The sequence below is a fragment of the Quercus robur genome, chromosome 12 (assembly GCF_932294415.1).
Source record: "Quercus robur chromosome 12, dhQueRobu3.1, whole genome shotgun sequence".
Taxonomy (NCBI): domain Eukaryota; kingdom Viridiplantae; phylum Streptophyta; class Magnoliopsida; order Fagales; family Fagaceae; genus Quercus; species Quercus robur.
In genome coordinates, this window is record NC_065545.1 from 28922672 (window position 1) to 29066850 (window position 144179).

General features: G+C 34.5%; 8 protein-coding genes across 9 annotated transcripts; 2 read left to right on the forward strand and 6 right to left on the reverse strand.

The window, feature by feature from the left end:
* Positions 1-8305: 8305 nt before the first annotated feature.
* Positions 8306-17098, reverse strand: LOC126710499 (homeobox protein HD1). The gene is made up of 5 exons (XM_050410976.1): positions 16193-17098; positions 15907-16027; positions 10372-10562; positions 9984-10115; positions 8306-8838 (listed from the first exon to the last, which is right to left on the reverse strand). Exons 1-5 carry the CDS (start codon positions 16487-16489, stop codon positions 8698-8700), a joined length of 882 nt encoding a protein of 293 aa, XP_050266933.1. The 5' UTR covers positions 16490-17098; the 3' UTR covers positions 8306-8697.
* Positions 17099-35839: 18741 nt separating this feature from the next.
* Positions 35840-48963, reverse strand: LOC126707901 (uncharacterized). 2 transcript variants are annotated; one of them, XM_050407634.1, is made up of 12 exons: positions 48571-48963; positions 46043-46161; positions 45853-45959; positions 45683-45770; positions 41781-42858; positions 41603-41657; positions 41411-41492; positions 41146-41226; positions 38908-39012; positions 38775-38824; positions 38053-38173; positions 35840-36079 (listed from the first exon to the last, which is right to left on the reverse strand). In XM_050407634.1, exons 1-12 carry the CDS (start codon positions 48731-48733, stop codon positions 35987-35989), a joined length of 2142 nt encoding a protein of 713 aa, XP_050263591.1. In that variant the 5' UTR covers positions 48734-48963; the 3' UTR covers positions 35840-35986. The 2 variants fall into 2 exon arrangements, with proteins under 2 accessions (XP_050263591.1, XP_050263592.1); XM_050407635.1 differs by lacking the exon at positions 46043-46161.
* A 12677-nt stretch (positions 48964-61640) lies between these two features.
* LOC126710542 (agamous-like MADS-box protein AGL19) lies at positions 61641-79203 on the forward strand. The gene is made up of 7 exons (XM_050411056.1): positions 61641-62371; positions 77093-77171; positions 77879-77940; positions 78043-78142; positions 78403-78444; positions 78531-78572; positions 78807-79203. Exons 1-7 carry the CDS (start codon positions 62190-62192, stop codon positions 78906-78908), a joined length of 609 nt encoding a protein of 202 aa, XP_050267013.1. The 5' UTR covers positions 61641-62189; the 3' UTR covers positions 78909-79203.
* Positions 79204-84935: 5732 nt separating this feature from the next.
* LOC126708957 (protein STAY-GREEN homolog, chloroplastic-like) lies at positions 84936-87130 on the forward strand. The gene is made up of 4 exons (XM_050408989.1): positions 84936-85351; positions 85492-85665; positions 86157-86324; positions 86420-87130. The coding sequence occupies exons 1-4, from the start codon at positions 85223-85225 to the stop codon at positions 86771-86773; spliced, it is 825 nt and encodes a 274-aa protein (XP_050264946.1). The 5' UTR covers positions 84936-85222; the 3' UTR covers positions 86774-87130.
* A 13594-nt stretch (positions 87131-100724) lies between these two features.
* Positions 100725-106127, reverse strand: LOC126708996 (protein FIZZY-RELATED 2-like). The gene is made up of 10 exons (XM_050409058.1): positions 105291-106127; positions 105067-105189; positions 104755-104859; positions 103911-104090; positions 103574-103636; positions 103274-103468; positions 101988-102089; positions 101825-101887; positions 101630-101698; positions 100725-101218 (listed from the first exon to the last, which is right to left on the reverse strand). Exons 1-10 carry the CDS (start codon positions 105798-105800, stop codon positions 101165-101167), a joined length of 1464 nt encoding a protein of 487 aa, XP_050265015.1. The 5' UTR covers positions 105801-106127; the 3' UTR covers positions 100725-101164.
* A 3258-nt stretch (positions 106128-109385) lies between these two features.
* LOC126709990 (uncharacterized) lies at positions 109386-110970 on the reverse strand. Its single transcript, XM_050410373.1, has one exon. It carries the CDS (start codon positions 110447-110449, stop codon positions 109529-109531), a length of 921 nt encoding a protein of 306 aa, XP_050266330.1. The 5' UTR covers positions 110450-110970; the 3' UTR covers positions 109386-109528.
* Positions 110971-111509: 539 nt separating this feature from the next.
* Positions 111510-113423, reverse strand: LOC126710082 (expansin-A7-like). The gene is made up of 3 exons (XM_050410462.1): positions 113186-113423; positions 112299-112614; positions 111510-112128 (listed from the first exon to the last, which is right to left on the reverse strand). Exons 1-3 carry the CDS (start codon positions 113343-113345, stop codon positions 111816-111818), a joined length of 789 nt encoding a protein of 262 aa, XP_050266419.1. The 5' UTR covers positions 113346-113423; the 3' UTR covers positions 111510-111815.
* Positions 113424-141352: 27929 nt separating this feature from the next.
* On the reverse strand, positions 141353-143489 carry LOC126710061 (expansin-A7-like). The gene is made up of 3 exons (XM_050410444.1): positions 143290-143489; positions 142554-142869; positions 141353-141921 (listed from the first exon to the last, which is right to left on the reverse strand). Exons 1-3 carry the CDS (start codon positions 143441-143443, stop codon positions 141609-141611), a joined length of 783 nt encoding a protein of 260 aa, XP_050266401.1. The 5' UTR covers positions 143444-143489; the 3' UTR covers positions 141353-141608.
* Between the last annotated feature and the right edge of the window lie 690 nt (positions 143490-144179).

The window sequence follows — 144179 nt, forward strand, 5'->3', positions numbered from 1 at the left end:
AAGACTTTAGATTGAAGGCTGGATTCTATACTGAGTTTTACCTTCTTCCTCAACTTACAAGCCTTTTATAAGCTACGGACCTCAAACGATATTACAATCTATCTTACAAATAGTAGACTCAATTATTCTGCCTATACTCATATCGTTGGACGTGAATTAAGGATCAAGATCATATTTTAGCAAAATCTTGTGAGACACCTTTGCAGATTTTAAGCATAGAACTCTAGGGTGCTGGGTTTGTATTCAAAGATATTTTTAGTTCTTAGTGCCTTCTAGGCTAGCAGCATATCCAAAAATCATGGTCATCTCTTCTTGATGAGTGTGCAAGGATCTAGTCATCCATTGGATAGACAGGATGAAAAATTCCCTCTGCGGATATTATTTTTTGATTCAAAAGCAGAGCATATCTTTTGCCGGAATACTAGATGAACTTGGAAGTGATACTATTTCCAATCACCGTTATAAACATCATTATACAAAAGATTGTACCAAAATCTTTCAAAGTAGGTGTTATTATTGCCACAGAGATTGGCATAAACACTATATATATATATATATATATATATATATAAGATTTATTAACGTGTGCCCTTAGAGTATATATTAGTAAACTATATTAGGAAATGTTTTTATGAAAAAACAAAAAAGTAATTAATTGTTTTAACAATTTTTTCAATTCCCCGTATAAACTTTCTCAAAATAGATGGTTAATGTGCCCCATATACACACACTCTAATACCAATACCATTTACTAGTACTACTAGTATCTCTGCAAGCTACCATGTGAATGTCTTGCCAAACTTTAATTCTAGTATTGAATCTAGTTTGGACAAGTTTGTGTTTTTTAGATATCTTGACTCTTGAGTTATAATTAATCCTATATCTTTTCATTGCCTTATTTGTCTTCAGCAACGAAGTTGTGTACAGCAAAAGCCTAAGAAATTGAATTGCAAATTCTCTAATTTTGAAAAAGATTTAAAAGAATTTTATTGTAAACTGTTTTTTTTCTACACATACAGCAAGATTTGAAATTTATGATGTTCAACTCATAAAAAATTATCTTTATCATCAAAGTAAAGCATCAGTGGATCTCTTTTTGATATAGACAAATTCAAATTCAAATATTTTATTCAATTAAAAAATAAAATAAAATAAACAACTAAGTTGATGCACTGGGCTGAAATTAGAGTGCGCATAACAAATTGAGGGTACATGATAAAATGGACTATATAATAAGTTATCACCACTAGTGTTCCCAAGCATATTATTTTTAAATTTTTATAATTTTTCTATGTAAGAATATCAATGCAATAAAACCAGGGTCTATTTCTGTTTGTTAAGTCCTCAGTTATAGTGGACCGTCCAATTAGCAAGGCGGCCCAAAATATGAAAATACTACTGGTTTAGAAAAATATAAAATAAAATAAATTGTTTCTGTAAATGGGTATCGCGGTGTCTCCAATATTATAGTGCTTCCCCAAATTGGGCCTGGCAAGTGGCAACTTTACAAAATCTTTGGTAAAATGGCTAAAAAAAAGTGCATCTACAAAAGGTTTCTGATTAGACAAAAGAGAGTTAATGGCATCTGGTCCTACAGCCCGTACATGGATTAATTAAATCTCAATAAATACACAAACACGAACTTAATTTTTTTTTTTTGGAAGCCGAACCAAATAACTTTTATTAATTCAGAAGGCTAAAATCTAAATACAAAGCATCTACTGTTAGTGGAGGATTCTTCTCCATCCATACAATTTCATTATCAAATTATCTAGCAACATTATTGGCACTACACCTAATACAGTTAACCGAAATGGATCTAACCTACATCCAAGCACCAAATATCTTCATAAATTAACCCAAACCGAGAAAAGTTTGGTTGAGCCTATGATACTGTCTTCATCACCATTGCATTGTCACCTTCTAAAATCACATCCATAAAACCACGTCTATAGCAAATTCAAGAGCTTTGCGGCAAACCATCACCTCCACCTCTTCACTATCCTTCACAGCACCACCCTTGGCAGAAATAGCAGCCATCACTTCGTCATTCCCATTACGAACAACAACACCATAACCCGAAGCAACTCCATTATCAAAGCAGGCTCCGTCAAAATTCAGCTTAAAGAAATTTCCTTGCAGTGGCTACCAAGCCTGACTTGCTGGGGCTTAAACTAAAACTGGCACACTCAGATGGTCCTGCACTTCAACAATCTCTTTCAAATAATCTGAAGCACGTTGGTAAGACCGTGATGGATGTTGGAATGCACCCCCATGTAAGACTGTGTTCCACTAAAGCCAAATTTGCCAACAGATAACCTAAAATAAATTCAATTCCTCTAATGACAGCTTCAGCATGAGACCAGCTACCAGCTACCTAAAATCCTCTAGTTCGGTACCGAATTTTTGAAATCTGATTGCACTACCAACCCATACATCCTGTGTAGCCCCACACTCCCAAAGCACATGCAATACCGTTTTAGTAGCTCTATGACAGAAGCAGCAACATGCATCCTCCATCACCCTCCTACGAACCAAGTTATCCTGTGTAGGCAAAATGTTTTGGCATGCTCTCCAGGAAAATATTTTAACCTTATTTGGAACCTTTGCCTTCCAAATCCGTGACCATAATGAATTGTTTGCTCTTTGCACCAAGGCCTCCCCACTATTACTCTCTGCCATCCTCAATTGCTTAGCCACATGGTACCCGGACTTTACATTATATCTACCATTCTTCGTAAATGACCAAACCAAGGCATCTTGCACAACCCACTTGCTCAAGGGAACTTGAAGAATAGCTTCAGCATCAAACTGATGGAACAAGGCATTAATTCGTTCTCTATCCCACTAGTGGTTCTACCAATCAATCAAATCCGAAACCATCCATTCCCAAATTTCCTCCTCAAGTTGGAAAAGAATTCTTTTTGTTGGCTGAGTAGGTAACCAACAATCCTTCAGAACATGGATGGAAGCACCATTACCCACTCTCCAATAGCACCCTTTCCTCAAGATCGATTGAGCAGCTAACAAACTCTTCCAAACTATTTTGACAATCCTTCGCCTCAAGGAACTCACACCGCGGAAAATATTTTGCCTTAAAGCAGCTATACAAAAGAGAGTTTTTGTCCTGCAACAATCACCATCCTTGTTTTGCTAGCATAGCTAGATTAAAAGATCTTATGTCTCTGAAACCCATCCCACCCTTTTTCTTTGACTACGTCAAAAAACCCCACCTTTTCCAGTGTATTATCCTCTCCTCACCAATTTGGCCCCACCAAAATCTGGCACACATAGCATCTAAATCATCACATAATTTTCTTGGCAACTGAAACACCCCCATCATATAGGTGGGAATAGATTGAAACACTGCTTTAATCAACACCTCTTTTCCCGCCCTAGAAAGAAACTTCTCCTTCCAACCTTGCATCTTTTTTCCAAACCTGTTCCTTAATGAAAGCAAAAGTATTATATTTCCTTCTTGCAATCAAAGTAGGCAGCCCCAAATAAAAATCAAACTTTTCCACTTCCTTCACCTTCAGTTTGTCAACAATCCATGCTTTCTGCTCCACAGACACATTGCTACTAAAATAGGCAGAAGACTTCTCATGATTGATGCATTGTTCTGAAGCTTTAGCATATAGCTGTAGAGTATCTGAGACAACCTGCACTTCATTTTTAATAGCCTGACAAAAAATCAAAGAGTCATCAGTAAAAAGCAAATTAGTTATAGAGGAGCATTCCTACAAATTGCTACTCCATGCAACCTCCCATCTAATTCTGCTTTAGCAAGGAGCGAGGTAAAACCTTCTGCACAGATCAAAAACAAATAAGGGGACAACGGATTTCCTTGGCGAAGACCTCTAGAAGGAATGACATTCCCATATGCTTTTCCATCGATCCCAACTGAAAAGGAAGGTGTAGAAACACACTACATAACCCTATCCACCCAAACCTCTGGAAAACCTAATTTGATCATCATACCCTTAAGAAAGCACCATTCCACCCTGTCATAAGCCTTACTCATATCCAACTTAAGAGCTAATGCCCCCTTTTTACCCTTTCTTCTAATATGCATGGCATGTAAAGTCTCATAGGCTACAAGCACATTATCAGTAATAAGACGGCCTGGTACAAATGCATTTTGAGTAGGGGAAATAATCTGTGGCAAGATCAGCTTTAACCTGTTCGCCAAAACTTTTGAGATAATTTTATATATCACATTACAAAGGCTAATTGGTCTGAAATCTGCCATTTTTTTTTTCTGGTTTCTTTACTTTAGGAATCAAAACTATATGAGTATAATTAATATCAAGCTATATTACTAGAATGTAAAAAATCTAACATAGCATCAGTCACCTCATTACCCACAATATGCCAAATTTTTTTATTAAAAATTGCATTCATACCATCAGGTCCAGGAGTCTTTGTTGATCATATTTGGAACAATGTTGCTTTAACTTCTTCACTGCTATACGGCCTGGATAGCACTTCTAGCATATCATCTATGATTTTATGATTAATTGTATTGAGACATTCCTCCATTCTGTCACAAGTGCCTACTGTAAAAATATTCATGAAATAATCAGACGCCACCTCTACCACTTCCTCAACTTCCTCCACCCAAATCCCATTAGCATTCTTGATTCCGTCAATATAATTTCTTCACCTTCTTTGGGAGGCTTTGGAATGAAAAATTTTAGTATTCCTATCTCCATGCTTTAACCATGACATTCGGGACCTCTGACGCCAAAATATCTCTTGCTTCAACAATAGATCATCAAGCTGCTTGCTCACATGTAGGAACTCACTTCTGCTGTCTTCAGTCAACTCACTTTCATTCATCATTTCCATTTTTTTTTTTTTTTTTTTGTAGCCTCTTAATCTCCTCTATTTCGGGTTTGGTCTTTGAAGAATCCCATGCATGCAATTCAGCCCCACAAGCTTGGATTTGGTCTCTTACACCACTCAAACCCGGACTACCACAGCCACCTTGTGTCCATGCCTCAGTCACAGCTTCCTCACAGTCTGCCCACAGCAACCAATTCTCTTCAAACTTGAAGCCACTAGCCCCCCTTCCTTTAACCCGCCTATCATTCATGGTTTTCAAAAGGAAAGGAAGATGATCAGAAGCATGGCTGAATAGATAGGAGACCGAACTTGCAGGAAATTTTTCAATCCACACCCTATTAGTCGTATCTCTATCCAACTGTTGTTTTGTATGAGCTAAACCTAGCTGCCTATTTGTCCATGTAAATTTATGCCCAATGAACCCCAAATCAGCCAGCTCGCATTCCTCCAAGGCAACCCAAAAATCCTCCATCTAGTTATAATAAGGTGCATGGACACTTTGCTTCCTAGATGCATGTAGTATGGCATTGAAATCACCTATGCAACACCAAGGACCCTCAATGAAAGACTGTAAATGAGATAAAAGAGCCCATGACTTCCGCTTTTCATTTGCCTCTGGCCATCCATAGAACCCTGTAAGGTGCCACACAAAACTATCATCTTCCACTACCTTTGCTAAAATATGGTTATCAGTAAAGTTAATAACATCCAAAGTCATCTCCTCCTTCCAAAGTAAAGCCAACCCACCACCAAATTTATTTATAAACGATAAATCACCACAATGCTTCTCGAAACCACTTCTATCCAACCTTGCATCCATTAAGAAGCATACATCGGGAGCTTGTTCCCTCACTAGTTTGTGAATTCTTTGAACTGTCTAAAGATTCCCAAGCCCTTGGCAGTTCCAACTTAAAACCCTCATTGCTCTCGACAAGGGTAATTCAACACCCCTGCCGCTTCATTCATGTTTGAGTCCTCACATACCTTCTCCCTTTTTCCCTTACTATTTTTATCCTCTTCCTCCCCACCAGCAAACATAGCCAACATATTTCTTTTACCCAAGATGGACTTAGCTCCTTCTTTTATTATTATCACAGGCCTAACATCCATATAGACAAGCCTAGTCCATGTAGGTTGCTTTTTAATATTGCTCAGCCCAACCCCTTCTTCATTGTTGTGCATGTGCTCTTGTTGTATAGCTGGTGCCAAATCAGTACCCCTCCCCCCCCCCCCCCCACCCCTTTAGACTTGAATTCTAAACACCTAAAACTAAGGAGCATGATTCTCTGCTTTCCTTATCCACTCCCCCAAACCCATGATTCTCGGCCCTATCTCCATGACCTACCAAATCAACTCCAACCAATCCGGTTGCACCTTCCACAACTTCCATAACCGTTTTGTTAGGGTTACTCTCCTAGCCACCGCCACTTTCATCCACCTTCGCCGTACTTTGTGAGCCACTTGGTCCCTTCATTACTCCTTTGTCTCCATCAATGCTATCTTCCTTCACAATACCTTGTTTCTGAGGTGACCATGCCCTTCCACCCGTTGCCTTCAGCCAGTCCCCATAGCCACATTCCACATCAATCCCAGTTTTTGTTTTACTAAAATACTTAGCACAGTATCATAGATCGTGCCCTAGAAGTCCACAATAATGGCAAAAGACAAGCAATCGTTCATACTTAAAATTCACCTAGTGTTTCTTCCTATCCAACCCTGCCAGAAAAGCCCCTCGACGTATTTCTTTTTCTAACGAAATAGCTACCTTGACCCTCGTAAAGAAGTTTTGGCTATCATTGTTGCGCTGCTTCTCCACTTCCAAAACCCTACCCAATCGGTTTCCCACCTCCTCTGCTACCCGAGAAGATCTCATATCAAAAGGAGCCCCCAGATTTGTATCCACAGAGATACTGAGTCAAACTTGACATTTGTCGTTGTCATCCATGATTTCCATCTGGTTAGCAACAATGCTTGATTATCAAAACACCAAAGGCCTCTTGTATATACTCTATCCAACTCAAACTCGGATCTAAACTTGAACTAAAATAAGTTTGACCCCACTTCAACAACTTGCACTCCATCTTCCAGTCCCCACGCTTTTTTGAATGTAACCAAAGCTGCTCTTTTATTAAAAAGTTTGCAGGTTAAGAATTTGCCAATAAGACTCAAAGCACAACTCTCTAATTCTTCTTTTCGACCATCATCAGATATAGTAATAGTCTCTTCTTCCTCCAAAGTTAATTTCATATTCTCTAAATTTGTGAGACATCGTCTGTCATGATTGTGGAATCTGCAAAAGAAAAGGTAAAAAAGAAGCAGCCCCGTAGGAAACCCTAAGGGAGAGAAGTCTCGTAGTATATGAGAGAGAGAACTCCTACAAACGAGGAGAATAATTTTCTCACAGTGTTCAAACACAAACTAAATTTCTATTAGTTCAATTGGTAAAAAAATTTGTAGCCAAATAAGAGATTTAAAACTCGAACTTATACCAAAAATCAATTGATATGTTGACCCGATATGCCATGGGTTAAAATTTTATCCCATCTAAAAAAGGCATTTGATGAAGACCTACTTTTATAGGTAAAGTTTTAAGAAGACTAATTAAAATAATCCACTTCAGCTAACGAGAAAGAAAGAATCTATATTGTTTTTTAGTTGTGATTTGTGAACTCTGTGTCTATCCGGCGGGCGTAGGAAAAAAGAATAAGAGTTTTGTTTCTTTGACCGAGCGACCAAAATGGGAGGGACTTTTTGAAGAATGAATGGGATTTGTTTAGTAGGTGATTGTAGGTCTTATTCTTATCATGGGTTGTGATGTTCAGAGAAGTGATTTTTTTGCATTATTTTATTTTTGTTAGATATGTACTCCTTTTACTGTCCAGATTGTATCTTTTCTTTTAAAGATTGATATCCTTTTTTAATTTGTCAGCATCACAAGATGTCTTTGAACCTAGGAATAATATCACTAATTTTTTTAATTTTTTTTTTCCAGTCTAGTAAAATAATATCACTAATTTTAATTAGTTTGAAACTCCACTCATCAATATATAGAACCTTTCTACTTCTAAACAAACTAATTGTACCACTGAAAGATTGTCTTTTATAAAATCAACAGCCTCTTTTGCTTGAACTTAAATTGATTGATTATGCATATAATTGGTTAATCATTTGCAACTAGGGTCTAACTTTCCCAGCAAAATTGCTTGTAGCTATCTGCTTAATATTAATAATGCAATGTACTTATTTCATATTGCTACACTCATTAGTCACTACATGATATAATTTACCATTATAGTTCTGTTGTTTCCGTCCACCTTTTCTCATGACAAGGAGATCCATAATCCAAGTCAAGGTTTCCAGTGGGTAATAAGCACTAAAGTGTGTGTTTTTATTGAATCGCAAAAAGCAGATCTCAATGTTGCTTATAGAGTTATAGGCTTTTTTCTGCGCTAGTATCAGTATGTAATACTTTTTCAATAGATCATCAAAAGTTTGCAGCAACTTTTTTACAGAAAGATCAGCCTCTTAGCTCACTTAAGCGTATGGAAATAGAGGCAACACAAATGTAAAAGACAATTAGAAAAAAAAAAAGTACATTTGTCTGTTAAAACCATGAAGTTACAACCTCATATGTAAGTTATTTAAAACTCCATCTATTACATTCCTGTTCCTTCTTTTTTGGTGCTGATTTTGAATTTAACTAACTTTCAAGGTTCCTTCATAGCTTCCACGTACAAAAGTCAGCCAGACTATTTACCTCCCAAGGTCAATAACAGCTACATATTGACATAAAGTAAGTTGGTCTTTTTTTCTTGGTTCCTGGTTTGGAGAGTATTTATAAGCTTTTTTCTACCTTTTGCGCTTGGACTTTAAAGAGGTAACAGACTGAGAGTTGCTGTGCCAATTGCGCTTCCTTTGGTTGATGAACCAATTGTTAATTTGCTTCAGCTGCAACCCTGTCTCTTCTACCAGTTTTGCCTTGTCATCTTCCTGTATGTATCATATACTACATGCTTATTCACAGAAATTAATTATAACATTAATGTCAAGGTTGTACAATTAATCCAGATTCAGACGTTATGATTTGTTATAGCATTATATATGGCAGCAATAGTATTGTGTCAGAGACAAACTTGCTAAAGTAGCATTCTCTTGTAATTATTGTTCAAAGTCTTTTCACTGTACTTCCAGGTACTTCAATAGAATGTTAATGTGGTTGGTATGTTAGATATTTGGCACTTTGTGTCGACCATGGCAATGAGCTTAGAACCAAAAGCAATAATTGATATTTGTTTATAGAAACCATAGGATTTGAAACCAATGGAGTCCACTCTAAGATTATTGTGATTTATCATCATGTCAAAATATTAATTGATTTATTGTGTAAGTGGGATTTGAACCTAGATCTCTCATTTATGATACGAAACTTTGCAAATTGAGTTAACTGAAAATTCTCACAAACTAATAATTAATACTTAAATTCTTTGTGTCCGCCTAGTGACAAGAGCCAAATATATTTTTACTAAGAAATGTTTGTAAGACCTTGATATAATCTATTCTATGCCATTTAACCAAACACCTAAGTTAAGGGGTTTGAACGAATTAATGTTTAATATATATATATGATAGTATATGGTATATTTGGAATTTGATCTATAATGATTATTTTTTACCACCGAGGCAAGATACCAATTAGTTTCTTTTGGGTCTACTCAATCACATTATTATACACACCATAAGAGATAATGTAATATTAATCACTCATTTTTTGTTACTAACTGATAGGGGATCTACTCAACCCCATAACCAGTCGCAAGTGAATTTTCCCATGAGATTATCTCCCATGTGTTATAGTGATCAGGTAGCAATGCTGTTAACATTGTTTGTTCATCTATTGTGTTAAGATATGGCAGTGTCATGTAAATTATGTAGAATGTAGACACATGTATAAAGTCCTTCTACTTTGTCTTTGAAATAACCACCCGTTTTAAATATTTATGGTCATTGAACAAATCCAAGACATCTTTGTATTTACATAACAAAAGTAATAAAACAGTTTACTAGAAACCAAACAAGCATAAATCTGAACATCATGATTGTCCAAAAATTGAAAAGAAGAGAGATTGCTTGCTTACAGTTGGGTAAGGCCACTTTGAGTGTTGCTGCCACCAATTTTTCAACACTGTAGTTGTGTCACCTGGTAATTTCCCTGCCCTTCTTTTTCTTAATATTTCCTCCCTAACATCTTCAATTTTTGACTTAAAACCCTGAAAAACAGTATAGATGTATCATAGTCTACCCTCACACGTTCATTAAGTCCAAAGGTGAATTTTAAGACATCATTAGTTGGCTTCTCTATAATTAATTCCTCAATTTCAGAAAGCAAAAGTGCTCTCAAATTGTTACCCTTCATGGCAAGAACAGACTTATAAGTAATAATGGCTATCCAAATGCTGCATGTTTTATTTGCTTTAAGTGCCCACTTATCCTTAGACCTTTGCAACAAGGTTTTTAGAATATCACCTGTTTCAGTTCAATCTTCAATTCCTGCCGAACTCTCTCCATAAGTGACCTTTCAGATTCTGTTGGAAGCAGTGGACCAAATCCCATCATGTCATGCCCGTCACCACCAGATTGATCCAGAGAGAAATCCATCTGCAGTTCATCCTCATCATCTGACATTGTTGCACCAGTGCCTTCACCAAGGCTTACTCCTGGAAAATATTTTACACACTGTTAAGCCATCATCCAATATCTTTTTATCCCAAATTCTATTTTGTTTATGTATCTCTCTTTTTTAAACAAGGCATGAAACAACAGCATGCAATACATGAGTAAATTACTAAAAATAAAAAATCTAGGATTATGTATGCAAACATATTATAATACCCTCTAGATTTATCATCCTTTAAGTTTTTTGCTAGTTCAAATGCCAATTGATGGAAAAAAGATTATTCCCGTTTAGACACATTTTGTATCTAACCTCATTCAAAGTAAAAGAATAAAAATGAAGGTAGAATTTTGTCTCAAAATCGATGAGAGTAATGAGTTCCTTTATAATCTAGGTTCATGATGGTCAACAACCTTATTTTTCCACCTTCAACCAAATACGGAATAATTACTAATTTTTTAAATTAGATATATACATAAATTTAAGAGTAAATGGTTCATTTAAAACATTATTCAACCAAATATGGAATAATTACTAATTTAATTTTAAATGACATAACATCATGTTCACCTCTGTATTAGTAATATTAAATTTTTACCTTGAAATAAATTGGTTAACTGGCTCTCCCCATTCTACAAGGAAATGGAGGGAATTCCATTCCAAATTTCATAAACACAAGGAAGAGAAACAATTCAATCCCTACTGAGATGAGATGAGTATCTCATACAAAGTAACTTCCTGAAATAACTTTACGTAAACTAAAATTAAGCTCTAGTCTTTAGAAAAGCGGGAAAACAATTGTGCAAGAGAAAAAAAAAAAAAAAAAAAAAAAAAAAAAAAAAAAAAAAAAAAAAAAAAGAAACTGTAAAACCTCGACCTTGTAAGAAGCAAGATTATTAAATAATTTCAATCACCTTATCTTCTTGAAATATTTAATGTGATGGATCATATTTTCCAAAATTTTGTCTAGTATCTCTTAAAAATTACTTTTATTGGAGTCTGGCCTACCTTCAACCAGTAGATGCATGTATCTTGACGCAGACCTTTCCTTGTCAATTCAACAAAACTGTTATAGTGATCCATGATAATGTTAAAGATCATATATATGTCGGTTGTTGGGTGTGGACTTGGTTATAGACTTATGGCTATATATGTACTTGTTAGGTTTCCCCACCAACTAGTTTAAACTTTTAGGTTGGATGCTTTAACATGAATTTAAAGTCTGATTTTTCTGGTTCTTCCCATTTGTCCTTGTTTTGGTTTCGGTTGATTCATTTGTCTTGATTAAAAATTCACACATCGGTTGGATGTGTTATTGATAATGGATATATGTATACTTGCTAAGCCTCTTCACTTATTAGGTTAATTTTATTTTTAGGTTGAATGTTTTAACATATAGATCATATGTCCTTTAAATGGCTCTTTTCTTTTTCTTTTCTTTTCTTTTTTTGCATATTTTCTAGTTTTTTGCTTATTATATTTAGTTCCATGTTTTTTTTAAAGCCTCAATTTAATAGATATAACTATATTTTTTTATACAGCTTATTTTTTAAAACAAAATGAAGCACCAAAAATAATTTAAACCAAACATATACATGTGGGACCATTTTATTTTAGGATCGATACATGTGGGCACCTAATATGCAGAAACATAACACTAGGAGGCCCCTCTTGAAATAATAAATTCACTGACATTTTTTTTTCTTGTCATTCAAATCCTGTTATCTGGTAAATTGTATTTTTTGCACATAGTAGGGTTTGAATGTCAAAATCAGGATGAGCAGAGTTCCTCTAAAATGGGGATCCCTTTGTAGAGCCTACAAGTCATCATGATTTGCTTAACATGGACGAACATCAAGCCATTAGAAGTTTATGAACTTTTCACTCATCTGGCAATTTAATGTGCTGGTAGCTGGGTCATTTTATCTTTACTCTCTAAGGGTCTCAAGATGAATAGTAAATTAGTAATTCTCCTTCTCACTTAAATATATCATTTTATGTTCCACGAATTATACTATGCCATGTGTTTGAACTTTAATTCCCCCCCCCCCCCCCCACCCCCAGGTCAAAGAAAAAAAAAATTCATATGTGATAAGTTATGATTAGTGAAACATAACATGAAACACCCAAAGTGAGATAGAAGATTTTTGTTCATCTCAAGATTATTTAAATATTTATTATTTGAACAATGCAAACATCATTGGGTGAAAATACAAAACTAGGTTGGTCCATGACACTACCTTACGATTAGGACAATATATTACAATGTTTGAGAAAGATAGATATAGGTTACACACCAAAAAAAAATGTTACACACCAACACCTTGCTAATCTACCAACTTATGATGAGAGTAACATCATTTTCACATAACTTTGACACTAACACGATTTTTATTATGCATTAATCACAACTTAACACATTCATTAGATGGGTCCTTAGAGTTATTGATATGAATAACTATTTTATGCAAAATATAGAATTGACTTGGTAAGCCACTAAAAATAGAGGTCCAAACCAATCAAATAGTTAATAATGAACCAAAACTTTGATAAAAAAAAAAAATATAAATAACTCCTATTAGAAATTGTTTTCATGAATGGTTAGGACTACCAATCTTCGGTGGCCCCAGAATCAGTAAGGTTTTTTTTACCAATAAAATGCTCAAGTTTTTAGCTTTCTCAATAAAATAGATAACTATTTCACATTAGAAAGAATAAAATTGAGGTGATCTAATAATTACCAAAGCTTCAAACCCCCCACTCCTCACTTAAAATGGATATATACACGTTACTTTAAACAATCAACTAACACTTCCTAATGTTTTAACAACGACATCTAGTGTTCAATTGTCCCATCCCCAACTATAGATGTATCAAAAAAAAAAAAAATCATTAGAACACCAATCTAGGTGGGGTTATTGCCAGGTTTTTATGAATTTTTTTTCATTAATTTGTAATTTAATTTTGTCTATACATTTCAAATTAATGCTTCCCTAAGACATATATACAGCTGGTCAAAGCAAACCATGTGTTCAGTTGAAAATGTTGCTAGCCAAAGAGAAAAAAAGGAATTGAAAAAGAGAAGAGTTCATGTTGAATTTAATTTTTAGGCATAATTGCTAAAGAAATTGACCATGAAGATATTGGCCTGGCCTCAGTCAATTGAATATAGCAAGTGGAGGTCCTATCAAAAGAAAAAAGAAAAGTAAGTGGAGACCAATTGAGGATGATTTTGAGTACCTGAGGTATAGTCGCATATAGAAGAGACCAAAATTAACTCCTTGATAACAGGTTAAAGTTGAACTAAACAGTAAAATTTTCTTACAGTCAACGTTCTAAATGCAAACTCCCATATCATATCACCTATATATCCCAACATATGTTTTCTAAATCCAGAAGCATTTTGGACTCAAAATAGTTTCCTTTTTATAAAAAATTCCCTAGTCTCGTATGTTTCCCAACCTGAGAGCAGTAGGTGGTAGAATCATTCAGAAAACATTGTATCAAAAGAAAGAACCGTAGGGTAATTTTTCTCCCCCAAAAAAATAAAAAGTATAAATGAGGTAAAAATAAATTGGACTCTCGTCATCCCTTAAGGCACTTGTTAATGATATGTTAATAAATATTAAATGATTAGTTATAAACCACAAAACACAATTATCAATGATTCTTTGGTTTTTACACAATTATGTATACTTTTCTTGATATGTGTATACATTTTAACTTCATTTTTTTGAAAAAAAAAATTATAAAAACATGATTAGTAGAGTACCAAATGCTCTTTAACCTACACACTTAGGACTTAAAAAAAAAAAAAAAAAAAAAAAAAAAAAAAAAAAAAAAAAAAAAAAAAACTTGTTTTATATTCAAAAGTTCACTTACAATTACATTAAGTAGTTATAATTTGGTTGTACTTATACTTTGTGAATTTACTATAGTTATTAATCAATATTTTCAGTCATAAATCAAAACTAAATGTTACAACAAACATGAAGATGAATTTCTAATGAACTCTTTGATTCTGTATATTAATTAAAAAATTGTACAAAGTTTGTTACTGAATCAAATCATAGATGATTCGTGAGTTTTAAAGAGCATCAACTTTCATTTTAATAGAGATTAATATATTAATTGATTTTTAGTATAGGCAGAAATTAAGTCTCATATTTTTTATTTGAAAATAAAAAAATTTATTACTTAAGCTAATTAGAACTCACTAAATTCTTAAATTGTAAACGTTTACATTTGAAATACTATGAGATATGCAAAATTGGGAGGGATGCAAAATTAATCGTGCCCACTATTCTAGTTAGCCATGCAATTGTCAACAACCATTCCTTTAAAGTTTGTTTAGTGATCAGATCCGAGCTAAAATACACCACCCTGACTTCCTTTATGATCAAGATCAATGATTTTCAAGACCAGTTGTTGAATAGTAATTACTACTATTCAAGTAAGAGATCTGCCGTTCTGCGAGGCAGTAATAACCTCCTTTTTTTTCTCTTTTTAAAAAAACAAAACATCTTTATGATAATGAAAACCCAGGCAAACTTTAATCAATGTTCAAATATCGATGCATGGAAATCATGCAGGCATGGCATTAATTTCCATTGTACTTTTTTATCAGAGACCATATTACCCAACTAGCCAAAGATTGATATATCATTCCATGCCCTACAAGGCTTACAACTTCCATTTTGTACATTCAATGTCGTTATTGTCCTATTTTCTCCTTTGAATATAGTGCCTAAAAACATGTCATCTTAATTACTCGCCTGGTAACCCATGACACATTCTCTGTGATCGTGGATGTCTAATCTTTGATATATAAATAGTGACAAAAACATATAAGCAAAATGATGACTACCGCTACACTAATAGCCTCTCTAAATCTCAAACACACATACGCACGCAAAAAAGTCTAACAAATGAAAATAGGAAAAACAACAAAACTTCATGCATTAAAAGCTATAATAGTAAGTAATCTTTCTAGAAACCTAAATTAATAGATTCTCCAATCAACCTTATCGGTTGTTGCCTTGTTGTTAGTGGGAGCTAGTGCCTTCACCGAACTATAACTAACCCTTTTCCAACAACATGTTTTAGATAATTTTCAGTGTAGGTCCTACTGCACCTACCTCTTTGCTTAGACACCCAAACTTACAAGAACCTAAAAATACTTTTCTCTTATCTCTCTCTACCTACCGATTTCATCAAACAGAAAAACCAAAATATTTTCTTCCCAACCAAACGACATAAAATTAAACAAATTGAAGTGATTCTCTTTGGCAGTATATTGTATCAAAAACAAGCTAAACATGATTATTTGATAACAAATTGAGAGAAACCATAATAATAGTAATTACTGTATAAAAAAGGGTACGGACCTGTAAGGGCCTGTAAGGTATTTTCTATTTCACGGCAAGCCACGACAGCCTCTACGGCATGGACTCTGACATGTTGCTGAAGCTGTTCTTTGAAACTGCACAAAACTAACAAATACTGTGCCTGTAGCAAAACCCACCAAAATAAAAACACAAAAACAAAAACAAAAAAACAAAAGGAAAAAGAACCCTGAAGTTAAACTCAAATAAACCTTAAAACAATCAAATAGTGAATAACATGAAAATTACAGAAAAGGGTTAGTGTGAATTAAAGTGAAAAACATGGTACCAAGAAGTTGTCAAGCTCTTGACGCTCATGTGGAGGAAGAGAATGGCTATGCTGAGAGGCATAAGAGCGCAGCAGATGATGAGACTGAGCGAGCTGCGCGTCGATCAAAGGCAACTGATCAATCGGGGTCGCGACACGGAGACACGACACGTGTGCGTTGAGAAGCTGCTCGTAGAGTGGGTGGGTAGCTATCTCCGTCTTGAGTTGGCGGAAGTGGTCACCGGAAATTGCTACTTCACCACTTAACCCGCCGCTACTACCACCACCACCCATCATTCCCAAGTTTGGTTCTTGCATTTGTATAGGTATAGCTATAGCTATAGCTAGGGGACCAATAAAAGAGCTGGTTGTGTTGGTAATTATATAAGAATCAAAGTGAAAGAAGAAGAAGAAAAAAAAGATGGGGTTTTGAAAGAAAGAGGTGAGGACCACACAGAAGAGACCCTTGTGTTTTGAAAGTGGACTATCGGAGTGGACTATTGTCTGTACTGTTTGAGAGAGAGAGAGAGGGGCAAGGGGACAGTTTTATCGTTAATGGTGTAAAAGAGAGAGAGAGAGAGAGAGGGTCTTTATTTATATCGGGATCTGAGAGACTGAGACACAAAACTTTCTGCACCACGTCTGTGAGAGAAACAAAGATTTTTACCTTCACACAGAGAAAGAGAGAGAAGCAAATACATGAAACTGATAAGAGAGAGAGAGAGAGATGGGTTTTCGAGTTTATTGCATCTTGAGAAAAGAGTAGAGAGAGGGAGAGAGAGATGGCAATAGAATCATTACTATGAAAGGGGTTGGAAGCGAGGTCAGAAAAAGAAACAAGATAAAGCTGCTTCTGTAGTCTTACAATTTTATTTATTTATTTTTAAAAATCTTCCTGGCCTCTCTCAAATTCTTGAACTTTTTTTTTTTTTTTTGGGCTTTAATTTTTTGGTATAAAAGCTATGGCAATTGGCAAGTGCCAAGTGGTGCTGAATTCTGATTTAAATGGATGTTAGTTTTGGATTATCAGAAAAGAACAGGATTGGGTATACAGAGAAGCCAATTATATATCAGAAATAATTAATAATTAAACCAACTTTTTTAGGCTTTGATGTGGGCACTCCACGATACCATAGGTTGGAGCACCCCTTTGTAAGATCAGTGAGTAAATATAAACATAGCTTTCCTTTGCAGTCACTGTTTTAAAGTTTGCTGACTTTTTAGCTAATGGTCCATGTTCATCCCCATTGCCAATTAAATTGCTGTACTATCAAATCCATTTTCCAAAATCCAAAGTAATTAAAGGCCACAAATATTTAGACGGATCAGCATCTTTTTTGTGCCAAAAAAAAAATTAAAAAAATAGAAGAAATTTTTTTTTTCCTGAATAATTTTAGACTTGTTTGGTAAGTCAACTTAAATTCATATTTTCACATTTTAAAAAACTTTACATACATTTCACTCACATATAAATCAAAAACATTCGAACAACATTGTTCAAAGCCCAAATTTTTTTTTGTAAGTACTGTTATGATTCACCCCATTCATCATCATTTTTCATATATATGGCATATTAGAGAGTGTAGTACTGTACTTAAATGATTCACCCATATCAAAAAAAATAAATAAATAAAATTTTGATTCACTTAAAAGTTAAAACTGAAATTCTGGCATGGATATTTACTGACTCCAAGCCCAAATTTTGGTAGGGCAACCACGAAGTTAATGCATTATGCACCAACTAGGAACAACACCAAATAGAATAATAGTGGAAGGTTTATGTGGGTCTCTAAATATATTTTCTTAAAGATACAACAAATTTAATTACCAAAAAAAACTCATAAATTAATGTGATATAAGAATATGATTGGTATTAGTGATATATTAATTTGCAAGATTTATGTAATAAAATTTGTAGTATCTCTAATATCATTTAAAAGTATAATCATAACTTAAAAAAATTATCATAAATTTCAACATATGACGTCTGCTCTTGATAATAGCTTTTTATCATCAGACTAAAATACCAATCAGTTTTTGGTATAAACGATGATTGAACGTCAAATCTCTTATTAAACTATTAGAGACTTTGAAAGAAAAAAAAAAGGTCCATAAATAAATAGACTAATAAATTAACAGAGAAAAATAACCAAAGCATGGATCCAAGTCCAAGAACAAACAATTTAAATAATTCCAACCAAAAATGCAACTTGGCACGAAAAGGAATTTAGCTCGACGCATTTTATTTTATATATACAATGCTCTATATAAAACTCTCCTTGTAGACGAATAGTCACAATTTTTTTTTTTTTTATAAGGACAAAATAGTTTTCCAGAAAAATCAAATGGGGTGCTCAACTAACAAAGAAAAATAAATAAATAAACCAATAAATTTATTTAGTTTTGTTGTTAATTGAGAAAGTTGGCTGAGGTTGAGCTGTCACTGTTCCACCTTCTTGGTCGGTGTATTATGCTTTTCAGATTTCAGCCTCTTTAGGGTTAAGTGAAAACAAGGAAATTAATATAAATAAATATATATATATATATATATATATATATATATATAAAGTATAGATTAAGCACTGGTTTGTTAAGACACAAATGACACCCCACCAACTATATATATCATACAGGCTTTACGTGGCATGCAAACATATAGCTGGTGGCTTAACCCAGGTTGTTTAAGTTTAACAACAAGAATTGAACATGACTCTCTGTCTGAAGGGATACTCCTAGCCATTAATTAATTTTATCATGTATTTGAAGGGAATTGATTCTATTTCCCAGAATCTGGGGAATTTAAATAGAAAATAACACGCAAAGAATAATCACACGACAATAAAAATTTACACGATTTATTACTAGGATTATGTTCATGATTGAGTTGCAACGATTTTTACTAGGTCAGAGAAACGACTAACAATACATCAAATTCTAATTTTGAAGTGACAATATATATATATATATATATATATATATATATATATATATATATATATATATATATAACACCAAAATAGAGGTAAAAAATTATCGAACACAAAACCAAGCTCCACATGAGATAACAGTATTTTCCTATGATGTTTCTCAAGTAACGTGTTCTACCTCTGCTAGTATATATATTGCAGATAATAATATATGAGAGAGAGCATTACGAGGGAATATTTGAAGGGATATGTTAGATACATAGATGTGCCCTAGCGATTGATGGTGGGCCAATTTCAAGGACTATTTAGAATGTTGGTTGCAAGTTGCAATAGAGAAATAAATTTGATGGGAATTTGAACTAGATCGAGTCGACCCAAAGCAAAACCATGAAATGGAAATATTTGTTCTTACTTAAGGAAGCATTATACATTGTTTAGTGCCCTTATACCTTAAGCAATGTCCCCCTTTTCCAATATATTTGTGCAATTATATTTTATTGAAGTGATTTATTTTGCAGTGTAAACTCAACCACCACTCTTTTATATATAAATCTTCTGTCCCATTTTTTGTGTTCTATGTTATACTCTACAAATTATGTATTTCTTTTACTTTCTTTAAAAAATAATCAAAATTTAAAATGAAGAAAAAAAATCAGTCACATGGCATAACACAAAAAGTAAGATAAAAGATTTCAATCCCTATATATACTATCATTCTATTTTTCTTTATTAATGTTAGATCTTTAGATTGTTGGCTAATTCCATGACAATTTTCCATTTATTTTTTGATGAATTGATTTGTATTTCAATACTTGAAATGAGGTGTATTTCAATTGAGTTCAAGTGGGTACAAGCTTAATATGAAAGTGCATGCTAGAGATTTTAGGTGGACCGAAAATTGGAGTGTTTGGCAAAAAAATTTGAAAAGCAATTGGATAGAAATTTTTGAGAAGTAACAAGTGAAAATGCCATAACTTGAGAGAAATTTGTTACATTTTTCTTTGCTGTGCCAGCCATTTACCCATCTATTTTATTCTTATTTTTAGACTAATTTTGAGACCAATAAATTCCCAATTGGAGCGTTAGAGAGCTAAGATAAACCCGAGATAAAAAATCCTATTTTCTCTCTACCTTCTCCCCCTCTACACAGTAAATATCTTAGGGAGGAGATTAATAACACAAATTCGTTCACTAAACATTCAGAGTTTTGAGAGTTATTTGGTGTTTGGGAAGTCATTGGAGCACCCTACAATCAGCCATGGTGGCCTGAAGTTGCAATTGATGATTGACTGCGGTAGCTAGATTGAAAAAATTGACTCAGCGAAGTTAGTCGCTAGCAAAAGCTTGGATGCTTGAGTAAATAGATAGCACTAGGCTTGAAGAGTTCTGTGTGCATCTTGAACTTGAACTTGAACTACTCATTCTAGTGGATCATTTCGGTGGTGGTGCCACAAAGGGGTTTTTTCGCCCAATTCTCAGGTTTCCTCTTTCATAACACATTCAGTGTTATCCTTGTGGGATTTTGCTTTTAATTTTACTAGTGTAGTCCCGTACATATGTGCAGATACAATTAAAATAATCATAATTATACGGTTCAAATTATGTTTTTTTTTAGAAGAAGTTTAAATTATATATGGTATTAGCTTACACTTTTTTTTAAACTATACATTTCTAAAATATGTAATGGTTTCTCATTATATATATATATATATATATATGATTTAGAATTTAATTGGTTTTAGACTATTTGGTTTTTGCACTCAATAATTCGCTTGCCACAAAAATTAAAATCTTAAACGGACACGTGGAGGAAAATTGAACTTCAATTGAAATCCAATTTAGAATCTAGTTAGATTTGGACTCTTCGATTTTTACACTTAATAATTTACTTGGTACAAAATTGAAAATTAAATGGAACACGTGACACAAAATTGAGAATCCAATTAAAATCTAATTGAATTTTCTCTAAACTTTGGCTACTAATATATATATATATATATATATATATATATATGTGGGTGTGGTTATTTACATGCTTTAAATATTTGTCTCCATGTCATCCATGCTTAATTGAACCAATTAATCATCTAAATTCAGAGTTAGTTGTTAGATTAACTTAAAAGTGATCAAGTTGTAATTTAAAATTTTGGGTCTAAATTTATAATATCAATTAATATATTGTATTTCCAACAGAGACATCCACTGTTCAAATGTTACCTTTCCGTTGTAAGTACAGAATTTTCAAAAAATAAAATGCTATAAAGTCACCATTTTATATCCCAATTCATAATATTAACTTTTACTTAAAGTGCGTACTTATTGTGAAAATGATTTTGTTGAAGTCTCTTGGCATTTCATTTTGAAGTTACTTCTAGACATGCAATTGAAAATCTTCTCATTTTAACTCAACTATTTGAACCAAAAGAGTGTTTACTTAGGGGGCGGCTCTACATAGAGTTCACGGTGGTCATGGGACCACCCTAACTTAAAAAAAAAATTACAATTATTATTTATAAATTTAAAAATTTTATGATTTTTTTATCTTTAAAAAACTTTGTGACCACCCTAAATTTTTTTTTTTTAGGCCCAATATAATTAAATTCTGAATAAAATTTGGCAACAAGCATGGTTGTAGATTAAGGCTACAACTCTATTCAATATTTTTTTTATTGAATGTGAATTTTAACAAATCCACCATTTAATTACATTTTCTTCTTAAATCCTTTATACTTGCAACATTTTAAGAAGATAAAAAATCAATAGCTATGTGGTCAATCAAATATTTAAATTTCAAGTTTTTGTAATCTAAAATTATACATAAAAAATAATTTTATGGATTGAGTGGCAAATAACATCCAATTAGCATAAAATTTTTAACATGTATTAAGAATATAGAGAATATGCAATTCATCGTTTAGATTTTCAAAATATATAACAATGTTAATTCATTTAGTGAGAGTGACTACAACAAAGTTTGTAACCAAATTTTATTCTTAAACTTTGGTCTCCTTAACAATATATTAGGTCCTTACAAATAAAAATAAAAGTCTAAGAAAATTTTTATTTAACTAAATTTTTGAAAAGATGTAACTTGCAACATTGATAATAAGATTATCATGTAACGATTTCAAAATAAAAAGATTTGTAAAAGGAAATTGTAAGATTTTATGTATTTGCATGTGTGTGTGTGTGTGTGTGTGTGTGTGTGTGTGTTTTCTTTTTTTTTTTCAATATATAAAGTTCTCTTTTTATTAAATTTTGTATAATTTAAATTTCTTAAGGACCACTCTCAAAAAAATTCCTAGAACCGCTACTGTTTACTTTACTTATCTTCTTACAAATAAAGAATGACCAATAAAATGTAGTATTGTATTCCTATCTAAGACCATTATAAAAGGGAATTAACCAAATGTTGTTCCTATTCATAAAAATAATAATAATAATAATAATAAATTTTTTTTGTTTTTCTTAGAAAAAATTATAAATCAACACATGTGAGACATGCTATTACATACGGCACTCTCCCACTTTCAGCTTTTATGATGAGTCTTATATCTATATTCTCTGTCGTGAGATTGCTTGTCACGCATGGACCAATTAAAAAGGGGGAAAAATTCTTACTTGTCACGCATGGACCAAAAATTGGAAAAGAACAAAAAGGCACTGCTTCACTAAGATGTGAGGGTATTGAAGCCAGAAATATATATAGGAGGAGTGATGACATATTGACATCCAATGTGACCTTATAATAGAAACTAGAATTTGAGCTTTTCTAGAGAATCACGCTGAGTTTCTCATGGTACAATAAGCATATTAAAGATTGTTTGGATGCCACTTATGATTGAAAACTGAAAACACTGTAACGAAATAATTTTAAAATGTGTGAATAATGCCACGGGACTCAATTTTTAAGTTAGATTTGCATTTTTCTGTACTTGTAGGTCTCGTAAATAGTGCATAAGACCCAACCAAAAAAATGCAGACGCGCAAAATAATTCACTCTACTGCTCTCCAAACTCACACTAAAGTTCCTCTTTTTTCCGGAGAAGTGATTTTTTTTTTTTTTTTTTAAGGGAATTAGGACATGGTAGGTTTTCTTTACCTAAGAATGCACTGAAGTCAAAAGGTAATAGTATAGAGTTGGGACCTCCAAAAATAGCATAATTTTGTGCCACAACTCGTCACGTGGCGAGTTATGATGGGTGAAAAAGTATTTGTGGGTCATGTAGGGATACACCTTCACTAATCACAACTCACCACGTGACGAGTTGTGGCACAAAATTGTGCCATTTTCAATAATCTCAACATTTTCCAATAGTACAAGGTCAAAAATTTTCTTCTACCCTTACAAGAACGTAGATTGGCTTTAGAGACCATCTTGAAGTTTGAACCTTTTGCTAAGCTATAAGGTCATTTTGGCTCAGCTAGAGCTCGTCAGGCCAAGCAGAATATATAGATTATAGAGTCATGTGAGGGTTTACTTTACATTATTAAACATAGGCTTCATATTACTTCATTTTTATTAAGGGATTTGGCTGGTGTTTCAACTTTCAAATTTGGAAATCCGTGTGGACTATGGAGAGATATTTAAGGGTGCTAGCTAGAGAGATATTTCTATTTAAAGGGACAGTTTCACTTCGACTTACAACATCTACTTATGATTATTTTTTATCATCAAATTAAAACATGAATTAGATTTTGGTATAAACAGAGATAAAATTCTAAATCTCAATTTTATTCAACGACTAAATACTTTACAAATATTGATCAAACTAAAACCCACTGGTTAGAAAGATATTTAATCATTCAATATAACACATGCCCTAGTATGAAAAAGAATAGTTCTTAGCATTTTTATTTTTTATTTTTTAAAGTCATTTAAGTGAAAAGGCAAAAGAAGGTAACTTCGCATGGATTTCCCCTCGAAACTTCCTAGGAGCCAAATTACTTTTCTTTACGTGTACGTTTTAGGATTAACGTCAGTACAAAATTTGGCAATTTCAAAACTTGTCATACTTGTACTATTCCTTCCTTAAAAAAAAAAAAAATAAATAAATAAAATAAAATAAAAAACCTGTACTATTCCGTGACATAATCAGTTGCAATGACAAACGCATCAACATTTTTACTTCCATAGCTTGATGGTACTTCTTTTTTTTAGCGAGAATAAATGTCGACTCCTTTAAAATGTGTTATTATGCACTTTTAGTACGGTGGTCACTCTATAAGTATAAGTGTTTGTGGGGTGTAGGGAATAAGGGTCGGAGTTCAAGTCTCTAAAAGGGAACATCACACATATATACACTTAAATTAAGTTAAAAAAAATTTTATCTTGTATAAAAAAAAAAATATAATAAAACTCCTTTAAAATGCATAAACCTAATTATAATTGAAAATGTTTGGAGTTAGAAAAAGGTTATAGCAATGAAGCTTATTTTTCTATTCAAAAAAAAAAAAAAAGATGCTTATTTTTCAACGCTAGTGGTATCGCACCAACTAATTATTTGACTTTTTACAGATTTGGTTAATGAAAATTTATTAAAATATATATGATTATACCAATAAAAGGTCAAGTTTAAAAAATTATACATTAGTAAAGAAGCTAATAAATTGAACGAAATTTTTTTTAACAAAAAGACTTAAGTTACAAAACCCAAAAGTATACTGAAATTGAAAATGGTTGGAAACGTTCAATCTTTGTACCAATCCAAAAGCCATGTGATGTTGTTTCCTTAAGTGTTCCTTCAATTTGAGTTCATGGGCAGCTCAATGGTATAGGCGAGTAAAGGAATTGCCTAAGGCCTCCAAGTGAAATAAGGCCTCCAAATTTTAATCAATAGAACCTCAAAAATTAGCCAATCACTAAAAAGTACCCCAAAAAAATGTTATTTTCACAACATCTTTACAACAAATACTATATTAAATTATTTTTCAATTAATATTTAAATATAAAAAATACCCACCTGAAATTGTGGCCTGGCCCCACATTGCATTAAGCCGCCCCTAATTGAGTTGATTGTGAGCACTCATGATGATTATAAGAATTTCATATACATATTAAGTTCTATTATAAACTTCAAAATAAGGTTTTTTCTTTTGCACAATTACAAATTATTACCTTCTAAAACTCTGCACATTTTCATTACTATCCCCATAACAACATTTTTTTTTTTTTTTTTAATTTTAGCCCCTCAACTTCCCTTCCATTTTTAATTTTTCCTTTTGTTCACTTTCATCTAGACCTTGTGGTTAAGTCCCATAAAATGGCATAGAGTTTTTTACCATTTTACCCATACCTTTTTCTTTCTTCTTTTCTTTTCCTTTCTTTATTCCCTTCACTCTCCCTCTCCTCTACCGTTTTCTGTCGCCCACTGCCATCTCACAGCCACCAAGCTCCTTATATCACAAATCTATCTCTCAAACATGAATCCTTATGATGACAATTCAACAGTTCAATATAGCCAAAACCATCAATTCATCTTTGGTTGATAAAGTATGAACAAAAAATTTTCACCATTTTAAAATGAAAAATTATAAAAAGATTCAATACTAAACTTGTGAGGATAAATAGGCCGAGTAAGTGCGTTTGGCCGTGGGCCATGCCCGAAGATATATATAAGCCCGAGGATGGTCAAAAGGTTTTTTAAGATTTGGGGACGATGGGCCGAGGACAGGAGAAGATGATAACAAATTGGTGATAGTTCCCGAGGAGCCAAGCCTCCTCAGGAAAGTATTGTGGAAAGTTGGAACCTAGCCATTTAGGTAATGCTATACGATGGGCAATCATTCTTTGGAGGATAAGCATCAAGGAAAGTAACAAAGCTAAGCCTACAATAAAGGAAGAAATATTTGGGGAGAAGATTGTCACCACCACATTAAATGCTGTGCACCAAACCAACCGACCATATTTATGAGGAAATGACATCTGAACAGTGTTATCTTAGCTTACAACTATTCACAAAACTTCCAGGAAGTTTTGATGGGACAAGCATCCAGGAGATTACTTATAAGATCAACAAGTGGAAGGCTGGGATGAAAGTTTGAAAGACTATATAAGACAGTGGTCACCGGAAAAAATGAGCAAAAAATGGAAGAAGAAAAAAAGGAAAGAAGAAAGACATTGTATTAATATAAGCTAGAGTTAATATAAGAACACCACATCCTCGGACTTGGCCGAGGAGCGGTATTTCTCTCAATTTGTGTTTTCAATCTTATTGGCATGAATCCTAATATATGTGGTCCATATTTAGTGTGCTGAGACGTTTTCCTGTAACACCCATTATCTAACAAATATCTTGTTTCGAGCTTGTTGGACTAACGTCCATTGTTCTTGGTGGGCTGTGGTGGTTCAAATTCTAGTCCTTACAAAACTAATACATAAAAAAAAGAAGATAAAACTAGCATCTATGCAAAATTATTTCTTAATATATTTTAACTCAATTATTTATTAAAACGTAATTCGTGATTTTTTAAATCCTAAAAATCATCTAATTGGTTTTATATTAAATTTCACAATAACTTACCTTGACTTAAAGTTAGATGCTATCCTAAATTCTCTTATACAAAAAAATAAATAAATAAATTATGTTGCCACATCCTATTTAGCGAAGCGAAAAAATCTTTGAGTACAAAAGAAAAAAATAGAGGATGAATTGATAACTATAACTAAAAACTCACTTAGTGTATAAAACACTTGGGAATGTTTAGACTTCCAAAAACAAATTTTCCAATACGAGCTTATATTCAAACGATATATGTACAGAATATGAAATATAAGCAATACCCAAATTAGCAAACTACTCTAAGCCATTAATTAATCACAACCAGCAGAAATTAAAAGCCAAGAGTAAGGGAAAGAGAGAGATCCAAACGCAAGATAACATTGGCACGTGTTATTGAAGAGGAAACCAAAGAACTCGGCGAAAAACCTCTCCGCCGCCCTCCAAGCGGTAAATGATCCACTAAAAAATCAATTGGGATACATGAATAGCAATAGATCCTCCATGCCTAATCTACCCAATGCACCTAAGCCTTCCAAGCTTCTTACTCCAACAAGGTTACACCAAACCGTGTCTTCTCTAGCTTTCCGGATCCCGCAATTAGCCCATTGCATCAACCAATATGAATTGGTTCTCTCTTGAACTGCTTCCCAAACACCAAGAACCTTCTTGCTACTTTGAATTTGGTGAGGAAAGGATTTGTTTTATGATCCTCTCATGGGTATGACAATGGAGAGAGTGGGAGTAGAGGAATTTGGAGAATCAAGTGTATAAGATTGTGGATAAATCAATCTTGTTTTTTCTCTAGGATTTTTCTCTCAAAATTCTCTCTGGAAACTCTCTACATTTCGTGGGTATAAGGGTATTTATAGTAGGGTACGAGATGGAATGTGGAAAGTCACTTTTCAGTAAAACAAGTTGCACTAGCAAGTCACTTGCGACTGGGATGAGTCACGAGTTCCAGTTGCTAGTTACGGAGTTACTAGACTAGACCAAACTGTACTTTTTGTCCTATAGTGATCCAGCTGGCCTGACTCTTCATCTTCCTACATGCTTCACATGTGTACTTCATTTTGGCGAGTCACCACTCACGAGTCCAGTCGTGAGTTACCTTCTTGTTGCACACTTTTGATCAAATCTTCACACTCTCTCACATACAACCTTTACAATATTCCCACCTAAATACAGGGTTTCTAAATGCTGAATTACAAGAAAATTTGGCACGGAATAAAGTCAACACATAATTGAATAAATTCAACTTTACAATAACAATATTGGAAAAATATAACTCTAAAAAAATGTGAAAACCAAACAATTTGACATGAATAACACTTTGAATTCAAATTTATTGAAATTACTAGACATTATGTTTTATTCAATATATATATAGAGAGAGGGGGGGGGGGCATTGAGGACCTCAAGTTACTGGTGGTTTGTGCACGAGTTAGCAGTAGTTCTAGAGGTGTTTAGAGAGAGACTTTCTCCCTTATGATATCATGGGTAGTATTGAGGATCTTAAGGTAGTAGTGATTTGTGCATGAGTTGGCAGTAGTTCTTGAGGTATTTAAATACGATAGTATCACTTGAGTTCAAGTATTTATTAACTAAAAAAAAAAACCCTGGTTTAGAAAGGAAAATTATTTTATACTCCCGGAGTACCATAAATGCATATTTCCTCCTCTCACATGAATGGTGGGTCCCACTAATTAAATTCATGGTGGGACTCACTATTCATGTGAGAGAAGGGAGTACACATTTATGGTACTCCGGAAGTACCTAATAATTTTCCGTTTAGAAGGGGCTAAAGCCTAAAGGTGTGCCCTAGTTGGATATTTCCATTTCTTGAATCTCTTTTGACCAACTTAATTTGGAGAGTGAATTAGGTATAAATTTGGAAAATTTAACTTCAAATTTTAAGTATATATATATATATATATACACACTAATAAAAAATTTACTCTATACATTAATGAGTTTGTCCATGACTGCCGCCCGCTTGGCCGCTGATCAATTTGATATCGTTCAACATGACCACTACAAACACAAGCCCATGCCCTTGCTCAGCACCCATCCAGATCCAGCCTCTTCACCCAAAAAAAAAAAAAAAAAACCAATACTAAGGAGGTCATTGCCCACATTCTTGGCTCTATGACTCATCTTGGACACGATTGAAGTGGATAATTCCTTGGTCAGAGCTTTGTTTTGAGGGGTTCTAGATTTGAGAACATCGTTGAGGGGCAAGTTGCAGTTTGGTCATGAACACACCTGGTGGTCACCATGAAGTGGTAGAGAGATAGAAGGAAAGAGAAGAGAATGCGAAATAACAATGAAACTATATAATTTTAGGGATTTTAATGATGAAACTTTCTTTTTTCTTTTTTCTTTTTTAATAGAATTATAATTGGTACATTTGATCCAAAGTTTAGGGACCTAAATGTATAATTGACAACTTATAGACTAAATTATGACATAATCAAAACGGAAATTCTAACTTACCCTAAATTAGATATAATAAGAAGAATAATGACGTGTCAGCTCAACTCGACCAAGCACATTAGGTATAAGGTGCCCGCAACCCATTGAAAATAGTGTAGTAATAAAATAGATTGCATGGTATAATATCATTGATATGAAAACACATTTATGTCTATCTATCAATGTCAAATTGGACGATATCATTCCCAAATCCCATTAATTAGGGAATAATTTTGATGCTAAAGGAAATAGATTACACGATATAATATCTTTGATATTTATAAAGTAACCAATCCCAAAATGCAACAGGAGAAATTCGTTAGAACATGACCAACAGTCCTAATCTTACAATTTACCAATTTTATCCTTAATAATTGATTTACTAACTTAAGCATCTTTCGTGGACACATCCTAACAAATCTCTATTGCTAAAGCCACATTGTTGCGAGCGTTTATAGAGTCGAATCAGACAGTTAATCAAATTGCATAACCAATCTATAACCTAATGTCTAACCTATGCCATGAAGTGTTTGTGGTATCAAGAAAAAGGTAAAAGCACATGCAGAACATGCACAAAATATAGGGCTGGCGATCTTTATTGCTGTTCCATGAATGATCAAACATTTTAGAAATAGTAGTATCTTGGGAGAGCCGACTGCCGAGCCGGATCGCATGCTAAAAAAGCCGAGGAGGAGGGATGGCGTGATTTCCAAGATAACCTTATTAGGTCGTGGATGGTGGAAGTAGCAGTGGGGTCAACTTCATAGCTGTCGCTTTGTCCTCTTCTTCGCCCCTATTAACATTGTGACCTTCCTACCTAGCTAGTGTGGTCCCTCCCTCAATTTAAAGTTTTTTTTTTTTTTTTTAATAATAATAATAATAATAAAAACACTCCGAGACAGAGAGAGAGAGAATGTGGTCCCCACTATGAAAAACTTGGAGATGATCCGGTGTTGTCGCTTTCAAGTGGCCCCATGATTGATTCCGACCTTTCTTTTTTTCTCTTTTTCTTTTTCCTGATCATCTTTTTTCATTGTCTTTGAAGTACACCAAAGTCAATCCATTTGCTAATCACGAGTAAATAGAAAAAAAAGAAGTAGAAGAAGGTTTTATTGTCTAAATTAATGAATGGAAGTTGTCATGGACCATATTTTATATGGGTTAGATTCTAGTGTCATTCTAAGTTACGTTTACATTATTCAATTAATTTTTATTATAATAATATTTCAAAAATTCAACCATTTAGACATATTACCTTGTTTTTAATATGCATATTAAGTTTTATACTATTTATTATTCAATATAAAAACCAATTTCTTATACACAATTTGAATATAAAAATTTGACCTTTAAACATTTGACAAATGATATAGTTATTGATTTCAAATCATCTTGAAATTTTACATGTATGTAGAGTATATGAAAAAATATATATAATCCAACAATAGATTAAAAAGATATTGAGTAATATAATAATGTTTTTTTTTTTTTTTTTGGGTAGAAAGGAACTTGCCTTAAAAACTAAGGAACAAAAATACAAAGAGGAAGAAAATGATCATAAGACACCCCAACAGAGTCTAAACTAAGTAACAAGGACACATCCACCAAGGGGTCTAATAAAACAATCTTGGGAGAGCAAAGCTCCCTTTCTAGTAAGGACATCAGCACACTTATTTGCTTTACGGTAACAATGTTTTGATAAATCCAATAATATTGCATCTTCCGCTTATATTCCCTCAATAGTTGAAAATATTTCAAAAAAATTAAAAGTAAGTTAAATAGGGTAAATTACAGTCTACACTCCTGAGGTTTTCGCCAATACCAAGCAGGTGTCATCACCCTTTTCCTTCCTTCCATTTTTGTTATTGGCTAAACACTTAACAAAAATAATCAATTTAGTCCCTAAATCATATGCTCTTAGAAATGAAATTGTTGTATTTAGCATATGGTTCAAAGACCAAATTGGTTAGTTTTGAAATGTTTTGGACCTATTTAGCTTTATCCCAAATCTCAGGACTGCTGACTGTAATTTACCCTATCATATATAATTTTTTTAACTAACCTATATAAAATGTTTAAATTTAAGTATTTTTTATTTTTTAAAATTATACCTAAAAGAAAGGTTTGTGAATTAAATAATAAAATCATCCTATTAATATGAAATTTGCTTAGATGTTATAATGTAACATTAAAAAAATTCAACAATTACAATTTAATCCTAATCAATATCTACAATATTGGAGGTGCATTATATTAAGTTCAAACATATAATTAGAAGTTAATTATTCTTGAAAAAAATAATATAATTTATGTTTTTATTGATCAAATATAATCACACATTTAAATTTAATAATATATAGAATCTAATGTAGTCGTGGAAGGAATTGTAGGAAAGAGTTTTGTGGTATAATAAAATAATACTAATATAATCAGAGAGTGGAAGAAGAAGAACAATAATGCAATGCTGTCGGTGGTGATTAGATGTGAGGTGTAAGGATCTTCTTCACCCTTGGGTTTGGTGGGTCCTACAAAGGAACAAAGGTTAGGTTGATTCTTATTCAGGCCTGGCTCAACTTTATTTAGTTTTAGGGCCACAACAATAACAACAAACAACATAATAGAATTTTCAGAGCAGGCCCTTTGCAGAATTGGCCTAGTGGATAAAGAAGGCCTTCTTTTTTTCTATGTGACAGTTTTTGTTGCCACGAGGTTTTACCACGGACCAACTAGATCCCAACACGTTGCATTCCAGCTGACTTTACTTACTGCGACGGTTATAACGTGCCGGATAAAGTGAGAATGCAAACTTCACTTAAATAGTACTAGACGGTGAGCGGCGAAAGAATTGTTTTTTTTTTCGATAATCCGCGAAAGGATAGTTTTATACTTCATAATTGTGCGATTTGGGTTGAGCTTAACATTTGAGTTTAAATCCTTATTAGAAACCTTTTTTTTTTTTTTTTTTTTTAATAATTCGATAGTTACAATTGGAGAGAAGGAAAATTAATCCTGAAAAACAAAATTTCTTTTCAAACTAGTTTTTTTTTTTTTAATTTCAAACTTCTTATATATCTATTTTTTGGATATGAATTTTAAAAATCTAACCGTTAAATTTCATATTACTTATGTTCTTAACACATATATCAAATATCGTTCAGATAAAATGTTATTTACTATTGTATCAATAAACACTTATTTTTTTATATACAATTTTAAATCACAAAAACTTGAAATTTTAACATTTGTTTGATGACATAGCAATTGATATTTGATTTTCTTCAAATTTTGCAAAAATGAATGATATAATAAGAATATGCAATTCATCGGTTAGATTTTCAAAATTCACACTCAATATATATATATATATGGAGTTTAAAGAGTTTTTCTCCAAACTAGTTTAAAGAGAAACTTTATTCAATCTTGAATGTCTTATAAACACTAAAAAATGCAAACTAATTAAGTTACAAAACTCTTGATTTTAAAAATAATGCTATGAGGATCATTCTCCGTTTTCCTAATGGTGCTACTAGGATCCACTTAAGTTGTGATCCATACAAGGAGTTGTGATCCATACAAGGGGTTGTTTACTAATATTTTGAATTTCGTTTTATACAATGTATATTTAAGTATACAAAATATTCTATGATGTGCCCGTACTGGCTCAAATATTAGATCATATCAAGTGTTCTTTAAATTTCAATTTTCAAGGGAAAAAAAATAACCTTGTTTTAGTCTTAATAAAACTTGGGTTGAGTAGTAATTTTATTTAATTTTAGCCATTTTAGTAATCTTCCCTCTTAAAATTGGACCTAATTAGGTACATTTCAATATTCAACTAGTAATTTCTAATAATCTGACTCTTTCATTTTCTTTTTCTTTTGAGAATACTTCTAAGATGGTCTTTTTTTTTTTTTTTTGAGATACTTCTAAGATGGTTTTATGAAATGATTTGGTTGTTGTAGGGGCAATATTTGGAGTCCAAGCCCAAATATATGGAATCCTGATCTAATAAGCCCAATACAATGAATTTGTAGAGTATGGGTCAAAAAACTAGATTTTAATGAGTTGGGCAACGGTTAATGTTGAGTTAAGAGACGATCAAGCACAAATAAAAGACATCGGTGTTAATGGATTTTTAGTCCAAGGAGGCCAAAGTTTAACATATACTGATCACAATTGAATATTAAGATTGTTTAGTATGCTACAGTGTTCTCTCTCCCTCTTCTCTACCCCCTACTCATGGGGGTTCTTCCACATTATATTGCTCCTTTCTGATCATCTAGACCTTACACTTGTTGATCATCTGGATCCCCACTTGAGTACCCATCCCATCAGACACCCCCTTCAGCCTTTTGTGAGTTGTGGCAGCGCGCCAAAGTAGCACTATTCAGGGGTCCTCTCCACATTAATGCAGCCAAAAAAGTAACTGCAGTGCATTTAATGTGGTAGTAGCAACTTTTCCTTAGATATTTTGAACTTCCTTCCCTCTCACATGTTCATGGGGCGCATTTCAATTGTTAGAGTACACACTTGGTCTGCATTTGTCATGTCGGAGGAGGAGTTCCTTCTCGGACCTCCTTCCCTTCATCCCCCACTGATGAGACTTTTAATGGGGATCATTTAATAGTTATCTTCTCCTCCTCGGACTTGTTAATGTCTTCGGATAAGGCCCAAGGCCCAATACATTATTTTGAGCCCTAGTCCTTACAATTGTGATTCATGATTTCTGTCATTTTACAAACCTTTTATAATGAGCAATGAGATGACATGAATTATAAAGTTCTTATATTGATGACCTCAATTTATCTCGCTCACACCCAACGCAGGTTTTCCATTCCCCAAAAAAAGGGACAGGCATCCCTAATTCAATGCCACCTTGTCCTTAATTTAACAAGTAAAACCCTAAAAACAATTAAAAATAAGGAAATAAAACATAAATATGGAAATTCCTCAAAATAAAAATAAACCCTATGATGTCCTACATTCCTGTCATGATCATTATAATTCATAAGTAATAAGTAAAAACTTATAAAATTGATATAAATTCAAAGAAATTTTGTTCTTAACAAAATGTCCAGAATTATTTCAAAAAAAAAAAAAAAAAAAAAAAAAAAAAAAACAAACAAAACAAAAACAAAAACAAAATTTCCAGAATCTTCTAGTTCCTTCGGTCTCCAACATGTGTATCATGACTAAACAAAAACAATTATTAAAATAAATCTCTAACAGTGATAATAAAAAGGTAAGCAGATTTTTTCTCCCAAAAAAAAAAAAAAAAAATAGCAGACAGATCTAAATCCTAGATAACACTCCCTTATTAAGGTTAAAAACCAAATAACGAATGGTAGGCACACAACCCAGGTGGGTTGGCCAAGTGGTTAGGCACTTGGTCTCAAAATGTTTGTCCCAAGTTCGACTGGATGTGTCCCTCAATTCAAGTTCGGGTACTTGCACTTTGAAAAAACCTACTGAGCCAACAATTTATCCCACTAAGGTCTATCCGTCGCGAACAGTGATTAATCTATAATTAAAATTTTTAAGAATAGGAAACCAAAAAAAAAAAACTATTGCAACTTTGTACGGGAATAGAAACTTCGGCCCTTGATGAGTTGATGTTGAAGTTGCAAGACATGATTGATTTCGAAATTACAAGGCATCTATGGAATAACTACTCCAATCCTGTTTCCCTCCATAAATCCTTTTGTCACTGTCTACAGGTTATTGATGAGCCTGTTTTGCCATTGCAAGGTTTAATGACACTGACAGACCTGACTACAGGTTTCTATTGGGGCCGTTTTGACATTGCGAACTGCGAAATTTTCTACCATGAAGCCTATCAATTTCTGGAATAAATTAAATGGACTGTAATCATTTGGAAACTTTAGTTAGTCATGATGAACCGTGGGACCAGTTGGTCCCCTCCCTTTTCTTTTGTTTTAATCAGAGCGTTGTGTTAGTCGTATTTTCTTCTAATTTTTAATGAATTCCCTCGTTACCAAAAAAATTTGTGGAGGGGGCGAGAAATCAATCAAACTCTGTTCATAGCCTCTGAAGTCTCAACAATTAATACCCAATTGTTTTTTTTTTTTTTTTTTTTTTTAGAAAAAAATAAAGGTTAATTAAGTTACACCAGTCTCTGTACAGAACGTTAAGATTAAAGTTTATGGGTCAACCCGTGTAAATGTCTACCAACAGACTCCTATTGGCAACGGAATTCAAACATAAATGAGTTAAACGAAGTATCCAAGCCCTCCCAGCTGAGCCAAGCCCCATTGGTATACCCAACTGCTTTGTGTGACACGCATTTGATACCAAGCATAACCTTTTCCACGTACCGCAGCACAGATATTGTCAGCAAATATCACGAGGATGATAATAGAGTTTGCAAAGACAAGCCTGTGGAGGAAGGACACGCGGACTTAAAGTAGTCCTGCATAGCATAGTGGCGTACCAATGAGATTCCCCGTAACAAAAGTTGTTTTGGGACTGACAAATTGCCGCAACATTTTCACAATACTTTCACAGATTAAAATGAAATATTAAACCAAGACTCATTACAAACTAAAAACAAATGTATTGCGAAAATGTTGTAACATTTTGTTGTCCCTAGACTTTCTCAAAATGAATCTCGGACAACCAAGGCTATCACAACATTATCTTGAGTCTTTTCTAGATACTCGAGCAAACCTGTCTTGACTCTTGATCAGACTATTATTTCAAAAAAAAAAAAATTTAAAATTAAAACTGCGTGAACTGGGGAAAAAAAATTAGCGGAGATTGGAGGGCCTAGCCATGTGGTACTATATACTTCCATTATTCACATATACGGAAAATACAGTTTGATTAATATCCTGGAATACAAAGGAGCCAACACACCATTTACAACAAACTTCCAAACTGCCTGCATGAACAATTCACATCACAGTACACTTTTCTTTTTCTTTTGCTTTTGCTTCAGGTCTGGAGGAAGAGGACGAGGATGGGTTTCTGCCATTGTTTCTTGGCCCCTGCAAAAGAGCATTTGGTTGAAGAAATCTATATATTTTGCTTACAGTCATGACAGGAAATCAATAGCTCGAGGAAGATGCATAGATTTTTATATTATTAATCAAATAGAACATGATTTTATATTCACAATGTGCTTCTTTGAACTTCTTCAAAAATTTATTTCCCACTGCATTTATGCAAGAGATCAGTGCGAGAATCTAGTGTACATAAATATAAGAAAATTACAACATTTTACATCCTGAAGGTTACAACTGCCAGAATATATGATTTTTGTCACATTTCTACCCTCAAAATAACGAGTGCTTGTGGTGCACATTATTTGGTTACCCAACTTTCAATCAACAATAGATTGTCCAAATAACTTAAACCAAAATGCTTACTGCAGTTTACAGATATGCTTGTGTTTATCCTTAAGGAACCCCACAGGTTCCCTGACCCACAAAGAAAAGGAAAACATACCTATTTGGGTAAAACATAGGTGCAGTACATTAAGTTCCCCAATAAGATTCAAACACCTGGGTGGATTGAATTTAATTATCCTTGGAAACTAGTTGTGTTATATTGGCCAATGCAATCAAGTGTTTGAATTTACTAGGGAACATAATGTATTGCACCTAAGGTATTGTATCTAAGTTTTACCCTATTTAGCAATGAACATTCATTAAAGATAATTTGATTAGTTTCCTATATCACAACAACAATCTCACTTTCACAATGTAAATCAAACTCCAAACAACAGCTTTTCTCTTGCCCTATAAAACTTGGAAGTAATGAGAAATGAACTCAAAACTCCTACTATTATCAGAACCCACCAGCACGATGAGTCCCTGAATCCAACAAGAAATTTGGTATTTGCTACTACACAGTGATGATACTAGAGCTACAGACCTAGCCAGTTATTTCCAATCCTCGATATAAAGAAGACTAAACACATAATCAACTAACAACATATGCAATATGTATTGTTAATTACATAATCTATTTGTCAATATAGAGATGTAAAACCTATAGCTTGCTTATGCTGATGAAATATTAACATATCAAATGCAAAGGAAATGATGTGTATCCATCTCCAATACTCGTTTGGACACCTAAAGAACAATTGGCCTTAACTTATCCTGAAGTGCATATGATGCAGAAAATACTTAGCATTTTTTGTCAAAAAGCAACAAATAGTTCACATAGTAATTACTCTTATGGTCTTTTACAATGTACAAATCTTCTGCATGCAACACACAATCAAATGTTATCATGTTCCCATGTCTAGATCTTTGGGTTAGCCATGTCCAACACCCCATGTCCGTTACACAACATGCTGCTTGTATTTGTGTCCTCAAATAGTAGGGGGGGAAAAACATATTAACCTACGAACAATGCAGTCCTTAGGTTTGGGCTCCACTAAAACGAAGCCCAAACTCTATTTCAGACAGTATGACATGCCCTAAGCTAAGCTAACAAAATCGTTCAACTGAGCAGGTCAAATCAATACAAGGCACTCTAAATTGCTCCAGCAGCAATTCCAACAAAATGGCATAGGAAAAGAACCATACAACAATGAGTCAATGAGAACCAAGATCTATGTGTGGTTGATAGAGAATGAAACTTTGCAACCATACCTTGTATAGCCCTTGTATTCATTCTTAACAAGACACTCACCACTCAAACCCTAGACCACAACTAAACACCAGTCCCAGTCTGGAAAATACTAATACATGTTTAACAGAGGCAAAACTAGCCTGATTGAATCACCTAGGATTCAGATAAAAAATAATACCAAGCAATTCTATTTCCAAGGGAAAGTACTGTAAACACGAGGTTAACACAACAATAAATCTTTCTTGGTATCAGAATACAAGAAATTTCAAATAGAAAAATCATACTTATAGAAGTCATCACAGAATCAGGTGTAATGTTTGGATGAAAAGCAGGCATTAAACTGATAAGAACAGATGTTCAAAACAAGAAATTTTACCTGGGGACCTACAACCAGCTTTGAATTGCCACTAACGGGTGATGGTTGCTGCACATTCTGACGTTGCGGTTGTTGCTCAAACTCCTGTTGTTGCAGAGCAATTGCCAATTGCAGATCAGAACTGCAACAACAAAATATTACATTTTGGACAAGATTCACTCTAAAGTAATAAAATATTTTAGAAAATTACACGAAATCTTTCAAAAATGGAAAAACTATATATTCAAGATGATCTTTTCATTAAACTTTGCCTTCCCATTTTGTTAATTTTATTTGACATTCTCCTAAAATGATAAAAATGAAGTAAAAATACAAGACTAAAAACATTAGTGCCCCTTTTAGAGGGCAGTTTAAAACTAAACCTTTTCAAAGTACAGCTCTTTAAAACCCCACTTTTTTTCAATATTTTCAGCTCATTTTCAAAAAGTTGAAAAAATAAAGGCGAAAATACCATTTTGGTCCCTAAATTTTGGGGTTACTATCAATTTGGTCCCTACATTTTGATAGCAGTCAATTTGATTCCTATTATTATCAACTTGCAATCAATTTGGTCCCTACTGTCAAGTCATTAACAAAAGTTGACTGCAAGTAGAAAATAACAAGGATCAAATTGATTGCTACCAAAATGTAGGGAACTCAAATGGTATTTTCACCAAAAATAAATTAATGGCAAAACGGGTAAGAAATCAATGTATGCACAGTAACAAAGATGAAATAATTACTTTAGATCAAAACCCGCTTGTGATGCACTGTCGATGCTGGCAAGATAATCCTGAAGCAGAAAATTCAATTTAGTATCATGGAAGCAACTATTGACAGCCTCGCATATACTATAGGTATAAAAGAAATACGTACAGCTGTGCTGGCCATAACATTATGTTCATCCCAGTTGTCATTTGCACGACTTTCAATCTTAAATTCCTTGAAGTTACCTGTCATGAACAATGTATCCCCATTGACCTGAAGTGACAAGCATGGGAGGAATTATAATTAGGGCACCAAACTTCAAAATCCTATATAACAACATAACAATAATTTTTTGGACAGAGAGATGACAACATAGCAATAATATTATAACTATTATAATTTTCAATGTTAAAAGGCACTATTTCCTTATCATTTCATAAATATCTTCTAAATGAAACAGTAGGAGAAATTTTTTTAAAAATAATTAAATTTGGAATGAACTTTCAAAAGTTCACTTTTGAGAAGCCATTCTATTACAGCCACTACAGGCACAACCTCCATGGCAATGGCAGAACCACATATACTTTTTTTTCTTTTTTGGATAAATAAGTAATGTAGCAGAACCACAAATACTTGCTATCTAAATGTTTTGAACACCCTTCATCCATCCATGTATATACATTGACATTATGTGTGTGTGGTCTATCAAGAAGTAATATCCAAGTATTTTTTATAAGTAAAATAATATCCAAGTATTAAACCCATTTCAAAAACAAACTGTAGCTCACGCATTTTATAACCATAAATGACCTATACAACTTTTGATTCTACAAAAAATGTAATATTGAAGAACCAGCATCTTGATCAGGTTTCAGCAAGAAGATCAAGATACCTCAGTTGGTTCCTTGTTGGGGGAGAAAATATGTGACGGGGAAACAGAGTTGGGATGTAAGCTCTGTGAGAAACTTCAATGATTGGGACATAGAGGTGCTAACCTCTTTCTTCGATCTTGTTCATACTCTTATCCCTCATCAGGAGAGTAGAGATTGATTGAGATGCAGTTTTGAAAGGGAATGGGGATTTTGATGTACACTCATTTTCTGATGCCTTAAGGTACCCTTGCAATATGCTTTTCCCTTAGAATAGTATTTAATGTGTCAAGGCCCCAAGGAGGATTTCTTTCATTGTATGGACAGCAGCTTGGGGGAAGATCTTCACTTGTGATAATCTCATTAAGAGACGATACATACTAGTAGGGTGTTGTATTTGTCGTTGATGTAGGACATATTAGGGAATTTGTCTACATATAGTTGTGGTGGGTTTAGGGTTAGGAAAGAAGAAGAATTAGAGAGAGATAGAGCTGTTCAGGGGCTTTGTGAACAGAAACTTTAGAAAAAGAAGGTGAAAAGAAAGAGAAGAGAGAAGGAGGAAGATCCAACAAAGGTCAAAGTGCCTATAGCTCAAAACACTCAATTTTATTAATCAACTCTTTTTCTTTTAATACATTGAGCACAATATATATATGGACTCTTACTTGTACTAGTATACTAGTAGTAATAGGATTCCCACTAGTATTAGGACTATTAGTTTGACTAGTAAAGCAAACTGTTATGATCTTAGTGTCCCATATGGATTAAATATAAGCTTAACCATGTGTTTATATAAGTTCTTGGTCACCCTCCCCTTGCAAGCTGGATTTCAAGGGTGAGTTTTACCCATGGATTTGTAACATTTGGTATCAGAACCAACCATCACCCCGAGTAATTAATCAGGTGTAGCTCATTGAGTATGGGATCAAATGAGTTGCGGCTTTGTGGTTGGATCTCGGAGGGGGCAACCTAGAGGCTAGATTAAAATAACTGATAGGGCTACCATCAGGTCAATGTCACTAGAATGAGCCGCTGTTTACCAAAATACCCTTTCCTTTGGGTTTCATTGGGTACTATTGATAACAATCACTGACCTTTAGATTGGTTGGTGGAATTGGGTAGGCAACCAGTCATTGAACATTTTGAACTTGGTCCCATTATGTTTGATGTGGACTTTGTCAAGGGAACCTAATCATCGTACACTTGAGGATGTGGAAATTTAAAGTATACAATTGATAGAGCTATTTGCTAGATCGTTCTTTGATTGGTCTCAGGTGTGTGGTTACTAATATTAACTCCATTACTAAGTTTTTAGAATCCTTATCATACATTTGTAATTCTTTTAAACTTTTTGTATTCACTTTCGTGCACGCAAAGTAGAGCATTGTTCAAAAAAATATTTATTTGCTTATTTATTAAAAAAAAAAAAGGTTTCAGCCACAATTAGAAACAGTGACCAAACCTTAAACAAACAGGACAATAATTAATAATGTGACCTAGTACACTGAGAAATAAGATCAGAGTGTAAGCGGATTACCTCATTTAGTTTTTCCCATACCAAATCAGACTGATTTATGTAACCTTGGTCTGTAGCTAGAAGATAAAGTTCACCATCAAACTGCAATAAGAGGAGATTCAGGAAACTATTTAAGAATTGATGTTCAGGGACTATGGAACCTAAAGGTTACAAAACTATATATGTATTCTTCAAATTTTCACCATTAATAATTACAGTTAGCATTTAATCAGCAGCAACATCAATGATTATATCATGAGAAAGAACATTTTTAGCTCTTACGAACCTTGAACATGGTGCTGAAATGATTGTTACGGAAGAAAACACAAAGTTCTCTTTCTTTAAGGCCATCTTGTAAGCAGAAAAGGCTGCAAAAGCATTGACAAAAATATAAAGAACTTCCCAGTATCCAATGTAGCAAAACATATGAATTAATAATAAAATTAGGCGTTTATAATGAAACCGTGAATCAACATACCCATAAATGGTCAACTGACTAGCATTGTTCTTCAAAAAGCTCCTGATCAGCTCACCTAAAGCAATCAAAAAGAAAGGAAGAATTTCTTTTAACTAAATTCAAGATCATATTAGTTGAAAACTTAATACAGATAAACAATCTTCTGAAAGCACATCAACTTCTTTGATATACCACTAACCTTGTTGTGGGGTGATTTCATCCTTGGACTTCACATTAAAGGCATTTATGGTGCTTTTGTCTGCTTGTTCTGCAAGAACCACCTCACCTTCATACACAGGTTCTCGGTCCTCAAAAACTGCAGTTCTTGAATCCAATATACATTCCTCTCCTTCATACATGGGCTCACTGCCATCAACACTTGAAGTCAAAGCTTCGGCACCATCTATGTGCTGAATTCTCCCACTAGATGAATCTGAATCAGCATATGGTGAAGATAAGCTTGATAATTCTGTTGTACTACACCCATCTTGCTTATCTGCAGATTCATGAACATCAGTTGTAAAAGTGGATTCCTTCTGAAGTTCTTCACTCCCTCTAGTAATATCCACATGACTCTCATGGACAGATTCAGTGTCTTTTCCAGGAGAAATGGAAGGGGCACTTCCACTTTGGAGCAAGGTATCAACACTGCTTTTTTCAACAATATCATTATGAAGGATACTTTCTGCAGATTCTGCATAAATTGATTGATGAAGGAGATCTCCCACATCAGTCTTCAAATATGAACTAGATGCTTGCCCAGGGGTATTTTTTAAAGATATTGGATTGTGATTGTTTGCAGCATTGCAGTCACCTACTACAGATGGTTCCGACTTATGAATATTGTTATATTCAACACCATGACACTTCTCTAACCCATTTACAAAATCTACAGGCATAACCTCCTTAAGGCACACCCCTTCATTTGAATTGACAGACTGAGTCCCTCCACTGATATGAGGATCACCCACTGCAGTTGAATTGTCAGCGACAGACAACTCTATAGCTCTCAAAAGCTCTGCTTCTTCTTCAAGGTCCCCCTTTCTTCCTTTCTGATTATCAGAGACTGAACGTGGAGAATCATCGAAAGAGGTAGCCTTTGAAAGACATGGAGAAGGGACTCCTAGAGCTGCAGTTGTTGCAGCAGCAAAATCAATACAATCTTCTTCAGGATTATTCTTATGTATACCTTCCATATTCTGTGTTTCCAGGGCTACAAGCTCCCCCGTGAGAGTATTATAGGACTTTAAACCAATTGCATTAGCAGTTTCATGATCCTGGCAAACAAACAGGAAAAAAATTATTATTAAATCAAATGGTCAAAAAGTACACAATAATTAATCTGTGTTTCAAAAAACTCTGGACATCCAGCAGTGTCAGACCATTAAACACCATTGCCTATTATAGCCTACTAGTAGCATAGAAGCAAATTCCCATCATATAATAAGCTAGCTTCAAAATATACAGATTCTAACTTTCCAGATCAGTAAAATAAATCTACTAATTGCAAGGTGACCACCAACTTTTTTTTTTTTTGTTAGGTAACTAGAAATCAAGACACCCAGCACTGCTTGACCCTCCATCCTTGTTTAGGTGGGGGAAGAAATCATTTGGTCCAAAGAACATTGGCCCAACACCAGTAGTTAATAGGACAGTCACAAAAAGATGAAGCAGCCCCCTGCCAGAGAAATGGTGGGAGAGAGGAAGCAACAGAGCATGACCATATGCGAGGCTATCAAAGTTCCTAACAGAACAAGTGTTGAGAAAGCTTACAAGTCCTTCAAGTCCTACCCAAACCACACTTTTTTTGATAAGTAATAAACTTTATTGATATTAAAAAAAGGACACCCTAGTACACAGGGGGTGTACAGGGGTCAACAATCAAGAATAAAAATTACAAGAATCAAGAAAAATGAAAAGAGAAGAGAATGATTGGTTTTGCAAAACAGACAGCCAATCCAATAAAGTTCTAAAGAAAAAAAGCTTAAGGTCGGGTATGGATCTCTCAATATCTTCAAAACATCTGCTATTTCTCTCCTTCCAAAGACACCACATTAAGCAATGGGGAATGATTCTCCATATTTTCCCATTTCGATGACAACCAAACTGGCCTAACCAGCAAGCTAGAAGCCCGACAACTGATTGTGACATGACCCAACTTACACCAAATAGACCAAAAACCATAGACCACAAATCCCTAGCAACCAGACAATGAAGAAAAAGATGGTCAACCGATTCACCATTACACTTACACATATAACACCAATCCAATATCCAAATCTTCCTTTTTCTCAAATTATCAACTGTCAACCATTTTCCCAAAGCAGCAATCTAGACAAAGAAAGCTACACGAGCAGGGATCTTCTACGCTGCCAAATGCTTTTCCATGGCCAACAACAATCAATAGAACCCACTAGAAGACTATAATAATCTTTAACCATAAATCCCTTACTTCTATTTGTTTTCCAACACATTTTGTTCTCCCCAAACCCCCTTACTGATGAGCCATATATAGAAGTAAATCCCGAACATGACAATCCCTAAAGAAGCTTACATCCCAAAAAAGGACCCCATTAGTGAACTTCATAAGCTCAGCCACACTTGCCTCATTATTTCTGCAAAATCGAAACAAATCTGGATAACTGACAGCTAGTGGTGACTCCCCACACCAATGGTCATGCCAAAATTTTACCCTTGACCCATCACCAATATCATACAGAATGTAACAAGAAAAGGTAGGCCATCCCCAACTAATATTTTTCCATACACCAACACCATAAGGACTAGAAACAGAACTGGAACACCAACCACCCCATCTACAACCATATTTCACCTCTATCACTTGCCTCCACAAGGCATCCTTTTCTATTTACCCTCCAGATTCTCTCCAATGGTTATCACTTGTTGCTGACCTAGGATATCGTGGTTCACTGTATTGGACTCACCCTTTAAAGGATTCATAATTGGAAACACACAGTGTGGTCTGCACAGCACCAACACCACCCAAGCTTTGCCATGTACACAAACATCAAGGCCTCATAAAAATATAAAACCATACAGGAAGTTTTCTATCCCAACTTTCTACAACTACACCAAAAATGTATTTCCTCATTTCCGCTGACTACCAGGCCAAAATAGTTCAAGGCAAGTCCAAGCTTACAACTTGAACAACACTGCCAATAAATTGTTGAAGGAAAAAGCCTTGGGCTACATAATCGAAAGGCACCCATGAAGTACATGCTTACATGTCTAAAAATCAACGTACAAACTAACAGTCACAAAATACAATTTAATTATTATAACAATATAATTAAAGCTTTTGCTTATTAAATACTTGAAACGTTTAATTTAAACCAATAAGTTCCGTACAAATATTTAAACGAAAATGACAACACAGCACCGCTGCAGGTTTTCTTAAGTTATTTGCAATTCTGATGAGCTATTATATTATTTTAGGACTTCCACACTGAACACAATGTTGCATCACCACCGACCACCAAAATACATGCAAAAGTTATTACAGAATCGAAGAGGCATTCATTCTGTTTCAATAACTCTACAAAAGATTAAATAGTTTTCTTGTCTCTTATGAATAAAGAGAGGAATATGATTAATGGAATTCTACCTGATACAATTTAGAGAATGAATATTCAACACCCAAAAGTTCCCTGCTAAATTTTAAGAGCTTCAGATGAAGTTTATTCAAGAAGATGAGCCATAGAAAGGTCACTGGACACACAGATTTCAAAAGAACTAGCCTCAGTCTGCAGATAAAAAACATAAATCCTATACAGGGGGACCAAAAAGGTTTGATGAAATAAGAACCAGTATAAATATGAGAAGGAAAACATGAGGGTAAATCACCACCATCAAAATTCTTGACAGTAGCAGCACACAATGACTCATGAGAGGCTCATAAGTTGAACAAATTGGGTAAGGCCAGAATGCAAATGTATGATAAGGACCAAAAAGTAGAAATCCAATTTGTTCAGACACATGGAGTACATGAAACAAACAGTACTACGATACTAAAAGGGCAACTTGAACCAGTCACTAGGTATCTCACATATATAGTAAGTCTGAGGCCAGAAAAGAGAGAACCTGTGGATCAACTATCCAGCCATGATAGAGTGGAATGTCCAGCAGGTCAAATATGGCACACTCTGGAGTAAACTCAAAATCGTTTATTCTGAAAGTATCATTAAACTTTTAGTCAGAAATACAAAAAGAAACTGACAATAATAACTGGTATTAGAATAAATAAGTCGAACCTCCTGAATTGTATATTTACATCAATGCCAGTTGCAAGTCGAGGAAGCAGATCAATGGCATCAGAAATGTTCTGTTGTTGATTTTCAATATAACCTTCATCCTTATTCTGCAACACAATAACAAAATGGTTAATTCCAGTTACACCAGCAAATAGAAACTTCATAACTGACCATTTAATAAATAAATTACATTGGCATTACTGTTGGAATCAATTAATCTTTCAGCAACTAGTGAAAGCAATTTCTCCTGCGAGACTTCTGTTGTATCTGGACTCAAATTCAAGTTATTCCTCAGTAGAAGAACATTACCTGTAGCAACCCATGAGTAAATGATCTATTTCCCAGAAAATACGAACAAGAAAAGGAATATCAAACCTTTACTGCATAAAGACAAGCAAACCCCCAAACACCAACCCACACCCCCCCCCCCCCCCCCCCCCAACTTCCCCCACCCCAAATGTAAAAAACAAAGAAGGCAAGATAAAACTGAAACAAGAATGCCCACAATCAACTTCAAACTATACCGAAACAGTTAATTCACATATTCCATCATTACAGCATATTCATACACTTAAAATTAAAAATTAAACAGTATTAGCTGATGTTGGAGGAAATCAATTCTTGATTTCCAGAATATTATTTTGATGGAATTTGTAGAATTTACATATTTTAGTTGAACCTTGTTTGGTTTCCAAGAAACCAAAAGAGAAAGGACCTGGGGGGGTGGGGGAGGAAATTCAACTCTTAAAGTCCCCTGAAAATTTAGATTTCCCACCAAAAAAAATTAGGTCAATTAGACTAGCTAAAATAATTGATTAGGGCTAACTGAATCAAGGATATTGTTATCTACATTGCCAGATAAAGAAAGACCTAATTTCAAATCCATGTTTCTCCCCATACTTTAACAACAAATAAACAAAGAATTTGGGAAAAGGGATGTGAGTAAGAATGGTGAAAAACGCAAAGAAGATGCTAGAATTCAAGTTGTTCTAAAGAATTTTTTTTTTATAAGTCTTTGGAAGTTGTTCTAAAAAATAATTTTTATTTATACAAAAAGAAAAATTTCTACTGCAAACCCAAACACCAATCATCAAAACATAACACAATTCTGAATAAAACAACATGGATGATCTTTTATTAACAAAATATTATGGGGTGATAAGATTGCAAAGTAATCATAGTGATTTACACTTTTATGTCAAAAAAACCTTATCAAGAAAGAGCTGTAGTCAATAAAATAATTATCCAAACAACTAAACAGATGAGTATTATGATGGACAACATCACATGTGAATGATTCTTGGATTTTAGCACAATATTTACAGGGGGAAAAAAACCCAAGATATACAAGGATGAAGAAAACTACTAATACTTTTGGAAGAAGGCAGAAGTAGGAAATCAATAAAAAGTAAAATGCTTATTTTATTTTGATAGGTAAAAGTAAAATGCTTATATGTAACTCTATAATTTTCATAATCTGCATTCCAGAAGTAAAAGATGCTAAAACCTAAGCTCTAGCATAATAAAACTACATTGGCTACCTAATTTAAATTGTTCACTTCCTTGGAAATCAAAAGCCAAGAATATCATTCTGCAAAAAATTCAGTTCCTCGGCTAGAAAAATGAACAATCAAGAAACAATGAGGAGTAACATGAGCAAAGGAGAGGCAAAGACAGGTTCCCTAAAAGCACAATTTAACCTAATAACATTTTTTTCACTCTGAAAATCATATCAACTGCAAAATTAGAGGGCCTTGATGTTACCTTTTCTCAATCGTCAGGCTCCCAAACAAAATTATAATGAAAGAATTGATCAAGTTATTTCCACCATTTGGTTGTCAACACACTAAAATAGCAAATATATTTTAACATTGGTGAGATGGTAAGTGACCTCTGCCTGAGCAATATGCTGCAAGTTCGAGTCTAGGAATTAGTCTCTCCAAAAATTGGGGGTAAGGCTGCCTACCAACCATCTCTTCCAGTAAAAGGTCGTACCAAGTTCAAGCCTTATGAACTTGGTACGAGCTTTTACTCATATTTCACTAACAAGAAATCCACTCAACAATGCCCAGCAAAATACAGCAATTTCTCGATTTCTAAAAAAAGAATAAAATAACATCAATAAGACCTAATTTCCTCTATTTTTCTAAATTTATCTTGTCACACGTACAGATTACAATAGTTTCATCTCTAACTATGCCTAATACAGAAATTTATCAAATCTCTGGTAAATTCACACTTCCTGGAAAAGCAACATAAAACACAAAATTGCACTCTCTTTCCTTTGCTTAATTTTCTCAGCGACAAAATGGAAGAACAAGAAAATCAAGAATCAATAAACAAGAAGCAATAAAGTGCGTATGTGAGAATCAGAAACCATTAATTAAAACAAACAAAACAAAACAAACAAACAAACAAAAACCTAATAGCACAAAATTATAATCGAAATGATCAAATTCCACTAAATTATCGGATTAAGCATCGAATTAATGATTGCCTTACACCGTTTGGTTGCTCAGAAAATCAACAAGAAAATCCTCCATTTCGAACACCGCCTAACTATCCCTAACACAACCATTTCCCTAAATTATACAAGTAACCAAAGAAATAATAATTCTACAGTAATCAAACCCAACATTCTTTACATTCTTTAAAACTGAGAAAGACAGAAACGAAACCCTAGCAAGAGAGAGAGAGAGAGAGAGAAAAAAAATTTACAGATAGCGAGGAGAGGGCAGGGGCCATTGTCGTTTTGGAGAACGATAGGAGTTGTACGACCTAAGAATTGAATAAGCTTGGTTTTGTGAGCGCACTCCTTCACTTGCTGCTGTGGTTGAGGTTGTGGTTGTGGCTGTGGTTCTTCAGTAGAAGACGACGCCATTTTTACTGTAGCTAGAGAGAGAGAGAGAGAGAGATTGATCACGACGAAGACTCACACACACAATTTCTTTTTTCTTTTTTTCGATTTGGGATTCACACACACAATTTCGTCTCTGGGAAGTAGCAGTTTACGCACTCGGTTTTCGGGTCGCGGACAGATAATTTGAGAGAATTGGTCTTTATATAAGAAAAAGTGTGTTAGAGAGAGAGGCCAAGAAGATTTATATATACATATATATCTTTCTTTATATAAGCTGGCGCAGTGAGAGGAAGAGAGAAGGAAGTGACTTTTGTTTGTTAAAAACTTAAAAAGGGTTGTGACGGAAACGCCTATGTCCTTGTGTTTAATTTTTTCTCCTCCAGATCTCTCTTTTCTTTTCTTTTTTTTCTTTTAATCTTCTTTGATTTTTTATTTAATGCCATATTACCAAACAATTAATAACATGATGATTCTTTATATTTTTACCTAATATAAAAATATATATATTAGGTAAATACATAAAGAATCATGATATTAATTATAACTCATACCACTGTGTATCTTTGATGCGGTAATTACACACATGTACAATTAGATTAAGTTAAAATAGAATATCTATCTTGTATAAAAAAAAAAAAAAAAAAAAAAAATTATAACTCACAAAATGACCTCCTATAACGGCATTAAATAAAAATCTTAAAATTCAATGTTGTTAATTCCATTCCGTTCTATTGAAATAATGGAAAAATTACAATTTAGTTACTGAACCGGTTTGAATCACTCTTTTACTCCATCTACTCCTCTGTTCAAGTCTATTTTGCCAATTTCAATCCATTCCACTAAATTCCGGCCTATTTGGTTTTCGACTTATACGTAAGACAAATTATTGTTTTGTTTTGTAAATAATTTTTTTTTTTTTACATTATTTTACTCCCATATCAAATTTTATTAATATTTTTCATTGAGAAAGCATTTTATTTTTTCACTTTACTTATATATATATATATATATATATGATATTTTGTTTAATTTTTTTTTAGAGAGTTTCATCCTATGATGTCCGCTCTCGATGATACTCTTTAATTATTAAAAATATGTTTTTCATTTTCATTCATACATAATCAAATTTATGACATGTTATGTAATGATGATATTAAGAATATTTATTTATTAATTTTGTTTGATATGGTATAATATCATGTGATGAAGATTTAGGTATATTTATTTTGGAGAAAATTACATTTTACCACCCTAAACTATGTATAAAACAAGCACGTACATTTTGTTTAGGTGAAACAAACTAAAAAGACTGAAGGTGAAATTCAGCCAAAAGGAAATCCCAGAAGTTGAACAAGTACAACGACCTGGTTACCATATATCTTTATCTCAACAAATAAACTATTGTTTCTTACTAAAAAAATCTCTAATTCCTGATAATCGTTTCCCAAGAAAAACCCACATGTAAAAGCCCACCAGGAAAAAGACTGACTTTTCAACAATTTAGAAAGAACCTAGATGTTCATTTGAGCAATTAAGCCAAAAGAAGACCGATTTTAGAACATGTAAGGAAAGGAAAGGTGGGTATTTTTTGTTAGATGATCATGAGCTAGTGTTTGTCTTGGTAGGTATATATAGTTAGATTTGTGCATTTGAAGTTTGAACTTTGTTTCAAATATGTGATAAGTGTGAGAGACTATGTGAGGTTCTGATTTGGGATGGTGGAGGGGTGGTGTCGCGTTGGTGGAGGGACGACAGAGAGATGGTGGAGCGGTGGTGGAGCAAAAGCAATTTCCAAATTAAGGATTTAGGGTTTACAAGAATTTGAATTTGGGAAAGGCTAGCATGCACATGAGACAGGGAGAGAGATGTAGAAAAAAAAAAGGGCTTTTGTTTTAATTGATTTTGAATAAAGGTGTTTCAGTCTTTTTAGTTTGTTCTACCTAAGCAAAATTCATGTGATTGTCAGGTGTAGTAGGATTTCGTTAAATATAATAACAAAAGTAACATTGGGCTACAAAGTATGATAAGTGTGATAATTTAGGGTGCAAAGTGAGCGTTTGGATAGTTTATAGTACAAAGTATAATTTGATGCATAGTTTAGGGTGGTCAAGTGTAATTTACGTTTTATTTTGTAATATATACCAAAATAGTAGTGTAAGCAAAGTTTGAAACTCAAATCTATTGATGACAAGACACTTTACTGGTTAAGCTAACTAGAACCCACATATAATATTTATTTTTTGTTTTGCAGATACAATAAACCTATATAATATTCCCCCTATGATTATTGTTTTTACCATCATGCTTATACATTAATATTTTTAGTGTAAGCAGGATTTAAATCTAAGTTACTTATTGAATGCAAAAGATTTTAATATTTGAGTTAACGAACCCACTAATGGTATTTTTCTTATATATAAGTATTGCTAATGTGTGATAAATTTTTGCAAGGTCTTGTTTTAATTGGATTTTTTGTAGTTCTTGTAGGACAAAGTTTAGCTACAAAATTGGTTGTAGCTTAAGGCTACAAAATTGGTATTGTTTTTGAGAATCAATTGGAAGTTAGATATGTGTATTACACTTGCTTTTTATTTTTTAAATGTGTATTTACAACTTTTAATATTACCTAACTAATTCATGTATGTAAAGTTGTGGTAAAAGTCTTATAACTTAATTGACAACATATGTTGTTTTTTTATTAACATGTCTATAATTTAAATCACCCTGCTTAATGAATTATCAAAAAAAAAAATGAAAATTTCCTGAACCAAGAAACTCTGGGCATTCATTATATTTCACTTGTTCATGCATTTACGATTTAGCCTTACTTCCCCGTATAGATTTAGAAACTCAAGATTAAGGGTAAAGCATGGACAACAATAATAATGAAAAATAACCAAATTCAACACTTAGTTTGTTTACGAGGAAAAAAGTATTATGGAAAACTTTTTTTTTTCTTTTTTGCATTTTATAGTGCTTGGCATGGCGAAAAAGGCAAGTCAACCTGAAACTTTTTTTTTATATGAAACATAAAACTTTTTTTATGTCAACGAAACATGTTTTTAGGATTGGTCTAAAAAGGATTGTTACACACACAATGAAACTACCATAAATAAAGGTAACACCACCAATATTAATAATAATAATAATACTAAAAAAAAAAAAAAAAAAAACACTCCCTAGTGATAATCTCTCTCTCTCTCTCTTCAGCACTTTTTTGTATGACATATTTTCCTCTAACAATACTACTGCATATATAAAAAATTGACAATATTTTTTACAATAATTGAGTTGACAAACTTATATAGGTTCTAATTTAGGCATACCACCAACATTACTTTTTTACCTATTATTTACAATCTACTATATTAGTAAGTGTCAATTTTTTTTGTATATATAGACTATTTTTTTTTTCAAAGCAACCACTTTTCCACTTACGCTCTGTTTGTTTCAACAATGATGTTTTCTAGAAAATGAGTCATTTTCCAAGAATTATTTTCAATAAAACTATTTCATTTTTCAATATTTGGTAGTAATTTTAAATGAGTTGAAACACAACCTCCTAACTTTCCTTATTTAGTTTGCTGTGAGATAGAGTTGTTTTCCAAAAAAAAATAGTGGAAAAAAATCTCTAAAAATAAGTCATACTTTTTATGTTGACCAAAAATAGTTTTCCTTTGACTTATATTTTTTTATGCTACAAAACACTGAAAAACACGGAAAACTATCTTTACACAAAATTTTTCATCGAAACAAACGGAGCGTAGTCTTTTTGTGTAGGTTCCAAATCTGGAGCATATTTTCCTATTCAGGGCTCCCAAATGGCCGAAAGAACATAAAATATTTCTCTTATTTGGGATATATTTTCGTGAATGAAATTTTTTTTCATATTACTCTAAAATAAAAAAGGAAAAAAATTTGTTCATATAATTATTTAGAATTACAAAAAAAAAATATTAATAATTTTTCATGTGAATTAAATAAGAGTAGTGTTAAAGACACAAATTTTTTACAAAAAAATTTACAAATTACCCCACTATAACAGTTTATAAAAATATTATTAAATAGTTTGTGGCTGTACTATTACTTATTAAATAATAGAAAAATGTCTTTGAACTCATTTCCAAGTTTGAAACCAAAAGAAAATTCTTTTTTCTTCCCTATTTTTGTCTCTAAACAATTGGAAAAAAAAAAAAAACTATTTTCAAAGTTTAGGGATGAAAAAATAATTTTTTTAAAAATTTAGGGAAAAAAGCAAATTTTTAGTAAAATTTAGGAATTAAAATAATATTTTATCCAAAAAATTAGTTTCCCATAAATGTTTTCTTAAAAAGGGAATCATTTTCCATATACATTTTCAGTCGAAACAAATTGAGCATTAGATAGCTCTACAAACAATGAATGAATATTTGCACACCTATATATTCAATGCAAAATTAAATTAAAATCTAAAGGTAAAATATGAATTTTAGAAAGCTTAGGGACCCTAAACATGCATACTATAGTATCATGTAATACTTTTTTTATGAGACATTTTTTAATAGTTTAATTACATTTTAAACCCAATAATTTAGGGTTTCAAATTAAACCTCACACTCTCATAAGCTTCAAATTAAAATACATACTTTAAAAAGCATTTCAATTCAAACCAAAACTCAATATGCATGATGTCATTAATAGAAAATCTAGAAGAAGCGATCCCATTCTTTTTTCATTGGGTCTTGGTAAGGACCAAAGGTCTTAAATGACACCGATCTGACAAAATTAACAAAATGACACTATATGGCTTGGAGTGATTTTTTTTTTTTTTTTTAGAATGTTCAAATATGATAAACACAGTGTTGAAATAATTATGCGTTATCATTTTCCTTTTTTCTTTTTTATCATTTTTTAGTTAATAGTGTCATTATAGATGGGTATATATATAAATTAAAATGTTTTTAAAAGCGCGTAATTTATAGTTTGAAACTTTTAATAATGAGAAGTTCAATTTAAAACTACCCATAAACTATGGAATTTAAGATGACTTATTTTTAGAGATTGTTTTCTACTAAATATTTTTGGAAAACAACTCTATTTCACAACAAGATAAATAAAGGAAATTATAAAATTGTTTTTTAACTCATTTAAAGTTGCTACCATTAGAAAATGAGATAATTTTATAAAAAATACCTTTTGAAAAATGACTCATTTTCTAGAAAACTCTGTCGCCAAAACAATCAAAGGCATAAGTACATTTTCCATTGAGCACTTATATAATAGTAGATATGAGCTTGTTAATACTTTTTTGACTCGCAAATACGATTGCCACTTTGGGCTACATATATTTCTATTTGTTGATAGTGTACTGGCTACATATTTCGTGAATAAAATTTGAATCGTAAGTAGTGCCCCACTTAGTGAATGTAGAGATATTCGTTTTAATAAAGAAAGTACTTTTTGTGAAACACCCAAAACTGAATATATTTTAAAAATAAATGACACAACTAAAATCCAACGACAAAGTTCGATCACACTTTGCAAAACTGATATAATAGTTCTGTAATTTCTGCTTCTGTTCTGTCTTCTTAGTTTTGAATGAAAAGCCTCTTTTACCCCAAAAGAAAGAAAAGGCATTAGGCCGATTGGCTCTCTAACTTGCTAGGAATCAAATAGCACTACAAACCAGGTTAGAAAGGAGTTTCTCAAAAAAAAAAAAAAAAAAACCAGGTTAGAAAGGAAAAGGGAAAAGTGAGAGCTTCATATATATAATTCTGCTGTTTATGAAACACAAGACTTGTAAGAGAGCTCCTGTACATTGTGGCCCATTCCCTTGCATTGTATAGTATAGGTGTGTGGAAAAGCAAAACTACTTTGGGTAAAGTAAGAAAATGGGCAACGGCAGAAGGTTTAGCCAGACAAATGGTTGCCAAATCCACACACTTAAAATGTTGCTTCCCTTAAAAGATTGGTGCATGTGCTGAGGCCACCTCATTTTGCAATTAGGTATTGATTCATATTTTTTAAAGGTAAAATAGTAATTTTGACAAGATCATGTAAAATTAACTTCATCATTTGAACTGTTAGATGAGCAAAAACTTAATTTCAAACATTTTCAACACCCCTAACAATCAAAATGACACTTTTAGTACAAATACCGAATTACTAGATTAAAAAATCAAACCACATCAAGTTTTCATAGACCAGAGACATTCTTGGAATTATGGTTAAATACATGTGATTGAGAATGATTAATTATAATCAATTCTAAAAAATAGTTAATTTTAATCAACTTTGTGTCAATATCCCATTGGTTTAAGTTTAAACTTTAAAGACAAGAGTGTATAGGATTGTATGAGATAATTCTAAACGATAATGGTTGTTTTTGAATATTTAATTAATTATTCTAAAAATAGATAGTTAATTGAAATCTAATGATTTTTCATGCAAGTTAATATAACCTAAAAATGTCTTAGAACTCATTTTCAAGGTTGTAAATGAGAATCCACTAATAATATTGGTATTACAAGTATAAAGAATCATACCAAATCTCTCATTTTCAATGGCTCATAGTATGTGACTAACCAATAGATGCACGAATCTCATACGCAACTTGATCACCAACTTGAGAAGGATGTTGTCTGCAAAATTCTTTAGTTCATCACATGATGAAGATCACAAATCTCCTTGGTCACAAAACTCTATGGTGTACAAACACAGCAGCTTCTTCAAGAAAAAGATGAACTAGGGCAAATTCTGTCTTCTGTCATAATTTGCATGAACACGACTTTGCCTCACACTTGTGCAACTTGTGTAACCTTTTACGGCCCTCAAAATAATCCTTATATATGTTTAGGGTTGTGAGAAAAGAAAGCATAAACACATACTCATGGATTGGATGAAAAACAGCTCTAAAAAACTAAGTTTCATAAACCTCGATAGATAGCCATCTATCGAGCTAGCTGTCGAGCCATGGGCTGAAACAGCTCTTAAACCTCGATAGATGCTAGCTGTCAAGTTTTAAAATCTAGCACTTTCTTACTTGTTTCTTGAACAGACTTGCATGATTTTAACACTTGAACTTGAAACTTGTTCCTTAAAATATTAAACACATCCTAAATCTACCAAATTACAAGTAAAGTGTGTTTTGTCAAAGGGTTAGCTAATTACATAAAATAGTAACGTATGTTCCTAACATTAAATCATATATGTCCTAACAATCCTAAAAGAAGCCCAACAACAAACTTATTCAACACCAACTTTTATCTCAACATTTTTAAGTAAAAGGAAAAAACCCAACAACAAAAATTCTTAATTGAGTAATACTATGAACCAAAAAAAAAAAAACTTCTTAATATATTACAAAATTCAATAAGAGAGTTGTAAAGACTAAAAATGAAAACTAATTAATAATAAATTAGAGCATTCTTATCGCGACTACTATAGTTGAATGGTTAAATAAAAGAATTATAAAGAGTAAAGACTAAAACTATTTAATAATAAATTAAAGTATTCCTATCGTGACTGCTATACTGGAAATAAGTTTTTTGGCAATGAAATATATAAAGAATGAATTGCAAAATGAATGGAAGATAAGTAGATGAATGATTGTTTGGTTGTGCACATTAAAAATGATGTAGTTGGTAGTATTGATAATGAAACTATCATGCAACAATTTTAAAATATGAATCATCAGAAAAAGTAATTGTAAAACTTCATTTAATTGCATTTTTTTTTTTTTGCAATGTTGATATATTCAAGATCTCTTTTATTATATTTTGTATAATTCAAACTTTTTGATTATTCCCTAAAAAATTTCCTTGAGCCACCATTAGTGGTAAACAGTTTTGGGCACTCAAAAATTCCAGAAATAGTGAGGTGCAATGAGGAACAAACTTGTTCCATGGGCCGGGTTTAAAGGTAACTTTTGTAACAAAAGCAAACAATCTTCAGGTGCTTTGGGATTGTTCAACTCTTTTTTGCATAGAAGTGGACATTTGGTAATTTGGGCCATATACATTTAAGCTGAAAGGCCCTAATCAGGGCTCAAATTTCACATCATCTGGTCCTATACACTCTCTTGGGTAGAACTAGAACCAATCTATTGGATTTGCCAAAGTAAAGACTGGTCGATTTTGATTGCAGAAAAAAGTAAAACTAATCATAATGCAACTTTTTTTCTCGACTTTACTATTAGGAACACTGTTACTTTATACCTTTTGCCTTTAGCTTAGTCTGTAGAGCCCAGATAGCTCGAATCAGATCACAGGATCTGAGGGGTGCATTGAGCCCATGGGGTCCCATGGTAAAGTAGCATTTTGGGCTAAGTAGGTGTGAGAAAAAAAGTATGAGGGACCACTGTCTGGTCTCTGAAATTGGGTCACAACTCACAACTCACGAGCCAGTGTACTCTCGGCCCTACTGTGCATGTCGGGCAGCTGGTGGTGCTTCTCCATCAATTGAAATCAAATCTTTATAAATCTTTTTTTTTCTTTTTTTCATTTTTGGTTGTTTTTCCCAATAAAGAAACTTTAACAAAGACAAAAATTAACCACCCTTGTTTAATGACACTGCACCTCTCTTACATTTGGTTAGGTGGGCAATTGTCAATGATGTTCAAACCCAAATGATGAAGATGGTTTTAACTTTTGATGCTGGTTATCCGTATCCATTGTGAGAACTGGACCTTTCATAATAAGTGTTTTAAGATCATAATAAATATTTCATAATAAGTGTTTGAATATATAATACTAACTAGTTGCTACCCTTTGCATTGCATAGGAAATTTAACAAGAGATATTTACATGTCATATATATATAATTATTAATTATTAAAAAAATAAAAATTCAAATTAGAGATTAAAAAAATAACTTACCCAATTTAATTAGAATTTGTTTATAAAATATCAACCATAATTTAATCACAATTTGTTTAGCTTTCTATTTGAGTTCTAAAAACCAAATATGAGTTGCTAACCCATGCACTGCATGGAAAAGTTCAACATATAATGTTTATATATGTAAATATTCATGAGTATTAATAAATAAAAAATCATTTGGTTATACAAAAGAACTTACTTAATTTAATTATAATTTGTTTAAAGAAGATCAAACATAATTAATCAAAATTCGTTTGGTGTTGGATTGTTTGATCCAAAAAGACAATGAGTTCCAATTATAGTTTAAACTATATATTTTAGCACTTTTATAACTCTAAAAATAAAATTAAGAAATATATTATATTAATGATAATGTGATAAAACATGAACTTTCAAAAGTTGATGTGGTAATATTTTTCTTTTTTTAAGGAAAAAAGGTAGTTATACGGAAACATTAGAATAATTCGACAAAAAGTCAAAAGATTGTTATTATATATATTATAGATGTAAATTTATTATTTTCTAAGTGTCTTTAAGGTAACAGAGATCCTTGATTTTGAAAAAAAAATACAAATGTATAATTATTGTGTAGTTGAACTGACATGGATAGTAAATTTTAGTTAGTTCAATTAATAAAATCTCTTGTTGATAACTAATAGATGCATGATTATCCATAAAAAAAAAATAAAAATAAAAATAGATGCATGATTAAATATTTAATCATGCATCTAATTATGTGTACAAAGAAGAAAAAAAACCATTGACTTGATGTATTCAAAGGAACATAAATTTTAATAGACCTTCATTTATCCTTCCTTTTCAAGATTTTTTTTCTCTTGAATTCATTGAAACGATAAAATAACCTAAATTCTATAATAAAGTAGAGTAAATTATCACTAAACTACAATATCATTGATCATTTCAAAGTATTTAATAAAAAAGGAATAAAAGAAAGAATTAAATAAGACAAAATCCTTGACATGTTTTCTCACAGATGTATCACCAAATAAAGATTAACTATAAATTATTTGAAAAAAAATTAGAGTTTCATACATGCATTCCAATAAATTGAACATAAACGTCATTTCCAATAACCCCATAAAAGCAACTGGTTGATTTAGGCTATGTTTGGTTTGACTGAAAATATTTTACAGCCTTATGAGTCTTTTGATGGACTGAAAAACCCAATCAACCTGAAATCATTTTCCCTTTGATTGTAAAATATAATAAGTTTTGGTGTAAAATGAAATACACTTCAAGTGCGTTTGTTTTGGCTGAAAAGGGTTTCAGGAAATCATTTTACACCCCTCTATGTGTTTGGTAAGCACAGAAAATTGGGTCAAATGGAAATTGAATTTCCCATTGACTGTAAAATAAGCCTCATTAGGTGTAAAACCATTTCAACTTTTATTTTACTTTCAAATTATTTCCAGACTTGGAAAATAGAAGAGAGAGAGAAAGAGAAAGAAGAGATCACACTACCACCCAACCCCAGATCGCACCACCGCCCCTAACCCCAGGTCGCACCGGTCTCGTCGCACCCCAACACCGGCGAGATCGCGCCTCCTGAAAATACACACTTGAAGAGAGAGAGCTCAAGCACACTCCACTTGAAGAACCCAAGCACATCCTCCCCGATCAGATCGCCGTCCTTGTTTAAACCCATCCTTGTCGGTGATGCCCAGAACCACCCTTCGACACACGGCCCTACCATCGCATGTAAGCCACTCCGTCGACCCATCCCTTGTCCTCGTCCTCCGCCGACCCATCCCTTATCCTCACCGACCCATCCCTCATCCTCGTCCTCACCGACCCACCTCCATCGACCCATCCCTCATTTGAACCAACCCATACCTTCAAATCAAGTTTTACTGATTGAAAAGTCACCGCCAAACATAGATCAGAGCCTTGTCATCTCGTTCTCGCCGCCGCTGAAGCTCGTCATCAACGCCAAACACAGATCGGAGCCTTGATCCAATTTCAACCTCTCTCGATCTACCACTCTCTTTCCCTCAATCTCTCACTCTTTCTTCCTCCCCCTCTCTGTTTGACCGAGTTTGAAAGTTTAATGGTTTTATTTTGATTTTTGTTTCTTTAAAAAGTTTATATCTTGCAATTTTCTATTATAAATTTGTTTGGAAGCTGAGAAAATGGCTAAAAAATGTGAAAAATTTGTAGGAAAATAGCATTTTCAGAATATTACAAAACATTAGAAATCGTTTTCCAGACTATTTTCCATTGCACACCCAAATGCCCGGATTTTAATTTCCTTACGGGAATTTATTTTCCCTTGCATTCATTTTACACTCGGAATTCGATTTACATTGAACCAAATGCAGCCTTCTATTTTCCTACATTTCATTTCCAGCCTCAGAACCAAAGAGAGAGAAAGAGAAGAGAGGAGAGCTTGAACACAAACGAAGGAGCACCGAGGAGCCACCCATGAATCGATCGAACCACCGTGACCCAATTGAGCAATCTAGCAATGAACCGATTGGATTATCATGATGGGGTCCACTAATGTCAACCACCCACCCCTAGATCTCTTTATCTTGTCGTCATTGCCTCTAGATTGAACCAAAGTGTCTATGTTGTTTTCCCTATTCATTTACTATGTACTGCCAAAAAACTAAAGTGATCCGCAATTTTTGACTTCATCATAGCAGTGTCTTCATTCTTCAATCAACATTGCAGGGCAAAGTGATTTTCATATATATATATATATATATATATATATATATATATTTGGGGATAAAAGAATAGGCAATTCATCATACGAGATCTTGTCCATCTAGCTTTTCTTGACCTTTCCTTATGTGGTTCTCTCTATGATAGTATTATTTCGTCTCCAATCACAATAAGCCTTCTGGCTCAAGGTAAGAAGAAACTCGATTGTTATGATACAATGCTAGGATATGAAACCCATCATTTGCCAATAAGGTTCATAGATTCATCAAGCAAAGTCCAACAATCAACTCTAAAATTGTTATTAAATCTTAACCAATCCGTCCAGTTAGATCCGATGAACAGATAAGCAAAATTTAAATTAAACCATTTAAGCATATAATCCGGTCAAACCAAATTAAATTAGGCGGGTAGTTTGTACTTTGTATAGACCTAAGCTTAGAATTTGCTTAAAAACATTTTATAGTGAATAGACCACTATTTTTTGGCACAACAGTTGAATACTCCCCCAGTTATATATAAACAGTACAGTTAATAATAGACATATTATAATTAATTATTATGTTCTCTTAAAAGAAAACTAGAAATTATGATTAATAAACTTCATTCTTTTTTGTTTTTTTCAAATTTATTAAAAGAAGGGTGGGTATGTTTTGTTTCACAATTATTTATGAGAGCAACCCTACTGTCTGTGGTCCTAACGAGAGCTTCAAACTCAAGCTTCGCACCCCGAAAACCAGTACTACTGTAAAAAACATAAACCTAATCTACTATGATATTATATATAGTGTATATATATACATGCTCGTGTGCCTCTCTATCTGACACGACTAGCAATAATAACCATAGAAAAAGGAAAAAAAGAAGAAAAAAGAAAAAAGAAAAAGTCCTGAGCTGAAGAACCACATAAGGACTAGCCACGTGACAGTGTCTAAATAATATCACCCACAGGAGCAGAGGTGGCAAGTCATGATTGGTACACTTCTTATTTTCATAGTACGGACGACCTCGACTTCCTCTAAAATTAATCTCTCTCTCTCGTACGGACAAACCATTGTAAATAGTTTACAGTGTGCACTTTGCACTCCGAAGAGGAAGGTTTTGATGGAGTGCCGAAGCAGTGCTCCAAATTTCCCTGCAACTTTGGGGGTTCCAGCCTGTCCGGGTATTAATGGCAACCGACAAGAATGTTTGTTGTCTTCCACATCACACACCTATTAGCCCTCTTTTAATGTCACCGGATTGAGTGGTTGTCAGTCTCTCTTTATCCACGTTGCGTCAAAATACGCAATAGGCACCGAATTTCCATGCCTCTAAAAAAGCAAATCCTTAGTTGGATTGAGGAATAGTGTCATTGGGTTCACACATGTATTTGGCACTTATTCCTGTTTTTCTTCTTTTGGGAGGTGTCTGTTTTTTCCATTATGTTTACCCAAAAAAGAAAGAGATTAGGTTCTAAGACCTACTATATATTCTTTCTTTATTCATTGTCTTAGGGTTGTGGTCTTCTTTTTCTACTTCTAGCTAGCTCCTAAAAATGCCAATAACAAAGTAGATAAGCTGATCAAATCAAATCAATCAATCAATCTTATGGTTTCTTTTTTTTCCTGGGCATTTTTTTAGGGTTTCTCAGAATTCCTCAATCTCTCTTTCTTGGTTTTCTAAGATCTCTCCCATCTTTGCTTCACTAATTTTAGTTTTCTTTTTTGTGTGGTCGTTGTTTTTTTCCTCTCTTTTTCTAGATTTCGTTAACAGGGTTTCTATTTTGGGAAACCGTATCTGGGTCTTGCATAGTAGTTTACAAGCTTTGATTTTAGATCCACTGTCTATTCTGCTTCGGTTCAGATTTCCATAAAGTTCATCATTTTATTTTCTGGGTTTTTTTTCCTGGAAATTCGCTCTTCTTGTTTGGAGAGTTTAGAGTACTGCAAGAAATGGTGAGGGGAAAAACTCAGATGAAGCGCATAGAAAATGCAGCAAGCAGGCAAGTAACCTTTTCAAAGCGAAGAAATGGGCTGCTAAAGAAGGCCTTTGAGCTCTCAGTTCTATGTGATGCTGAAGTTGCACTGATCATATTCTCTCCTAGAGGAAAGCTCTACGAGTTCTCAAGCTCTTGGTACGTTTTAGATTCTTAATTTTACTCATATTAAGAACCATAATTTCTTGTTGTTTTCATCTTCATCATTTGGTTGATAAATTCATGGATCTAGAAATTCATCTCCGACAATTGAACCTTCTTAAACTGTCTCTTCTAGAAAACTAAAAAGATTTGTGCTAAAATATTAGTAGGCAAGGCAAGAATAATTGGTGATTTGCTAAAAAAGTTGTTTTTTTTTTTGGGTTGAATTTTAATTATGTACGGAAATAAATAGAAGCATAATAGTAATATATAGCAGTAATTATAGTACTAAAATTTACTGAGGCTAGTACGACACCTATACCATGTAGATAAGTATCATGATTATTAACGAGCTTAATTTAATTATATGTCAAAGGTGTCTGATCTCTCTCGTCTTCATTCAATATTAATTGCCTACTGATTTTGTTCATTGTGTTTCCAGTTTTCCTGTCTTGATCTTCCAAACAGTATTGGAGATTTTCCATGACTGTTGTTATTTTTCTCCTATATTTTCATCTACTTTTTTTTTTCTTTCTCTTGTTGCTTACAATGTTCATCTCCTTATTTTATGGTCCATAGGTGCGATCTTCCAAATAGTCTTGGAGATTTTTGATCTACTATGGTCATTACTGTCCAATATTTCTAAATAGTTATTTCATGGTCATAGGTAGTGTTAGTTTGTTGCTTTTGTGCAAGGAGAGGGGGAGAGAAAGAGAGATTTCATCTTTAAATCAACAGAAGAAACTAATCTTTCAGATATCTCCATCTATTGCCTGCCTAAAAAACAGCGTTTTTACTATTGCTTTTCTGAGAGAGCATGAACCAATTTACCCTATCACTAAAACGGCTTCGAATTCAGTGATACTAAAAGCATGGAACAGTATAATATTTGTTGTTCTGTCGATTTTGTAGCTACTCTAAAAATTGTTCTATCAAAAAAACAAAAAAATTTGTTTATAGAAATGACCCCTTGATTACATCTAAGGCATTGGTGAATGACAAGAAACTTGGAATCTTGTGACTGTTTGAGTGTCTTCGTATCTCAAAAAAAAGGAAAATAAAAAGAGTGGCTTCTGACTTCTGAGAAAGACATTGTACTCAATATTCTTACTGGTACTATTTATTATGTTTTTGAAAAGTACTGGACCTCTGATCACCAACATCTCCATTTACCTATTGGTTTAACTTATCCTTGATATTGGTGTTAAAATGTACTTGTTTTTTTATTACCACTTGCTTTAAGCAATATTGGTAAATAAATAATTTTTTTGGTGGAAATATTGGTAAATAAATATATTAATTATATAAGTATTGAGTTCATATTATTTTGCTTGAAAAAAGAATATATAAGTATTGAGTTCATATTATTTTGCTTGAAAAAAGAATATATATATATATATACATACACATATGGGATCAACTGTAGAAATCCTGTTTAAAATCTAACTCAATCAAGAGTCATATTTTTGTTTAAGGGCATGGGGGTAATTAAACACTTAGCTTATTAATACAACAAAAAAATCCAGTTTAATTACTAAATGTTTGCACTATGAAAAAGCAATATCTTCATAAAATAAGTATAAGTAAAATGAGAATGTTAAGATAGATGCATAAAAATACAAAGATATGATATGAATTGTAAAAAATTAGTTTAAAAGATATAGGTGGTTCCTATTAGTGAACAGACATGGGAGAGCTGTTGCTTGAGATATTTTGATAATGTGCAAAGAAGAGAGATTAATACATCAATAAAGAATAAGATGATAGGCCAAAAACGAATTAATCCCTTGTGATGAATTAATTGATTAATTAGCCAAATTTATTAATTAATCAAATTAACATGCAAACGCGTGATAGCACAAACAAATTACCAATGAACTAAAGTATGCAGCGAAAAACAAATTGACACGGTGATTTGTTTACGAATGGGGAAAACTTACATAGCAAAAACTCCATCGAGTAATTTTAAGGTCACCACTCTCGAGAATCCACTATTATCAAAACAAGTGGTTACAAGTAAAGGAATCTCAGTACCTTATACCAACCTACAGTTAAACCCTTACCCCAATACCCAATTGGACTTGTTCTGTAGTGACAATCTCTCCTTGTAATGCACGGCTCTTAGTACGCGACTTCAATCACCAACTAGAGAAGGTTGTTGGCTGCAAAGTTCTTCAGTTCATCTAGACGATGATGATCAAGAAGATGCTTGGTTACAAAATCCTACGGTGCACAAACAGAACAACTTCTACACAAGAACGATGAACTAGGGCAAATTCTGTCTCTGGTCACAATTTGCTTGAACAAACTTTGCTCAACACTTGTGCAACTTGTTCCACTTTTAACGACCCTTAAAATAATCCTTTTATATGTCTAGGGTTGTGAGAAAAGAAAACTCAAACACATAATCACGGATTAGAGTCAAAACAGAACTGAAAATCTGTTTTACTGAAAATCTGTTTTTCTTAAACCTCGACAGATACCCTATCTGTCAAGCTGTTGTCGAGTCACGAGGCTAGAACAGCTCTTCAAGCTCGATAGATGGCTAACTGTTGAGCTAGCTGTCGAACTTTAATGAACTTGCACTTTTTAACTTGAATCTTAGACAGACTTGCATGGTTTTAACACTTGATCTTGAAACAAAGTTTCTTGAAGTATTAAACACATTCTAGATCTACCCAAATACAAGTAAAGTGTGTTTTGTCAAAGGATTAGTCAATTACATAAAATAGTGACATATGTTCTTAATAAGTGAATCACATATGTCCTAACATAAGACATAGGTGGTTCCTGTATATGATTTTAGTTAGGATAGAGCAATGATGAAGAATACATGTGGTTGCCTCTATCTCAAAGTTTTTGAGACTAAAACTATATTGTTGTAGTTTAGTAAAATGAAACTTTTTTGTCATGTGTAATTATAATGATTCTTCTACTTCTTTCAAGCCTTAAATAAGACAGGATATTTAAATTTATTTGAATTTGTGAATGAACCATAAACTTATGATTCAAACCTCAACCTACTAATTTTTTTGCTTCATCTTTTATCAAGTTACATGCATTATTTGAGAGAGAAAAGGTGTTTGATTGTCATTTGATGGGAAATAGATAATAATTAGATTTGCTCCTTGACTAGGAATCTTTACCAGCAAATAAGCAAGCTAATACACCTCATTATTACTCGTATTGTCCTATCTAAGGATTGGTTTATTAGCTAATTGAATAAAAATTATTCTGTTGTATTTGTTATTTAAGTGGTTTTGAGTTTTAACTGCTTCATGCATGGTAATTGGGAAAGTTAAAACTCTCAAAAGCTAAAAATGCTATTTTTTAGCATCTCATTCCCAAAAAGCACATTACAACAAAGGTGCTAGTGTTAAAATTTTTAGCATCTGAGTTATAGTGGACTGCTATCTATGACAGTTCACTATAACTCAAATCTTATAAATATAATAATATTTTAATACTATTTTAATTAAAATATTTTTTCTCTCTCTCCCTATTCTTTTTTTCTTCTCATCGGACTCTCTCTCACTTTTGAGATGCTAAATGCTAAATTTTTTGAAATGTTTGATGAAAATGCTCTTATATGCCCCGTTCATGATTGAGACAGTGACTAAAGTGCTGAAAATTAGAGATGTCACTTCTTAAAGTTAATATGATTTATTGGTTCCATTTTTTCTTATTTTCTTCCCTTCTCTTTTATGATGTCGTTGGAGTCACTCACAGAAAAAGAGTTAAACCGGCTGGAGTTTCAGGATGTCACAGTACTGCATCCTAGTTTTTGCTTAGCTGGATTTTAGAAGGTTGGAGCATATATGTGAAGTATGATCTAGCATATTGCACCTCCCTAATCTACATTAAACTTAAGATTTGCATATAGTAAAAATGCATTTGGACCGAGCAAATTGCAAGTCCAGTCCTTCTAATTGAGCATTAAATTAAGCATTATTAAGTTTGAGAAAAAAGAAAAAAAGAAGAAGAAGATATCAGCAACATAAGCCCTCTTTCGCAAGAAATCTCCTTATAAATATACAATTTGTACTACCAACATACAAATGACTGAAACTAGGGCACAACTAAAAGCTAATTAGATTATTGAAGTTGAAAAAATGCATTTAGATCCCTAACCGGCTTATCTATCACTTATAGTTATTTATTCAATTATTCATCGGTAGTTTACACATGTTCAAGTGCAACAGGAAAAACGTAATCACAACAGAGAACAAATATTCGCGCACATAGAGAAAAGGGTTTGTTTACGGAGTAATAATCCAAAACGGTAAAAACACTATACAAAGCTCAACTTAACAAATCCATTTTAGAGATTGTTGCAATACATACTAACTTACTAGACATCCAACACATGTAATAGACACTGTATTCGAGCTCTTTGCTTCTGTTGTAATAGCTGAACCAACCTTTAGTCTTCATAGTGATTTAGTACTGCAAGTCTATCACTGATCCCCAAACCAATCTTTTGGTTACTACGGCCACTTGAAGATTTTGCAACATCTTCGTGGTTTAAATATTTCATAACAGCACCCTAACAAAATAGATGGTGATCATGTGTTTGGTAGTGAAATTTCCTCTCAAGTGTATATTGATAGTTTTTAGACCCCTTAAAATGCAATTGGATTAACCTAGGTAATTAGCCAAGTTGTTACTTAGTCCAATTTAACAAATCTAGGTTATCACAATAACAAAGATCATCATGCAAAACAGCAGAAAGATAAATAACACAAGATATGATCACCCAGGAAACCAAACCGGTAAAAACCTGAGGAGGATTTGACCTAGCTATCCTCAAGGTAAACTTGAATCCACTATCTTGAAAGAATCGAAGTTCATACAATAAGACTTACAAGCCCCCACACTCGACTTCTTATTGCTACCAACCAGTAGAACTGACTGACACGACCACGTGCAAGCTCCGAATCCACGGACTCTTTCTTTCTTGGATTCACCACCAGATACAAGTACACCCGCTTGTGTTTTCTTTAAGCTTCAATGGCAGCAACCGAGTTGATCATCAAGGTGTAGATAAATCTTCTCCTTGAAAACCCTAAGTTTGTGTAAAGGAAAGCTCCTCTAGATCTCACAAGAGATTTACACAAACCGCAATATGAGCAACACTAAAACGTGGATAGGGTTTGCCTTTTATACCTAGAACAAATTAGAAAACCCTAAAACGTTTTAAAACAACTAGGGCTGAGTTGGAAAATCTGCAGAAAAAAACATTCTGCTCGAGTTTCGATTGATCGAGTCTAAACTTTGATCGATCGAGCCAAGCCGAAATGCATAAAACTTTTCTGCATTAGCTCGATTCCAACTTTACATAAATGCACAACTTTGAGCAAGACTAAAACACTTCTAAACACATTGTTTTGATCATGGTTTGACAACAATACATATTAGAGTTCTAAATACATAAATACCTAAGTCTTTAGAACCTAACATATATCAATTTGAGAGCGTGAAAGATTTGAACACTTGGACAGGGGTTTTCTCTTGAATACTTGTTCTATCTTTCTTTATGGAATATATATTAGGGTTATTTTTTGGTTCTTATAAGGTGTACAAATCAAGGGTTGATCGGCTACAAATGAACTGAGAAGGCAAAGTCGGTTGCTTTCCATAAGAAGTTTCACTTGATCAAAATCAGGCGAAACTTCTGTCCGATATTTTTAAAAAATTGCTTAATTTTGTTTGATCAAAATTCTCTAGACTTGCACAGTGACAAGTTTCATTTGACTTCAACATTAACTACACCAAATGATTACATATGACATTGAAAATTGTTGGGTTAAAATGAATTGACCCCTTGCAAATTAATTAATTAACTAAGTTAATTAATTAGTCAAATTACATGCAATAGCGGGATAGCACAAACAAATCACCAAATAACTAAATGCAATGAAAAATAAGTTTGACACAAGTGATTTGTTTACGAATAGGGAAAACCACTGAGACAAAACTTCATCGAGTGAATTTAAGGTCACCACTCCCGAGAATCCACTATTATTAATTACAAGTGGTTACAAGTATAGGGAACCTTACCAAACCCTTTGGCCTATCCTAAAATACCAACCTACAATTGAACCCTTATCCCAATACCCAATTAGACTTGTATTGTAGTGGCAATCTCTCATTTCAATGCACGAATCCTAGTACATGACTAACCAATGATGCACGGATCCCAGTGCATGAATAACTCATCAACTTGAAGAAGATGTTGGCTGCAAAGTTCTTTAGTTCACCAACAATGAAGATCAGGAAGCTCATTGGTCACAAAACCCTTGGCATAAAGACGCAGTAGCTTCCACAGAGAGAATGATAAACTAGAGTAATTTCTGCCTCCGGTCACTATATGCATGTATATTTCTTGCAACCACTTGTGATGGCTCTTAAAATAATCCTTATATATGTCTAGGGTTGTGAGAAAAGAAACCCTACATAAATACATAAGAATATGCGTGTAATCAGATTTGAAAAGTCTGATTTTGTAATTCTCGACAGATACAGTTTGTGTCAAGCTTCAACATTAAATCTCGATAGAAGTCTTTCTGTCGAGATTACCGTCGAGCTTTAATGAACAACACTTCCTTCACTTGTTTCTTGGTCAGACTTGCATGGCTTCAATATTTAACTTGAACACTTGTTTCTTGAAATACTAAACTCACCATAGATTTACCCAATTACAAGTAAAGTGCATTTTATCAAAAGATTAGCCAATTACATAAAAATGTCCCTAACAATCTCCCCCTTTGGCAATCTGTGACAAAACCACAACAAATAAATGAATCATGAGAGATGTCTTAAATTACTAAACTCACAACCACTTGTTGGATTACAAAAAAATCTAACCCCAATATAAACTCTTGAAAAACTTTGCAAGAAGAGAGTTCATGGCATGGTAGACTTTCACAACCTGTTTTTTTGAAACACTTAAACAAAACTCATCAAGGCATCATGTGTGAAACAGAAATAAAGATTGCATACATAAAGAAACATGTGTATAAAGATAGAAAAGAAACAACACATGTAGAGATAGGTGAAGAAAAAGCACACATCATCATATATATGAAAATAAGGTACAATGTATTTCAAAAAAAAGGTCCCTATAAAAAAAAGTCTTATACTAACTCTCCCCCTAAGTACAAGACTACTCTCAAACCCAAAATTACTCACTTTTTTGTCACGAATGACAAAGAGCAAGTCACTGAGAGGTCGTCATCTCATCATCACTAGAAGAGTTAGCATTATCCTCATCAGCACTAGCATTATCATCCTCATCAGCTGAGGCCTCTGGAGAAGGAGAGGGAGAGGGTGCAAAGCCAGCAATGCGAGCCTGTCGGTGTGCAATGTGTCCTACTCAAGTGTTTATCTGACACATCTCATTAGTGAGATAGTCAAGATGAGCATCCATCCTCTAAAGCTGCACCATAATGGCCTCAAGAGTCACACCAGCTGCCGAGGAAGAAGAAGCAGAGGTGGAAGGAGCCGAAGAAGAAGGTGGAACAGTAGAAGCTGTAGGATCATCTGTCTCCACTCTTGGCCGCTTCGATCGAAGTTGGGCCTCGCTCCGCCAAACAAAACCGTCGTTGATGGCACCCATCATGGTGAAAAGAGGAGAGAGAGGAATAGGAATGGAGAAGTGCTAAAGGATTTGCGTGATAACCAAAGGAAAGATGAGCTTATCAAGGGTAGCGGTATCTTGATACACATCTATGATAGATGTGATAAGGTGAGAGGGAAAGTCAATGGAAAGATCCTCCATCAAAGAAAGAAGAAAACAAGCACGAGGCTTAGTGATGGAGTTATAGTGAGACAAAGTTGTAAGAGCGAATGTCATCACCATGTTAAGGAACCTTAGGCCTTTAGCAAAGTCGAGCATGGGGTGTTTAGCTTACCACCCCATATAGAAGGAGTCTCACAAAAGTGAGAGATAAGCTTGTCTCTGGACATAGTCTGAAGACGCTCACAGCCAGGGTAGTCAGGATGCACTACCCTAGGAAAATGTAGTACCTTGGATATAAGATTCGGAGTAACTACGATACGTGTACCTCGGAATGTGATAACAAAACGAGGTACAAAGGTATCAAAACCGTGCATGTTAGAGTAAAACTCCTAAATGAACATGACCAGACACCTCTTGGGTTTCCCACAGAGGGATTTCCATCCCCGAGTCCAAATAACATCGGGTAGAGTAGTGTCGGAGAAGTCCGACATAATAACCTAGCATTCTGAATGAACGCCACGGTTTTGGAAGTTCTCAAAGAAGTTCGTCTTGGCCTTCTCATCACGGAACCGAATGTGAGAGGGAATAGGAGGATCAGAAGAGGATGACTCAGAACCATGAAGAGGGTTCTAAGTCGGAGTGGATTTGTGTGCTTTGGGTGTTATGGCATGGTCTATGAGAGAGAGAGAGAGAGAGAGAGAGAGAACAGAACACATCACAAACTAGAAAAGGAATGAAAAGATATAACGTATGCATGAAAAATGCATGAATATGTGACGTGCAAAATTTAAAAGCATCATGGGTAAAAACCCAATCCAAACTTACCAACACTCAAACAATCAATCACACATCTCAAAATGCATGAAACATTGTTATAATACAATGAGAATGCAATGCATGAGCATACATTACCAAAACAACCCAACCCAACCCAAAAAATTTCACAAAAATCTCAAAAACCCTAAAAATTTTCAAAAACCCAAAACCTAGGTTTAAAATGCATGAATGCATGTAAATGAAGGGATTTAGAACACTTACCAAGAGATTGAAGCTTGATCTAGGCTGAAAAAGAAGTGGGAGAGGAGATTTCAGTGAAAGGAAAGTGTATGGGGGTGAGAGAGAAGTGTTTTCTGTTGAGAGAGAAATGAAAAAGTGAAGTTTGAATTGTGCCTCAACTATATATAGAAAACACAGCTCGATGGATCAAAGTATTTTGTCGAGATCTGTCGAGCACTAAATCTTGACAAAAATGAAACTGTTGAGGTGCAGTCGAGATTTGTCAACAGCAAAACTCACCTCAATGGATCGAGAATTAGTCTCAAAGCTATCGAGCAGACAGAAAGATCAGAAATATGGCTTGATGGATCGAAGAAGCTATCGAGAATCTATTGAGGAGAAACCCAGAAATTTCGATGGATCAAGAATTTGTTGAGATCTATTGAGAAAAGAGAAAGAAGACTGAATAGAAATGAATCTGTTGAGATTTATCAAGAAAAGAGAAAGAAGGCTCGATAGAAATGAATTTGTTGAGAAGCTGTCGAGCTTGAAAAAAATGAGTTTTTCAAGGAGGAAAAACATAAAAAGATGAAAGCAACAAGCAAGCTACTCATACAAAGATCTAAACAACATGTTAAGCTCTCAACATATATGCAAAGCATAGATCCAAAAACACACACACAAAAAAAAAAAAAAAAAAAAATTATAACAAATTTTATATTTCAGAAATAAGTTAAGACATTTTAGTGAACATATATTAACACATGTATTTCTTGTGATGACCAAATCAACATTGCATCTGCATATGTATCAAAAGTAGCAAAGAATTTTACGTGTTGTGTGTGAAACATAGCAAGAGTGCATAAGTTTCTTATATTATGATGATTTGAGATATGAGAAAATTTAAGACACTCACACATAATCATAACTGTTTGATGTGGATTATCACCTTTGAGGTACATCATATAACTCCCACATCTCTTATAAACACTCTTACAACCATTTTTAAAAGCATTTTGATTTTTTTTGCTTTTATATTCTTTGAATATTTTCTTTTTGAACATATCATGCATGGGACATATAAGAGAAAAAACAAACACTTGGGTAAGCTAAAACATTACAATTTTGTTATGCCGAAGTACACAGATGTCATACGTGATTGGTGGGCTTTAGTAGTGAGATGGTTATTTATGCATTTCTCTTAGGATTTTCCCGTCAAAAAGAGTGATATGAGTATTAAGTATAAAAGATTACTTAATTGTACTCATCACCAACATGAGCCACTAAGCACACTTACTTAGTTATGCATTAAAATGCTCATTTAAGTTACAACTTACAAGAGATATAAAGTTTAGAAATTTTGTTTCAATTGCCATCCAAGGTACACAAGTACCAATATACACATATAACACTGTTTTTTGTATTTTTTCTGATTTTTCAAATTTTTTTATGAAAAAAAAAAAAAACAAAATAAAGCAAAAACTGAAAAAACCACCAAACAAAAACATAAAGAAACACACAAAACATAAAACTAGACTAACTCAAAATTTAGAAAGCAAAACAAACAAGTAATGCAAAACATAAAAGGGAGAGAGAAAAAGTGACTGAATCACTTTGAGTTTTTTTCATTCCATATCTTGGAAGAACCTTTTCTTTTCTTCTTTTTTTTTTTTTTTTTGGTTGTGCAAAACTTTGATCTGAAGGTGAGGGGAAAGAATTGAAACCGTACAAATTCGAAAAGGACATGAAGGCCTTAAGAAGATCTCCCAAAGGAGTAAGAGAGGATGGAAACTGACTCTGATTTCCAAATGAGACCATACTATTGGTTTGTTGTTTGGCTAACCACTTATAACAATTAGGACAAGTATGCCCTGAAGTTCCACATTGATGACAGAAATGCAGCTTCTTTTGTTGAGACTTTTTGTTGTTTGCCTTCTTAGTCCTAGGGTTTCTAGTCTCTTTCTTTTCAACATTAGGGAGTGCTCCTAGAATAGATTTTCCATTTTCTAAGTTCTCAATAGCTATTTTAGTTTTAGATTCATTGTTTTCAAAATTAACATTATCAATAGGTGAGACAAACATAGTTGTAGTAGAGGAGGCAATATTAGAAGAAGATAAATTATATCCTAAACCGGTTTTGTTAGAAGTAGTTTTCTAAAAACTTAGCATCTCATCGAGTTTTGCATTGGAAGTCCTCTCCAATTGAGCTCTGACTTGAAATAGCTTTGCTTCAAGCTTTTTGGTCCTTTCGGCCAAGAAATTGTTCTTAAATCGTAGTGCTCCAATGACTTGATTGGCTTCATCAACCTTGGTAGAGAGCTCCTCTCGATCTAGTTCCACATCACTCAGCTTCTTGGTGGCTAACTTGTATAGTTTCTCATGCTTCTCAGAAACCTCGTACAATTTAGCATAGTATGAATGTCATCTTGATCATCCATTTTCTCACAAATACATAGGAATATGTGTGTAATTAGATTTGAAAAGTTTGATTTCGTAATTCTCGACAGATACAGCTTATGTCGAGTTTCAACATTAAATCTCGATAGAATCCTTTCTGTCGAGTTTACTGTCAAGCTTTAATGAATAACTGTATTTGTGTGAAAATAACCAACACCTAAAATACCTAATAGAAGTCATTTGGCTTTAAAATTGAGAAAGGCAAATGATGGCCGTGCATGTATGTTTGAAGAAGTTTTTTGCTTGGGGTGTTCATTTGTCTAGCATTCCTAAAATTTGTTTTACTTTCTTCTTCTTAATATTTATCTTCTTTTTTCTTTAAGTTAGGCATTGCAAACACCATGGGAAGAAGAATCACATTAAAGTGAAAATGAGAGGGTGTTCATGGGTCAGGTTAAGGGGTTTTTTTCAATCCAACCCACTATGATTAGGTTAAAAAAACCTCAACCTAACCCAACCCATCACACAGGGGTCTAACCCAACCCATGTGGGTTTGGTTGGACATTTTTTTATTAAAAAAAAAAAACATGAGTATTAGAATAACATCAACTAGCAGTATTACAAGTGGCCCTACCATCTTCCAAAAATTTCAAGCATAGCACCATACACAAATTATCTAACCAACACAAATAACCAAACCAAATGACATTTAGATAGTAAGATATCAAATAGAATTTTATGTCAACTTAGTTTAGAAATAAAATAGAATAGTTGCAGTATTACAATTGTTTGTTGCCTCCTGCCATCTTCAGAAGATTCTAAATAGTAGCATCATTGTACTCAAATTCTAAGTAGGGAGAGATGAAAGTGAAAGACTAAGAGTTAAAATGAGAAAATAAGTTAGGATTTTTGTTTTATATTAAGGAGGGTGGTAAGAGAGTAATATAATATATATTTTAAATATAGGTGGATTAGGCGGATTTGTGAATCTCTTGATCCGAATCTAACCCAACCTATAACAAAAAATATTTTGGTAACCCATCAACCCCAAAAAACTAACCTAACAAGTAGGCCAGTTTTGGCGGATGGGCAAGTGGGCTACACATCCCTAAATGAGATATATTTTATCAAGTATTGCCTCATTAAAGTGAACCAAGTTTAAACCTTTTATACTAATTACCATGTAGGTTTTATTTAGTTATAAAAAAGTACTTAATCTTCAACATCACATGAACTTGCATAATCTTCATATTTAAATTTCATTTAACTTTGAAACTTGATTAACTCTAGAATTGAAGTTGTAAATCTTCAATACCTGATTAAAGTGGCCAGCCAGCATCAGTTCTTAAATCTTAAATCTCCATAACATTTTTGATAATGGTTGCATTATATTTCATCTACGGACGTCATACGTGTAGCCAGTCAATCATGTATTAAAGCCCTCAAGTCACAAACATTGCATGGTTTCACAGTTGTATTATTGTTGAATTCACTGGGTTGTCATAATTTTGTTGTCACCACTGAACCATTGATTGCCTTGTTGCATCCAACAGTCACAGATTTCCGTCATTCTGCAGGTTGTCTTGTCAGTTGTCATTCATGCTACCGTTATATTATTGTTCTTCTTGATTGATAATTCCATGTCACTATTGGCTCATAAGCTTCAGGTACTGTCATACCTATTTGATGTTTGCACTGAAGAAGATGAAATTTTCAATCATGTGAAATATTAAAAGTAAAAAAAGTTCGTTCTCAGTGAAAAAACAAGGTTGCTTTTGGCTGTTAGTTGCTTTTGACTAATGCATTAAGAAATATTTGGAGCAGGAACTCATTGGGCGTGTTTATTCCTTAGAACTAGGTTGATCTTATTTAAATGTGAATAAGCAAGCACCCTAACTTAGGAGGAAATTGGCTGCATATTTCAAGTATTAGAGCATGAAGGCATATTGGTTGATCAAGCAAACTACAATTATTAAAAGGTGTCAATTAGAGTCCAAATATTGAAAGGTGTCAATTAGAATTTCTTTTAGAGTGTTTTTATTATTATTATTATTATTACCTAGTAATCAAGTTTTATGGTGCCTCTATATAGGCCTAGAACCTCTAAAACGAAAATCAATTTTTTGGTTGAATTTTATAAAATATTTAAGGGGATAAGAAATGAGTCATGCTAAATAGGTTATCTTATAGTCCTAACCTAGTCTTTTAAGGGTTGAGTTGATTCGGTATGACCTGTATTTTTTTAAATAAAAAACATAAAAAAAAAATTAAACTTATCATATTTTTTTGTCTTTCTTTTAATATAAAGAAGAGAAAAAATAAATAAAAGCACTCAAAAATAAAAACTTAATAATACATAAAATCTTTAAATTTACAATTTTTAAAGCTTAATACTCTGGTGGTAGGTCTTTTGTCAATTCTTGACTTTATTGTCAGATTGTCAATACTCTACAAAATCTGACCCTTATAAAGCTTAATATTGCATTTGTTGTGATCAAATTCTGTCAATTTATGCATTATCTATCTGTTAATCATTGGAGTATTGTCAAGCATATTTAATGCAATCTCATGCACATTGTTCACTATGGCCTTCCTATCTTCAAGCATTTTCAAATGTATATTGAGCTCTAGTGCTTTTACTTTTTTCCTTGTCCATAAGCTTATCTCTTGGTCCTCTTGAGTATAAAGCAGCTGCTGAACTTGTTGCCCAACTATCTTGGATTCAATCACAATTATGTGAACTTGGTATCTCACTATCCCCTATGCCTACACTAGATGTGACAATATTGATACTACTTATCCCATTGTCAATCCGGTTTTCGATGTATACACTAGACATGTGAAGTGAGATTTTCATTTTTTTCGTAACAAGCTTTCCTCTAGCGAACCTTCACCTTGAGGGGCGTATTAGATAATATGTAAATAATATCTATTTGAAATTTGTATTTCAAGTTTGTATGTTTGAATTTTTGATTCATTTTATATCTTATCATGTTTCTATAACTATGAATACAATATCTCTTTCATTCTCATATGCAATGAGAGATTACATTAAAATCATTTCTCTGTTATAATTTGGAGAACCAATTTATCCAAAATTAATTAATGGAAGGTTTCACATAGAAATAGAAACAAACAGTAATATTTAGGGTTAAAATTAAAAGGGTCAGACTTAGCTCTAGTGTCTAGTAGTACTGGACTCGTTAAAATGATAATATATGTCTACTTTTGAATACATATTATTATTTGATCGGATCTAGTACACTGGATGCACTGAACCTAAACCAAGTCCAAATTAAAACAAAAGTTTATAAACAAAATAGAAACACATTCCATAATTCGTGGTATAGAAATGTGGTTCAGAATCTCTCAACTAGTATAATGAAATAAAACAAAAGTGATGATTAACATGAGAAAGATTACAAACTTGTTAAACATTTGTGATCTTGATACCATTATATACCGGCAAGTCAAGCCGCATATATTAATTTAAAGTTGTAAATATGAGAAGTGAATGCTAATGAAAGATGTTAAAATGTTGTTTCCATGTATTCTCTTCTTGTTGTGAACTGGAGATGCTTCAGTATGAGCAAGACGATAGAACGTTATCAGAAGAGATCCAAGGACCAAGGACTCAACGGAAAATCTGAAGGAACTAATCAGGTTTGCCCTCCATTTGCTTTTAGTATAGGAGATGACAATGAGCTAGCAACATAAGATACAAATCCTTTGCTAATAATATTCTTGATTTCTTCATAATGATGAAAATTTATCTTTTAATTATCTAGAAAGCACATTATTCTCTACTAAATTGCTGGAGTTGTAGTTTTTGTCATCATGAAAATCTGTCATTAATTGTGGCACAAATGCAGCCTCGTCCTCCATGACCAAATAACTTCTCTTAAATTTCATTATCCCCTCATATATATGTCTCTTGTAGCCACGCATCATCAGCAAGTTGAAATATATATGGGATGAAGTGTATATTGTTATGATTTATTTGGGAATTAGTCTCATGCTATAGTACAATGAAAGCGTTTGCACAATGTGCTATATAACCAAGCTGTTTATAATAGTTTATGAATTTCCCCTTTTTATTCCAACGAACATATTTGCTAAAGTTCCATAATCAACCTTGCAACCAACACGTTCATGAGAATTTGAGGGCAGAATGGAAGTACATGAGTATGTAAATGATGATGGTTAAGGTTTACCACTCCATGAGAGATACTTCAACTTATATATGATGGTTCTCCAAGTAGTATTAATGTATTATCTTTGTACATATAAGTGTCAAAGAAAACAGCATAATATGATCATGCTTGTAAACATATTATACAGTTTTGGTTATTGTTTTAATTTGCATGCAGCATGTGAAGGAAGACACTCAGAGCTTGGAAAAGAAACTCGAGCTTCTTGAAGTATCTAAACGGTTCGAGACCTAGTTCAAAACTCAGCACTAGAAGATTCTTTTTAGTTTTTTTTGTTTATCACTATTACAGTCTGTTTATACTTTGAAATTTGAATATTATAGAAAATTCTTGGGAGATGGTTTGGAATTATGTCCAATTGATGAGCTACAACAGGTTGAGAACCAGTTGGAGCGAAGCCTAACTAAAATTAGGGCAAGAAAGGTAAATCCAACTTCACAAATATATATATATATATATATATATGTTTTTTTTTTTACAAATATTATGAACAGTAACTTCAAACTTGTGGTTAGCACACTTTTCTTTTTCTTTCTTTCTTTCGGAGTAAGCGCAGTAGATGTTAACTATGGTCGGGATCAGTATTTGTGAACAGTATACAATATCATGAAGCTTTCTTTTACTACATAGAGCTAAGTACATTATTGACGCTGAAACGCACTTGACTTTGCATATGTACGCAGAACCAATTATTTAGGGAGCAAATTGAGCAGTTAAGGGAACAGGTAAAGATGTAACACTACTGTTTGTGGTTTGTATCTCCAAGATAATATTGATTGTGTTTGACATATTTTCATTTGGCTTTATTTAGGAGAAATTCCAATTGGAAGAGAATGCAAAGTTACGTGCCAAGGTAAATTCATTTCGTCCCAATTTTCCTTTGAACTTCAAGTTATATGGACGTCTCTAAACAGTTCTTGCACCAAAATTCTGAGATGGTGCATAGAGATTAAGTTATCTCTAATATAATTGAAACTTTTAAATTAGTTTGTGATATATTAACAAGAACACATTCTAGCCCAGAAGATACATAGTTTGTTTATGAGTTATGTACGAATTGTAATAAGTTTAGCATCAATATGTGCAGTGTGGCCTGCCACCAGTACACCCATCAAGCAAACAGAGAGAGGTGAACAGACGAAGTCTGGACGTGGAAACAGAATTGTTCATAGGACCACCTAAAAGATGAAGTGGGCACTACAGCTATAAAAAAAATATAGTTATTCTAAAACCTATACAGATTAAAGGCTTTAATGGCTTTAATGGCCTTGTTACTGTGTGTTGACAAAACAATAGTGCAGCCAAATAATAAATTGTGTGAGTTCATGTGCTCTGGCAAAAGGAAATTGGGCCACATATCATATAGTGTTGTTTGTTTGGCCGAAACTACTCAGACAGAACTCGATAAAACTGTATATGACCAGATGATTTATTGTATCATTTTCCTTTTTGCTTTATATGTAAGTGTTCTTCTCTTTATGGTATACCCACCAGGAACTAGTAGTAACTGTTTTAGTAAATGGCCACAGTTTCTGGTTTAGTATACAGGTTTGCATGTTTTTGTAATTATTGTTGTTTATGCCATTCTTAATGTAGTAGTTATACTTGTACATCCGTTTATTTATTATGCAGCATAATTTATCCATCAAGTTCAATTATGACAAATTTTAAATTCTGGATTAATCAATTATGCATAAATGATACTAGTCGCAATATCTGGAAAAGTGTAATATAATTATTTTATAAAAATATATATGAAAGATGTAATTAAATAAAAAGATTTAAATTACATATTTATAATATTGTTTTATATAAATAGAGAAGACGTTATTAAAATGATTTTTTTTTTAATATACCATATTTGGTTGACAAATTTGAACATATCCAAGAATATAAAAAAAAAAAAATGTAAACCCTCAATCCATGGAATACATGTAAGATGTTGCATTAAGTTTAAATTATTCTATAAGTTTTTATTTTTTTATTTTATTTTATTTCAAATTTAAGTATAATGCATATATTATTGAAACTTGAATTTTAAGGTAATCTTGTAATTATTTATCATTTTTTATTGCTATTTTAGGGCTTATATTTCTAATTTCTAATGCCTATTTTATTTGTATTTTTTAGCTCAAAACTAAAGAGTATGGCCCAAATAGAATAAAATTTCTTTTTTTTTTAAACCCAAAAATTAAGAAAAAAATGAATTTTCGAGTCAAAAACTAAAAAGGAAATCTAGAAAAATAATCAAATTAAGACCTAATTAGTTCAAAATAGATTGAAGTGGATCGAATGGACGAAATAGACTGAATGGACCAAAGTAGGCCAAAGTGGACCGACCGAAATGGACTGAAGTGGACCAAATGAATCGAAATAGACCAAATAGACCTAATATAACTTAATAAGAGCGTATCAACAATAAATACTAGGAAATCCAATAATAAATCAAATAGAACATATCCTTTCCTTCTACTTCATCAGGTTGAGGATTGTTTTGAGGTTCTTGAGGAGGATTTCTTTGGTTTAGTGGTTTCACCCTTTCAGTGGAGAGAGAGAGAAAGAGAGAGAGAGAGAGAGAGAGAGCTCTTTTTATTTTATTTTATTTAGAAACAGAGAGAAAATATTTTAATGAGAAAAAGACACCACCCACAAAATAAAAGAATATTAAATTTTTATCACTTTGGAGCTATAGTAAACTATCATAGATGATAATTTACTCTAATTAGGTTGTAAAATTTTATAGCTTTACCACCACCAATATATTATACTTCTTAATGTTTTAGGTGCTAAAATAACATTTTTAGCTATTTTAATGCCACCAATATGAATACTCTTAGAAAAAGTGATGGGTTTATTTGTTCTTTTCAATCGGCTTTTTGCTGCTGCTGAATTTTCTTTGGTGTGAAGGTTTGGTGCAGTGAAGGATATGGCCTTCAAAGCTTTGGACCTTTGGTTAGCAAAATGACCCTCAGATGAGTCAACAGAAAGTTACTATATATATATTAGCTTTCTGTTCTTGGAACCTTTTGTTTTGAATTCTAATTTGTATAGAAGATTAAAGGGCACTTTTTTTTTCTTTTTTTTTTAAGTTATTCCTTCAATTTTTTTAAAGAAGTCGTCGTAGAAAGTAACCATATCAATTGTCTAGGCAAATTCCATTAATATATAACTATATAATCTCTCGTATTTTTCAACGGCTAATAGTTATAGATAAATTTAACCTTCATCATTTTATGTTAGGTCAATTTATTTATTTATATATTTTTTGAAGCTTTAGACTTGTCAAAATATAAGAATCAATCAACCAAAACACACACACACACATATAACTTCTTCTTTTTTCCATGATTCTTCCATCTCCCTGTCTCTTCGTCTTCGTCTTATTTATTATTTAAAAGGCATAATAAATTTTATTAAAGTTTAATTCTTATTTTAAGACATTCATTACAAAGGTAAACACTCTTCTCCAAAAAAAGAAAAAGTAAAACACAACTATGAGATCTCTTCAGATTTTATGATTGGACAGAAGACTTTGTTTTATTATAGAATTTCCATAACAAGCATAGCACGAGTTATTTGCCAGAACTTTTGTTAGAGGCATATCATTATAACTTATAAGTGCTAGGTGACCCAGAACTTTTGTTTTTTGTTTTTTTTGTTTTTTTGTTTTTTGTTTTAGGTTGCCTTGGAGGATTTTTTGCATTCGTAAACAGACCAAAATAAAAGACAACCATCCGTTCTCTTATAAATGTGTAAAACGTGCAGGTTTATTAATTTCGCCAGGACGTACCGACGCAATAATATGTGCTTGTTGTAGATAAGGGATGTGGCCCTGACTCCTGGGACCTTAATGCCTGTTTTTCCTTTTTTATAACATAAATACATAATGTATCTTATTTTGAGAATTAGGGATAGCACAATAATATCAAAAATTGAAAAATGTGAAAACCGTGACAAGGACAACACAAAAGGAAAGCTATTATGTATTTTTTTGAATTAAAAAAAAATTGCATTAAGTCTTTTATTTCTTATTTTTTGAAGAATTTAATTTATAAAACTTATGGTTTTTTATTTATTATAAATAATTAAAGATAAATGCTAGAATGTGACCTTCCCTTGCCTTTTTTGTGTGCTATATTTTTCATGTGATCCAATGCATATTGGAACATTACAATTACAAACTCCAAATATAGTGTTGCATAAACACAGGCTTATGTCGTTAAAATTAAGCTTTTATGGTGTTTCTAATTTCTCTCAAAAGAGTGAATTCATATTCAAATCCAGGGACTCCCCCCTTAGGGGATGAACTTAACTTCCTTTTCTTGTTTTGGTTTCCTCTTAAAAACACACACACAAATTTCATATGATAATGGAATTTGGGAGAAACTTTATAAATCTCATTGATAGATAAGAATAATAGGTTGCTCGATCGGACGGTAATATATAAATACAAAACAGAGACTCATAACTGACTGTATGTTAACCAACTATTTGCTATCTAACAAACTTAAACTAACTGCATTAAGGCCTTACCTATATTATCATGACAGCTGCCAGTACAAATTAATTATATACTACAGCTCAACATATTAAAAAACGACTTGTAGCAGCAGTTGTGTTATTGATCAAAAACTCCACGTCGTATAAGCTTGTCCTGTTCTGCTCTATGAGTTTCAACATTTTACGTCAATGTTTGACATTTTCTAGTTTTCAAATTTTTTTTTTTATTTTACTGAATACAAAAAATGGGTCTCTATGTGTGTTTATTGACCCAACACTACGTGACGGTAATGTGTAAAATTATGTGTACTATCAAAACTTTGATGAGGCTATCATCGTGGGCACAACATAATTGTTGAAATGCTACTATTCGAACCACTTAACTTTTACTAAGCATCATGAGAAATCAAGCTAGAATGGTTGAATCTGGCCATTTATAAATGGATGACCATTTCGGTTTTGGTAGATTGGTACAGCATTGAGGGAGTTAAATATCATTAATCAGTTTAGGCAGTCGTACTAGCTGCCAAAGTTCCAAGTAACGTATTTCTAAATGAATCACTTCTTTTTCAGCCCAAATTAGGTAGGGATTGGAATTTTGGATTCAAAATTTAACTGGCTCATCAATGTTAAATTAGATTAGCTTGGTAAAATGTTGTATTATTTTTGTATGGTTCACCGTTCAGGTAAGAGCCATGACTGGTATCGAAAACTGATTTGGAAAAACATTATGATTTTGGTCATTTCGGTTCAGATAAACCATTTCTAGAAACGTCTTAGGCTTTGTTCTTATCTTTTTTTTTTTTTTTTTTTTTTTTTTTTAAATTGATAATAATAAAGCAGAAAATATTTAATTAATAAATAGTAACCCAATAAAACAAAATTCCATTATTGGTTTGTTTTCATTTTCTTTGGTTTTTCTTTTTGGTAAAATCAACCTCACTATTGGTCCAATCCAATTTCTCATATTATATATATATATATATATATATATATATATATATATATATTATAATAAGCTACTTGACAGGGAGAATGTATTTTATATCAAATAATACCATGTCAATAGTATAAAAATTCAATTAGTGTGAGACATGTTGGCAAAAAATAACTACCCTACTAATAAATGAAAGACATGTATTAATGGGTAGTTATTTTTACACATATACCTTTTATTTATTGGATTTTATTAAAATGATGTAATATCATTTAATACAAAAGACTTTTTTTTCTCAACCAAGATGTCTCTTTTCCAAGTTGTGAAGCAACAATTATATGGTACACAAATGACAGAACCATACGAGGGTAATCGTACGGTTGTGAATTACAGGTCTGGGAATTAAATAGTCCCACACGCACCATATCTTTCACAATATTTGCTCACCTGTGAATTGTGATTATCATAATATTCACGATTTCCTTTTTTTGCCCCCCTGTTCTGGTCCAATAACCCTCCATAGGATGAGAAATTAACTAGTCAATCTATGAAAGGAAATGGGTTGCGTTGGGTTAAATTAGGATAGACGTTCATGGTTCAATTTTTCCGTCCTCTAACTAAAAAAAAAAAAAAGACAAACAAAGAGCTGAGTTACTTAGAGAAAGAAGTAAACTAAAGTATATCTTTGGTTCTAAAAATTTGGAGTTGTTTTTAGTTTAATTGTTTACATTTCAAAATTTTCGTTTTAGCTAATTATGTTTGATTCTATTTTCATATTGACCATATAGTCTAGTTCCATTCTTAATCTAACAGTCCATAATATGTTTTTATGCCAATAACAATGAAATTTATGCTTTCTACAATATTTTAAAGTTAATATTTTATGAAATAATAAATATGAAAGGCGCTTAACGATTAGATTAATAACATAAAATGGATGACATGGTCAATATGAAATAGAATCAAACATGAAAGACCAAAATGAAAATTTTAAAAGATATATGTCAAAATGAAAACAACCCTAAACTTTAATGGCCAAAAGTCTAATTTAGTCTTTTTTTTTTCTCTAAGTAACTCAACTCTTTGGTACCTTTTGAAACTATATGATTTGATTTGATACTTATTGAAACTTCAAAGTCTAATTTATTATTTTTGAAAGTATAAGATTTAATCTTTTTACATCACTTAAATTTTAAAGTACAATGCAAATTTCCCAAAAAGTTATTATCTAATCAAATAAAGAAATTGTAATTTATGATTGATGAAGATATTATTATAAGGATAAAGTTTGGCTACAACTCTCATTAAAAAACTAATACGCTAAATATTTTTAAAATTTAACCGTAAGCATATTATTTATGTTAGCATATTATTTATGTTCATAACTTATGTACGTTAAATTTGTGCCAATTTGAAACAATTTACTGTTTAATCTATAAAATTATGTTTTATACATAATTTTAAACTATAAAAATTTAAAATTTAATCATTTGTTGATGATATAGTTGTTAATTTTTGACCTTTTTAAAATTTTGCAAGCTTCCTTCTCATAATTGAAGCTTAAAACCAACGAGAAAAACTTTCCAAATAGAAAACTTTTATCATCTATTTACCACGACACACATAAATTAACCTAATTCAACTCTAGAGTAAAATGGAGTCAGACCGGTCATGTGGTTGCTGCAAAGTGTCCCAACGTGTCAACAGTATACAGAAACTAAAATCTCGAAGCAACAGCAATTGTGGGCTAATTGACAAAGCCGACACGCATCTAATTCTATGTCTTAACTTCTCCCATAATCCCTCAAAATCTTCAGAGTTTCAAACACGCTAAAAGCTAACAAGCAAAGCAAAATCCCACCCCCAAACGCAAAAAGAATCCCAAAGCAAAAGCAAAAGGCAACGGCCTTAAGACCAGCACAAACGTTCAGACTTTATTCATATTAGTCTTCCTTCTATTGAAAGAACCATAAGTGTTGAATTACCAGCAAACTATATTTGGGGTACCCGCAAAGGTTGGAGCTACAGGGAGAGGTCTAACCAGGTCTCTCAATCAAAAGAGAGAGATGGGCACTTTGACTGCTGCTCCTGTGCTTCCATCGAAGCTAAAACAATCTTCACTCTTTGAGCAGCAAAGCTCTCTCTTTCTTTATAGAAGATCTAGGCCCAAGCAAAAGAACCTTACTATTGTTCCTGTAACTATTTCTCTCTGTCTCTCTTTTTTTGGGTTTTTTGAGTTTGGTTTTTTGGCCCCTAAAAATGAAAGGGTTTGTACTTTGGAGCACTTGTTTTGGTAAAATTTTTAATCTTTTTTTTGGGTGCTTGATTGGGTCAGGTAGCGAGGTTGTTTGGGCCTTCGATATTTGAAGCTTCAAAGCTGAAGGTACTGTTTTTAGGAGTGGATGAAAAGAAACATCCAGGGAAGCTTCCAAGGACCTATACGCTTACACATAGTGATATAACTTCTAAGCTCACTTTGGCTATCTCACAGACAATAAACAACTCTCAGGTAATCCTGATCTGTGACACCCATATGCCAAAAAGTGATCTTTTAATATTCTAATGGAGTATCGGTGTTAGATTTTTTTTTTTTTATTTATTACTTTTATATTGGTCCTTTTGATTTGGAATATGATATTATTATTTTATATTTTAAGTTAGAAAGGAAAACAGAGAAAGCAGGGGATCTTGTGGGTTGGATCATACTATTCCTTACTTATTTAGCAAGGAGAAGAGTGGACTACAGACCTCTATTAGAGTGGATCAAGGAGATCATGGAAAGTAGATGTGGATCTATTGCTAAAACTAGAAAAATCTGTCTCTAAAAAATAGAGGAAATATAATTTTGGTCAAAATTCATTATAAAGAAAGACAGAGGATAGCAGGGGATTACAGAAAGTTAATAGAAAACAGTTTTGTTGATACATGTTCTGTTATATTTCTTTAAAATAATTTTATATTTTGGAACCTAAAAGATTGGAGATTGGATATCATTTTCAGTTGCAAGGGTGGTACAATAGATTGCAAAGAGATGAAGTGGTGGCAGAGTGGAAGAAAGTAAAGGAAAAGATGTCTCTTCATGTTCATTGTCATATAAGTGGAGGCCATTTTCTTTTGGATTTGTTTGCTAGACTAAGATTCTTCATCTTCTACAAAGAACTCCCTGTGGTAAAAACATTTATTTAGACCTTTATATTGATCATGAACGAATTTCCTCTAATTTTGTTGAATCAGTCTCTTAAATGGAAGATTTGTATGAACAGGTTTTGAAGGCCTTTTTTCATGGAGATGGAAATTTGTTCAACCACCACCCGGAATTGCAGGACGCTTTGGTTTGGGTTTACTTTCACTCCAACGTCCCGGAATTCAACAAAGTCGAATGCTGGGGCCCACTCAAGGAAGCTGCAGCACCTACCAGTGGGGTCCATAAGGAAGAGATTCTACCAAACCCATCAAGCAATTGGGAATTATTACCAGAGCCATGCCAAGAAGATTGTGAATGTTGCTTTCCACCCTTTAGCCTGATCACACGGTCACAAGAGTTTCCTTATCCGAGTGAACTTGGTTTTGGGACCCAAATCGAAGAGAGCTTTCGGCAAAAAACCCGAGAGAGCTAAAGAGGACGTGTCTGTTTGTGATCCATTATGTTATATTTCGAAGTGTGTAAAACTTGTGCTCCAAAGCCGCCAAAGTAAATACAAGACTGTCTATTACGTGCGTGCATTATCAAAAAAACAACTTGTCTATATCATTCTCTGAAAACCCCATGAAAGATAGGTGGCTGGGGTTGGACTTGGATTGGATTTACCAGTTTCCTCTTTTTTGGAAGTGACTAGGGGGCATGTCAGCATGCTCTAATTCAATTTGTCCCAATTTACGGACTGTAGATGTATTATGTACTCTTTCAAAAGTGTTCTAGTTTACCCAGTTTCTGTATATATTTTTATGAACTTTACTCCTTCGTTTCTTCAAAATCTTTATTTTTTTAATTTATTTATTTTTTTATATTGGTAAGATGGGAGGTTTATTTATTAAAGAAAAAGAAAAAAGCTAGTATATATAAATCAGATTTGTCCAAGAGACACCTTTGAAAAATGTTAGTCACGAGAACTACAGGGCATTCACATGGAGTCCCTATACATAAAAAGTCTCATACATATTTTCAAAACACAAAATATGGACAATCAGTAAACGCTTCCAAAAAGCTAATTTGCGTCCTCCCCTTCTTGATGAGGCCATCTGCTACAAAGTTTGCTTCACGGTATATGTGGTGTAGATGGACCACCTATTCCCTGTTGAGGAGCATCCTGCAATTAGAAGTTATGAAAAACAATTTCGGAGCCAAGTTCCTAGAAGAAGTTAGACATGTAAGAACAAAAGTGGAATCAACATTAACACTTAAAAATTTGATACCCATGTCCCAAGCAGTAATTAAACCCTGTCTAACAGCCCACAATTCAGCCTTATTATTAGAAGCAATCCAGATGTGACAAGAAAAACCTGCCACCTATTTTCTCAAGTGATCACGGATAACACCCCTCATTCTGTGATATTGGGGTTCCCTAACGAGCTGACATCCGTTTTTAGTGATGCAAAAGGAAAAAGATGGGATTGGCATACAATATATTTCACACATTTATATGTTTTAATTCGGAGATATGATTCTTCTTTATGCAATTGCAATAGTAACCATTTGCCAGTACCAAAGAATTTATTTATATATATATATATATATATATATATATATTTATATTAAAGACTTCTGGAGGGACTTATAATGCATGAGATGAGATAATTATTATTCGAGACACGTTAGTCCTACCTTTCAAGTTATTGAGGCAATTGCTTAGACCCTGAATGTAAAAAAAACCTCATAAATTGACAACATATTTTTATAGCAATTTTAAAATAAAATGCGTATACTATCTATTGGCAATTGCAATGGTTATGGTAACCATTTGTCAGTACCAAAAAAAAAAAAAAAAAAAAAAAACATTTGTCTGACTGCATGGACTTTTAGAGGGACTTAGTGAGGGTTTGAATACACATTTGCATTTAAAGTTTGCGTTTTTTGGCTTTTTTTTTTTTCCCCAGTGCGTGAACAGTAACATCACATAGGTTCACTGTGCAGGAGACAAAATGCACTGTTCATGGGTTCCACGGTACTATTCACACGTTAAAAAATTATTTTGCTACAGTGTTTTCAGTTTTCAGTTTCAATAAAAATAAGTTGTATTCAAACGGACCCTTATAATCATGGTTTTAAAAATCCAAACGGACCCTTATAATCATGATTTTAAAACTCGGACCATTTAATGAACTTGGAAAGAGAGAAGTTTAAAGTTTTTGAGGTCAGACCAAGATTCAACCGAAGTCAAACCGTTATGTGTCATTTAATTTTTTAGTATATTTGATACTTAAATTGGTTTATATTTATTAATTTTTTATTCCTGACCAACAAGATGTGCTTGATCCAATAGTTTGTATGCTGGAGATGTTATTTCACTTATTAAGAGCAAGTGCCAGCAGCATATTTTCATTAATTTTTACCAAAATAATGACATGGATGAATCGGGTTCTTATAGAATTGGTCAAAGGATCGGTTCTTGGTCGGTTCGGTCTGGTTTTAAAAACAATGCTTATAATGCATGAGATAATTATAATTCGAGACAAATTAGTCTTGTCTTTCAAGTTATTGAGGCAATTGCTTAGTCCTAAATGTAAAATGACCTTGTAATTTTGATCACAAATTGACAACATATTTCTATAGCAATTAAAATAAAACATTGTTATGTTTCAACTTTAATGTTTTTTAGAAAATGAGTTATTTTCTATAAAGTATTTCTTATAAAACTATCTCATTTTACTATATTTGGTAGCAACCTTAAATGAGTTGGAAAATGAACTCTTAACTTTCCTTAATTAGCTTGTAGTGAGATAGAGTTGTTCTCTAAAAAAAAGGCAAAACTACATTGTTGGTCCCTAATGTTCACCTAATGAGTGCTTTTGGTTCCGAAAGTTTTAATTGAGCACTATTAGTTCTTGAAGTTTCAAAAGTGAGAGTTATTAGTCTTTTTACTAGCTGTTGTTAGTTTTTTTTTGTCTATGTGGCTAATAGAATAATGAGTTGGCATTTTTTAGTGAATATACCCAAATCAAACCCAATCTTTCTCGAATCCAAAACCAAACCCTCCTGCGGCAGCTTGTTCCCCATGTGGACCTCCATCAAATCTCCTCCCCTCTGGCTGTCAAATAGAAGAAAATCCAAGTTCAAATCTCCTCCCCTCTTGCGGCATGCAGTGTGAGTAGTTGATGTTTCCCACTACTTGTAAATGTTGCGGGTTTGGGAATTAGCATACCCAAACGCTCCATTTTTTTGTTGAGAAAAATATGGGTCGAAGAAGTCCATATGTCGAAATGTTGTCGGTCGTAGAGCCTGCTTAAAGAAGAATCGCCAGTTGAAGAAAAAAGCTTGTTTGTGTTGAAATATTGTGGTGATGAAGCCCGTGAGACTATGAGAGTTAAGTTGTAACCGGATGAAATTGTTCTTGGAACTTTGACTCTTTGAGCTTTAAGTCCACCTATTTGATCAATTGCCTTCATAGCCACACATATAAGAATAATAATATTCTTATATAATGTTATTATTTCTTCTTCGGCCTTCTTGTAATTTGAACGTGGCATAGACCATAGATGTTTGATGAGTGCTGAACTTTATATGACTTGGCTGCCAGAGGAATGATCTTGGCAATGTTTATGCATAGGCGTGTGGGCTGATTTAGTTTAAAGCCCATGGGTCATGACAAATAATGAAGGCCTTAAGCTTAAGCCTTAACCCGTGTGTCATGTTGAACAATATATAGTAGGTCCCTTTTGGTAATTGCATAAGTGTCTTGCCAAAGAGATATTATACGGACAAAGAGGAAGGTGGGATGCAGCCACATTTTTCTTTCTTTTCAGTGGCTTTGACTTTCACGCCACTTCCTTTTGTTTTCTCTTAGAATTAACACTCCTCTTGCTTTAAGTTTCACACGTATTTACTTCAGGCACATCACGCCACTTTCTTCTTCAAGTTCTTCTTTAGCTTCCCAAGTCCTTGGCATGGAATATCTCTCCAAGAGCTTTAGCCCTCTTTCTTTTCTCATAAAACTCTTCATATCAATTTCTTGCGATTATTTCTTATTTTCTTTTAAAAATTTCCTTAGTTCTTCAGATCTTCTCAAGTCTTGCTGTACCTACCTTCAATCTTGCACCCATGTGCAGTGCCGGCGCCACGTTAGAGTCAGGGTGTTCCTGAGAACACCTTGACTTGAAAAAAAAAATTTATATATAATAATTAAAATTTTTTTATTTGTTTATCCTTAAAAAAAAAAAAAATGAGGAACACCCTTAAGAAAATGAGGAACACTCTCAAATTAAAAAAAAAAAAAAAAAATTATTTGTTCTACTTTCAAGCCAAAAAAATTTTGAACTAAAATCTGAAAAAAAAAAAAAAAAAAAAAAAAAAAAAAAAAAAATTGTAACAGAGCAAGCCCACAAAAAAGCCCAACATCAATCCTAAACGTAAAGCAAACCCAATCTAAACAAAAAAACAACCAACAGATGGTAAACAGTAAAGCAAACCCACGGATTCTCAAAAAAAAAAAAAAAAAAAAAAACCAAAACCCAATATACACAAATCACTCAACCAGAAACCTCAAATCACTAATCAGATATCAATAAAGCAAACCTAGAGACAAAAACGTCAACAGAGTAACGCAACCAACAGACGGATCGAGCATCGCCACATCGGAGATTGGTTAGCCAACACAACTCGAGCTCCAGTCCAGAGCACATCGCGTCGGGATTCGGGCATCGGAGATCGCTCACTGGATCGGATCGGAGATCGCTGATCAGTCACGTCGCTCGTCGCTCGGCTCGGTCACGTCGCTTGCTTTGTCGCTCGTCGCTTGCTCCGTCGCCTGTCGCTTACTCCGTCACTCGGCTTGCTCCGGTGCTCCTTCAAGGTATTTCATAACTTCTCTCTTTTTTCTTTTTTTCTTTTTTTCTCTCTGACTCTCTCAGTCTCTCGCTCTTTATCTGAAAAATTAAAACGAATTGAAATCTGAAATGAAATAATGAGGCTCTCTTTATTCTTTTAAGACTTTAACAGTTAACTTTAATAATTTATCTTATTCTTTTGAATAACTGTGATTGGTTCAGCTTATCTTTTAACTTTATTAATATTTTGACTCTGTTCTTGACTCTTTTTTTTTGGGCTTTATCCGTTGGTGTTGGTGTGTGTTGGTGTTGGTGAGACTTGGTAAGATACAATTAATTGTTTTATTGTGATTTGTGATTGTGAAATTTTCTGATTGACAGCTGGCTCTTGTGATGGGGTTTGTCTCATTGTCTATTGAGTGGGGTGGGGGTGGATGGGCACATCACATGGGGTCAAGTGAGGAATTTAAATTAGGGGAAGTAAATGCACATGGTGCAAATAATAAACAATAATTAATTAAGGGAAACAACTAATAAATAATAATTAATAATTTAATTAATCAATATATTATAAAAGATAAACAAATTAAATTATGTTAGGCTAAATAATAATTAATAATTTTATAATTAATGAAACAATAATATAATAAATTATAGTTTATAAAAGACAAACAAATTAATGAAACAACTAAATAATAATAATTAATAATTTTATTAATATTTCAAATCAACTTATAGTTTATTGTTTATTTTTTTGCTAGAATTATGGACAAATATTTGATAAAAAAAACTATGTACCCAAGATTCATCTACTTGATGATGGCTTTGGCCTTTGGATCTTTCAACTAAAAAAAAAAAATTTAGGAACACCCTGGGAAAAATTCCTGGAGTCGCCACTGCCCATGTGGCCAAAACCCAAGGGGGTGGTGAGATGGTGGTTGCAAAATGGAGGACTTAAGACCTTACCAAATCTTCATCTACTTTTCTAGATCGGTCAAGGCTCCAATTTTTTTTTTTTTGCAAGCTTCATCAGATCTTCTCATTCTTCCCCTAAAATTTTACCTTTAATCCTTCACCACCCATGTTGCTAAATTTCAAGAAGGGGTGTGTTGGTGAGATGGTGATCTCAGCAAAAAGAGAAGAGTTTTTCGTTGGTGAGGAACAAAGGGGTTTCGTTGGCAAAGGGTTGAAAATGCTCGGAATTGTCCGCCATCCATGGGGTTGAGATTTAGGCAGGACAAAGTCTCATAGCTGAAGAAGAGAAAGAACCAATCGGTCACGAGTAGCGTGGTCTCACAAGAAATGTCATAGTAGGTTTGTGGTAGCCTGCCGCTTATGGTCGTGGGACTTGTCGGTATTGATGTTGGTGGAGCAGTGTTCATGACGAAGAGAAGCAATGCCTTGTTGAAGGAAATTGATGCCGAATGCGACAAAAAGGTGTTCTTTGCACAAGCTCGATGAAGTTAGATGTGACGCTCACCTTAGTGAGTTTTTTTTTTGCTGATCTCTTGGATGTATTTGGCGACATGTTGAATGAATAGTATCGTTGATGCATAGGTTGGCTCTTCCTTAGGAGATTGCAGATACCACGAGGTACCGACCCATAAGGTTGAGTCATTGTAATTGAATCTAAATTTCATATCGAAGTAAACTCCTTATTGATTTTGATAGTCGCAAGGCATGAAAATCAGTTCGTAGCGTGACCATGCCTGATATTGAGTTGGCATTGGTGTTGGAAGTAGAAGTAGCATACTTGACTGTAAATTTGACTTGGGTCCATAGGAGAAGATGATGATGAATGAAAGGCTATCTTGAAACTCTATGCATATTGTACCACATTAAGGGTGCTTCAATTTTCTTGAGTTGCTTGATTGTTGGTTAATTTGATGAGATTACGTTTGCCAGGATTTGTTTCGATGAAGCTGTAACCACGAGCGATAAGTGATATTGCTAGCCGTATAGCGCATTTGAGATGGAATGGAGCAAAAATATCACTTGGTGATGTAGTATAAGGATGTGACATAGCTGTTGTATGTGTTGGCACTGGCAGCCCCCAATATTGTGTTATCATGGCGAATGCGAATAAAATGCAGAGTCACAAGTAGTTGTTGCTTCATGTTTGTTGTGATGAAGAGGAGAGTGTTGGCGAAACCATTATTAATGATTCCATAGAGCGTCTATTATTTGATTGTGGTATTGCCCATCTATAACAGCCCTCGCGTCTTGGGCCTTGATAGGACCAGATTGACCATGATAGCATGAAAGGTCGCCTTGTAAAATAGTTGTTGTGTACGCTAAAATGATGAATGGCGTAACTTATGAGCAAGCAGGAGATTCCTCTTTGTTGCGTGGCTATAAAAAATGTTCAATGAAACATCGTTGTGTCGAGATGCTTTCGCTTGTGGTAATGTCACAGCTCCATTTGTTTGAGAACGAAGCCGCGAATTTCTTTGGCAACATAAAATCTATTGTGAGAAGTCAAAACTTATTGCCAACCCCTTTTCATGCCAATAGGGATTATTGAGTGCGTCGCATTGCCGTCTTGCATAGAATAAGTATAATTTGGGAGATACACCATATTGTTGAGCGGGAACTTCGTAACTCACTTGGTAAGTCACATATCTTTCTTCATTTTCTTTTCTTGATTGCATATAATAGTATATTGAGTGAATTGTACTATGATTTCTTGTAGGATGATTGTGGCTTAGACAATTGTGATGCTGTCATTGGGGCTTTCATTCCCGAGGCCAATCCCATTGCCAATGCATCATTTTTTGAGGTTAAAGCCGCTGCGAACAACAACATAGAGCTGCAATAGATGGTACGATGGCTGCTGCTAATAACTTTGGGCCATTTTTAGTTTGTTTCTCACTTGCGGCTTCGAAGTAAAGAAGAAAGCGATTGCAAGCCAATGTCCCAAAGATAGTGATGTTGGATAGGGACTACGACATTGCTTCAACTTTTTCCTTCACCTCCTTTCTTGGTTTCCCCCCCTTTTTTTTTTCGATTGTCTTGTATTGAGCCCCAAGCTTTGAAATTTCGAACTAGTTGAAGTGTGTAATATGGGTTGCTGCCTTGGAAACATTTTCTCTTGTATTTCACCCTTGTGGACAACCCACTTATGTATAGAGCAGCTCCTGTCTAGTTATATTGGTGAAACTTTGAGTTTGTACTGTCATGGTTAGTAGACACAATTTGTAGTTTGTACAAAGAAACATATATACGATGTCTCAACATGTAATTTGAATTTTGGAATGAAAAGAATGATTTGTATCTCAAGGATGTGAATAGTTTGTATTTTGTACTTTGAGAATGAGTTTCTACCTTTCTTCAATAGGCTATGAGCATGTTTTTGTTGCGAAAACAACTCTTGTATGGCTGTGACCATTTGAATATGTTGAGAAAAGCCTGCTTGGAAGGGTCGAGTGCACCTTGCGATGAAGTAGCATAATTTTGATAGATTATATGCACTCAGTCTCTTGAGAATGACTTGTGGTTGATTGAATAATTTGTGAATATGGCTTTGCCTTTGCAATTGCAAGTCAGGAGACATGTTGCTTGCTTGCCATGTCTTTGCGAACAGGCTTTGGCTAAGTGCACGTCTCGCTGTCTGTGCATCATTTTTCAGTGTTCTATTGACGGGCAAATTTGGTTTCACATACAGTGGCTCATATATATTGAAGTTTGGCTCACCGCTTGGTAGTCGACTTATTCTCAACATGTATTAGGTTGCTATTTCGTTAGTTTCAAGAAGCCCCCACATATTGGCTGCGTTTTTGCGCATTACGGCTCATGGTGCATTTGTTCGTCACCGTTTCATAAAGGCTGGTTGCGTTCTTATAAGCAGCAGCTTGAATAAAGCTTGTATTGCTATCAATTTTTGAAAATATCACATTCTTAGACATAACGCCCTATAGAATGCACAATTTTGCCATTCTCTTGAGGAGTTTTATTCTTACACATAGCAAATTACCATTTGGCAATGGAGTAATAGTTCATTGACTTCCTTGCCGCTTTATAAGGTTTATACATCGGCTTTCTCATCCTTTTGAGGGCTGGCTATGTCCCCGTATGTAGTGGATCACCGTGCTTGAATTTTAAGATATGTTGGCTTCCCTACCGCTTTGTAGGGCTTGCTGTTAAGAAATTTTTTGCTTTCCCTACTTTGTCAAGGGTATTGCATCCTCGCAAGTAGGGGTCTTGCCACATATAAATGATATGACATCTCATCGGCTTCCTAATCATTCAGTAGGGATTTCTTTTGAGTATGCATTGGCTTCCCTACCTTGTTGAGGGCTAGTCGTGCCCTCACAAGTAGGGGTATTGCCATGATAAAACGTCTCATTGGCTTCCAAGCCATTTGATAGGGCTTACCATTGAGAGAGTATGCATTTGGCTTTCCTTGCCTTATTGAGAGCATATTTTTTTTACCCTCGCATGTAGAGGCTTTGTTGTAAGAGTAATTTGTTGGTTTTCTTGCCGTTTCACAAGGTTTCTCATTTGAAGAAAGCGTTGGCTTTCCTTGCCTTATTGAAGGCATTGCACCTTCGCATGTAGGGATCTCACCATGCTTGGATAACATGATAGTTCGTTGGCTTCCTAGTATTTTATAGGGCTTGCTTTCGAAAATTTGTATAAGCGAGACGTATTGTTGTCGCTTATGAACGAGACGTCAAAGTAACAAATGATATGCTTCTTAATGAGCTTGGCTACAACCATTCCCATCGCTTTTCTTGAGTCAAATTGCTTCTGCCCACTTAGTAAACTATTTAGTGGTGGCAAAGACCCGAATGTACTCATTCAAGGGTGAATGGATAGGTCCGATGAGTTCAAGCCCTCGAGTATAAAAGGCTATGGAGCGCTCACGTCTTGAAGGCTTATATGGTGTGTGCGTATAAGCTTGGAGTGCACTTGGAAGTGTGGCAAATTTAGTGAATTTGGTTATGCCAAACCAATGGTATCCCATCACCAAGAGTTGTTGGTAGGATTTATTCCTCCCTTAGTACTCACCATATTTCTTCAAGATGAATCCAAAAAATGGGTTCCTTATTTGCTATATAGAAGGCAGAATATAATTCCTCTTTGTCGAAGATTTGTTGTGCCACAGACAGCGTCTCCATACTCAACTAACTTGGTTTCTAATTTTGGGACAATGATAGGCTAAGCGTCGAAGATGTCGGTATAGGGTTGTTTCATTCCCAGTACCACAGTTTTTTTTCATTGGCCTCTATGCCACTTATTCCGAGCTTTCACATCAATACTAAGATTCCATTTGAAAATCTTTGGAATGGATTTCCAGCAACTAGCTTGTGATTTTTGAGTTGTTTGACATCAATGTTTAGAGCGAGCTTTAGTGAAGCATTCTTCAAAGGTGTGCGCGAACTTTCCTTATTAGTTGGCTTGGCTGCGGATTTCAATTGCAAGAATTGAGTGACAAGAACAATTTTCTTGATGATGGCAAAGTTTGAACTTCCCTCTTCAAGTATAATCTCAAATTCAAGAAGGATTAAGGCGTTGTCGTGACTTAGAATGCATGCGCTTGTCGTGACTTAGAATGCATGCGCTTGTCATGAGATATATGAACATGCCATGGCTTAGCGTGCGTGGATCAACCAAGATTTTGGATGCGTGAGCTCGTCATAGCTTAGCGTTCATGAGCGTTTCACAGCTTCGGTGAGAGGGAATTGAGTTTGGATTTTCTTTGTCATTGGGTGCTCTGAGAAGGTTTCCATTTCATCCTAAGTGCAAATGTGATTTATATTAGTAAGCGATAGTCATGGCCAAGCGAAATAGCATAAACGACTTATAAAAAATATTTTGATTAAAAATTTGAAAGATTAAAATGGTTTAAATGATATGTATAAAAAAATGAATTAGCGAAAAGAGTGCTTGAGAGTCTTAGCTTAAGCGCGCTTTAAACGATAGTATGTCGCTTGTATGACTTTAAAACTTGGCTTATGAAATGTCGCTTCTTAAAGACTTGATGTATGGTGTGTCGCAACCTCAAAGCTTGGTGCATGGAACGTCTAGCGCCTTACGGTGGGCCATTTAGCTATGGCCTTTAGCTCTTTGGTGAAGACTTCATTTAGCGATGACGCCAAAAATGTTTAGCTACAAAGGGTCACACACAATAGCGATTATTGTTGTGCCAAAATAATTTAATCACTCACGGCAGCCCCCATATGCTCGGCGCAATTCCAGCAACAATACAACTTGATGTATGGTATGTCGCTACCTCAAGGCTTGGTGTATGGAATATCTAGTGCCTTGCGGTGGGCCATTTAGATATGGCCTTTAGTTCTTTGGTGAAGACTTCATTTAGCGATGATGCCAAAAATGTTTAGCTGTGAAGGGTCGCACACAGCAACGATTATTGTTGTGCCAAAATAATTTAATCACCTGCGGCAGCTCCCATATGCTCGGCGCTAACTCAGTAATAATACAACTTGATGTATGGTATGTCGCTACCTCAAGGCTTGGTGTATGGAATATCTAGCGCCTTGCGGTAGGCCATTTAGCTATGGCCTTTAGCTCTTTGGTGAAGACTTCATTTAACGATGACACCAAAAATGTTTAGCTGCGAAGGGTTGCACACAACAGCGATTATTGTTGTGCCAAAATAACTCAATCACCCGTAGCTCCCATATGCTCAATGCGTGAGGGGTTCTTGGTTTTGAAATTGATGTTTAGATCTTTGCATTGTTTATTATTGGTTAAAACCGTCATTCCCTTCGCGGTTGGATTTGTGGCTCGCCATTTTTGCATTTTCAAGCTACAACAAAATTTTTTCACAAATATCATGTAAAGCAAGAGATAAATGATGATTAATCCATAAGAATGATAGCTAAAAAATATATATATATATATATAAATGAGTGGAAGAAATTTTTTTTTTTCCTTGAATAAGAAAGCTGATTCTCCCTCCATCCTTCACTTCTTGGGTGGTTTTCGGAGGTTGGAGTGATTTCGTCACATGATTTGGAGCATCTCCAGCAAGTCATTGAGCTAAGGATAGAACTTATTTCAGCCCAACTTCACCATGCTCTTCTTGCGCGGCAAAGTATCATACAATTTCTCTTAGAACGACAAGTTGGTGTGAGAAACATCATCTTTTTGCTGGTTTTGCATATTTGAATACATGACTTCTCTTGTTTCAGCTGCTTGACTCCCCAGTGGAGTCGCCAAAATGTCGGGGACGTTTTGCGACAAGGGCCAAAAATGCGAGAATGGCCCAAATCTCCCCTTAGGTTCTTTAGAAGTGTTTATTTGTGGAGAATCAAGCCCAAAATTCCAAATGTATAATGAACTAAAGGCTAATGGTGCTTTGACAAGAGAAAAATCAAAATGCTAATAATGAAAGTGCAGAAAAAATATAAAAACATAACAAGTATGAAACTTTGACCCACAGTCACACAGAAGAAGAAATTGAGGAAGGTCGTGAGAAAGAGAGGGAAGGTTCCCCTGTACCCATATTTCCACCCCTAAGGTTCAGAATTGTGAGAATGTCTCTTGGCTAAGTGGGTTTTTGCTCTCAAGTTTCAGCTCTATAGGGAAAATGTGGTTTAACAGGTCTGAAACTTCGACCCACAGTCACACAGAAGAGGAAATTAAGGGAGGTCGTGAGGAAGAGAGGGAAGGTTCCCCTATACCCATATTTCCACCCCCAAGCTTCGGAATTGTGAGATTGTTGACTGGCTGAATGGGCTTTTGCTTTGAAGTTTCAGGTCTTTAGGTAGAACGTGGCCCCCCTTTTTATGAGCTGAAGAGAGAGTTTTATATAGAGTTTGGGGTGTTACTCTTAACTGGTTTTTGAGTAGTAGAAGAGGCTTTTATCCCCTATGATACCAATTTGGTGTTTTGGCTTAGGTTGCTTTTGTTTAGGGAAGAGTTTGGTAAGCTTTTTACATAATTTTGGAAATAAAGGAGGTTTGCTCTAATTGGTTGCCTTTGGTCAGACATTTCAGACCATTGGGAGACTCATCTAAGTGAGGTCTAGCAGATGGAGTTGGCCAATGGGAGCCGAATATGTTTTAAAGGTAAAAGTGGGTTAGGGCAGAAACTTTAGGCCGCAGTCACCCAGAGCATAAAAACTATTTTGGGGTGGAAATTTTGGATACAAGACCTATTCCATGAGCCTGAGGTGCTACTAGTGTCCTTTGTCCACTTGGTAGCACGCATGGGCTAGGCTCATGCAAAAGGTCCGAAAGGAACCGACCCATACCCTCCAAACCACACTTCTTCAATTTCTCCCAATAAGTCGTATGGGCTTGGGCCATACTTAAAAGAATAAAATAAAATATAATACATGAATTGAGCTCACAAGGAAGTCGGGCTCGATTGAATCGGGCTTGTAGAAAATGTGTCGTGAAAATGGGTATCGACACTGAGCAATCAAACACGTCCATAAATCAAAGAAACCAATGCGAACAAAATTACCAACAAATAAGAAACATAGAAATGAATCACTCCATCAAAAAAGAGAAGAATGTTTAGTGTATGATTTAAATAGCCCAGACAATGTCATTTAGATTTGGGTTAATAGGTATGCGTACAACTCGAAGGGGGAGGGGTGTCTCTCACTTTGGCCGAAAATTTGTCAGAGGTCCAAATGGGGGAGGAGCTGCCATTGAAGGGTGGAGGGCATTGATTATGGGTGAGTTTGGTTTTTGATTTGGGGAGGACCGGGTTTGATTTGGTTCCATTCATGTGTTTGTCTTTTCAATGTGTCAAATGAAGTTAATATTAAAAATTGTTCCACATCACTTATAAAATGTCATGTCATTATTCCATTAGCCATGCAAACAAATAGACTAACAATAGTCAATAAAAGAATCAATATCATTTACTTTTGAAACTTTAAGGACTAATAGTGCTCAATTGAAACTTTAGGGACTAAAAGCACTCATTATGTAAACTTTAGGGACTAACAATGTAGATTCGCCCAAAAAATTTAGTAGAAAGCAATCTCTAAAATATAAGTCATAATTTTTCTATTAACCAAAGATAGTTTTCATTTAACTCAAATCTTTTTTATGCTATCAAATATTGTAAAATGAGAAAAACTAACTTCACATAAGCTTTTCCATTGAACATACTGATCGTATACATATCCTATCTATTGGTTTTTATTTTATTATATTTTTGGGAAAAATGGTTAATGTCTACTGCTTTTTATTTTTTTGAGAAAAGTAAGTTGAGAAGAATAAGTCTATTAGGTATCCTATAAGTTTTCAATAGTTTATTTACTAAAAAATATGAGACAAAAATATAATTTTTTGGTAATTTTTATGCTAAAAATTAGTTTATTTCCAGAAAGAAGTTGTTTTGTTTTGTTTTTTATTTTTTTTTTATTTTTTTAAACTTAGACAAAAAGAATATATATATATATATATATATATTTATTTATTTTTTTTTCCCCAAATTGACACATAGTTAGAGAAAGAAACTCATATATTATATTTTGCCTTTTCTCTAAAAGTATCCCTGGCTTTGACTAGTCACCATGAAGTTAGTTCGTTAGCAGGTAGAAATTAGTTCAATTAGTATGGTTATGGATACGCAAGTTTATCAATCAGGAAGACATAAATATGATGAAGAATTGAAGTCATTAATAGACAAAAACCACACTATTGGCCAAAAAGCAGAGTAACGATTTATTTACAAGTATCATAAAAGCATGTTACACCAATAGAGTTAAAACTAAATATACAGGGGAGCTGTTAAAATAAATGGTTAACATCTCCCTCTATACAAACTAAAACGTGTTGAAGTGGGAAAATATGAAGTCCAAAATCATCATCAACTTGCAAGGTAAGATATTCCGTCACTTCCGCTCACATCTTAGCCTTGTTTGGTCCCAGCAAATTCTCTGACCAATGAAGGGTTAGGCCAAGCAGACCAATTTGAATCTCTTTCAGCTAGATAAATTCAAACCCGAGATAAATAATCATATGACAAAGAAGTCATAAGCCAACCCCGCGATATATTATCACATGACAAAGAAGTCATAAGCCAACGGCCTGCAATGATCACCGAATTGTAGTTCTTCCAAGAAATGATGCTCCGATCTCGCTGTCTGTGTTCTGTTTTAACAATTACAGGCAGATATGAGTTGCTTTTATCTTCACTAAGAATTGAGTAAAAGAAACCAAAAAAAAAAAAATACAGGAAAAAAATAGTCATGAAACAATCAGATGCAATAAGAGACATGTATGCGCTTTGTTGACCATCCCATATGCATATTTAGTTTGTTCACATTAGTCATGGAAGGGAGCACTAGACAAATTCTTGAAAAATTATTGGTGTGCCCCTCTGACAGATGTAAACTAATGCTAAAACATTTCGGGAGGGGATATTGACTGGAAATGCACATCAGTTCTTAAAATGTCTAGTATCTATAATAACTGCAGTGAAACTATGTGGAAGTAGACAAAACTTTGGACCTAAACAAGAGCACAAAAACTACTGAGAGTTTTGAATTTCAAATAGTTTACCTGTGATTTAGGGGAAGGGAACACATTCCAAAACCGAAGTGTTTCATCTCCAGCTCCTGTGACAATTGTCTGAAACAAGGGTTATTTTAGTTAGGAATAGAATGAGCATAAACGGATGGGACATTGATTTACATAACCGGCCTATTAATAAACAGAAAAGTGCAAAGATAATGAAAACAATGGAAGACAAACTACCTGTCCATCAGGTGAGATGGCAAGATAGAGAACTCGATATGTATGGCCCGTGAGAGTTGCCAACTGCATTAGGAGATGAAAACAAAACTTAAATATAAAACAAATAAATTAGAAAAACTGAAAAGATATACTTGTTTGTGTCATAGTGGGATAAACTTTGTACCTTTGACATGGTAGGATATCTCCAAACTATTATTTGGTTTTGTGAGTACCCATGGGTGCTTACAAGCTCATTGACATTCTTGGACCACACAAGATTGCATACCTGCCATATGTACAGTGGGTATCGGGAAATCTTAGCACATACACTTACACAGAGATATCATTTCAATTCCATAATTAGACCTGTTTCTACAGACATAGATTGTTACGGGGTTTCCTCATAAATAGTTCCTCACTGACAAGCCCAAAATAAATTTTTTTTTTTTTTGATAGGTAACATGTCCAAAATATCTAAATGCAACTTTAAAAAAGAGTTAAATGGATTGCCTACAATGCATGTGCGCTCACACATGCACATCTCTTCATTTACGAATAAGAAGAGTGAAACTATGTGGCTAGCTTAGATGCATAATCAACACATATAATCACATTTAGGTCACAAAAGTGAGAAACCCCTGCCCCCTCCTTTTTCCTGCTGTCTCATTATGTTAAAAATTAACTCTGATAGGAAGAAAATACTGAAAAGCAAAAAAAAAATAGTGAACCATGTAATAAGGATCTAGTACTTAGCTAGTACCCATTTATATATACAGGACAGCTTAGTTTGTTTAGGCCCTCATGTTGTAAGACCAAACTAACAGGAAATCAATATAGTACCAAGAATGTTCTTCTTGTAATTAGTGTTTCACATCATTAAATAACAACAATCTCTCAAATACCAGTCTTTGAACTTTAATCCTAAATATCTACTGTCTTGCACTTATTCAACCCACCAAAGGAGCAAATGAATCTTTCAATCTCCTACAATTATAACAAAAATTGGTACTGAATGGATCGATCACATCACAATTTTATAATACCAATATTGCCTATTAGAGACATCATTTGATACTGTTAAAAGAAACCTAGACATACATTAAAAACTAGTGAATCCTGAAAGGAGACAGCCAATGAGGGACCTTCTTCAGCCATCAGCTTGCAATTATCATCTCATTTCTCAACATTGTATACAAAAGCATCCTTGAAAGAACTAAAATGATTTTAAAGAGCCACTCACAGGATTGTGTGAAAGATTTATACAGTTCTATATTTTAATTTCAAAAACCACTAGACGGAAAAAGAAAAAGAAAACCTCATCCTTCTATTCTTTATTTTTGAGACAGGAAAGAGAAAAGATGAATAAAAGAAAGGTTTTCTATTCCATGTATGCACTAGACCCAATTAAAAGGATGTCAGTATTGTAAAACACAAAATAAATAAATTAACAAATAATGACAAGCTGATTACCTGACTTCCAGTGTCCATGCAGCTCAAGTGTGAGTTAGTGGTTGTATTCCAGAAACGAATACATCGGTCTGCAGTTCCTCCCCCCGATGCAAGAAGTCCATGAAGATGGGGAGACCATGCTATAGCTTTTACAGCTGCTGTATGTTCACAGTACTTCAGCACGGGTTGAGTTGAATGTTGATTCCAAACAAAAAGCTACACATATGTCAGATAAACCATCAGTCAAGAATGCATGAGGAACAAACAAATAACAGGGAAATGCAACTAATCAGACAAGAAAGAGGAGATGTTATCACATACTCTGTTATCATTGCCGCCTGATGCTAATTCACGATTATCATATGACCACTTTAGTCCACAAACCTAAAACACAAAGAATTGGCCTTTAGACTGGGAAAACAACTAAATATTGATAAAAAATCAAGGAACCTAAGATAATGATTAGAATCATAGAAGCAGCAGATATACATATTGCAATATTAATACATTCAAGAAAATTAAAGAAGCTGCATCTGAAATAGGATAAGATGCTAAGTGAAGTACAAAAACGAATATATATATATTAGAAAAAAGGAAACAAATCTTTTTGATTGACCAGGAAAATAAACAAGCTGAACAAGAAGTTTACAAATCTAACCTCTGACTTGTGTCCAGAGAGTTTACTAACAAAATCATCCTGAGCACGTATATCTCGTTGAAAAATAGTCTTGTCGCGGCCACCGGAAGACAAAAGAGATGAACTCCAGGCTAAGGCCCCAACACGTAACCGATGACCCTCCATAGTTCTCACCCTCTTACAGCGAGATGCATCCCAAATCTACATAGGAAGTTGCTAAAGGCATCAGCTAAATGTGCATGGGAGCATACCAAAAAAATGAGAGAATAACCAAAAAAAAAAAGAGAGAGGAAAATTTTTAATTGACCAGTGGCATTATGACACATTAAGATACATTAAAATGAAGACGATTTCTTTAGTTTCATAACTCTCCATTATCACAGAAGATGAGCAGGACTAAGGAGCCCCTTGAGAGAGGGTTGTTGCTCGTGGGTGACCAGTGAATCAATTTTAAAATAAAACACTCTCATGACTCCCATCTGCTCTTTTTTTTTTTTTTTTTTTTGGTAATTAAACATGCACAATGAGTCTTGAACATGCAACCTCACCCTCCACATTGCACTTTTAGAAGAGGAGGAGACGCCATTTGAGCTAGAGCTCAATGGCATAATTCATTACAAGCTTTTCATTACTAACCTAAGTGAATCTTACATAATCAGCACTTGCATCTTCAATTGTTTTGGGAATTCAGGTTCAGTACCCAAAAAAAAAGTAATGGTTACATTCTTCATCATGCTACCCCCAACCCACCAAAACCCCGGTTTGCACATTGTTGGTAGTCTTTTGTATCTTAAAATGCAGGATATTAGTAAAGAAAGAAGGAAACATCTCTGAAATTGAAAACACTATAAACACCAAGTCTAACCTGAACTTTTCCATTGCTAGTTCCAACAGCAAGATGTGTCCCACGCTGAGCCCACCCTACTGAACAGACACTGTCGTCAATTCCCAAGTCACACAACTTAGTTACCTGCATGTAGCATATGCCAAGATGTATCAAACAATGCCACGGAGGCAAAATCTCAAAAAGCACCAAGAGTTTTTACGATATAAACAAGAATCATAGCAAATTTTAAACGTGTGAAATTGCAGCACATTTATTTGCCTAAAAAGTAACTAATTCATGATATTGTGCAAATAAAAACAGATCAAAAAAAAAAAAAGAAAAGAAACTGACCTTGCTACTACAGGCATTCCACAAGTAAACGCAATTGCCCAATCCCACAGCCAACACATTATGCGAAGACCAATCCACAAGATTCAGATAAAAATCATCTTGCAATGCTGGTGCATCCAAAACCTACATTCAATAAAAAACCAAAATTTTTAAAAACCCCAGAAGCCCAATTCGCAAAATCGAAATCCAAATCGCCAAATTTAACAAATTCACATAATTTTTACTTTATAAGGCGACCGTGGAACCTTCCGGGGAGCCTTGACCGGGCTATGATTAACCCCCTGAACGGCCTCGTCGAATCCAAAAGGCAAAAGCGAGTGCATGGAGCGGCGCGTCTCGCTCTTGTACCGGAAAATATTCCGGCTGGGGGTGGATCTCTTATCGGGCGTGGCCGGAAAAGCAACTCCGCCGGAGGCCTCGGGGCCGAAAAGAGCGGTACGTAGGAGCGTGGCATAGGCACTTGACGTGTCTTCTCGTCCCTCAGCTGTAGAGCTCGCCTTCGGCGAAACCAAGTCGAAAAGCGCAAAATTCGACCCGGATCTACTGGGTATGAACCGGTCGGAGTAGATCGTTCTCGAGGGACCCGTGTGGTAGCTCGAGTTTAAGAGACGGTCTATGTGTTTCGACGCCGCTTCAGCTGAGAGATTCAGCTGCGACGAAGACGAAGAAGATGGTGCGATTAGGGTTCTCAGAGCTGATTGAGTCGGTGGTGTTTGGAGTGTCGAATCGTCCATATTGAATTTGCTTTCAGCCAAAATTTCTGACCGTTCGGTATTTTCTACTATTTCTCTCTCTCGGAGACAGAGAGAGAGAGAGAGAGAGAGAGAGATTTTGAGGTTTGCCTTAGTTTCTTTCACGGCGGGTTTCGGTTAAATTTACCGCGAAACCTTGGAAAACGTTATTTTATTATGCGGGAAAAAGAGAGTACCGTGGTCTTGTCTTGTTGGTGTAGATCGAATTCCAAGGTTTTTACTAAAGCTAAAATAAATCTAGGACTAGACCGTGGTGGTCTGGTTTGGTTTTTGGGCTCCGATTCGGGTCTCAACTAAAAACCGTAAGATTATCGAATTTGCAAATACAATTTCTCGAAGGATTTTGGATTTTTGGGAACAAAAGAAATTTATTTGACGTTAATGATTTTTATGTTGTTTATCAGATTCAAGATTTAAATACTAAAATAAAAGGTCGGTACTAGGTTAGGTAGTACTGAGTCCGAGTCTGAGTCTGAGTCCGAAACCGACCCAATATAGGATTATTATTGCTTGATTAATAAATTATTAGTAATTCTGATTCACTCGTGCTAATGCCCTTTTAATTGAAATTTAATTAATTTAAAAAAAAAAAACATGCGTAAGATTATGAAATAGGAATGTGGTTTTTATTTATTATTATTATTATTTTTTTACCATTTGGGTTTTTTCCTTGTTATTCATTATTATGTATTTGTAATTTTGCAGGCTGATGTTGATTTAAAAAATTAATGGGCAGGATTGGATTGATTAGTATAATTAATACATTAACTAGCTGAATTTAGTAATTTACATGCGTTTTTGTTTTCTTAATGAATTTTCCATGCTTTTGAATGGGCTGATACCTTGCGTTAAATTGATCATTATTTCTCATAAGGAATTTTTTCATGCATATTTACGTGCATTTATTTAGTACATTATATATTAAATTTACTTATTTATATTATTTAATTTTTATATGTATTTCTCTTTTCTTTTTTACATATTTTATTGCCATTCCAAAACATTTGTTTTTTCTTTCTCCTTGCACTCATGATTATCCATTTCTTTAATCTATCATCTCAATCTCATTAATATCAAAACCACCTTATAGGGATAAAAAATATATCTCCAACCATGCAAATGTTCCCTTCCTTAAAGAGAGAGGGTGAGGATCCGACACCCAAATCCAACCCCGTCCCATCTCGTTGTTTTTTTTAATTACTATGCTAAATCCTTCTATTGGATTTTTTTTTAAAGTACACATAAAAAGAAAGCCTAATGCATAGTACATGTCCCCCCCCCCCCCCCCCCCCCTCTGTGTTGGGCCTCAGAATAAATACATTGTTTGAGATTTCGTTAAGCCTAGCCGAAAAAAGGGCATATGAGCCCAAACTCAAATTTTGAGCCCAAAATATTTGTTAACGTCCAACCTAGTTCATTTAATTTATGAACTAAGTATTGGACCCAAATAGATGTACGAACTAGGTGGGGTCCGGCCGTCAGGGACTCAGGCTTGGCCCAGCTTGGTTGAGCTGACAAACTCACAACCCCAGTATTGATAAAATTACTAGTTATTTTTTGATTTGTCTAGGTTAATGTTTAATTTATATTTGTTATAATTACCATTGACTTGAATTGCCATTTAGGTCCCTGGGAAAAAAGTTTTATTTTTTTTATTTACTTATTTATAATTTATTAGTTGGGGAGGGGAATTTGAATTGCAATACAAACCACAGCTCTCCATACTAGATCTACCATTCTCAAATTTTTTTTTTTTTTTGGTTGATGAAAATGACCACACTAGTCATCTCTACTGCTACCGATCTACAAAACAAAACTTCAGTTGTCAATCTTCCCATCACGTGCCACTTGAAGAATCTCACATGCTACCATAAATCTCACGTGCTTCTACTTTGTCACATGTGCCTTACACACTAGTCAAAAATCTTGTCATGCGCCGCCATGTGCGATTTAGTATTTTGTGATATTATTCATGATATCAACCATGCCACATGTCACACCTTGATCACTGCCACGTGACCCCTAAGCATGTATATGCCATGTTCGCAAATCCTCTTTTTGACTTGAACCTATTTGGATTCAAATCTAACAACACAATTAATTGTTGACTAACCATCTAATTATTGACTTTTAACTGCTAAGTATTGACTTTGACTAGAGTTGACATTTGCCAATAGCTCTATCATACCATGTTTTTCGCATATATATTTAGGGGCCTATTTTCCCATTTAAGGCTCCCAATTCACTCAAATTGGCTCATTTGAGTCTTGTATATGCAAAATTCACAGTTTCAAATTCATTTCAAATCGTGCTTGATCCATTATCCATTCATTTCGGTCACTTTCAAGGCACCATTCAAGACATCTTTGAGGTATCTCCACAAGCTTATTCCAAATTCAAGCCATTTAGTAAAAGAGTGTTCTATTAGTAAAAGAGTCATCTTTTCCTTCATTTTGTTTTGTTAATTCTACTAAATTGGAAAGTTCAATACTAAGCTGTTTTGATGAAGCTATCACATGATCGTAGAAAATCTAAATTATGTGTTCTTTATAACATTTAAGTATATGCTTATTTTATCAACATAGGTTACCATTTGTTCCCGCACTATGGGAGGTTGTAAGAAATTTTTCCCACTTACCCAAACAACAAAAGTTCCCTCTGCCTTTCAACTTTTTTTTTCCACCCTACCTTTCAACTTAAATGATGGCTAATAACATTACTGCATCTTCAAGCATCTATTCTGCGGTGTATAATTGCCTTTGACACAATAAAGAAAGAAAAGTTAAAGTCTTTGTATTCAAGCATGAGATGTGATTTTGCCTTTGTCTAGAATGTAACAATGCTGCATAGTACAGCCCACTTCTATTAAGTCTAATGGCATATCGTTTCCATTTGTGGGGTAGATTTGAGGTATGATTCCTTCAACTTCAATCTTCACGTAACAAAAATATTAAAAAAGGAAAAGAAAAAAAAAGTCTTCTTCAATTTTATGCATTTATTTAGTAATTTATTATTATGTTTTGGGTAACTCAGATACAACTCATCTTTACTTACCAAAAACGAAGTTTTCTTTTCTTGAATATTGTAGACCTACTTGTAGTCTTGAACGACCAAATATAGGCATTATAGTTGAGCTACACAAAATTACGGTGATGCTACATGGAGTATAGGACGAAAAAGAATCTGCAGACAACAGAGTTTTATTATGCTTTAAATTCCCACATTTTACAGGTGTCTATTCATATCTTACTTTAATATGCATTTGTCCCAATTGCAAAACTTTTGAGCCAGACTTGGTAAGAGTGAATCATATAAACTTATTTGGCCAAACTATTGAATTGAAAAAAAGAAAAAAGAATTACCTACTTTTCTGTATTGTTGTATCCAAATTTACCTTGAATGACCAGAAGTTTTGATTTATTCCTACTTCTAGCTCTCGCTGATAAAATTTAAATGCCTTTGATTTGGGACATCCAGCTTGAAATGTGAAATAAACTTTTCAAAACATCATTATTTTTACAAAAAGATTGAAGGAAAAAGAATAATGAATCATCAGGACTGAGAAACGGATTAATTTGTTCCTGATTCCTGTTCCAAGATTTGGAAACTATGCAAATATGGTTGAATTTTCTTTAAATCTCATGACCAATACTTTTTCTTTTTTAGCTAATGTTACAACAAGAATAATCACAAACAAAAATGAACAATATTCAATGAGGAGGAGGTATATACTCGTGCTCAATTGTAGGCAATGTTCGAGTGAGAGCTGCTGTAGGAGCTCTTACATGTCCAACCATAGATACTTGCAATGCTTCTTCTTCATAAGCCCTTCTCTCCATCTCTTCCATTCTTGACTTCTTCTTGGCCTTAACAAACATTGCCACCAGAAGCAAACTCAAAAGAAAAGCACCCAATGTAGCCCCAATTGAACTTCCAACTGCCACTTTCCACCGGCTAATCTTTTTACTCACTTGCTTTGGGGGTGTCTCAATGACCAATCCAAAATGTCCATGCCTCGTTGCATCACATACATATGGTGATACCTGATTTGCTAGTGTGACTTTGCCATCACTTTCAAAACTAGCACAATATGGCCTAATTCCCTGTAAGTTAGTGAAGTTTGTAGTATTGCTGAAGTCTATTGTGATGGGCTTTTCTCCTGCAAGAATTCCAAGCTCAAAAGAGTTTCTAAAATTCACGTTGACACCAGAATTATAAGCTAGAAGACCTAAAATAGGGGACACAAGTTGGTAACCAGATAAATCATAGTTAGCATAGTATATGGAAGACCAATTATATCCCAAGTTTTGTCTAACTACCATGACTCTTTCCACACAGGGATGCACAGTCACACCAACATCCAGATGAAATTCCATAACCCTTGCACCATACCTTTGAAGACTGCCACATCTGAACCTCGCCATGTTGACCCTGATGCCAGAAAAGTTTGCTGGTAAATGTACAGTGTGTAACGTTCCAGTCCTGAAACGTTGGTCAAAGGACTTAAATGTGTAGTCTCTAATGTAGAGATCAAGAAGATGAGCTGATTTGATTCCTTGAGCTCCAGCTTTTATTGATGCTAATGATGCCCATGAAAGAATTATCAATGTAAAAGAGAAGAGGGAGCCCATGTGAAAAAATGAGCTTTGCTAAGAAGTTGGAAGAATATGTAGTAGTATGGAGTTCGACAATTTTCTGGGGCTGGAAAATTAAAAGTATAGTTTGAAATTTGTGAAAAAATAAATCTAGATTAGATTCTTTTCCTGTAGAAAAGGAAAGTTTAGACTGTTTGGGGAAATTTAAAGAACATAAAAAGCTTTGGTGGATTAATGAGTAAGGAAGGAAAAAAGAAAGAGAAAAAAAAAAGAAAGTTCTTATATTGTTTCTATCATTGTAAGTGAAGGGAGTGAAAATGTTGGGTGGCTATGAAAGTTCCTGATAAGAAAGATTGCTTGTTGTTTTAGGAGATGTGGGGTTGTGAAGAACCAGCAAAATGAATCTCGTACTGTTGCATAGCAGCATACTTTTTGTCGATCTGTCTTAGTAAAGAAAATTTTTGAGTTGGCAAAGGGGTGAGAGTCATATGGCAAAGGTTGGGAGATATGATTTTGGAGCATGGACTGATAATGATGGTACTAAAGGGGCATGGCGTGCTTAGGGAAAGAAATGAGAGCATTTTTCACTTAGGGGCTCCCATACTCTAATTGTGCTTGATGACATGTCTGCCACTTGAACTACTTTGTGGTTTCTTGTTGGCTACCATGGCATTCTATTCTTCTTCTTCTTCTTTTTTTTGATATATCATGGGCCCAACTTTCACATGGGAGGTCAAATAAGAAATACAAGAATATGTTTTGAATTTTGGTGCAAATGACTCCCTTCATTCCCTTATTTTGTTTACCATTTATTGTAGGACCTCACGAGAGAGGAATTTATGTGCTTTTTATGCTTTTTATTGTGTATCATTGGCACCTTATGGAGTGCATTAATTATGTCTTTTTGACTATAAGTACATCACAAGATTAGTATTGCCAAAGATAGAGATGTCCTATTCTTAAGCATATTGGATTTGTTTAGTTTTGGATTTGAGCACTAACAAAAAATATATATATATGTTTGGTGGAAAAATGAAATACTTTGTAGTTGAGTTGAGAAACAAAATTGCACAGAAGATTTGTCTATTGGGCCATCTCCATGAATCTTTTGCCGATAGTTAACTAATTTGTGCTGGATAAAGGGGCTACACACATTCAGGAGATTAACCAAGTTAATTGGCATCTTCGCTAATCTTTAAAAGTAACAAGCAAAAGTAGTGATATTCTTGACATGAGCATCTACGCCCATAGCAGGTGAAAGTTCACTTTTTGTGAATAAGGATCACATACAAGACAAAGAAAATCCTCCAAAGTGAACGAACAAAAAAGCTTCGGGACTTAAAATAGAAGAAGAAAAAGAAGATAAAAGAGCCATGGTGAACAGCTTGTATATTTTAAATTATCAACGGAAGTTGAGACTGGTCCCATAAGTCAATCCTACTTGCCAATTAGCAGGAGCAACATTCCAAGCTATAATAGTCTCCCTGGTTGTGTAAGAGGTGATCCTAAAAGAAAGAGGTTGGCCTCCAAGAGTTGCAAATGCTTGGTATGAAGCTCCCCAATTATGGGTCATGCTTATCCATCCTGTTTTGCTTCCTTTCACCCACATATTAGCAATGTCTCCCCCACCTCCGACGTTCATCACATACACCAACAACCAGTACCCATTTCCTTGGAAAGAGAATCGAAGCCCGCCGGTCCTTATACATGGTACCCTATTACATAAAACAATGCTAACTATTAATCGTAGATACTTGTGTAAAATAGTAGATGTAAACTAGTGTAAGAAGATAATTTCCCATTTCAGAAGTGAACCGATTTTTCTTTTCTTCATTAATTAGTACTAGTATAATGACTTGATAAAAAGACTTAAGAAATCCTATACCTGCGGTACATAACTGGGACAATGCCAGCCTTCCACTGTGCTATTTTCATAAAAGCAGGCTTGGCCATGTCAAAGTGGACTCGAGGTGGGTTGCACCACCCACCAGCATTGGAGTCCTGTGACCAATTTGGTGGGCAAAGGTTCGTAGCGGTCACTGTTGTGAATGGTACCCCTGTAAAGCACCACTTTGATTGGTAACACTTTATTTGGTAGCAAGTCCCGCAAGCGTAGCCATTGTTGAACAAAGTTGAGCTCAAGGCTGCTGTATCTGTTCCATAACCATTAACAAACAGATTTCCATACCCACAAGCTCCTCCTGTAAACCCAATACAGAAAAGGGACATCAATTAACATATTATTATGCTTTATTTCTTTTGTGATGAAATCTAATTTTTCTTAATAGATATGATAAAATATTAAATGATTAATTTTTACCATCAAACACAAAACACTATTATTAAGTTTGTACTTTGTGTAGGCCGGATAAAATCTACTATTTGATTGCAAATTGTTGTAAATTGGACCATACATATATGTTGATTGGTTCACATTGCTAAGGGAACGTTTAGACCATATAGCCAAAATTATGTCTTTTTCTTTTAGAAGAATTTTTACCCTATAGCTAAAATCATTTAATCAATATAAAATTTAAGTGCACTCAAAATTTTTTATGCATATTAAGGTGACTTTGGTTCTTCACCTTAATGCACTGAAAAAATAAACCTTGACTCTACTTCTTTTCAAGTTTGAGTAAGTAGCAAGAACAAATTTTGCCATCAAATCTTGTAATTAGATCAACAAGCAAAATTATTTTATTTTAAAATTATGTGTCTTTTTTTACCCTCAAGATAAAATGATGACAAAATATAATAATGTAAATTGAGTACCCATGGTTGCAGAGGCAGTATCGTCGCCGTAAAAGGTGGCGTGGGCAAGTTGCCATGGGCTTGGCCAGAAGACTCCGGCAACTTTTTGTTGGCTGATGATTGCCAATATTGATGCCATGAAGAAGAAGCTAAAGCTCCATGATTGAGAGGAGGAAGCCATGGTTCAATGACTCTTGGTTACGAGAGCTCTTTCTGACTATGACAATTTGTAATGCCTATTGACTTGTACATGCTAACTTATATGGTATCTAACAACAATTCTAATTATAGACAGTGCATTCATGATCCTCACGAAGATTGAGTCTTTCAATTTAAATAATGGGGAAAAAAGTCTATAAAATGAAATCAATTTTGTTCGTTATTTGAAAAGCTTACTTGTTTATTTTTAAAAAACATTATATGAGAGTTTCATTGCACCAATATGTGGTTACCTAGAAAATTCTTGCACAGCCGATTGAATTGGGTGTGTGGACCATGAAAAACTGCCTGAAATTATATAGTTTGGAACGTGCAGGCATGTTTATATTCTGTGGTGTTTAAAGTCCTTAATTGATTCTTCTCAAAAAAAAAAAAAAAAAAAAAAAATCCTTAATTGATGTATCTCTTTTCGTTTGACCTCCCTTTTATTAATTAATCTAATCTTCAGTTTGGGTCCAATTGCTTTGCCCTCCCCTTCCTCTCATGAGTCAGACAATCAGGGAATAGCTAGGAAGAATTTTACCCAAATAAAATCATTTTAATTAATATTAATTTGCTCTTTGATTTGTCTAAAACTCCAAATTTCGAGATCACTGACACAAAATATATTTGGTTTACAATTTCAGCTATTAAATTTCAAATATTAGTTTGGCTAGTAGGAGAACTTATTTTTTCTCTATTCTTTTTTGTGAGAGGAGGATTATGTTTTCTCATTCTAAATTTTCATCTCATTTTACAATGTATCCCTCAAACTATTGCTTGAAATCCCAATTTAAAATAATTGTTTCAATGTACCCCTTGTTGTCTCTAAATAGACAGTTGGGAATATATTGAAACAATTATATTAAATTGGTTTTTTATTTTTTTGTTTTTCGTTTTTAACAATGAGCATACTATATGATTAAACTTATCTGGAAATGCTTTTGATATATGGCAAAGATAAAAAAAAAAAAATGTGAAGATTGGTTTGACCAATTAATTTAAGAAAACACACCAAAATAGTTTTTTTTTTTTTTTTTTTTCTTTTCATATAAATAACTAAAAGTCAAATCTGAAAATTGTAAACAAGAATGGACTCAAAATATGAAACTATTGTGTACCTATAAATTATGATTTGATCTTGAAATCAATGCGGTCAGTGTTGTCTTAATTAAAATTATTTCAATTAATAACAATCTGCTAATTGGTTGGTCCAAATTTCAGGATTACTGACACAAAATAAATTTGGTTTATGATTTTAGCAATTAAATTTATACTATTAATAACAGGATTTCCTATTTGGGTTTCAACATTTTGCTTACTAAAATATCCTACACAAATTCTTAAATTCTCTAAAATACCCTTATTTTTTAGTTAAATAATTTTAAATTTAAAAACACAAAATGGTTAAAAGAGTAATTTACTATTTTTTAAAAAGTTGTTAAGCTTTAGACATTCAAACTTTTATAAATTCTCATGTAGAAAAAGATCTTAAAAATTAGAATACTATGTCTGTCTTACTTTTAAACATTAGTATTTCACTAAATTTAAAATAAATAAAAAATGATGAGTCTAGTTTCAATATTCATTTGGATAGCAGGAGAAATTTCCTTTTTTTATTTTATTTTTATTTTTAAAACAATGAGCTAAATGGTTAAATTCATCTAGACATACTTTTGTACATATGTGAGAGAAAAAAAAAAAAACTAAAATTTGCTTGATCAATTAATTTAAAGAAAACGCAAACATAGTATAGTTTTATGCAAGGAAAATGTTAAAACAATGAGCTAAATGGTTAAATTCATCCAAACATACTTTTGTATATATGTGAGAGAAATAAAAAAATTGAAATTGGTTTGATCAATTAATTTAAAGAAAACATAAACATAGTAGTGTTTTATGCAAGGTAAATGTTAAAGATTCTATAAGTTTTATAGTAGTATAAAATTTAGAAATGGACGTGATAATAAATGTGATTGATGGACTTCGACCATTCTACAATTGAATATTTGAATTAGCTTTTTATAATTTGTAATATATCAATTTGTAAGTTCAAAGTAATAAAATTTGCAGTTTTTTTTTTTTTTGATTATTTTTTTTTTTTATAACTAGAAGTCAATTTATTTATTTATTTATTTTTTTTTGAGGAACAACTAGAAGTCAAATTAAAAAACATAAACATGCGTGGACTCAAAAACATAAACCTATTGTGCTTTATTATGCGCCTATAAATTATGATATGATCTTGAAATCGATTCAGGTCGGTGACTCGGTGTTGTTAGTGGGTATTAAATATTCAATTTAAGGGTCCAAATATTCTCTATGGCCCCACCTGTTTAAGGTGTTCAAATTAAATGTTGCCACGTATTTAAGTTTGTACTTGTACGCGCAAGTGCAAGTGCAACTTATATCATTGACTGGAGATTCTGGCATTTTATCCTTAATTTTTAAAAAAATTGGCAATATGCCCCTGTTTGCAAACTATATAGGAGCGTGCCCCTATTTCGATACTCGATTATCCTAAAATCGAGCTCAATTAAATATTCGATTTGTAGAAAATCGAGTTATGCTTGATCAAACTTAAAAAAAAAAAAAAAAAAAAAAAATTGCATGGAACTTGAGTTTCAGGAAATCGAGTTCCATGTAAAAAAAATTTTATAAGTGTGATTGCCCCATATTCAGAGAACCCTATAATGGCGTTTTTAAGCCCTATAGTGACGTTTTAAAGCCCTATAGCGGCGTTTTACTTTTAAATTTTTTTTATAAGTCCCCATACTAGGTTCAAGGGGACCTATAGTAGCGTTTTTAAGCCCTATAATGACGTTTTAAAGCCCTATAGCGGCATTTTGGAACTCGACTTTCCTAAAATCGAGTTCCATGCTTTTTTTTTTTTTTTTTTTTTTTTTTTTTTTTTTTAGTTTTATTCGGCATAACTTGATTTTCTCCGAATCGAGTATTTCATTGAAACTCGATTTTAAGGTAATCGAGTATCAAAACAGGGGCATATCCCTGTATAGTTTCGAAATAGGGGCATATTGCTAAATTTTTAAAAAATTAAGGGCAAAAGGATAGAATCTCCATCATTGACTTTATCCCTAGTTTGATTTTTTTTTTTCTCCAGTAATGCGGCCATGCCGGTGAGGGTCAATATTCTTGAACTTAGACAGGTGAATCTTTTTAAACAAATCAAAGCTATGGTTTTTGAGAGGAAATTTGGGAGTAGTCTTTCAAAATGATTGAACACCCAATTTGTTTTAAGCGCAACAAACCTCAATAATTTAGGCTGATCTACTAAATATACAAACATGAGATTGAGACCTAGAGAATCTTCTTGGCTCTCAGGGTTTTTTTTTTTTTTTTTTTTTAATTTATTTTTTATTTTTTATTTTTAATTTGATTTTTTTGGTAAAAATGCAAAACTGACTCTCTAACTTTCACTTTTTTTTCATTTCAGTCCTCTAACTTCAATTTTTGTCAATTCAGTCCTCTAACTTCCAATTTTTGTCAATTCAAGGCTCCGTTACAAATCTGTTACTGCTGACAAAATGACGCCGTTTTACATGGTTTACAAATTTTTTTTTTTATATAATTCGGAATTAAAAGAAAAATCTGGAAAAAGAAAAAAAAAGAAAAGAGAAAACATTAAGGGGAACGACGTCGTTGTTCCCCTTCCCTGAATCAAAAAAAGATTCAAGATATCAGGTCATGATTTACATACAATTTCCTCAAAGATGCCAAGTCAAAAAAGCTAATTACAGAATTTAGATCTATGAATGAATTGATGAAGCAAAATCACAAGCCAATGTTCAAAGCAAAATCATATACAAAGCCATAACCCCCTCCGTCCTCACAGTCTTCATGGCACACCCATCACTGATTGAAAACTCCATCATCGATTCAGTCAAGGCAGAGCAGTGAGGGTGGTGGTGGTTTACACGGCGAATAGGGGCGGCGAGGTTCCTCGCCGCTGGTGAACTCAGTCGCTCTCTCTCTCTCTCGGACTCAAAGCTAGGGATTTGATTCTTGAATCCTTTTTTTTTTTTTTTGGTTTTGATTCAGGGAAGGGGAACGACGTCCCTCAATTTTTTATTTATTTTAATTTCGAATTTAAAAAAAAAAAACCATGAAAAACGGCGTCGTTTTGGCAGCAGTAACAGATTTGTAACGGAGCCTTGAATTGACAAAAATTGAAAGTTAGAGGACTGAATTGACAAAATTGTAAGTTAGAGGATTGAAATGAAAAAAATGTGAAAGTTAGAGGGTCAGTTTTGCATTTTTGCCTATTTATTTATTTTTCTTTTTATTTATTTATTTATCAATGGTTAGAAGGGGTGGTGAAATGGTGGCACTTCCTAACCTCCCTAGAGCAATACCTCATTTTTATGAAGCATAAAGGGCATTAGTGCTTTGTTAGTGAAAAATGACTTGAACTCAAGACCTAAGTCACAACTACTAGTCCACTCTTAGTGGTGATGAATTCTTTTCTCTTTGCTTTGCTCTTCAATAACTACATTTAGACTTGACAAAATTGAACCTAGACCCAATAATTCAACCCAAACTCGAAGAAAAACATGTGATCTAAACTTGAGATTTTTAATCCAAAGTTAAAATGAGGTGACCTGTGACCTAACGACCTAACCCGAACATGCAAACATACAAGGATTTTGGTGTCTTTCATACATTTGTTAGCCATCATATTGTAGAGATTATTAATTTTTTGTTCAAAATTGTTAGGTTGTAAACAATCTAAGTTTTGTCGAGTATTGAATGTTCAAATTTGGCCCGACAATAAATATAAAATATTTAAACTTAGTTTGAGCTTAAATCAAGCCTACAAACTATGTTTAAGCTTAAGGTTGTTAGAAAGCCCAAAAGCTTGAGTTTGGCTTGGCTTGACTTAATTTATTAATCAAGTCAAGCTTGAGCTCAATATCAAGCTCAAACTTAAGCTTCATTTCAAGCTTTTAAGCTCAAGATCCAATAGAAGTACATGATCAAATCCATAATAAGCAAATTATCAAGCCCATTTGGTTTGGACATGTGATCCCAACTCCCAATTGTGTGGGTTCTTTTTTTTTTTAGCACACAGGCCCAAGTAGAAACAAAGATCCTGGCCCAATACTTATTGTTTTAAGGGACTGAACTTGGTTCACCGCAGTTAAATTGGATTGATTTCGAACCAGGTGGTGCACAGAGTACGAATCCTACAACACATACATGCTAACATACAGCAAATATATGCATTGAATAGCAAGGAACAACAAAGGAACGGAATGATAAAGAAGGAGCATAAAATAAAGTATTAGGGATCCTTAAAACAATGTAAAATACTTCGTTACTTTCTTGAATATGTAATACACTATGCTCACTAGGTGTTACAAGGTCCAAATAAGTTCAAAAATCACAGGCTTAGCTGGCTCCTCAGGTCTTTAAGACTTGTAAAGTTTGAATCCCTTTGAATCCAAGTGTGTTCTCTAGTGGCTGCTTGAGGATATCGAACGATATTTCCCTCCTTTTTCTCTCTTTTTGAATTTTGATAGAGTTTTCTCAAGGGTTTTTACTCTAATTCCTTGTTCCTGAATGTCTTTCACTGTTGGCTACTTCCCCTTTTATAATGCGATCCTAGGGTTTCCGGGGTACTACTAATTCCCTCCATTTGCTCCCCTGGGTACTAGAACCAATGTTGTGCTAGTAACATTGGTGGCTGGTCCCTTACTCATTCCTCATTATTTTCTTCTTTTGAGATTCCTTCTTCAAAAAGGCTGGCTTTTGTTCTTTCCTTCTCCAAGGCTTCTAGATTCCACTTTTTTTAGACCCACCTTTTGACTACTTTCCCTTTTGTTATTTTCCCCAGGTGAGCTAATTCCTTTTTGCCAGGTCGAAAGATCCCAAGCCACCTTCCTTCCTAGTTCTTCGTCCTGAGTTACCCAAGGTACCAGGCTCTTGCTCATGAGTTGTTGGTTCCCAAGCCCTCTGACCCCTTTTTGCATCATTAGGTGGCTAATAGGGACATATCTGTTCTTGTTCCTTGTGTTTCTTGGCACTCCCTTGAACTGTCTTAATCCCAACCTGGCTTTGCTACATGTCCCGAGAATCCCAGGCTCCTGGGAATCTAGGTTTCTTGGACCAGTTATTTGCTCGGGCTCTTTAGCGATTTTTCTGACCTTTGAGGGTTGGGCTGGGCTTTTTCTTTCCTTTATTTCATAGGGCCCGAAACTTGCCTATTCATGGATTTGGGTCCCTCCTTATGGACCCTTAATGGGTTTGGACCTTTCCTCTTTTTTTCTTTATTGGAAGCCCAAATGCATTATTTTTCCTACATTTCAATCCTTTGCGTTGTTTTGTGCCTTGGTACAACATTGTGACTTTTTGGACCTTAACATTTAGCCCCCCGAGCTCATGGGTTGCTTGCAGCCCACGCGTGAGTAAATAAGGCTCTTGATTTCTATAGAAATTCCTTTCTTGCTGTTTCAATTGGCTTCAGGGTCCCTTTTCTCCTTCCCTTAGGATCCTGCTTCTCCCCGCTATCCTTTGGTATCCTGGTTTTTACATGTTACACTTCTTTTGCAACTTCCTCTCTTTGCACGGAACATGGCAGTTAAGTGTTTGAGTAAAACTTCCCCATTCGTTTTTTACGTTCCTCGTAACTCCCATTAATAACTACCAATAACTCTCTCTTATAAAATTAAATATTGGCAACTGGCACGTCTTTCTATACATCGTCTTCTCTAACTGTCCCTACGCTATTATTGTTGTTACTTCAAACCATCTTTTCACTTCTAGAGATTTTTACTTTCAAACTTATCTTCTTCCTTCCAACTTCTGTTTCTCTGTCCCTTCTTCTCTATTCTTCACTCCCCTAACTTCCCTATTTCCTATTGCATTGCCATTCCATGGCTTCTTCTTCCTCACGAAAAAGGAGGGATCGTACTCCCAGTCCTTCTGAAGGTGAAAGTTCTTCTGGGTCTGCACAGAGCAAGGTGTAGGTGGTTATGGAGTGCCTAGCCTTCCCTATATGGGATCCCTGGTACACCTCTATCCCGTTCTTCCCTCAGGCGTCCCACAACGAGGCCTCTCCTTCCCTTTATACCTGGGTGTTTTTTGGCCAATTTGGATTTGCCAATTCTGCCCAGGCTCTAGATCCAAGGGAAATTTTGGACCTTCAGATTAGGTGAGGATCCCGTGAAGCAATTCCCATCTTCTTCGACTTCATCTCGGGGAATATTACTGGTTGGTCTAGTTGGGTGGACAAAGATATTTCTGATGGTGAATTTGTCAGTTGCTTGGAGAGCGTCAGGATCCTAAAATCAGTAGTGATCTCTAGGAATCCTAAAGGTTTTCAAGACGCTAAGGGCCTTAGACACTTGGTGCGCCGCTAGTGTCCTTCTCTCCACGCATTCTTCTTTTCTGTTGGTGAGCTCACCATTACTTTGGAGGATGTTAATAATTTTCTCCTCCCAATGTTTGGTGATGAGAATCCCTTTGATATCAGCTTTTCTAGCGAGGATCGCGAGGTTGAAAACAAGCTTTTCAGCTACTTCGACGGGCGTACTTCCTCTTCTGGGGGGAAACCGGCCAAAATGGGTAGGTGGGTCATGAACCTTTCTCGAGAGAAAGACAAGGCAGTTAGGCAAGCTGGGTTCCTGACACTTTGGTTCAGTAAGTTTTTATTCAGTGAGTTCCCCGTATACGGGATTAAGTCTGTTTTCTTTCCTCTAACAATCAAATTGTCCTGGGGTGCTCAGTATCCTTTAGCCCCCATGTTCTTAGGCCATGTTTATTCTCAATTGGATCTGCTTCATGGGGATGAGGTTGAGGGCAACTCCTGCTATACTATTACTTCTTTCCTCCACTGCACTATCCTTCAGGTGTTCATGTGGGATCGGTCTTCTGTCACTTTGGCTAAGTGTAGGAATTTGAAGTATGTGAAGGATAAGTTCAGGGATCCCCAGATGTGATTAAAGGTCTGTATGACAGTTCTACTGACAACCACCCCATAATCTTTCGCTGGCCTGACTTGAAGGGGGGCAGCCTTAATTTGGTGGAATTGTTTGATCAAGCAGGGCAATTAAGTTGGCATTCTCCTCGAGAGTTCAATTGTGGGTTTTCCTGTGATTCTGTGTTGGCCTCTTTCCTTAATTCCCTAGGGAATACCTTAAATCTGCGTCGGGGAGATGAAGGCAGTTTGGCATACTTGGCCTGTATCAGCCCCTCTTGGCTTCCAGTACCTTCATCAAGTGGTCTAAGGTACACTCACTATTCAACACACCGGGTACTTAGACAATTTGGTTTTGATTAGGACATCTTGCCGATATTTAAAGAGGTAGTGCATTCTCTCCTTTCCCTGGATCTGTTTCTAAGGCTTCAGGCCTTTTCTTACTGGTCACAAAGGAGCCCTCAGTTTGTGGTGCCAAACTCCTAATGGGGGGGTTTTTGCTTCCAGTGGCTTTACTGGCTACTGGAGAAGAGTTCAGAAGTCCTTCTCGGATTTTGTTGGTCTTGGTAAAATTGAGAGAGCTCTTGATTCTAGTCTTTTCTCCACTCCTACGGTCCTACCTTCAACAAGCGTCTAGCCCTCCCCACTGCTGGCATTGTGCCTACTGCAATAAGCAGTAAAACAGGATTTGTAAAGTGGCATGCCTCTAGAGGTAGTTGGGTATGCTATGCGAATAATTTTCCTGATGCTTGGTCAAGATGTGACCTTATTGTGGGTGCTTCTTTTGGTGTGCCAATCAAGAGAGGGGTGGTAGAGGAAATTGGTGCTGCAACTTTGTGGGCAAAGGTAAGCAGAAGAAGATCAAGCAGGAAGCTATCAAGAGAGCTGAGATTGAAGAAAGCGTTAAGGGTACTGAGGTTGGCCTTGAGACTAAAAAAATGAAAACTGCTAAGTCTCGCAAGCAGCTAGTTGTTTCTGAGGAGCCTAAGAGAGTGGACCCCTCTACATTTGGAAAGGAAGTTGGCCATTCCTTAATCCCAAAGATCAGAGTGAAGACTAAGGTAGAGTCTTCTGTCTTTCAGGTTCTTGTGAGTTCCTCAGCCCATGGTTCTTTGTGGTCCCTTGACATCACACCCCAGTCTCCCCTAAGACCTTCTGGGCCTTTTTTTTTTTTTTCTCCTTTTAACTGATGAATGGTCGCTCCCTTTTTGCAGTCTAAGTGCAAGTCAGACCCCAAGGGAGCTAAAAGCCAATCCTCTGGTGATGATGTGGTATGGGCCTCTTTCAATTATGCCTTTTTATTGTTTGCTTTCTTTCTTTTTCTAGTGCTGTGTGTATATATATATATATATATATATATTTTGATGTTTTGCCACATACTTCTTCTTGCTTCTCTTTTCTTTTGCAGGTCGAGGTGCCTCATCCTGCGACTGGTGATGCCTTGGTGAAGGAAGTGGTGGTAGCTCAGCCTGCTGCTGCCTTAAGTGTGGAGAAGGAGCCCCTTAGTGGTGGCATAGCTGAGAAAGTCGGGCAGGCAGTGAAGGATGCCTAGCCCTTTTTGCCTTCTACTTCCTTGTTTGTTCAAGACCCTGAAACTTTTCAGCCTCTTGTTCCCCAGGATCCTAAGCCTATGCAGACCCCTAGTCCAACTAAAACTGTGATACTTAAGCCCACTACTGAGTTTGCGTTGGGCAAGGAGTCTTTGGGTGGTGCGTCCTTATCTACTTGAGTAGGTAAGCCTTATCCATCATTTATTAGCACCTATTCTTATTTCCCTTATCCTTTCTTCCTAAAGGTTCTTGTTCCTTTTCCCCTTTGTTTCTTTTAGGTCAAACCAGCGCCTAGTTTGCCCTTGAAGCAGCCCCTTCCTTGGAGTCAAAGGCTTCTGAAGGCATGTACTACCTGTCATCGTCATTTTTCTCCCCTTTTAGTTCATATCTTTCCTTTCTCCCTCCCCATACTTATTTCTGTCTCTTCTTTTACGGCGAAGCCCCCAGCGTCCCTCCCTCCATTTAGCAATTTTGCCAAGGTTTCTTCACCTTTCTTTCAACATGCTTTATGCCCCTTCACAGAGTCTTCTGAAAGGTCAGAGGGGCTGGAGGAGGAGCTTCCTTTGATGGCTGAAATGGTTGCCTGTTTGCTCACTCCCAAGTGTAGGAGATCGTAGCAATATAATTCTCGGAGTACCGAGGTCGAACCACAAGGAGAAGGATAGATTCAAAGACAATATAATTAAACAAAAATTTTGGTAAAGAAGAAAAATACTTTTGCTTGGTGATTGTTAACAAGAATAATAATAAAAACCGATTTAAATCAATAATGTAAATACTAGGGCATCGGGGTGTTTCCCTATATCGATATGAAATTCTTTGTGATCTAAGAAAATATCTATTTCATAATTGATTGTTCTTATACAATTAAAAACTTATGATTCAGTTGAACTGAGACAATTCAAGAACGCATGATAACCTCGATTAATAATGTGGTTAGAAAAATTTTCAGAAAAACTCATTCACTTTAAAACCTGATTTCTATTTGAAACTATTAGAAATTCATCTAAATAATAAGAAAAACATGATTGAACTTATTGAAAGCATGGAAGAACTAATACATCAAAAGAAATATAATTGAACAATCAAATATGTTGTTGATAAAATCCTAGAAAGCATCACATTGAATATTCATACCGTATAGAAGAAACATAACCCCTAGCCCTAGCAAAGAGTTTAGGCTACCATTAGAGAAAGAAAAATACAAAGTTTTCTCTGCCAAAATTCGTTCTACACAGCCTCCCTTCAAAACCCTAATGTAAAAAGTGTCCAAGGAAAATAAAACTCTTACTATTTTAATTTCCGCCCAGGTTTATAGTAGTAACTTGTGAGTTAATTTAAGCCTTCAAAAATTGAGAATTTCGAAAAAATCAAAACTGGAAAGTTGTAGATATTTAAGTTATGGTTCCAACCCATCTAGCCTTGTGTCAATTGGATTTTTGAAGAGAGAGATACGCCCAAAATACTGATCAGTACTCAAATCAGATTTTTCCTTTTTCAGATTCTGCCTCTTTGATTTCTTTCCTTATTTGAAGTTTCCAATCATGGTAGACGATCCAAGTACTCCAGCTGCACCTCCTTAGACATCTAATTATGGTCCTTTAGCTCCACTTTAATTCTAGTTTGGCCTCCATTCTCTCACAAATTCCTGTAAACTCATCTTTCTCACATGATTTCCTGAAAGTAGAAAATTACACACAATGAATAGCATCTTATTCAAGAAATTATGTAAAGATAAATAATAGGGACTAATGCAAATCATGGCTTAATTATACAAATTAGGCATAGTAATAAGGAGATAACGCCCACATAAATATATAACAAGTATTCAATTGGTCTTTTTTGCTGTAGTACCTGTGGTCCTTGGCTCACATGCTGTTCTAGAGGAAGGTTTCTAAGGACCTTGATGCTAAGATTGCTGCTACTGAGGAAGCCTTGGCTCGTGCTCACAAGGCACTGCAAGATCTAAAAGTTAAGAAGCAGCTAGTTCTTTCTTCATCAATTGTTCCTACAATTCCCGCAGGAGGCTCTTTGTTGACTGACCTTATACCTTAGTTCCTTTCCCTTCCCTTTTTTTTAGTAATTCCAAATGTATAGGTCTTTTTTTTTTTTGAGGGTGCATACGTTTATCTTTATTTCTTTTTTTTTTTTTTTTTTTTTTTGAAAACTACTTCTGACTGCTTTCTTTATGATAATATGTGGATCTGTTTTTTAGTGTGTATTTTGCTCTTTTTTTTTTGTTTTTTGTTTTTTTGACTGAGTCCTAGACCATGGTCCCTACAAATCCTTGCAGTAGGTCTTGGACCAGGTACCCTAGTAGTTGTGTTCTTGCGCAGGTACTAAACTGGGTACATTGGGCATTTTTTTTTTCTTTTCTCTCCTTTTTTTTTTTTCAAGCCCCAGGTTTTGAACCAGGCAGACCTGTTTTGGGACAAGTACTGGGGGTGCCCTGGGTACTTTTTCCTCCCCACGGTCCCAAATCATGTACTTGAACTAATTGTGGTGTGGGTCCTAGGTTATGTGCTAAGGTTTTTTTTTTTTTTTTTTTTTTTTTTTTTTTTTTTTTGCGCTGGCCCAAGTACCCCACCCAAACTTGCCCACATTTGGGCTATGTAATACCATGCAATTGTACATCTTAGTTGTAGCTCAAATTTTTTTTTTTTAAAGAAAATGAAGATTCCATTGAAATACAATGTAGTTGCCGTGTGTTGAGTTCTAAAAAGTCACAATGTTGCACCAAGGCCTAAAATGGCATAGAGAATTGAACTCCATAAAAAATAAAATATTTGAGCCTGCAATAAAGAAAAAAGATGGTAGGCCCAAATCCATTAAGGGTTTTAAGGAGGAACCCAAACTCATGAATGGGTAAGCCTTAGAACTCATGAAACGAAGGGAAGAAGAAAAGCCCAGCCCACCAAGGTCAGAAAATCGCTAGGGAGCCCAGTGGTAAGAACTGGGCTGGGATACTGAGGGACTACCAGGAGCTCAGGATCCTCGAGACGTGTAGCAAAGCCAGGGTTGGATTAAGACAGTTCAAAGGGGTTGCCAAGAAACACAAGAAACGAGAACAAATATGTCCCTATCAACCACCCAATGATGCAGAAAGGAATCAGAAGGATTGGGAACCAACAATTTATGAACAAGGGGCTAGTACCTTGGGGAATCCCGAAAGAAGAACCATGAAGGGAAATGGCTGGGAAACTTTCAACTTGGCAGGAAGGAATCAGCTCACTTAGGAAAAATGACAAAGGGAAAGGTAGCCAAAAGCTGAGTTTGAAAAGGTGAGGTTTAGAAGCCTTGAAGGAAGAAGGACCAAAGGTCAGCTCTCTAAGGACACCCCAAAACAGAAAGTCAGCAAGAGACTTTTGGAGAAGAAACACCAAAAGAAGAAAATTATGAGAAATGAGGAAGGGTAGCAAATGGGAGGAATCAATGGTACCTCGGGAACTCTAGGATGAAACTATAAAAAAGGGAAGCAGCCAACAGTGAAGGGCATTTAGCAACAGTGAATTAGAGTAGAATCATTGAGAAAAATTTGTTAGAATTTAAAAGAGAAAGAAAAGAGAGGGAAATACTGCCTAATGTCCTCAAACAGTCACTAGAGAATACACTCGGATTCAAAGAGATTCAAACTTTACAAGTCTTAGAGGTCTGAAGAAACATCTAAGTCTGTGATTTTTGAACTTATTTGGACCTTGTAACACGTCCTAGTAAGCATAATGTATTACCCTTAACGTTTTATTTTGTATCTTTCTTTACCACATTGCCCCTTACTGTTTTCTTGCCGTTCAATACATATATTTCTTGTTAGCTAGCATGTATGTATTGTAGGATTCGTGTTCTATGCATCATCTGGTTCGTAATCAGCCCATTTAGCTGCGGGGAATTAAGCCCAGTCCCTTAAAACAACAAGTAAAGGGCTCGGGGTCCTTGTTTCTACTTGGGCCTAGGCACTATCCAAAAAGGACCCACACACCGTGCTAAAGAACATAAGAGGATTGATAAAGATAGTAAAGATCATAGAATGCCCTTCTACCATAGGCTCATAGAAGAACTAAATAAAGTTCATGACAAAAGAAAATACAAAGAGTGATGGGACACTTAGCAGATTGGAGAGTGGCAAAAAAATGGTCTTAGTATGCTGGGGCCTCCTTTTTTTTTTAATGCATAGTACTGTTTCAGCAATTTCCCGTTTATAGGGTTCGTCAGGGTAGTCCCATCTTCCTTTGTGAGGTAGTAATATCCGTTATCGTGGGCTTCCCTGATGATGTAGGGCTTCTCCCATTTTGGAGCAAATTTGGAGGGTCTTGTTACATTCTTCCTCACATGCTCTACTGTTCTTAATACCAGCTGCCCTTCCGTGAAGGCTCTTGGGTGTATTGTCTGTGCATATGATTTAGCCATCCTCTACTGGTACCTCTTGCTTCTCCTTCTGGCCACTTCTCATTCTTCTTCTAACCCTTCCAGATCTGCCAACCTCATTTCACTATTTGTGCCATCTGTGCCTTCTTAGATTTCTTCAAGTACTACTCTTGGTGTAGGGATGACTAGCTCTATAGGGTTGATGGCTTCTGTCTCATAAACTAGGAAAAATGGTGAAAATCCTGTGGCTGTCTTTAAGGAACTCCTACATGCCCAGAGTACATCTGTTAGGTGGGCACTCCACTTCCCCCCCATACTCTTGTTTCATTTTCTTAAGGATTTTGAGTATCACCCTGTTTGTAGCCTCGGCCTGGCCATTTCCTAGTGGATAATATGGTGTGGGCCTTCCGTGCTTGATGTGATATGCCTCGGTCAGGTTCTTCATATCCTTATTTATGAACGAGGTTCCATTGTCGTTGATTAGTCTCTTGGGGATCCCGAACCGTGTGATGATGTGTTTCTGAATGAAATTTGCCACAGCTGCTTTAGTAGCCTTTTTCAAAGGGATAGCCTCTACCCATTTTGTAGAATACTCGGTGGTCGGCAAGATCCATATTTGGCCATTGGAATGAGGGTTTATGGGTCCTATTAGATCAAGCCCCCAAGTGTGGAAAGGCCATTGTGTGGTCATATCTTGCAGCACATTTGGATGAGTATGGATTGCATCTCCAAGTACTTGGAATGCATAACACATTTTAACCAGCTCCTTGGAGTCTTTTTTCATTGTAAGCCAATAGTATCCTAACTGTAATAGCTACCTGAAGAGCCTTCTTTTCCCTGGGTGACTCTCACAGTTGCTGGAGTGGACTTCCCTGATTGCTTCTCTAGCTTCCCTAGGCCCTAGGCATCTTAGAGGATCCCCACTGTACCTCTTTTTGAACAAGATTCCATTTTGCAAGAAGTACCTAACGACGAGTTTCCTGAGCTAGTGCGCCAGTATCTTGTCAATTGGCAGGATCCCTCGAGCCAAGTATTCCATGAATGGAGTCCTCTATTCTTTTGTCACAAACACAGCATGACTTTCTTCTTTGTCCATTGAAAGCCGACACTTTTGACATTCCTCCTGTATGGTTGCAGCCTCTTTGTCCATATTTGGCCAGTAGTACCCCATGCACTGCATTCTTCTGTATAGGCTAATTTTTTCCATGATCCCACAAACTTGGCTTTGTAGTTCCTCTAACCTCAGCTTCCCTTCTTTCTTATTGATACACCTGGATAGTATCCCTCTGGGAAGTCTCCTGTACAGCTCTCATTCTATCAAAGTGTAATATTTTAGTTCTTTGATACTTCCCTTCATGCCCTAACTTTCCTATCTTCCCTTTTATCTCGTCTCTCCAGTCTTTTTGTTCTAGTTCTTCAGGGAACATCTTTTTGAGAATCCCTATGATGGAATGTTCCTGCTTACTTACCCTTATCAAAGTACTTTTTCCTTTAAATGTTATCTGAGATCCTAGGGTGGCCAGTGCGTCAACGAACTTGTTTTCACTCCTTTGGGCATACTCCACACTAAAGGTTTGGAATTTTTGCTCCACATTCTGTGCCCAAGTTTTATATGCTGCCAAACTTTTCTTCTCTTGGGAACTGGGCTAGTAGATCTTCTATGGCTTGGCTTTTGACAGCCTTTAGGGTTCTTAGATCGATGACATAATGAGAGAGCAAGACTAGCCATTGTGCTATTCTTCCCGTTAGGAGAGGCTGATGAAGGAGTGCTTTTATGGGATGAGACTTAGTCACTAGGAGGATATGGTGGGTTAAGAAGTACTGTTTTAGCCTTTGGGATGCGTATATAACCATTAAACACGCTCTTTCTATCTTGGGGTACCTAGTCTCTGTATCTTTTAGTGTCCTACTCACATAATAAATGAGTTGCTCATTCCCATCATCATCTTCTTGTGCTAGCAGGGCTCCTATAACCTGGGAATTTGATGCTAAATATAGCAAAAAAAGGGTTGCCCACGTATTGGTGCTTGTAGGGTAGGCAAATGATTCATGATTTGCTGAATCCTCTAAAAGGCTTCCTATTGTCCAATTCCCCAAGTGAAATCAGCCCCCTTTTTCAACAGTTTGGATAATTCACTTGTGACCGAAGCTAATCCTAGCATAAACCTCCTGATGTAGAAGACCCTCCCTAGAAAACTTTTGAGCTCTTTAACCGTTGTAGGCCTTTTCATTGTTGCGATGGCTGTGGTCTTAGCTAGATCCACACTTATACCTCTGTGATATACTGAGAACCCAAGAAATTTTCCAGCAGACACCCCAAAGTTACACTTCATGGGGTTCATGCGCAGTTTGTACTTCCTGCACCTTTCAAAAACTTGTTTAAGTACCTGGAAGTGTCCTGTCCTGTTCTTTAACTTTACCACGATGTCATTCACATAATCTTCCATTTCCCTATGCATCATATCATGGAAGATGATTGTCATGATTCGTTGGTACGTGGCCCTTGCATTTTTAAGGTCAAAGGGCATCATAGTGTAATAAAAATTTCCAATCGAGGTCTTGAATGCTGTCTTCCCTACATCTCTAGTAGCCATTCGAATTTGGTTATACCCACTATATCCATCCATAAATGAAAACATGGAGTTTTCCACAGCTGAATTTACAAGGAGATCAATATTAGGTAAGGAGAATTCATCTTTTGGACATGCCTTGTTCAGATTGCGAAAATCCACATAACGTCGGATTTGGCCATTCTTTTTCTTCACGGGTACTATGTTGGAGAGCCATTTAGGATGTTGGATTGGCTTAATGAACCCAGCTACCAGTAGCTTCTTAACTTCCTAAGTTATTTGAGCCTCTATGTTAGTGCGAAAGACCCTGACTGGTTGAACTACTAGCTTGACTCCCGGGTCTACATTAAGAGAATGGATTACTAGCCCTGGATCCAGGCCAAGCATCTCATTGTATGTCCATGCGAATACATCCACATACTTCCTGAGTAGTGATAGTAACTGTTCTTTTTCTTATGCTGTCATCTGACTACTAATGAAAACAGGCTTCAAGGATCCTAGACCAGCCCCCAAGTTTACTTCTTCCAATTCCTCCTTGGGTTGGATCTGTGCTTCCTTGTCTGGGTCCTTTAGGACTTCTTCTTGAGCCATCATACAATCTGGCGGTCCCGGACCCTCCTGCATAATGCATTCAGGCCTCGCGTACCTTCACAAACGATATATTAGCCTCCCTTCGGGCTCTTATACTACCACGCATTCTCGGGATCCTAAGGAGCTAGTCTTCTTCTTTTACCTTTTTCTGTTTAGGAGGTTCCTTAAGTCATGGGTACCTCCTCATTCTTCCTCTTCCAAGATAGGTGCTCCTGGTGTCCCTAGCATGGGACTCTCATCATCTAGTTCCAACTTGTCATAGAATATTGTTTCTACAAAGTTCACTTCTCCTTGGCTGAAAGGGTTTGGGTTGGCAGGGATTCTTATGGGCCTTCCGTTCAATCTCCCTTTAACACATTGGTGGTATGTGGAGGGAATAAGGCAATGCTTATGGAGCTAGGGGCGTCCCAATAGAATATGGTAAGACACTTTTGAGTTAATCACATGGAATCCGGTTAGGGCTACTATTGGGCTCACCCTTAAGGCCAATTGCATATATCCCTCAGTCGATTCTACTACTCCTCTAAATCCTATTATCTCTATAGGAGCCCCTAGGATCCTCCTGCCAATCAGGCCTACAGCTTCCAGGGTACTTAGGGCTATGAGGTTGAGTGATGCCCTTGTGTCTACTAGTGCTCTCCTAATTTGGACACTATTTATGGTGGCCATTAAATAAAGGGGTCTGCGATGGTTTAGATGTTTAACTTCCATGTCTTCATCTGTGAAGGTTATTACATTGGTTGTCTCCAAGTAAGCTCAGCTGACATGGGATTTTGCTGTGAAACATTCCACCCCTGAATCTGCTGCTATACTTATGAGGGATTTTGTGGCCATCCTTCTTGCTTTTGGCCTAAATCCCAATTGATTGAATAGTGATCTGAACTTAGGACTCTTCTGAAGGGTCCTGACTGTGCTCGGATGAAAGGATTCTTTAGGTTCTTCTACTTCCACGGAGTTTCCATTATTTACTACAGCTACCACTCCTTTCTCTTTGTTGTTGGGTAAAGGGTTCCTTTGCACCTCAGGCTCCTTTTGGGTAAGCTCCAGGGTCCCTTTTCTAAGCTTTTTGTGAAAAAGCCTCCGAAAGGTCCAACAATCCTTGGTAGAGTGCTTGACATAGTTATGAATCATGCAAAACAAAGGATTCTTCCCTTCTTTCTCAGTAGGTGGCCTGGATACAGTGAATGGCCTAACAATTCTGTCTCCAATCCATTTATCCAAAACATGATTCAATTCTTCCGCAGTACATGGGATCACAAGTGGTTCCTCGGCTACTTTTCTTTTAGGTCTCTTCCTCTTTTCTCCTATCAATGCTGTCATGGCCTGGGGTACTGGCACTCTCTTTGTTCTCATGGTTAACACAGTCCTCCTAGTTTTTTGTAGTAGGTCCACAAATTGGATTATGCATAGATTTTCAAGATTAAGACTATAATCAATAAGCATGTTGGATATGCAGGTCTCCACGAGCTTCTTTTCTTCGTGGTCTCCATAGCAGTCTAGAGAAACATCCTTAAATCTTTTGATGAACTGGACAGGGTCTTCTCCAGGCCTTTACCTTACCATTTAAAGGCTTTGGAAGGTGACCTTGTCCTTACTTGGATAATACTTTGCGCAAAACCTCTCCATCATCTCATCTCAGGTCTTGATGGACCCCAACCTTAAGGTAATGTACCATGTGTATGCTTTGTCCACTAGGGACTTAGCAAACTCTCTTAGACACAACTCCTTGTCTCCTATGTAAGGACCCATGGTGTGAATAAACCTACTCACGTGCTCCACAGCACTTCCGTTCATTCCTTCAAAAGGATGGAACTTTGAGGGTTCATATCCCTTGGGATAAGGCTTCCCAATGAGTTCTGGTGGGAATTGGGGATCTTGAGAGAATTTCTTAGGGATCCCCGAGAGCTTTTCCCTTTCTTGTTCCAAAAGGGCGTTGACATCTGTTAGTGTGAGATATTGGGGGTTAGCTCCCTCTCTTACTGCTAACCTTCCTTCTGGTTGGGCTCTCTCTTGGTTGACCACAGGGGGGCCGTTATCCCTGATTTCTTAAGTCCTTCCCTCTTTAAGGAGGTAGATCTCCTGTTGTAAGTCTTTCATCATTTCTACCATCTAAGCCATGGGGTCTAACTCCTGCACCCCACGCCTCTGTCTTGAGACGACCTCCTACTCCACTAGAGGTACTTCATTCCTCTGCCTGGAAGTTGCCTCATTTTCTTTTACGGGCTTAGATGACGCAAGTGGTACATTGGTACCTTTACTGTTCCTTGGTCTTGGAGCCATGCTTTGCGAAGGGATTGCTTCTTCCCTCTCCTTTACCTAGTCCCCAGCGGAGTTGCCTTAATGTGTGGGGTTTTTTTTTTTTTTTTGGTAGCACACAGGCCCAAGTAGAAACAAGGATCCTGGCCCAATACTTATTGTTTTAAGGGACTGGGTTTGGTTCATCACAGCTAAATTGGACTAATTTCGAACCAGGTGGTACACAGAGCACGAATCCTACAACACATACATGCTAACATATATGAAATATATGCATTGAACAACAACGAAAGAAATGATAAAGAAGGAACATAAAATAAAGCATTAGGGATCCTTAAAATAATGTAAAATACTTCGTTACTTTCTTGATTATGTAATACATTATGCTCACTAGGACATGTTACAAGGTCCAAATAAGTTCAAAAATCACAGACTTAGATGGCTCCTCAAGCCTCTGAGACTTGCAAAGTTTGAATTTCTTTGAATCCAAGTGTGTTCTCTAGTGGCTGCTTGAGGATACCGGATGGTATTTCCCTCATTTTTCTCTCTTTTTGAATTCTGACAGAGTTTTCTCAAGAATTTTTACTCTAATTCATTGTTGCTAAATGCTTTTCACTATTGGTTGCTTCCCCTTTTATAGTGCCATCCTAAGGTTTCTGGGGTACCACTGATTCCCTCTATTTGCTCCCATGGGTACCAGAACCAATGTTGTGCCAGTAACATTGGTGGCTGGTCCCTTCCTCATTTCTCATTATTTTCTTCTTTTGAGGTTCCTTCTTCAAAATGCCTTTTGCTGACTTTCCCGTTCTGGGGGGTCCTAGAAGGCTGGCTTTTGTTCTTTCCTTCTCCAAGGTTTCTAGATTCCACTTTGTTTTTTTAGACCCACCTTTTGGCTGCTTTCCCTTTTGTCATTTTCCTCAGATGAGCTAATTCCATTCTGTTAGGACAAAAGATCCCAAGCCACCTTCCTTCCTAGTTCTTCTTCCTAGGTTACCCGAGATACCAGACTCTTGCTTAAGAGTTGTTGGTTCCTAGGCCCTCTGACCCTTTTTCTGCATCATTGGGTGGCTGATAGATACATATCTATTCTTGTTCCTTGTATTTCTTGGCACCCCCCTGAACTGTCTTATTCCAAACCTGGCTTTGTTACATGTCCCGAGGATCCCAGGCTCCTGGGAATCCCCAGGTATCCTAAACCAGTTATTTTCCTGGGCTCCCTAGCAATGTTTCTGACCTTTGAGGGTTGGGCTGAGCTTTTTCTTTCCTTTATTTCATGGGGCCCAAAACTTGCCCATTCATGGATTTGGGTCCCTTCTTATGGACCCTTAATGGGTTTGGACCTCTCCTCTTTTTTTCTTTATTGGAAGCCCAAATGCTTTATTTTTCCTAGGTTTCAATCTTTTGCGTTGTTTTGGGCCTTGGTACAACATTGTGATTTTTTGGACCTCAACACCAATTAATTAAAAACTTAGTAAAAAATGAGTTTATTTTTCAAGATCATATTAAATTTAATACCAAGCTCATAAACCAGTTTAAGTTCATCTTGTTTTTAATCGAGCCTTATTGATCATGAACTTTTTTTTTTTTTTGCTTGAACTCGGCTTATTTATTAAATAAGCCAAAAATTAAAGTTCAAGCTTAGCTCGTTTATAAACAAACAAACATGAACGAGTTTTTTATCTAGTCAAGTACGAGTTGTTTATAAATGACTTGATCATTTACAAACCTAATTTTCATACAAGTAACTCAAGCCAAGACAAAAAGGAAAAAGAAGTAAATTACATGTTATCACTGTGAGCTGCCATCCTTATTGCAATCTCCCAACCAAACTCTAGTTTGGACGGATTGGCCCTTAAAAGAATTACAATAAGGGTCCGATTAATAGGTGTTCTTAGGGCATTTGTTAATGAACATTTTAGAAAAGTTTTTGTATCACTTTAATGGAAATTATTAAAAAATTGTATAAAAAAAGTATTTTTTTTCTTTTCCCATAATTAAAAAAAAAAAAAAAACTGATTAAACCAATTCCCTTAGGGTATTCATTAACATTTCTCTCATAATAATATACCTTTTAATGTCGAAATTGAACAATAAATTTAACAGGCATGACAAAAATGATTGACATATCCTTAACACGGAAAATTATTAGGTATTTTCGAAATACTATAAATGCGTAGTCTCCCCTCTCACATGAATGGTAGGTCTCATCATGAATTTAATTAGTGGATCCCACAATTTATGTGAGAGGAGAGAGTATGCATTTATGGTACTCCGAGAATATAGAATAATTTCCCCCTTAACACATGGTGACATGGCAGTTTTGTCATTGACACACATATTAGCTCCATATGGCATATGCCAATTCAACTAAAAATTCTCAAATTGCTAAATTTTTATTATTATTTTTTTTTAAAGGAATCACTCCTAATTGCATATTAGGAAATAGGAGTAAGCTCATTGTAATTTTAGGTTAGATAGAAATAAGAGTGAACTAATCATAATTAATGGGTTTGGGTTCAAATTATTCATGTGTTAAGAGTATGTCAATTATTTTTTCTCATTTATGTTATATTTAACATCTTCTTATTTCTCTAGTAAGGGGCATTTGCAACAATGCTTTTAATTAATGGATCAATAGCCCAAATTGAAATTTTTGGTTAAGGAATTATAGCGATAATCAACCTTTGAAGCAGAATCTAGCTCACATCTTGAGAATTATTCTTCCTTGGTAACCAATAATAGTTTATTTTGGACCTTAAACCCAAATAACCAATTCTCAAGAAAATCAGCCTGTAGAGTTGGCAGTAACTCAGATTCATATCAGCAAGCCCCTGTCAAAAGGATAGGGGAGCATGTTAGAATCCATGAACACCTATAAATCTTCTTAGGGAAGATTGCTTGGAACTCTCTCCTAATAAGATCAGTGATTAACATCATTAACTCCATATTCCAATCGAAGATACGGATTTCCCACTTTGTCAAAATGCACCAGAGACTACTGAGCATCTGTTCATCTCATGCCTCATCATACGAATAGCACAGTCCCATACATAATGGCTCATTAGACTACAATCTTTGGCAGGCAAAATCAATATCTCGGTGTTAGATTTATTCTTACAGTTCCTTGTTAGCATTGTTCTTGTTGTGGGCTAGCATAGTTGTAAACACTCAATTTTGCGCTCAAAATTTAATCTTGGAAGATGACTGAAATGATCATTCTAAGTACCCAAAAGATCATAATTGCTTTTCATGCATTAAATCATTCATCCCATATCGTAAAATTGATCTTGAGATTCTAACGATCGCGACGATATGCCCAATTCCCAATCGGACCGTCAGATTGAAAGATATCATAAGATCAAGTTTTCATAGTATGCATGCATTCAGTTGGGTGAACTGACCACGTGTGATTAATTGAAATTAATTTTGATTGGTCAATAATTAAAATCAATTAAATAATTTTTGTGATTGGTTGTTGATTTTGATTAAAAATAAGTTTAGTTGCATAGGAATAAAATGGATAATTTGATAATATGAGAATTGTTGATAATTAGGCTTTTAGAGTAATTATCTTTTAGATAATTATTTTTTTAAAGGACCTAATTATCAAGTTAAAATGGATTTTATTAGGAATGCAAGTTTAAAAAACATCCAAGTATAATTCCCAGCCTAGAAAATTCCCAAAAAAGAGTCCAAAATGAACTAGAAGATGAAATTGGGCCAAGCACTGAGGAGTGCCAATCGGCACTTCCATAGTGCCGATTGGCAGAGGTTATAAATTAGGCCGCAAAAACGATTAGTTTAGGTCTAGGCCTATTAGATTCGATTTTTTAGGGATAAAACCTGACCTAATTCATATTTGGTGATTTTCTAAGCAACCCTATCTTATTTTTTAAGCAGACACAACTCTATAAATAGAGGGGAAAATCTAAAATTCAGCACCATGGTTGTCAAAATCCCGATCTGGATCTTACAATCCTACGATTTTACGATTCCACCTACTCAAAATGATCTAGATCTTTCAAGGATCTTAGCGATCATTCAGGATCGGTAGGATCACATGATTTTGACGATCCTAAACAACTTTGGTTTCTTATAATCTTCTTTAACTTTACAGAAGACTCAATTGGACCCAAATGAAAAATAAAATCCCAATAGACTAAGTTTTTCCACTCTAATATAGAGAGAGTGTCAGTTGGACTCAAATAAAAAATATCCCAATAGAGTGTCATATTTTGAGGTTTTTGGTCTCTTTAAATGATGCTTACAAATGGATGTAATAATGTATGGTAATTATATCAATGAATGTATAATTTATGTGATTATTTAATATACCAATGTGTATTTTTTGTTTTTTCCTTAAATAATGTAGGATCTTACGATCCACGATCCGATCCTACGATTCACGATCCCACATACCTCCAACGATCTTACGTAGGATCCCGATTTTGACAACCTTGTTCAGCACCACTTTGCCCCTTAACGTTAAAGAAACTCTAGAAGTTTGACTTTAAGATTTTCTTTCCAGTTAAGTGAAAATTCTTTAGGACTTAAAGAGATTCACTCTCTCTAACTCTAAAGTAATTCCCCCCGCAGAATTTGTTCGTGTAATTGATGTAGGTGTCACTTTTACTCTTTTATAAACATGGATGTATGAATGTTTACTCTCTTATTAGCATGTGTATCTAATTAGATTTTCCATATGAATATTAATCTCTGATATGCTCTTTCTTTTTCTTTTGAATCTTTTTTCATGATGAAGAATGCATGCCATGATTGTTTGTTCATATGTTTGATCATATTGATATAATCTTAGATCTATTGCTCATAGCTATTTAAAAAATCAGACTTGAAATTTTTCTTCAAAAATCATTCTCTTATCTATTTAAAAAATCAGATCTGAATTTTTTCTTCAAAAATCATTCTTTTGCTAATTAAAAATCAGATCTAAAATTTTTCTTCAAAATTCGTCCTCATAGCTATTTAAAAAAATCAGATCTGAAATTTTTCTTCAAAAATCATTCTCTTAGCTATTTAAAAAATCAGATCTGAAATTTTTCTGCAAAAATCATTCTTTTAGCTAATTAAAAATCAGATCTGAAATCTTTCTTCAAAAATCATTCTCTTAGCTATTTAAAAAATCAGATTTAAAATTTTTCTGCAAAAATCATTCTCTTAGCTATTTAAAAAATCAAATTTGAAAATTTTCTTCAAAAATCATTCTCTTAGTCAATTAAAAATCAGATCTGAAAATTTTCTTCAAAAGTCATTCTCTTAGCTAATATAAAATTCAGATCTGATTTCTTTACAGCAAAGAGTATATAGATCTGAGATTTTTGTATAGCTTCCAACCATAGATCTAAAAATACTAACATACCATGTTGCATATCATTGTTTAAGGGTACTTAAGTGATCATTAAAAAGTCTAGAAGACCGAACTTTGTTCGAGCAGAATGGGTGTCTAACACCTTCCCATTCTATAACCTAGCCCCTGAACATTAAAATTTTAGGTTGGTAGAACTAGTGCTTTATTTTGTTTTGGTAGATTGTATCTAGGACCAAAGTTTTGTATTTTTATTTTTTTTTACAGAGATTGTATTTAGGTCCAAAACCTTGTAATGATATTCTACCAAATTGTATTTGTATTCAATTAATGAAACTTGAGTAATCTCAAATATGTAAATTGTATATTATAGTTTTTTCCTATTTTTTGCAATAAAAAAGAAGTGGCAACTCCACATGATCCTGAAAAGAAAAGCACCGATGTCTAATCTCTTTTTGAAAGCCAAGTCTCAGTCCCTCACAGTAGTCATTATTTTATCTATTTAAAAAAACATGGATTAGTTAGAGTGCATTTTAGTGAGCAATTTAGACCCAATAATGGATAATGATCACCACATATTGTTTTTATTATTATTATTATAAGATAAAAATTCTACTCTAGTCGGCTCTAACCCCCCACACCCCACAAAACCTTATACCTGTGAAGTGATCACCGCTCCAAGGGTTCGCGGTGATACCACATATTGTTCATATAAGGTTATTTTAGTACATCTTATAATTAATTGTATGGATTTTATTACTATGTATTTGTTTGGCTATAGGTAGCCTTTAATGGGGGCAAACTTGCATTAAGTCCATACATAATGGAAAGGTCCCTACTCTCTACTTGCTAAAGTATTGGTTTTGCCCATTAAAAACCAATAAATTCTGATTCTCTCATAAAATCTGATGAAGCTAAATTTGTCAGTCAATCGGTTGGTCTAGACGGAATTTGGCGTGAATGAATCTACAATCTGTAAAAGAATAGCAATGGTGTTTCTCTCCTTCTGGTCATCGGTGTGGTGCTTGCCAATGAGCCTTCGATGATAAAGTCAAATGTTGTGAAAGAGAAGTAATAAGAATTGAGAGTGTATTTCACTGTGTATGGATGTGAATATGTGTATTTGTATATATATGTGTACTTGTCTGTATGAATGTGTACCTTTGCTTAGGTTCTGAGGTGGTTTATATAGGTCTCTGACTTCTTTAGCCATTGGAGGCCTTTAATGGTAGTCTTAATGGCTCTTGTAACGCCTCTGATGGCTTTATGAGGTGATTTATTACCTTGCCAACGGTCATGTATACACGTGCGTCCATTGGTAACGACTCATGCATTAAATGCGTATTTATGACACTTTGATCATCCAATGACAACTGCTTTGATCGTCCAACCTACTTGGGTTGTCCAAAGGCTTCTCTAGATGAAGGGAATTTCTTGGTTCATCAAAATCCATACAATTAATTCTACACATATTGTGTTAGTGTGATAGAGGGCGTGATGGACGAATACGGGGAAAGTTGCAAGTGAATAGGTGTAGTTCACCTTCCACACACACACACACACCACCATTCTTCACATGGTAGGAACATATGACTTCTCTCACTCTTGTGGAGGCCTTTAATCAAGTGTGGTCTACTCCTTTATTTTTGTTACAAATATATGCTAGTGATTCTAAACAATGCTAAAAATCCTTTGCTCATTTGGTTTTGTGGATCTTGAATCAAGTTATTTTCAACATTTCTAACTGTGATAACTTGGATCTTATGGATTCAATTGAATAAGTGTGTATTAGGTACCATAATGGGTGTTTACTAGGTCAAATTGGACTATATAAATATTTACATTGAGTTTTAATCATAAGTTGACTAATCCTTTTACCATATATCGCATATGTGACTAAATTTTTTTCTTGGGTCTTGACAAATGGTATCAAAGCTAGCCTAGCAAAACTATGTGACTCAATGGCACTAAGGGTTCGTTTGGTTGGGGGGATGTAAAAGTCTAAGGATAGAAAATAAGGAGGGAATGGAAAAGTGGGAAAATAGAAAAAAAAAATAGTTTTCCTCATTTGTATTTGGTTGGGGTTAAAAAAGTGGAGAGATGGAAAACTTTTTTGTTTGGTTTAGAAGAAAAATGGGAGGATAGAAAATAGAGTTTGTATAAATTAACTTATATGCCCTTATTATTAAATGATGTTCAATTAAATAAAAAAAAAGGCAAACAACCAACCCAAAAAAGAGAGGCAATTACCAAAGTTTATTAAAAAAAAAAAAAAAGAAGAAGAAAAAGAACAAAACGCCTTAATTAGAACCAAACACCAAACCAAAAAAGATAAAAAAGAAGAAGAAGAGAAGCAATGTATCACGCCCAAGAGAAAAAGAAAAAGAAAAGAAAATGAACAATCAAAACGTGAGAGGTAGTTTTGTCATTCGACTACGATTACTTTTATATTTTCTATTTCCCCCCAAATTAAAGAGATAACATTTTGGTTGACTGGGGAAGAAAACATCTGGGCTCAACAATTTTCCCTTTTTAAGATTTACCCAACCAAACATTCCAAAAAACATTTTCTCTCCCATTTTCTCTCTTAGATCTTCCATTCTCCCTAAAATCCATCCAACCAAACAAACCCTAAGAGCACAATGCGAGATTTGACGAGGATGTCAATAATTTAAGTGGGGGATTTGTTGATATCAAGGATTATGTGGATTGAGATTAAATAAAACTTCCACAGAGTGTTGGCATAGCTGTAAACGAGTCGAGTATTAAAAGTTCAAGCTTGTTTATTTTATTTTTTAAACACGAGTTGAACTCAAGCTCATCACCAAACAAGATTTTATATTTAAGTTTTACTCATTTTCTTGTTAAGTAAGTTCAAGCTTGTTCACAAGTTACTTGATTAACTTATTCTTTATATATATATATATATATATATATATATATATATGTATATTATGAAACCATGACAACAATGTTTTACCTCCCTACAATTATATGGATTTTTACTATGAATAGATTGTTTATATCATCAATAAGCTATAGAAAATAATTTAATATCATATGAATCTATTGACAAACTTATACAATCCAATTTTAAATCTATATAAATATATCTTTAGACAAGTATATACATATAAATAAAATATTATATATAGTTAAATCAAGCTATTATGTTCACAATTTTGTTTATGAACACATTATTATATTTGAGCTTGGCTCATTTAGTAATCGAGCCTAACTTAAGGCTTGAAATTTGTTTATTTTCTAAACAAACGAATATAAACAAATTTTTTTCCAAGCCAAGCTCGAGCTGTTCATAAATAGACTGGTTCATTTACACTAGTGGCACTATCAACACTCCCATATACAGATATACTTCAAGTTTCAAATGCAAACAAAAGCTATAAAAATGATAGAGTTTCATTCCTTTGAAGTGAAGATAGACAATAATAGGTACAGTACAGAAATAAAATCCTTACAATTACCATTGTCTTGGCAAACTAGACCGGTAAAACATGTACTCAGCAAATAATTATAATAAAAAAAAAAAAAAAAGAAGAAATAAAACTTGATATATATTGGTGTTCCTAAGTTGGCCACTATTGTTAACAGTTCAAAAACCATTGCTTTGTTTCAGAGGCCATGGTGAAGTTGTATATCAATGGAAGTTGAGACTGGTTCCATAAGTCAATCCTACTTGCCAATTAGCAGGGGCGACATTCCAAACTATAATAATCTCCTGGGTTGTGTAAGAGGTGATCCTAAAGGAAAGAGGTTGGCCTCCAAGAGTTGCAAATGCTTGGTATGAAGCTCCCCAATTATGGGTCATGCTTATCCACCCTGTTTGGCTTCCCTTCACCCACATATTAGCAATGTCTCCTCCACCTCCAACGTTCATCACATACACCAACAACCAGTACCCATTTCCTTGGAAAGAGAATCTAAGGCCATCGGTCCTTCCACATGGTACCCTACAACAAACATGGGAAGCAATGAGAAATATTCTCTCTTTTTATTTTTTGAAAAGTATGTTAAAGTTAAATTATAAATTACACCATCTAATTTCGACTTGTTTTTCTTTTCATTCTTAAATTTTCTTTTTTCATTTTAGTCTTTTAGTTTTAACATGTATACAATTTAGTATTTTCATCTAATTCTGTCCAATTTTGCAGTTAGTTTTAGTATTATTTACTTTTCAAATGGTGGACTTACAAGTTACGAGTGTGGAACATATGGAAGGTTTATCTTAAAAATAAATAAAGTTTAGAGGATTGAAATAAAAAAAAGAAAAAGAAAAAAAAACCTTCAACCACTTAAATCGATAACATTTCAAAGTTTATTGTATTTATAATTTAATAAGAAGAGTAGGTGATCTAATTAAGCATAGTCTCAACTCTCAGGACCACCTCAAAATGAATATTTTAATCCCAACTTCCCAAGATAGTTTTATGTACTCAATAAACATATTCCTTACTCTTATATTTTTTTAACAATCTGCTAATAAGAAACTCGATTTTGTATATTTTTTTTGGGTAAGATTAGTATAGTTATTTTTGAGATTGACGAATTATGATATTTGTGAGTAGTGATAATTAAGTGTTACCTGCGGTACATGACTGGGACAATGCCGGCCTGCCATTGAGCAATTTTCATAAAAGCAGGCTTGGACATGTCAAAGTGGACTCGAGGTGGGTTGCACCACCCACCAGCATTGGAGTCCTGTGACCAATTTGGTGGGCAAAGGTTCGTAGCGGTTACTGTTGTGAATGTTACCCCACTATAGCACCACGGTGATTGAAAGCACTTTATCTGGTAACAAGTCCCACAAGCGTATCCATTGTTGAACAAAGTTGAGCTTAAGGCTGCTGTATCTGTTCCGTAACCATTAGCAAATAGATTTCCATACCCACAAGCTCCCCCTGTGAAGTGTGAACCGTAATTATAACATTAACAAACAAAGTTAATTCTTAATTGTTGTGATTAAAAAATAGTCATATTAGTAACATTGTATGGTGTATCACAAAAACCGAAAAACCAATGATCACTTTCTTTTTAATAAATATGATAGAATTTTAACATATGATGTTTACTTTATAATGATGTTCGCTTTATAATGATTGTTTTTTATCATCTAGTTAAGATATCAATTAATTTTTGGTGTAGGTTAGACCACTTTTAAATGCATTGGTTTTACAATCCAAAAAATGCATTGAAGATTTACATGATAAAATTATTTGTTCACATTTAGGTAAGTAATAAGACTATTTCATTTTTGTGCAAATGAATCAAGAAAATGGATAGCACAACAAATTGAAAACAAAATACTGTGAACAACATACCCATGGTCTCGGAGGCTGTTTCGTCACCATAAAAGGTTGCATGGGCAAGTTGCCACGGGCTCGGTTGGAAGTTTGCCATTGTTGACTTGCTGCTGATTGCCAATATGGATGCCATTAAGAAGCACAAGCTCCATGATCGAAGGGAAGAAGCCATGATTCAATGAGTCCTGGAAACTTAATTTGTGACCTAGTGCAGCAATGCCTATTGACTACTTGTACGTTTAAACTTATATATAATGTCCAACCCTAAGACAGCCTTAGTGGCCCTCACGAATATAGTCTTTCATCTATAAAAAGAATATTGTTTTATCAAGTAATTTTCTTTTTGTTACAGAAAAATAGTTGATATGGAATCTATCTTATACAATGTATTTTTAAACTCCCTTGTAGCCCAACGTGTGGTTGTTGAAGGAACATAATACATTCCATACCACAGCTTAATGGTGCGGTATGTCGTTTTGCCATTATAAAATGTGACCTAAACTTGGGGACGTGCAGGCATGTAGTATTTAATTAAGCTCTTGTCTTTACCTGAAATGATTGATTAAACCAGGCAATGATTTTCCTCTTTTCTTCTTAGAACATCTGTACATTTTTTTATTTATTTATATTTTATCTAAAATTTTGCTTTTCAAATTAATTTTCAGTTGGTTATTTTAATTTGGACTTAAAATTGGGGTTCAAATGCTACCATTTCTCTCACAATCAGAGAAGAACGTGACAATAGTTACCGAATTATTGGATAAGCTGATTATGTTAATTGTTAGAGTTGACGTCCCAATAAATTTGCCATTTGGGTAGTCCAATTTTTAAAATTAAGGGCAGAAATAATTAATTTGGTCGATGATTTCAGCACTCAAATTTCAAGTAACATGAGATAGCAATGTGCA

Bases quoted from the DNA above. Each gene is read 5' to 3' on its own strand.
- LOC126708996 (XM_050409058.1), bottom strand. From the start codon at position 105,800: ATGGACGATTCGACACTCCAAACACCACCGACTCAATCAGCTCTGAGA. The intron at 105,190-105,290 runs GTAAAAATTATG...TATTGAATGTAG, and splicing joins TTCCACGGTCGCCTTATAAA to GTTTTGGATGCACCAGCATT. The intron at 101,219-101,629 runs GTAAACTATTTG...TTGTTAAAACAG, and splicing joins TCCCTTCCCCTAAATCACAG to AACACAGACAGCGAGATCGG.
- LOC126710082 (XM_050410462.1), bottom strand. From the start codon at position 113,345: ATGGCTTCCTCCTCTCAATCATGGAGCTTTAGCTTCTTCTTCATGGCA. The intron at 112,615-113,185 runs GTACTCAATTTA...TTGGGTTTACAG, and splicing joins TACTGCCTCTGCAACCATGG to GAGGAGCTTGTGGGTATGGA. The intron at 112,129-112,298 runs GTATAGGATTTC...TTTATGTAATAG, and splicing joins GTCCCAGTTATGTACCGCAG to GGTACCATGTATAAGGACCG.
- LOC126709990 (XM_050410373.1), bottom strand. From the start codon at position 110,449: ATGGGCTCCCTCTTCTCTTTTACATTGATAATTCTTTCATGGGCATCA.
- LOC126707901 (XM_050407634.1), bottom strand. From the start codon at position 48,733: ATGGCGTCGTCTTCTACTGAAGAACCACAGCCACAACCACAACCTCAA. The intron at 46,162-48,570 runs GTAAATTTTTTT...GGGTTGCTACAG, and splicing joins CTGCCCTCTCCTCGCTATCT to GTAATGTTCTTCTACTGAGG. The intron at 41,493-41,602 runs GTATGTTGATTC...ATGCTTTTGCAG, and splicing joins AGTCAGTTGACCATTTATGG to CCTTTTCTGCTTACAAGATG.
- LOC126710542 (XM_050411056.1), top strand. From the start codon at position 62,190: ATGGTGAGGGGAAAAACTCAGATGAAGCGCATAGAAAATGCAGCAAGC. The intron at 77,172-77,878 runs GTTTGCCCTCCA...ATTTGCATGCAG, and splicing joins AATCTGAAGGAACTAATCAG to CATGTGAAGGAAGACACTCA. The intron at 78,573-78,806 runs GTAAATTCATTT...CAATATGTGCAG, and splicing joins ATGCAAAGTTACGTGCCAAG to TGTGGCCTGCCACCAGTACA.
- LOC126710061 (XM_050410444.1), bottom strand. From the start codon at position 143,443: ATGGCTTCTTCCCTTCGATCATGGAGCTTGTGCTTCTTAATGGCATCC. The intron at 142,870-143,289 runs GTATGTTGTTCA...CACACTTCACAG, and splicing joins AACAGCCTCCGAGACCATGG to GGGGAGCTTGTGGGTATGGA. The intron at 141,922-142,553 runs GTAACACTTAAT...TGTTTGTTGTAG, and splicing joins GTCCCAGTCATGTACCGCAG to GGTACCATGTGGAAGGACCG.
- LOC126708957 (XM_050408989.1), top strand. From the start codon at position 85,223: ATGGGCACTTTGACTGCTGCTCCTGTGCTTCCATCGAAGCTAAAACAA. The intron at 85,666-86,156 runs GTAATCCTGATC...TATCATTTTCAG, and splicing joins AGACAATAAACAACTCTCAG to TTGCAAGGGTGGTACAATAG. The intron at 86,325-86,419 runs GTAAAAACATTT...TTGTATGAACAG, and splicing joins TCTACAAAGAACTCCCTGTG to GTTTTGAAGGCCTTTTTTCA.
- LOC126710499 (XM_050410976.1), bottom strand. From the start codon at position 16,489: ATGCAAGAACCAAACTTGGGAATGATGGGTGGTGGTGGTAGTAGCGGC. The intron at 16,028-16,192 runs GTACCATGTTTT...GTTTTGCTACAG, and splicing joins AAGAGCTTGACAACTTCTTG to GCACAGTATTTGTTAGTTTT. The intron at 8,839-9,983 runs GTAAGCAAGCAA...TGATACATACAG, and splicing joins CAAAGTGGCCTTACCCAACT to GAAGATGACAAGGCAAAACT.